The 116,468-nt window shown below is 44.1% G+C and overlaps 2 protein-coding genes across 5 annotated transcripts; both read right to left on the reverse strand.

Annotated features, from left to right (window-relative positions):
- Nucleotides 1-30,430: 30,430 nt before the first annotated feature.
- Nucleotides 30,431-114,006, reverse strand: UBOX5 (U-box domain containing 5). 4 transcript variants are annotated; one of them, XM_029593744.1, is made up of 6 exons: nucleotides 113,882-114,006; nucleotides 75,039-75,119; nucleotides 67,702-68,890; nucleotides 54,664-54,825; nucleotides 47,649-47,763; nucleotides 31,135-31,271 (listed from the first exon to the last, which is right to left on the reverse strand). In XM_029593744.1, the coding sequence occupies exons 2-5, from the start codon at nucleotides 75,090-75,092 to the stop codon at nucleotides 47,663-47,665; spliced, it is 1,506 nt and encodes a 501-aa protein (XP_029449604.1). In that variant the 5' UTR covers nucleotides 75,093-75,119; nucleotides 113,882-114,006; the 3' UTR covers nucleotides 31,135-31,271; nucleotides 47,649-47,662. The 4 variants fall into 4 exon arrangements, with proteins under 4 accessions (XP_029449586.1, XP_029449596.1, XP_029449614.1 ...); XM_029593726.1 differs by lacking the exon at nucleotides 47,649-47,763 and having other exon boundaries at nucleotides 30,431-31,271; XM_029593736.1 differs by lacking the exons at nucleotides 47,649-47,763; nucleotides 113,882-114,006 and adding an exon at nucleotides 113,701-113,866 and having other exon boundaries at nucleotides 30,431-31,271.
- FASTKD5 (FAST kinase domains 5) lies at nucleotides 108,937-114,008 on the reverse strand. The gene is made up of 2 exons (XM_029593712.1): nucleotides 113,882-114,008; nucleotides 108,937-111,642 (listed from the first exon to the last, which is right to left on the reverse strand). The coding sequence occupies exon 2, from the start codon at nucleotides 111,603-111,605 to the stop codon at nucleotides 109,128-109,130; it is 2,478 nt and encodes an 825-aa protein (XP_029449572.1). The 5' UTR covers nucleotides 111,606-111,642; nucleotides 113,882-114,008; the 3' UTR covers nucleotides 108,937-109,127.
- Nucleotides 114,009-116,468: the final 2,460 nt, after the last annotated feature.

Below are 116,468 nucleotides of genomic sequence, written 5' to 3' on the forward strand. Positions count from 1 at the left end.
CATAAAACGACATTGGCATATCTTGCAGTTGCACTCCTCTGTATTTGCGGATCTTCCCTTGTTTTCATATTCTCGTGGCAGGAACATAAAAGAACACATAGTTCGTGCAAGTACCAGCAACATTACCACATGGCCAGTTGGCACACATAATAAATGTGAAACATGCGACATGTGTGATTTGGCTATCACAGGGGCAGAATGGTGACATCCAAACACAGGAATGGTATATAAAAAATCTTTTATTACAAATTGCCTTTCCACCAATGTAATATACGTCATTCAATGCCCATGTCCATTGATTTATGTTGGACGCACGAGTAGACAAGTTAAAATCCGTCTACGCGAGCATCGCAGTAGATTGAATACTTTAAATTTGGAAGCTCCAATGGTAAAACACTGTGCAGAAAGAGGACATTGCTTTCAAGATTTAAGATGGACAATTTTGGATCAAATCACACATTGTGATGGCATTAGAGACATTCATTCCAAGTTAAACTTTATTGAACAGAAATGGATATTCACATTAACAGCTGTTTTTCCAAAAGGGATGAATGAGGCAGTCGATTGGACCACACTGATCTGACGTTCTCACGTCACACGCCATGACGTTTTTTCTGCCGGAATTTGGACGTTTCCCATTGGTTGGGACTTTATTCTTGAGCGGGTTTAAAAACCGCCTAGAAAAGGAACAAAATGGAGGATCAGCTGTTTATTGTGCTGCGGAAGTCGGGAGACACAAGAGATATGTTGAATGTACGGATGAGAAGTGAGTACATCAATTAGTATGCCAAAATACGTGTTATTAATGTAAAATTTGTGTTTCAGATGAATTCACAACGCCCCTGAAGAAGCGAAAAAGAAACACGAGCCGTGTTGGGCACACTTCTTTACTCCGGCGTTCTGGCATAGAATCTATGGTACTCAGCAACCAACTGAGGCATTGTCATTAAAGATAAGTACTTTCTACAGCTTTTAAAAATATTTTAAAAAATTAAAAAAAAAAAAAGTATAAAAGAAGCAAAAATTATAAAAGAAGAAACAAAGGAAAAATAAGAAAATTTGAATGTGAAAGCTCACAACCACGACCAATGATTAAAGTCTATAAGAAACCACAATACACATGAAAATTTCAATATATGTGGTAGACTTATCAGTGAGAGCATTAATTTATTAAGCTCTCTGAAAAATGTATGAGGTCGGGTTGTAAGTTAGTCATCAAAATATAAAAATTTTTTTGATCCTAACATAGTTTACCATTGTTTTTTTTGGGTCAGTTGTTAATAATAGTCAGTTTAGTCACAGCCACTAAGGGTTCTGAGTCAGCTTCCCAAAATGTCCCTTCCACATACCCACGCAGCCCTGGTGCTTTCTTGGAGGAGGAAAGTCTCGTGATCAGACAGCATCAACTTGGTGCAGCAGGAAGGAAATGATCCTGTAGCAAGGACCTGCTCTCCAAGTGGTGCATTGTCCTCTCGCACCAAGGATATGTTTCCCACGGCTACTGCCAAGAAGGGAAGGGTTAGGTTGGCCATTATAGTTGGTGATTCAATTATTAGGAATGTAGACAGCTGGGTGGCTGGTGGGCGTGAGGATCGCCTGTTAACATGTCTACCTGGTGTGAAGTTGGCAGGTCTCACGCGTCACATAGATAGGATTTTAGACAGTGCTGGGGAGGAGCCGGCTGTTGTGGTACATGTGGGCACTAACGACATAGGAAAATGTGGGAGGGAGGTTCTGGAAGCCAAATTTAGGCTCTTAGGTAGAAAGCTTAAATCCAGAACCTCCAGGGTAGCATTCTCTGAAATGCTCCCTGTTCCACGTGCAGGTCACCGGAAGCAGGCAGAGCTCCTGAGTCTCAATGCGTGGATGAGGCGAAGGTGCAAGGAAGAAGGATTCAGTTTTGTAAGGAACTGGGGAACCTTTTGGGGAAGGGGGAGTCTTTTCCAAAGGGATGGGCCCCACCTTAACCAGGATGGAACAGGCTGCTGGTACTAACCTTTAAAAAGGAGATACAGCAGCTTTTAAACTCGAACGAAGGGGAAAGCTGACAGTTGCTTAGCAGCGCATAGTTCAGAGGGAGGTATCTTCAAAGGATACTAATGACGCATTAGAATTAGGGCATCCTGACAGATAATAAGAAAAGTAGTCCAAGTGCCTATAATTAAAAATTCACCTGAGCTTAAAAATTCCAATTTATCCCTGTCAACTGAAAAGCAGAATGTAAATACAAACAAAGAAACACACTTTGAAATGTTTGTATGCTAATACCAGAAGTCTAAGAAGTAAGATGGGAGAATTAGAGTATATAGCAGTATATAGCAGTGAATGATGACATAGACTTAATTGGCATCTCAGAGACATGGTGGAAAGAAGATAACCAATGGGATAGTCCTATACCAGAGTGCAAATTATATCACAATGACAGAGAGGAGCATCTTGATGGCAGGGTGGCACTTTATCTCCAGGATGGCATAGAGTCCAACAAGATAAAGATCTGCAAATCGCGCTAACAGCCGTTAACGCGATTTGCGAATGCAAATTAGTAATTTGGTATTCAGGGGGCAGAGCATATGTAAAGCGGGAACCAGTTTATCGTGTGCGGCGAAACAGCCGCAGTGTTAGCGCGGCTGCTATCTACAACCCTTTGATTTGCGTTACGGGCCAGTAAAGGGTTATTGCGGTCCACGATATGTCTGGACAGCCTGTTGCAGGCCCCGGGAGGGAGAGAGAGAGAGAGCGAGAGAGCCTTCCTATAATGCCTATACCCTAGACAAGTATTTGTATCCCTATGGGAGGGCCACCTAGTAACTCGAGGTGGGGATTAGGTATGAGCGTCAGGGGTTGGGGGCCACTTTCGCATTCCACATGAGACGTACGGAAAGAACAGTGGTCTCTAGTGAAGATTTGCTGGCCGTCGGAGTGAGGAAACTCACTCCAAGAGGAGATTTGGGCAACGTTCTCTCCACCTAGCTTGATGGACACTCTACCTGGGCAACAACAAGCTAGGTGGAGAGAATGTAGCCCAAATCTCTTCTTGGAGTGAGTTTCCTCACTCCGACGGCCAGCAAATCTTCACTAGAGACCACTGTTCTTTCCGTACGTCTCATGTGGAAAGCGAAAGTGGCCCCCAACCCCCGACGCTCATACCTAATCCCCACCTCGAGTTACTAGGTGGCCCTCCCATAGGGATACAAATACTTGTCTAGGGCATAGGCATTATAGGAAGTCAGTCAGTCAGTCAGTCAGTCTCTCTCTCTCTCTCTCTCTCCCCCTCCCCCTCCCTCCCCGCAGGATACTGAAACGGGCTGCTGGGAATATCGTGGACTGCGATACTCCTGGCTGGACACGTTCGTGAAAATATCGTGCAGTGTGATAAAACAACCAATGAATCATCACAGTGCACGATGTTTTCACAATTTGCGACTCCAGTTCCGCGAATGGCAAAAACATCGCGTGTGGCGATGTTTCCCCACTGCACGAAAAATGCCTTATTTGCATAGGACACACGCCCCCTCATGCGTTACTGCTGCGATATTGGAAAATGAGGCCCTAAATGCACAATTGAATCTTTATGGGTAGAAATCTCTTGTGTGTTGGTGAAGAGAATAGTGATAGGAGTATACTACCATCCACCTGGCCAAAATGGTGAGACAGACAGTGAAATGCTAAGAGAAATTAGGGAAGCTAACCAAACTAGTAATGCAGTAATAATGGGAGATTTCAATTACCTCAATATTGACTGGGTAAGTGCAACATCAGGGCATGCTAGAGAGATAGATCCTGGATGGAATAAAATATTGTTTTATGGAGCAATTGGTACAGGAACCAATGATAGAGGGAGCAATTTTAGATCTAATTCTTAGTGGAATGCAGGATTTTGTGAGAAAGGTAACACTTAGCAATAGTGATCATATGATCAAATTTGAATTAATGACTGGAAGAGGGACAGTAAGTAAATCTATGGCTCTAGTGCTAAACTTTCAAAAGGGAAACTTTGAGAAAATGAGAAAAATAGTTAGAAAAAAAATCTAAAAGGTGCAACAGGCGTAGACATTGTTAAAAAATACCATCGTAGAAGCACAGACCAAATGCATTCCACGCATTAAGAAAGGTGGAAGGAAGGCAAAATGATTACTGGCATGGTTAAAAGGTGAGGTGAAAGAGGATATTTTAGCCACAAGATCTTCATTCAAAAATTGGAAGAAGGATCCATCAGAAGAAATCAGGATAAAGCATAGGCATTGGCAAGTTAAATGTAAAACAGTGATAAGACAGACTAAGAGAGAATTTGAAAAGAAGTTGACCATAGAGGCAAAAACTCACAAGAAATTTTTTTTTTAAACATATCCAAAGCAGAAAATCAGCGAGGGAGTCGGTTGGACTGTTGGATTTATCAAGGGGTTAAAGGGGCACATAGGGGTAGATTTTCAAAAACCGCGAATAGGCGTACTTTTGTTGGCGCTCCAGGCACAAACAAAAGTACGCTGGATTTCAGTAGATACGCGCGTCGCCGCGCGTATCCGCTGAAATCCGGGATTGGCGCGGGCAAGGCTATCGATTTCGTATAGCCGGCGCGCGCCGAGCCGCACAGCCTACCCCCGTTCCCTCCGAGGCAGCTCCGAAATCGGAGTGGCCTAGGAGGGAACTTTCTTTTGCCCTCCCTTCACCTTCCCCTCCCTTCCCCTACCTAACCCACCCGCCCGGCCCTGTCTAAACCCCCCCTTACCTTTGTTGGGGGATTTACGCCTCCCGGAGGGAGAAGTAAATCCCCGCGCGCCAGCGGGCCGCTAGCGCGCCGGGACGCGATCTGGGGGCGGGTCCGGAGGGCGCGGCCACGCCCCCGGGCCGCCCCTGGCCATAGCCACGCCCCCGGGCCCGCCCCGGAACGCTCCCGACACGCCCCGAAAACGCCGCATGGTTCGGGCCCGCCCCCGACACGCCCCCCCGACACGCCCCCTCCGAAAACCCCGGGACTTACGCGAGTCCCGGGGCTCTGCGCACACCGGTAGGCCTATGTAAAATAGGCTTACCGGCGCGCAGGGCCCTGCTCGCCTAAATCTGCCCGGATTTGGGCGGATTTAGGCGAGCAGGGCTCTGAAAATCCGCCCCTTAGAGAAGATAAAGCCATTGTAGAAAGATTAAACAAATTCTTTGCTTCGGTGTTTACTGAAGAGGATGTTGGAGAGATACACTTTTCGGAGAAGGTTTTCATGGGTGATGATTCAGATCAATCACTATTCTCTTCCCCATACAAACATTTCAAAGTGTGTTTTTTTGTTTGTATTTACATCTAAACACCTCTAAACCTACCATAGTGTTAGGTGACTTTAATCTACACATGGACATCCACCCCCTTTCTAACACATGCCAGACACTAATGGATGCCATGACAGCACTAGGGTTTTCACTAATAACCGATAAACCAACACACAGACCCGGACACTCACTTGATCTAACATTCATAAATAGCAACTATCTAGAACATTTAGCAACAAGCTACACACAAATTCCTTGGTCTGACCACCTCCTTATTCAGTCCAATATTAATATTCTCAATCCTCAGACCATACAAGCTCATAATCCCATAGAATTTAAATATCGACCACTCTATAACAACGATGAACTAAAGGACAAATTAGAAGAAGAACTAAAAGACATAACACTTAATGATTGTAACTCAGCTACGGAACTCTGGTTAGACTCAACCAAAAAAATAGCCGATGAAATAAACCCCATCAAAACAATAACTATCAAAGAAACAAAACAAAATAACCACTGGCATAATGCAAAAATAAAAGATGCAAAAAGAAAGCTCAGAAAATTTGAAAAAAACTGGAGAAAACACAAAACAACTGAAAACCTAACCAAATTCAGGAAACATCTAGCTTTCTACAAACAACTGATCCTTAATACTAAAAAAGAATACTATTCCAATAAAATAGAAGTTTGCCAATAACCCAAGAACCTTATTCTCCATAGTAACGAATCTCACAAATGACAAACAAGAATCACCTCAAAGTCTTCCTGAATCAAAATGCAATGAATTAGCTAAATTTTTTAGTGACAAAATATTAAACCTAAGAAACAAACTCCCAAAAAACAGCAAACAAGCAATCGCAATGCAAAAAAGAGATGTTAACATATGGTCCTCATTTATAGAAATATCAGAACAAGAAGTTGAATCAATGATAAAAAATATAAACCCTGCTCCACACAAAATCGATACAATACCAACAACTGAGATAAAAAAGATTACCAATGTAGTAACCCCAACACTAACTAATATCATAAACCTATCCCTAACTGAAGGATTAATGCCAGATACACTAAAAGGGGCAATCATTAAACCAATCATCAAAAAGAAAAACAGTGACCCACTAAACCTCATTAACTACCGCCAGTCTCAAACCTCCCATTACTAGCTAAATTAATAGAGAAAACAGTACAGAAACAGCTAGCTGAACACCTAGACAATAATAACATACTGTACCCTTCACAACACGGCTTCCGAAAACACTACAGCACTGAGACATTAATTCTCTCACTAACAGAGAACATACTAAGAGGTTTTGATAACAGTAAACATTACATCCTTATAATGCTCGACTTATCTGCAGCCTTTGATACAGTAAACCACAAAATACTACTAAAAAGACTTGAAGAAATTGGATTATGTGACAAAACAATAAACTGGTTCAGATCCTACCTAAACAACAGGTTCTTTCAAGTCCAGATAAAAAACACATTATCAGAAAAATTTAAACTTGAAACAGGAGTACCTCAGGGTTCAGCGCTGTCTGCTACCCTCTTTAACATATATATGCTACCCTTATGTCATCTGCTGGCAGGCCTAGGGATAATACATTACATTTACGCAGACGACATTCAATTAATTCTACCAATAGACGACACGATTGAAAAAACATTAAGTCTAGCTAACATGTACCTAGACATAATTAAACAACTACTAAACCAAATGGAACTGGTTATCAACATTGACAAAACTGAATTCCTTCACCTTGAGAGAAAACATACTGAAATCATTCAAACACCAATAACCCTAAGAAATAACCAAAAAATTGAGCTAGCCGAAAAAGTAAGGAATCTGGGAGTAATAATGGACCCAGAAATCAACCTGAAGCAACACATATCTATAAAAGTAAGAGAAGGCTACGCAAAACTTATGGTCCTCAGAAGATTGAAACCATTACTCACACCTGCCCACTTCAGAACAGTATTGCAAACACTTATCCTTTCCAGCACTGACTACTGAATGCACTCTTACTAGGACTCCCAAGCACATCGATAAGACCACTCCAGATACTTCAAAATACTGCAGCCAGAATACTGGCGGGAAAAAAGAGGAGGGACCTATAACCGAAACTCTAGCAGACTTACATTGGTTACCCATCGAATACAGGATAAAATACAAGGCCTTATGCACCATACACAAACTAATATATGATAAAGAAGCAGACTGGCTAAACACAGCCTTACGAGTACACGTTCCACAAAAAAACCTCTGCTCAACAAACAAAGCACTACTAACAATCCCTTCAGTAAAGTCAGCAAAATTAACCCAAGTGAGAGAAAGGGCTTTATCATTGGCTGGGCCCATACTATGGAACACGATGCCCCCTGAACTCAGATTACAGAATAATCTCAAAACTTTTAAGAAAAATTTAAAAACATGGCTCTTTAAAAAAGCCTTCACTAAAGAGTGTGGAGGGTAGAGAATGAAAGTACAGGGTAATGCAGATGAGAATGAATTTACTCAATCCTACATTTAAGAAGTAATATCTCAAAGAGATAGTAACTCAATAATATACCTGGACTTGACCAACATTACTCAAATAATGATTTTATTTATGAAATTGTAACCAAACTTTATTGGCACCTGTTAGAATGTATGATATCCTACATTTACTTACCTTAGTCTATGTGCCTATTTGTAAACCGTTGCAATGGTATATAACTTAGCGACAGTATAGAAACGTTTTTAAATAAAATAAATAAATAAATAAGTGAAACAAATCACATTGAACCTGGAAGATGGGGTAGGCCTGACTGACAAACTGAGTAGTAAATCACCTGGACCAAATGGTTTACACACCAGGGTTCTGAAAGAAATAAAAAAATGAAATTTCAGACCTATTTCAATTAATTTGTAACCTATCATTAAAATTATCCGATGTACCTGAAGATTGGAAGATGACCAATGTAACCCCTATATTTAAAAAGGAATCCAGGGGTGATTCGGGAAACTATAGACAGGTGAGCCTGACTTCAGTGCAGGGAAAAATCATGGAAACTGTTATAAAGAATAAATCACAGAACATTTAGATAGACATGGTTTGATGGGACACAGCCAACATGAATTTGCCCAAGGGAAGTCTTGCCTCACAAATCTACATATTTTTTAAGGGATGAATAAACATGTGGACAAAGGTCAACCGTTAGATGTGGTGTATTTGGATTTTCAGAAGGTGTTCGATAAAGTCCCGCATGAGAGGCTTCTAAGAAAACTAAAAAGTCATGGATTAGGAGGCGAGATCCTTTTGTGGATTGCAAGTTGGTTAAAAACCAGGAAACAGAGTAGGATTAAATGGTCAGTGTTCACACTGGAAAAAGGTAAACAGTGGATGCCTCAGGGCTCTGTACTTGGATCAGTGCTTTTTAATATATTTATAAATGATCTGGTAAGGGGAACAATGAGTGAAGGGATCAAATTTGTGGATGACACTAAATTATGCAGAGTACTTAAATCTCAAGTGGATTATGATGAATTGCAGGAGGACCTTGCGAGACTGGAAGATTTGGCTTCCAAATGGCAGATGAAATTTAACGTGGACAAGTGTAAGGTGATGCATATAGGGAAAAATAACTCTTGCTGTAGTTGCACAATGCTAGGTTCTATCTTAGGAGTTACCACCCAGGAAAGACATTTCGGCATCATAGTGAATAATACATTGAAATCACCGGCTCAGTGTGCTGTGGTGATCAAAAAAGCAAACAATATTAGGAATTATTAGGAAGGGAATGACAAATAAAACGAAGGATGTCATAATGCCTCTGTATTATTCCATGGGGAGATTGCACCATGTGTGCGATTCTGGTCACTGCATCTCAAAAAGGATATTGCTGCACTGGAGAAAGTGCAGAGAAGAGCAACTAAAATGATAAAGGGCATGGAATGGCTGCCCTATGAGGAAAGGCTAAAGAAGTTAGGGCTGTACAGTTTGGAGAAGAAACCACTGAGGGGGGAATGATAGAGGTCTACAAAATCATGAAAGGTCTTGAACAAGTTAATGTAAATTGGTTATTTAATCTCTCAGATAATAGAAGGTCCAGGGGGTACTCCATGAAATTAGCAAGTAGATCATTTAAAACAAATCGAAGAAATTATTTTTTACTCAGCAAATACTTAAGCTCTGGAATTCATTGCCAGAGGATGTGGTTATAGCAGTTAGTGTAATTGGGATTTAAAAAAGGTTTGGATAAGTTCCTAGAGGAAAAATCCATAAACTGCTATTTTGGTAATTAATAAACATAAAGCATTGTTGCTTGCAGAAGCTGGTCCCACCATTGTGGTTGCCCAGGCTTCAACTAAAGCAACAGGGAAGCCATAGAAGGAAAGTAGTACAGAAGATTGTGTGCATGTGCAACAGCAGCCTCCTCCTCTTCCCTGGCAGCAGTGGCAAGCTACCATTGAGCAGATGGGGTGGTGTCCTTCTGCAATGCCCCAGAGTAGGAAGCAGGCAGTATCCAAAGTGGCGACACGACATATTGCTGAAATGATTGCTTTGGATGATCAGCCACTGCAGATTGTAGAAAATGATGGATTTAAGCGGCTGATCCATTTTTTTGCTCCTTACTACAAACTTCCTTCAAGAACAACATTTAGCCGTCGGGTGATTCCTTCCCTGTACACACAATGCCGAGCTCAAATGCAGATTGTGATGGCAAGGGAAAAGGGGAGGAGCATCCATCTCACCACTGATATTTGGACTGGTATGAATGCAATGCATGCATATTTGTTTCTAACAGCACATTGGTGGCAGCTGGATGAGGCATTACCTGTAAGCAGTGGCAGTAGCACCAGAGCTCCAAAGAGATTTTGCCACCACTATCAGGATACCGGTGGACTCTACTGCACGCTCAAGTGCTAGACAAGAGCCACACTTCAGAAAATATCTTGCAGGCAATTCAGGGGATGATGGAAGGATGGAAAGGGCTACTTAGAAGCAATGATATGGAATGTTTAAATGGATATTTCATTACTGACAATGGTTCCAATATTATTAAAGCTCTGGCCGATGGTGGATTAAAGGGCATCTGATGCTTTGCACATACACTGCACCTGGTAATGAGGGATGCTTTGGGGCTTAGTGGCAAGGAAGGTGGTAGTCAAGTCCTGAAGCAGTTGATTGAAAAGTGTCGCAAAATAGCTAGACATTTCAATCACGGTGTGAAAAGTGGGAAGGAACTCAGAGAGAGGCAAATAGCATTTGGGGCACCATTGCATAACCTTGTTCAGGATGTGCCTACCAGATGGAATTCCACTTATCTTATGTTGGAGAGGTTGTGTGAACAGCAGACACCTCTTCATGATTTGGCAATGGCATCTGAAATTGGATTGGAAAGTCAGGACTGGACAAACATTGCACAGATGGTGCATGTCCTCAAGCCTTTCAAGGAATATACTGATGTACTGAGTTTAGCTACGGCCACGTTAGGTGATATCATCCCTGTAATATATGATCTGGAGCAGGTATTAGAGGAATTTCTGCATCAGCCAGATTTCTCAAAGGAAGTGTTGCTACTTGTGAAATGCTTAAAAGAGCAAGTACAGAAAAGGTTGAAACCTCTCATGCAACGGGATTGCTATATGTTAGTCGCTATGTGTGATCCACGTGTGAAAGCAGTTTTGAACTCAAGTGCCCTGCTCTTATACTCTGGAAAAAATGTTGATTACAATGGTTGAAAAAATAATGTCAAAGAGGGTCAGTTTTAAGGATGATGATGACGAATTAGGATCATCTTCTTCTCAGTCTCCAACTCCATCCTGCTCAACTGGTTCCATCAGCTATTCCCCTCCAATGAGACACCATTCTCATCCCAAGTTTCATGAATTGGGTTCCATGTCACAGGCAAGAGCATCAGTTGTTGGCAGAATTGTGAGTGGTGACCAGCAGCAATACCTGCAAGAGAAGCTTTCAGAAATTTATATTAAGAATTTTCCTGTCTCAGCCAATTCAGAGCATGGACTCAGATCCCTTGATATATTGGGCACAGAAAGCTTCAATGTGGCCTGATCTTGCCGTAGTAGCACAACACTTTCTTTCCTACCCACCAACCAGTGGACAAAGTGAAAGGGTATTTTCAATAACAGGGAACATTGTGAGTCCACACCATGCACGTTTGTATCCTGACTTAGTAGAGCAATTGGTTTTCATAAAAATGAACTTTCCTCTGCTTGGGTTTCTGGAAATTCCCTGTGACTGGGAGGAGGAGTGAGATGGTGCCTGGGGCTGGAAGAGAGTTTTTGCTGTGTCCCCAACACCGCCCGCTGAGGCACACTGTTGCAATTACCACACTGCTGTTACCTCTTGTGGCCCCAGAAGCTAGTCCGTGAGCCACAACAGAAGAATGCTGTGTGCTGCTGCATCCGCAACACCGCCCATTGCTACGCACTCCAGCCACTAAAACACTGCTCCTGCCTGCCTCCTGTTCAGGTCTGAGTGCAAGGTCGAGGGCTGGAAGAGAGGTTTTGCTGTGTCCAGCTGTGTCCCTGTCCCCAGCACTGCCTGGTGGAGCACATTGTTACAACTACCACACTGCTGCTGCCTCTTGTAGCCCCAGAAGTCTGTGAGCCACAACAGAAGAATGCTGTGTCCTGCTGCATCCACAACACCACCGTTGGGGCACACTACAGCCACCAAAGCACTGCTCCTGCCTCCTGTCTAGGCCTGAGATGAAAGGTCGAGGACTGGAAGAGAGGTTTTGCTGTGTCCAGCTGTGTCCCGCTGGGGCACACTGTTGCAACTACCACTCTGCTGCTGCCTCTTATGACTCCAGAAGCCAGTCCGTGAGTCAAAAGACAACCATGCCCGGTCTAGCTGAGTGCTGTGTCCCATGCCTTCATTCATACACATACAAACTGGCTTTTCACTCCCATGCTCTCTCTCATACAGACACAACACACACACACACTGCCTTCTCACTCCCATGCTCTCTCTCATACAGACACAACACACACACACACACACACTGGCTTCTCCCTCCCATGCTCTCTCTCTCATGCATACACAATCACACACACATCCACCTCCGAAACAGGTCCCTGCTGGGTTCCTCTGCCTCCTTTCCCCCAGCATCCACCTCTGAGGCAGGTCCTCACTGGGTTCCTCTGCCTCCTTTCCCCCAGTGTCCACCTCCGAGGCAGGTCCCCACTGGGTTCCTCTGCCTCCTTTCCCACAGCGTCCACCCTCCGAGGCAGGTCCTCACTGGGTTCCACTGCCTCCTTTCCCCCAGCGTCCACCTCCGAGGCAGGCCCCGCTGGGTTCCTCTGCCTCCTTTCCCCCAGCGTCCACCTCCGAGGCAGGTCCCCATTGGGTTCCTTTGCCTCCTTCCCCAGCGTCCACCCCCGAGGCAGGTCCCCGCTAGTTCCTCTGCCTCCTTTCCCCCAGTGACCTCCTCCGAGGCATAAGTCTCAGATTCATTTCCAAAACAAAATAATAATTGTGTAAATGCTTTATGAGAGAATTTCAGGCCGATGCAATATAGTGCGCTTCTATGCATTCTTGGCATTGTGCACCCAGGAGAGGTGGCTCTGCGGCTGTTCTATCCCACTATTGAAAGAACATATATACACAGATTCAAATATACACACCCTGGAGTGTGTGTTGTGTATGTAGAAACACTTTGATGCCAAAAATTGCCGTGTGTCCAAGGATCCCCTTTAAAGCGGCAAATATAATGCTTGCTTGCCCAGAAGCTTTATACGATTCTGCCAGTCCCAGTATTGTTGTTCATTGAAATCTATGAGGAAAGGCTGAAGAGGTTAGGGCTGTTCAGCTTGGAGAAGAGACTGCTGAGGGGTGATATGATAGAAGTGTTTAAGATCATGAGAGGTCTTGAACAAGAAGATGTGAATCGGTTATTTACACTTTCGATAATAGAAGGATTAAGGGGTATTCCGTGAAGTTAGCAAGTATTTATTTATTTATTATTTTTTTATATACCGACATTCATCTCAATTGAGATATCACACCGGTTTACATTCAGGTACTGTAGGTATTTCTCTATCCCCAGAGGGCTTACAATCTAAGTTTTTGTACCTGAGGCAATGTAGGGTAAAGTGACTTGCCCAAGGTCACAAGGAGCGACAGCAGGACTCAAACCCTGGTCTCCTGGTTCATAGTCCACTGTTCTAACCACTAGGCTATTCCTCCTCTAATCAGAGAAAATTCTTTTTCACTCAATGCACAATTAAGCTCTGGATTTGTTGCCAGAGGATGTGGTTAGTGCAGTTAGTGTAGCTGGGTTCAAAAAAGGTTTGGATAAGTTCTTGGAGGAGAGGTCTATTAATTAAGCAATTTTAATAGCAGTGGCTATTCTCTACGTAATTGCATCAGTAGCATGGGATCTTCTTGGTGTTTGGCTACTTGCCAGGTTCTTGTGGCCTGGTTTGCAGGCTATATATATTAGAGATGTGAATCGGAACTGATATCGGATCCGATTCTGGTTCCGATTCACATCTATAGAGATGTGAATCGGAACTGAAATCGGATCCGATTCTGGTTCCGATTCACATCTCTAATATATATATATATATATATATATATATATATATATATATATATATATATATCACTTCTGGTTCAGAGGGGCATTACAATAGTGTCCATTGCTTCACTAGGACAGTTATCAGATGCATGTTTGGCCTTCTGAGAACTCACGTTCACTACACAAACCAAATTATAGGCTTTTTGTCACTGATTCCTGCCTTTTATGATTTTTTTCTGACTTCACAACATATGAGACACTTCCATAACTCCAGTACAGCCTTCCTTCTTATTTCCTTATAAATGAGTTTTTACATAATAAATGAAAGAGGTCTATTTGTAGTTTATCTTGTTTCCTCATGGATTCCCAAGGAGTTGGGCTTGTGGGCACATTGAAATGAAGCAGTGTGATCAAGGGTTTTTAGCTTCATTCCCTAAGTTCAAGCTGACATCACACGCTATGATATCATATGCATCTGATTTGCCAAAGATGTTCTCTTACATCATTGCATTCCAAACTCAGGGAGTCATTCACTAAGCTGATATCACGCGATAATGAGCATTTAACACATGTTATATGCTATTTAAATTGTGATATCACCTTATTGTGGCTTAGTAAATTCAGGCCTATATTTGTTATAAGCTATGCTACAGTTTCTGAACATGGATAACATAAGTGCATTGTAGAGCTTTGTAGCTGCAAGAAATAAAGTTTAGTGACTACCTAGGAGATAAACTAAAATTTTCTATCCCTTGATTGTACACCTTACTCCAAGCTAAATAACGCCAAACACATCAAGCATCCATTAGAATAGTTTAACAGGAGACAGAAAAATGGGTGCTGTCCATTTATTCACAAATTAATTTACTCCATACACTTTTTATCAAAATGACTAAGATTCAATTTTACATTTGAATTGTACAAAAGCACCTGTTGGGCTCACATGTTCTGCACTTAATGTGGATGCATCAGTCTTATTATCAGGAAAAAACTTGTGTCACTGCGACCTGTACTCATCAGGTAAACTCAGGACCCAGGAAAGGAGGGTTTGTCAGCTTACTGTCACTGAAATTTAGAGAACTTCAGATGGCAGGAAGCAAAAGTATAATCTATTAAAAGACAAAACCTTTTCCTGGACCTGAATGCTTGAGCAGCTGATCAGAAGTTCTCAGCTTCACCCGCAGGCCCTCAAACAGGTCTAGAGTTTTTAAAATACCTATAAAGAATATTCATAAAATGTATCCGCAGTTGATTATATTTGGTCTGATTACATTTGCATATTTTGGTTTATCTAAAAATTCAGATGTGCTTGGAAGCCCTGAGGTCTGATGTTAAGAACCAGTGATATAGAATAAATCTGGTTGCTTGTTTCTTTGTTTTCATATAGGCCCCATCCAGGGTCAGATTTGGGATTTTGGCACCCATATGCTATTGCAGCAAGGATGAGGGGGGGGGGGGGGGGGTCCCTGGGGAGTGGAGACTGAGGGAGAGGATCTGAATACCTGCTGCATACCTCGTCTGATCCTTTGCATCCTTCCCCATCACCTGACCTCTTCTCCTCTGGAACAGCCTGCAGCAGCCAAGGAAAGACATTTCCTGCAGAAATCCTAGTAACATAAGAACATGCCATACTGGGTCAGACCAAGGGTCCATCAAGTCCAGCATCCTGCTTCCAATAGTGGCCAATCCAGGCCATAAGAACCTGGCAAGTACCCAAAAACTAAGAAGAAGAAGAGCATAAGAAAATGCCATACTGGGTCAGACCAAGGGTTCATTAAGCCCAGCATCCTGTTTCCAACAGAGGCCAATCCAGACCATAAGAACCTGGCAAGTACCCAAACACCAAGTAGATTCCATGCTACTGATGCAATTAATAGCAGTGGCTATTTTCTAAGTCAACTTAATTAATAGCAGGTAATGGACTTCTCCTCCAAGAACTTATCCAATCCTTGTTTAAACCCAGCTACACTAACTGCACTAACCACATCCTCTGGCAACAAATTCCAGAGTTTAATGTAAATGTAAATGTAACCTGCTAAATTTTAGCCAAATAATAAGATATCCGGCCATAGTTTAGACAGTTAAGTGCCCATGTATTAATTTAGCTGGATAACTTCTAAGTTAACAGGTAAATGCTTTTGAGTATGGATCTCTCTTATCTGTTTTTCTAATGCAGTTTGTTGTACAATGCTATTATGCCCCTCGTTTCAGAATTGTGACCTTCGAAGCTATAGTCAGATTTGTATTTAACTCTACTGCTTTTTAGTAAGTGGGATATCAGATATAGGTGTTATATAGCAATAAATTCCTAATAAGGGGTGTTCTTGGTTTTCTTGGGGAGTTCCAATTCTTTACACCATCTAGATTGTCTACAGATCGACGGTATAAAAATAAAATAAATAGTTGTCCCAGTTGGAGTTCAGTAGGATCAGTCCTTTTGTCCCTATGGGATACAGTTGATTGTTTTCAAGCAGAGTTTACTGGTGCTTACCAACCGATAATGGATTCTTCTGGTTTAGGCATGGATTCCAGCAGGTTAAGAGGAAGCTCTTAGGTGCCTATGTTACATTCCTGCACTTACCAATGCAGCACGGCGCCGCCAACTACTTCCGCGGCACAGAGCCGCAGTCAGCCTGCCTTCTTCCCGCAGCATGAGCCGCCGCCGACATCACCTTCCTCGCGGCCTGGAGGCCGCAGTCCCCGGCATCGCCTGCGGCAGGAAGCCATGTTCAGTTGCTTGTTCCGCAGCCGGGACGCCACTGTCCCAGCATCGGGCCTGGGCGCAGCCTGCTCGGCTTCTCTGCACTGCTCTGCAGCAGCATGGCCGTTGACCATGGTTCTGATACTTCCTGCTTCCTGTCTCCTAAGGCTTGGGCCACGCCTTCTTCAGTGATTTAAAGGGCCAGCCTTCTGGCCCCACCTGGACTTCTCCCAGGGCATCTCCTGATATTCAGCTCTATATAGGACCCAGCTTCCAGTCCTTAGTTGCCTTCGCAAGGAGTTAGTTCCTCTCAAGGACTTCTCGTCTTTGCTCCTACTGGTATTTCCTGTTCCCTCCTGGGATCCCTCATCGTTCTTCATGTTCGTGGTCTCTTCTGGATTATCTCTCGTCTTGTCCTGATGTTTCGTGGTCTTCTTGATGTTCCTTCCTGATGCCTCATCTCTGCTTCTGCTTCCTGGACCCATGGTTCCTTATTGCTATCTCTTCTGGTGTGCCAATTCGTGTCTCGTCACCTCGTGGCATGAGCCTGTCTTCTCATCTGCAGTGCAAGCCTCCAGAGGGTCATCCTCACCTGAAGTCAAGTCTTGTCTTGGTTCCGTGTCTCGTGCCTGAAGCCAAGTCTCGTCTTGGTCCCTTACCCTGAATCTCGTCTCGGCCCTCGGATGTTCTTGTGGCTGCTCCATCCATGCCTAAGACTCTGACTGAAACTGCTCCGTTCCAGCGTGGTCCGTGACCAGCCATGGGCGGCTGTGTAGGGCGCGTCTCGGCGCAGGCTTCTACTGAATCTTCGCCATGTTCAGTTTCATCTTCTACTTATTTGTCTGGAGTCCGCTTCGCTCTCATGCGTGGTCCGCGACCAGTCCCGTGGGTCCGCCCTGTGGTGGACTGTGTAGGGCACGCTGCGTCGCAGCCTCAAACCAGTACTAGACTTTGTTCCTGAACCTTGATCCTGAGTCTTCGTGCTCAAGCTTCTCGTCTGAGTCTTCATGTCCCAAGCTTCTCGACTGTGTCTTCGCGTCTCCAAGTTCCTCGTCTTGAGTCTTCATGTTCCAGAGCCTTCGTCCACTCTTGTCTCCTGTCCGGTCTGCTGCCTTTGCCGTTCCCAGCGGCAGGTCCGAAAAGGCTTGGAGTAATCGGAGGACCGCTCAGAGACCAACCTTGCATGGTTGGTCTCACTCAGGCTGTGCAGGTCAGCAGGGGCCTGGCTTCCTGGTCTCAGCCCAGGCTCGGACATGTCTCACCAGCCTCGGTACTGCCTTGGAACATTCTGGGGTTGTGCTGTGGCCCAAGGGCACACAATCTCCTCAGAAATGGGACCGCTCTCCTAGCATTCCCTAACAGCCTATACCTAGTTTCTTCTTTTGAAGTTTAAAGAGGAAGCATGGACACAACTTGCAGGATAAATTTTCCTGTCCGTGACTGGATTTTCTTTTGGGAAATGCCTGAAGTGCTACTATTTTATGTCAACTAACAGATTTAGTTGCTTCTGCTGCCAAAGGGAAAGAGGTTTTCTGGGTATCCCGGCTATCTCGGTGCTTATCTCTGCTTTGGAAGCTTATGACTTATGGTTTGTAATTTGCTGCTGATTACCTGAGAAAAGCAGGGCCCGCACAAGGGGATTAGGTACCCTAGGCACCTTCTGCCCCCCCCCCCCCCCCCCAGTTGTGCCGACAACCCCCTGCCCCCGGTTGCAGCTCCAACTTCTACCTCTTGCGAGTGGTGGCAAAGATGAGTGGAGATTCAAATCCCCACTTGCCTTTGCCACCGCTGCTTGCGGCAGCTGCAGTGCCCCCTAATGATCTCCAGGGTCCTAGTGCTTCCGCTGGCCCTGGAGAAGAGCAACTATACTGATTTCAAGTTGGAGTCTCTAAATCCAGTGTGTTGGACTGGAGTTATTTAATCCCAGGGTTTGGGTCCAAGGATCCAGGAGCTAATAAGGGGTGTTAAGCGGAACGCACAGTTTAAGCCCCAGAATAAAGGAGTAGCTCTGTCCCCTGCTTGTCTTTCTAGCCTTGCTTTCCAGGGTCCCAAAGTTGCTAACAGTGAGTTTTTGCCTGTGAAGGCATCTCTCTTACTCCTCTGTACTGAGGAGACCTTCACTGGCTCTTCATCTGATTCCATGTTTCCACTGGGGCTTATCCCAGGATAAACATCAGCCTCAGGAAGCATCAGAGGACAACAATTGCACTCTGCCACAATCAGATGGAGGGGAAGGGTGGAGTTCTGCTGTTTGAGTTGAGAAGTACATCAAGCTCCATGGGGTTTGTCTAGAGCTACCACATGCTGAACTCCAGTATAAATATACTTGTCTGTCAGGCCTGGCAAAGGTGGGGGAGGCTCTATCAGGTAAGATTTAGGTCTACCCTTACACTTCCCCATTTCAGGCAGCTGGTATAGGAAATGGCTCATGCTAAGTGGCAGTCAGGCCCTGATCCATGAAATCTCTCCTCAGCATCTGCTCTCGAAACTGGTCACCTTGCTCTCTTTACTCAAACATTTTAACAGTGGGTATTGGGGCTGCCAGAATGGACAACAATATGGATAATATGAAATGTTAGAACTCCTACTGGAAATGCAAGCAGCTATGCAGCTGGGTCTGTCTGGCAGGTTGAAAGTACAATGATAACTAGAGGTCCTAGCAGCAGCACAGGTGCTCACATTGCTGGATCAGTTTGGCAGAGGACATAGGAAGCCAGATTTTCAGACAGCAGCCAGACTAGGCTTGGTAGCTGTTTGGCTTGGGCTGCAATGAGAGAATGAACTAGCAGCCAGCTCTGTCTGGTAGGCTATATGAAGGGTACCTAGAAGGCCGGATGTTCGGGCAACAATCACGTTAATATGGTTGTTATTTCGATAATTACAAAGCTTAGCGGTTAAACATGGGAAAGGAGAAGGGTGTTTGGTGTGAAATGAGTGTGGGGGGGAGGGGGTCCTGTATGCTCATTTGTCCAGGGTAGAAAAGTACAATGAAGAAGATGACAGAGGCTGTTCTGGATAAGGACAGATACCTTCCAAGTGTGGCATCTGGCTTACATACTTGCTGTGTGGACAGGAATAACTGGGCAGGCTGAATGAGCCATTGGGTCTTTTTTTACCATCATCTCCTATGTTACTATACTTCAGGATAGCATCCTGTGTATAGGGTGTGGTAACTTAAACAGATCAAATAGTCAGAGGTGAAACAGGAAATAAAAATTGAAATACTTTATGAAACAAAATGTCATCTGCAAATTGAAGCACAATGTTACATGAGCATGTCCTGTGTCTTCATTACTGTATGTTAACATTAAAATTGCATTAAAACAGAATAATCATTGAAATTACTTTGTGTCTAGAATGTTAACAGCTAAATATTCCATTAAGATGTAATTATACTTTTTAAAGTCAAAAAAGGTTAATACATTTTTTTTTCTGAGTTGCACAGAATTAATATCCGCGGCATGGAATCACTTAATAAAATCAGTCAAAGCAGCAGGAACAGTAAAAGTGAAAAAGGCACAAGGTAGCTTCTCTTAGACTGAAAAATAAAGTACAAAGGAGAAGACAGATTAAAAAAAAAAAAAAAAGTTGTGATAAAGCATTTGGCATGCTGTTTTTAGGTTCTTATTCATACTGTGTATGTTTTAATATGTAAACTGCCTTGATTGCATTTGGAAAAGCAGTATATGAAAATTGGCAAATAAAGAGAATATTTCTTGTGGAATGGTAAAAGAGAATATTTCCTTTGGGTTGTTGATAATTTTGGATGACGTGGCAGCTTAGCCCCTCAGTAAAAGTGACCAGATGGCTCCACATCCCAAGAGACAGGTTGAGCCAGTCCTGGTTTTACCCACAGTTTCTGGACAAAGAGGATTACAAATCCTCAGACGCCCTGCCCCATAACCCCCCCCTTGTGATCTCCATTCTTTTGGTAACCTGCCCTTCCTCTCCATCACCAGCTCCTGATTATCCTCTTCCTATCTTGCTGCACTCTATGCCTACAATAGCCTTTCTGAATTGCTGAGTCACGTTCCCTCTCTGGCCACCTTCAAGTCCCTGTTTGAGACTGTTTTTAAATTTTAAAGCCTGGCTCTTCTTGATCTTAATAAATCTCAAAAACCACCACTATATACAGCGATCCAATATAATCAAAAATAAATCAAGAGCAACTAAAAACTGCTCTGTCGCTGCCAAACTGTGTTTTACAGTAAATTATTTAATATCTTGTTTTATATAAATTAAAAAATTACTCAATCAACCTACACTCTGTGGATCTGAATTTCAGAGAAACTTTTTAAAAAAAGCTGAAAATATGATTATGGAGAGAGTGGAAAGTTTCATATATAGTGTAGGTGACTCCATACCAATATATAATTGGTTATAATCATCAACCTGCCACCACCTCCAAGAGAACAAAAAATTTTTATTTTTTATTTTTTTTGTGAATTGAAAATATAATCCCAAACAATTCAAAAACATCTGTGGTAATGCTGGTATTTACCTTCCTCGCAGAAAAAACTGATATAATCTTCAAGATTACCCTTTAATTTAAAGCAGGTACATGACCGACTTCCCTGTTAATGTTGGTTATCTTCAAGCATTGAATTCCAATCCCGACACAAACAGTTCGTGTTTCAGATACTGATCTTTCTTCAGGGGAGTATGATGTCAAATATGAACCAACCTCATAGGATTCTGACCTCGCCAAGGGATTATATTTTCAATTCACAAAAAAAATTTTTGTTCTCTTGGAGGTGGTGGCAGGTTGATGGCCTTCTTCAATTGTAATAATTTTTAGGCGTTCTTGAACAAAATATTGTAAGAACACTTTATGGAAAGATTGCAGCCTTCTTTGTCAATGGACAGGTTTGTAGGGGGATGTGTGTGTGTGTGTGTGGGTGCCTGGGAGGGGGATATTAGGAAAGAAGCACATTTTTAAAAAAAATGTAGCAAGAACACTGACTTGCGGATTAAGGTTAAAATCACACAAAAAAATAATATATAACTAGAATCATATATTGCCACACATCCTGCCACGATCTGCATCCCTTTTCTATATAAATTTCAAAGCTTATCTAATTCTGTTTAGAATTTTAAACTGTCCACGGTAATAAAAGTGCTCCATCTTAGCACTCTCACAGCCAAATAATGATATTAGCCACAAAGAGGATCCATTTTCTTCGATCTGCAAAGGCCAATATCCTTGGTACATATGCAAAATCTGCCAAAAATAGGTGCACAGTATTAAACACATGTGTAGAGACCCCACTAGATGGTGCTAGTTCCCAGCCCTTGGGTAGACAGCTAAGGGACATACCATTCTATACAGCACCTCCCCCAGAGGACTGCTGGAATGGAGAGCCCCTAAGGCATAAGGAGGAGGTTAGCTTAGGGTAATGGATGGCAGAGTAGAGATTCTTATGAAGGAGGAGCTTGTGTTTCAGTGTGCTCTCCAAAGTGAGGTCCCCTGATTAGCAAAGGAAGGGAGAGGCACTGCCCTGCCAGTTCCCTTGTGTGGACTGGTGGGATTTTAGAGGGATAGAAGAATTTTTGTTAGTTTTTCCAGATGTTTTGCAGTTATTGATCTGTGCATTCCTGGCAGGCAGTACTCCCCTTCCCAGGAGGTCAGAAGGGAGCCGTGTACCTATTTGCCTAGATCAAGATGAGGTTAGAGTGTCCATTAAAGGAGAAGAGAGGAGGTTGTTCCTAAGTTTGAGGTTTGCCCATTTGAGAGGGAAGGGAGTTACTTTTCTATCATCCTTTTTTTACTCAGAGCTGGAAGTGCTGAGGGGCTGCTTTCAGTATTTGGCCTTCCCTCCTGGAAGGTTGGATCTATTCAGTTGAAGAAGAAGAAGTGAAGGGAGAAAAGAGGAGAAGGACATCTGAAGATCAACAGAGTTTCCACCTGTGGGATGCAGGACACTGACAGACTGGAGCTCAGGAGTACTCATGGACCTTGGGAACTGCAGTGACATCCACACACAGGATGCTCCAGCCACTTTGGGACCCTTGTTCAGTCCACCCCATGGAGGATAAGACAATCTCAAGAGCCTACGCTGAGGGACACATTCACAGAGAAAGAGACACTACAAATCTGTATTCCTATAATGACTGAAGAACCTGGATGTAACTGGATTCTTTCACAATCAATTACAGTAAACTTTACATTGAGCCCCCATCCAGCAAGTCTAGCATGTTTTGTCACTGTACCAACCCCGAAGAACTGAGGTGGCTCACACACACACAAGGGATGTCACCTATACCCTGGGCCTAGAAGGTTATCCTTCCCTCCAACAGAAATCTCCCACCCCTTGGGACAAGAGGGGGAAAGAGCCTGAGGAATTAGCCCCAAGAAATAAATTCTTGTATGGTCCCTTTAGGATACAGCTTATCCACCAAAAAAAGGGTTACACATGGTAAGAAAAGGAGATTGATTTAGTACAACTTTGAAACTTGTCAGCAGTAGCGCCTGTCATCAAAGCTTGATCCCTGCCGTCTGGTCGTTTGCACAATTTTTCATATACATTCAGTCTTCAGAATTAAATTATCTGTAAGAAAAAAAAATACAAAAATCCCTCTAAAGGAAGAGTACATCTTACCATTACTCATCTCCTATTTGGGTCAAAAAGGGCAAGGCATCCTAGCTGCAAATGCTTAAGGAGTTTCCTTAGGAAATTGAAATATCAGTGGGGAAACAGAGAAAGCAGAATGACCTCGGAGATAGGAGGTTAGTTAATGAAAAAGTGAATTCTGAGTAGTTTGTGAGTCTTGTATTTATGTATTTGCCATGCCATGTGTGCGTGCGCTAGGTTGTTTGGTAGGAAGAGTCATTCTGTGAGTGGATTGCTGACTGTCGGAGTCTGACCTAAGTACTCAGGGGTTCATATTCAGTAGGACGTATATTCAGCGGGATATACTTGCTTAAAGTTATCTGGATAACTTTAAACATAACCGGATATTCTTTTTGAATATCACTGGCTATGTATAAAGTTACTCAGCTATAGTTAGCCGTATAACTTTGGACTTAACCGGATATAATCAAAGAAAGATTATATCCAATTAAGATAAGTTCTCTTTACAAAAATAAAATTGCAGCTGTCCCTTGCCTCCCTCCTACCAGCTGAGTTGCCAAGGCCCTACGGGGCCGAACTAGTCAGCCCCCCCCCCCCCCCCCCCAAAATGGGCCGTTTGTACATTAAACTGAAATGTTTGCCTTGCCCCTCCCTCACCCCCTGCTCTGACTTTTCCTTATAAAGCAGCAGTCCCAGATCACGGTAGGAGGCTACCACGATCCTAGAGACCAAATTTAAAAAAAGATATGGGGCGGGGGAGGGGGGGTTAAATCTGTAGGTCGTGAATTGGAAGTTTTACAATTTATAAGGGAAAGTCGGAGCAGGGGGTGAAGGAGGGGTAAGGGGACTCCCGGAGCCAAAAATTTCACTTTGTACATTAAACGGCTCGTTTTGCGGGGGTGTCTCATTTGGCCCTGTAGGGCTTTGGCAAGTCAAATGGTAGAAGGAAGGCGAGGGTAGGCCATGATTTTTTTTTTTTTTTTAAGGGAACATAACTTAACCAGATATATTAAAAAAAGAATATATCCAGTTAAGTCCAAAGTTATACAGCCCCAGCAGGTCTAACGTTATGGCGCTAACTTAGCCAGATACACCAAATATTCAGCTAAGTTAGCTGGATAATGGGACCCTCCCATGAATGCCCCCAATTTAGCCGGATAAGAGGCTCAATATGCCGTTTAACCCATTTAGACGGATAACTTGTGAGTTATCCGTCTAAATGGCTTTTGACTATGTACCCCTCAGTGTTTAAGGTGTCAGGCCTGGCACAACTGGGAGTGCTGGCGTGGCGCACACTATGGCAGTGGCATTGACAGTGAACCAGTGTAATGGGCATCATGGAAAAATGGAGGTCACCGCACTGAAGTCGAGTTGCTGTGGAGCAAGCCGCGGCACTGCCCTTATCAGCCAAGTCAAATCCACTTTAAACAGGAGGTGCTGGGGCTCAAAGAACAAGAGGTGGCCCAGAGGCACAGAGGACGGCTGAGGAGAATCAGGAGGATGGACTATTGCAAGACCCTGAATCCTCCAGCAGCCAGCACTGCTCCTCCACCTCCCATGCAGAGTGGGAACTCAGGATCTGCCAGGTGGGGCACAGTGGTTATTTGGGAACTGGATGGGGATTGGTGGGAGAGGATAGACCTAAGATTAGGTATGGATTGGAGGGAGAGTGTGAACTTGAAGTTTGGATATAAATTGAGGGGGAGAGAGATGTGGAAGTAGGGATTCTGGGATTGTGGAGAAAGTAGAGACAGAAACTGAGTAGGGATTGGGGAGACAGCAGGGACTTGGTGACTACTGAATGAGGGTATGAGTAGGGTTGTTTTGGACTGGGAGATATGAGTGGGAGCTATGTATATGAGATGAGTGTAAAAGAAGTGGGCTTAAGGGTGGGGAGGAATGAGAGCTATTGTGAATGGGGAAGGGGTGAAAGGCAGTGGAAAGGAGCTGGAGTACGGGGCAGTTGAAAGATATGGGTCTGTGAAGGGGTGAGAGACAGAAATGGGGTTGAGGATGAAAGAGCTGCAATGAGAGAATGAGTAGGGAATAAGAGACAGAAGAAAAGGGCTGTAGGCAGAGGAGAGGATTACTTAAAGGGAAAGAGCTAGGGTTAGTAAGAAGATGAGAGGAAGAGGAACATACTTGAGGGCTGGGACTCTACGGGAGGCCCACCTAGTAACTGGAGGTGAGGTTTAGGTATTAGTGTAGGGGACTCTCTACCTGGGTAACATCAAGCTAGGTTGAGAGAACATTGCACAAATCTCATTTTTGGGCGAATTTCCTCACTCCGAAGGTCATCAGATCTTCACAAGAGAGCACTGTTCTGTCCGTACGTCTCACTTTGAATGTCAAAGTGGCCCCTAACCCCTACACTAATACCTAAACCTCACCTCGAGTTACTAGGTGGGCCGCCCATAGAGAGATAAATATCTATCTAGTGTGAGGGCATTATGGCTAGGCGCTCTCTCAGCTTAAACCTACTAAACATGGTCGTCGTCCCCCCCCCCCCCAGTGGTTGTATGTAGGAAATATATCAATTCTGGCACTTATTGCAAAGTGTGAAAAAGTTATCGCAATTTGCACCAAGATAGCGCTTTCCTATCACATGCGATAGGAAAAGGGGTGTGTTTTATGGTAATAGGCAATAAACTGCCTATTACCATAAAACACACCCCTTTTCCTATCGCATGTGATATTTAGTGCATTTTGATAAATCCAGGCCTAAGATTGATATTGTTTGAGTGCTGGCAGTTAGTGCTGTTTTGGTATGAGAGGTTTACTATATTGTGATCGTTTACTCATGGCTTTCTGAGGGTCAAGCCCACACATCCAATATGCATTACAATAGGCCTAATACTATATGGGTATTTTTGTAGGATTTTCTGGTTGGCATCACAACAGTGAATATAAATGTAATATATAGGTTGTTGTAAGTGATTTTTACCTCAGAAGACTGTATTCTAAATATTTTTAATGTAAAATATTATACATGCATGATTTTAAATTGTGGGTGTTTATGTAGAGGGCCAGATTTGGGGGGGGGGGGTGATCTAATAACTTTCACTGGCCATGGGTTTTAGAGGAGAGGGGGTGGACACAGGTAGGGAGGAATGTCAGATTTTAAAGGTTTAGATTACTGGAGGGAGATTAACAAACAGGGGTGAAGGGAGGCAGAACAGTAATTATTCACACAGGGCAGCAAAAAAACATGCATCAGCCCTGCTTGTGTTGCTTTTTCAATGCTCCCTTTTATTTCTGACCAAAGTTCCTACATAATCTTTGGTTCTCAAATTCCCAATAATCATTCAAAATCTTGAAGCTGGCCCTCCAAAAATCTAGGATATGGTTCAATTCAGTTCAGCGATACCTAAACCCCATAGTTTCCATTACCAATTGTCAGTGTGAGGTCCACTGCATCCCCATCATTTGGTTCCTCTGCAAGCAGCCTGAGGAACCAACTCATGGGGATGAGGGCATCCAGGACTACTTCACTTCTAGTTGATGTTGCAGCAGGTGGGTTCTACTTCCTATCACCTGCTAGTAGACTTCCCCCTTCAGGTGCCATCATATCTGAATCCACCTCTTTGCCCTGTATAATACTCCCATGCAGAAATAATGTTATATTTTTCCATAGAAACTCACAATAATTCATCTTCTCTCTGTTCGCCCTTTATGAGTGGGTGCTAAAGTAGAGCGCCATTTAAAACACCATCTAATAACCAGAAATTTGCACTGCCCAGAAAAATCACAGTGCCCTTGCGCCATTAACATTGAAACATAGAATATGACAGTAAATCAGGATCTTAAGATCTATCTAATTTGCCTAATTTCATTCCAGCTGATTTTTGGCTGTTTCCACATTTCTTTAGAACAAGGAATCCTCTGTGATTATCATATGCATTCTTAAATTCTGTCATTGTTTGTCTCTTCGACCGCCCTTAAGAGGCCATTCCATACATTCAACACTTTTTCATGAAGAAATATTTCCTAATGCTGTTCCTGAGTTTAGTTCCTTGGAGCCTTGCACTGGGACCTCTTGTTCTAGATCAGGGGTGGCCAACTCTGGTCCTCAATAGCCACAAATAGGTTTGACTTTCAGAATCCACAATGAATATGCAAAACACATATCTGCATAAGACACATTTGCATGCACTATGGATATCCTGAAAACCAGACCTGTTTGTAGCTCTTGAGTCCTGGACTTGGCCACCTCTGAGAAAGGTTTTGCTTTTTGTGTATTATTTTTGAGGTATCTGAATGTCTATCATATCCCCTTTGTGTCTTCTCTCCTCTCTAGGGTATGCATGTTTAAGTCCCATAAGTGTCATTTCATAGAACTTTTAAAATAGACCCTGCATCCATAATGCCATCCATCTTATACTCTTTTCTATACATCAGGAGTTCTGAATCCAGTCCCTTGGGATATACTTAGCCAGTCAGGATTTCCACAATGAATATGTAGGAGATAGATTTTTATGCATTGTATGCAAATCTCTCATGCATATTCATTGTGGCTATTCTGAAAACCTGACTGGCTAGGTGTGGCCAGAGGACTGGGTTGAGAAACCCTGCTATACAGAACATAGTGCCTGCTTAATTCTCGCGCTTTTGGAGAAGGCATTTGAACTACTTCTGTTCAAGCCTGAAGACCACTTAAATTTGATAATTTTATTTTAGAAGTCTACAGTTCCCCCCCCCCCCCCCCCCGAGTAGATAAACCCTTTTTGTCTATATCTGGAAAATATCAAAAGAGCTAGGAGGTCCTCATAGGAGACTGTAACCTCTAATTTAATCCCTGTACACATATACCAACAGCAAACCCTGGCTGAGGCTAAACTCTTGACGGCATCAAATCTGTTCTATTCCTTTTGCACTTGCCGCTGACATTTGGAAAACAGGAATTTTAAGAGCCTTTTCCATCCCAGTGAAGTTATTTCTGTTGAGCTCTGTTAAGATGACTGTATGAAGATATCAAATTCTGTGTACCTACCTGCTCTTTCAACAACAAGAATTAGATCATTTATATACATTTCAATATATTTCATTTTCAGTTACTACCATTCCAAAACTTAGCTATAAATGTCTGTAAAAACAACACCAGCACAACTCAGTGCATGTCAAAACAGTGATTTTTTTTTTTTAAACCAAATCTATGAGACAGGAAATCCTAATGAAATAAGCTGCAACATTCAATCAGCTTGATTAAAACCTTACAAATGCTTTGTGTATGCTAATATGTTATGCATTACATTATGTTAAGTTGTGTATTACATATGACCTCTGCGTCATTAGGATGAGTCACTGCTGGTGATTTTGGGTTTGATGTCCCCTTTCCCCCTCTTCAATTTCAATAATGAAATCGTCAAGGGCATGAGAAAATATTCAGCATATGAACATGAGCACTTTTTACAGTGGAAATGTCACCCAGATTAGTTGGCAATGAGCAAGCTAGCTAGTTGCACACCCAGGATCCCGTGACTTTAAACTCTTGGAAAAATTATTTATTATAATGCAAGAAAAACCATATACATAATAAATGAGTGAAATTTATGTACAACAACATTCCAGATATATTATTATTATATGGATAATCACAATATGATATTTCTCAAGGGTCCTTTGCTAATGTATTCAAAAAAAGTTTAGAAGGGAGCCAGTTTTATACCAGGCTGAAACTACTATTCATCCTGAATATTCAACAGTTTGCAAATGGCGATTGTCAAGACACCACACTTTGCTCAAGACTACAGATTTGGGCTTCTAACCAAAACAATTTTGATCTCCTCCTCCATATTCTAACCATTCAACTGTTCTACCTCTTTTATATTTGTAAGACTGAAAGGGAAAGAGAGAAAGGATTCTTGAATCAAAAATGTCAGCATGTGTGTGAGAGGAGAGGCTAAACGCCACCTGCAGCTTCCGAAACGAAGCCCACAACTTTGCCCATAACTCCATGGCTCTCTCTCACCTTTCACAGCTCCGCCTGCAACTTATTTAACTGTATGACGTATCAGCCAGTGGCCGAAGAAGCATGGAACAAATTCTTACTGTGCTTTATATCAATCAATCATACCGTTCATTTGTGTGAGCTCAGTTACAACATCCATCCACCATAGGCTGCGACCACATTCAGTCATGGCTGACCCAAGGAGCAAGAGCTGAGGAATTTGAGTTAGGTCTCTTCCTCAGTAGCAGTGTGTCAAGCAGATTCCAAAACACACACAATAATTATTATTGCCATCAAAAATGACAAAGCAGAGGTAAACAATTGTTTTCATTTTACTTTATTAAGGTGTGGAGTTCATATCAGCCAACCCATTCACAAATATATCCAAGTAGGACACATTTAAATTTATGCCAACAGCTTTTCTACAGTTTGTATTTCACACAAGATAATTACCATGATTTTTTAAAATTTTCTTTGCAATACATCCCGTGTGTTAGCTGCTTGCCTTGAGATTAAGTAAGCACTTAGAGAGTGTTCTCTCTAATCTCTAAATATTTGGCGGTGGGGTTAGAGAATGTACGATGGGTACTTCACAACTCCTCTGGAGGACCTTGCCTACCATTCAGAAGGAAGGCAGCTCAAAGAATACTCAAAGGAATATATTTGACTGGCACCTATCAACTTTCAGTCTAAAAGGCAAACATGCCAATGAGTAAGTGCTTGGAGTTTTGGTAAAAAGGGCAGTGAACAATCTGCTATAGCTGCGCATCTTATGCTCATCAACACAGCGTTTCATGCATTCTCATGGTGCGATGAAAGTTAGATGGAATGGTTTTGATGTCCGAATGGCCTGAGAAGCATCATCTTTGGTAAGCAGCAGTTATTCTGAGCACATCTAGCCAGGGCTGTCATGAGATCTGTAATGCTAACTAAGCGCCTCTCCTGGCATTGCAATCACTGGACCCTAGCGCACCCTATTGGTTCCTCAAGTTTCAGAATGATTACATCAAGTGGCTGCAGTAAACTGCTTCTGCCAACGGCTCTTCTGTGCCTGCCTCCTGCGGGCTGTGACACTCTGAGAGGAGCACCTTCGAGCTGCAGAACTTCTTCTGCAGACGTGCAGCAAAGTGTCAAGCTAGGAAACCCCCCCTCATTACTGCAGAGTTCTTCTGGTGAAAGCAGACAACGTTGCAGCACAGCACCAGAGAGTCAAACTGCCCACTCCACTTCTACCTCTCCTCCCTTCACCTACACTTCAAGTTTCTGGCAATTAAAAGTCCAAAGTAAGTATTTTCCACTTTTCTTACATGAACGCCGTGCACCCCCCAAACAAAATAACTGTTTTACAGTTCAGCTTTGAACTATAGCTTTCCCTCGCTCAACAGCAATTTTCTTCCTTAGCTTGTGCGATACTCCTCCTCCACTACTTGCTAAGGTAGCACAACCATCTGGTAAAAATTATTTGGGCTTACAAAGAGGCAAACTAAATATAAGCAGTTTATATCTCTATATGACATTACTAACCCGTGCTATGCACTTCTGTAGAGAAATTAGCTCTAGAAAGTGTTGCCTTTAGACAGAGTTCTGCAGAGGACACTGCCAAATGCACCTTTGCAACGGCTGAAGTTGACATGGGGCCCTATGGGAAAGATGCGCAGATCCTCCAGGGATGGTCTTAAGCTGGCCGACATGTCAGCAGCAGGTTAATAAGCAGACGGGATGGGTGAAAGCGGAAGAAGTCATACATAAGGAAATTACTGCTCAATTGCTTTTTGTGATGAAGGCAAACCCATCACTGAGTGTTTACAACATAAGCAAATCTTCAATTGAACTCTGGAAGCAAAATTAAAAAGACAGATATTGCCACACTTTGAGCTTCAAACGTTTCCTTTTCATAACCATATGCATGAGCATACGAACACTTATTCTACAGCCATTTTACATTTAAGCATTCTGCTTTGCTCTATTTACAAAGTGAATAGAGAACCAATGGTGATGGTTTCTTTCTCTTACGGATCCATTCAGGATACAACTGAATGACTTGGGAAAGCAAGTCAAAGATGGACTCTCAGCACATCACGAGTGGCAACTGACCTCTTACAATTCATGCACAATACCGATGACAACTTGTGTTTTTCAGCTATGCAAGGACGACACATAATGTGGCCACATGGAAGCTGGTAGATTGGTTCTGTTTTGAAATAAGGAGAAAATGTCCTCGAACAGGATGCACATTCTTGACCCGTGGTACTCCTACTCTGCTCTGGAAAACCAAGCGAGAAAAACTGGATGTTGTTTTAGAATTGGCAATAGAAAACTAACCAAACACACAGAATACATAAGAAATATAATATACCCTCTGCACGATTTTAATACATGAGTTATGAATGGGTCTCTCTTATCAGTGACAAATGATAAATCAGTGATAGAGATGCTTGCAACAGGTAAAACTATGACTTGCATAGACGTCCCTGCAGTGATGTTTTCCTTCTATCGCACACATGTAGGGTATAATGGAGGTGTGTGACCAGGGCCTGATGAATGAAAGCATGTGCATAAAAATATGCAGATATGTTCTGTGCAAAGAAACATGTAAATCCTTTCCAAAATAGAAATGTATGTCACATACAGAAAGAATACCTGCCTGGCAGTTCAAAGATCTTATCTAATCACTATGTAGAAGGAGAGAAGGCATGGCCTAGGTTAGAGCAATGGGATGGGAAAACCAGGGAACCCAGGCTTCAAATCCCGATTCCTTCACTGACACCCCTTGGGTCCTGGGGCCTCAGGTACCCCATTTGGACTGTAGGCCACTTTCAGCATCACTTGGGAAAAAAAAACTAACAAAGTCCTCCCAGAATAGGGAAACACCTACAATACCTGAATGTAATCCACTTTGAAAATATAATTCAAAGACAATTATCTGAAAGGGTAAATAACCATCCTTTTAATCTACTTGTTCCACCCCACTCATGATTTTATAAACCTTTACCATATCCTCTTCTCCTTCTCCAGGCTGAAGAGTCCTAACCTGTTTAGCCTTTCTTCATAAGGGAGCTGCTTCATCCGCTTTATTAGTTTTGTTGCCCTTCTCTGCATTTTTCTGGTTTCACTCTGTCTTTTTTAGATACAGACACTGGCAATGGTGTATCATAACCAGGCATGACTTCCAATATGCCACATATAGTTATTCTCTCTTTATAGTCCACTTTTCGGCACTTCAAAGTGGATTACATTCAGGAACTGTAGATATCTCCCTGTCCTCAGAGAGCTTACAATCTAAGGCCTAGAGGCAATAAACCTCGCAGGATGTTTTTTCATAGGAGGGGTCCCACTATCATGGAAGGATAATCGCCACAATAGTGGGCCCCTTCCCCGAAAAAACATCATGGCTGTAACGCGGCATTTTGTCTCGCAACAAAACAAAGCAGCATCAGCCTTTTAAGACGCAATGGCGGCCCCAACCTCAAGGGACCGCCATTGCGTTAAAAGGCCATGCCAAAAGAAAAGCCCACTCAAAAAAGGAAAAAAAAAAAATGTGAGGTCAAGGTTTACCTTCTGCTCACCCCAGGGCCGATACGTGAGGCAGCCCCGACCAACAAATATTATAAAAAAAAAAAAAAAAAGTCATGCAACAACGGCCCTTCCAACTCTGTCTGAATAAAAAAGTATTTCTTCCCCATCCCGTTTCCTTATAAATATGTGGTGGCATTGACCTCCTTTCCTTCCACCCCCCCCCCCCCCGAACAGTAAAACAAATCAGTGTATAGGGACCCCCCCCCCCAAACCTCTCCCTCCCCCCAAGTGTAAAATAAATATTTCAAGTGGAAATCTAAATCTTTTCCCCCAACCCTTTGGAACCCCCTCTCCATACCTCAATCATAAAACAGCCAAAGCTACCCAGTGCTAGGTCCAGGGGGCACCTCCTTGCCCAGTCCGGGCACCAGACCTTACCCAGTCATGTGACTGGGCAAGGCCAGATTGGAGTCATTTTGAAAGGCCTGCGGTTAAGGGGCACTCAAGGCCCTAACACAGGATTGCTTTGGCTCTTTTAAGGTTAGAGGAAAGGGGAATGGGGAATGGGGTTTCTATTTGAAACAGGTTTAATTTTTACACTTGGGAAATGGAGAGGAAAGGCGAGGTCCCCCTATACACCAGCATATTTTGGTATTACCATGGGGAGGTAGGAGGAAGGGGGGAAATACTCTCTTTTATTCAGATAGAGTTGAAGGGGCTGTCACCACGCAAACAAAATATTTAAAAACAAATTTTCTTGGCATGTTGGGGCCGCCTCGAGGTGCGGCCCCGGAATGAGCAAGGGGTCAGTTTTGACCCCCTCACACTTTTTCATTTTTTGAGATGTGTTTTGTTTTTTTTTAAATTTTGTATGGCCCTTTAAATCTAACTCAGGAGCCTCGAGACCTAATGTGGCTCCTCCAGAGGTGGTGTTAACTTATTGCAGCTGACAACTTTCTAAATTGGCTGGGATAAGTTAACAACATGAGATCGCCTATTAGTGGACTGCTTTGCTTGGATTAGCAAAATTCATGATTGCAAAAAGCATGCAAAGCAGCTCATTGTAATAGGGGAGAGAATCTGGACAGGGCTATGCAAAATATCACTCAGTATATCACGCGATAGGACTATATTGCAAGATATACCCTGTTTAACGTATGTTAGAACTCTGCTGTGGCTTAATGCATCTCCCTGTAAGTTTGTACCTGAGGCAACAGAGGGTAAAGTGACTTGCCCAGTGTCATATGAACCCTGATTTGTAGCCCATTGCTTTAACTACTAGGCTACTCCTAAGCATACATATTTTTAGATTAACCTCTTAGTCCTCATACAATGTACTTCAGGAATGTCACATGTTATGCTTTTGGGAAGGGTAGGACATATGCAAAAAACAATGCAATTTACCTTAATACTGGACTAGAAAAAAATGAAGTGCAGAGGAAAACGAGGGAAAATATTCATGAAGTGGACAGTGATATTAAGACAATGAGTTTGCTTACCATAAATAGGGTTCTCTGTAGATAGCAGATGAATTAGCCATGACACGTGGGTGATGTCATTCGATGACAAACAGACCCATCTTTCTATCTCAGTAAAGTTTTGCTACTATGTGCAGGCATTCCCATGCACACTGCCTTGTGGGCATCTCAGTCCATTGCAGAGCTTATGTTTAGTTGATAGTCAACTCTCCATGGAGATGGACAGGTATTAAGCATGGCTAATTCATCCCACTGTCTATGGAGAACTCCATTTAAGATAAGTCCATTCTCTTTCTTTGTTGACAAGCAGAGCTGGATTAGTCATGACATATGAGAAGGCCCAAGCTGAGAGCTACACAGTGGAGTACTTACTAAATAAACAACCCAGCTCCCCCGTGAAGAGTGTACTACTGGATTTACAGACTGTGCAAAACTGCTTCCTCAAGGTTACTGTCACTTCTTGATGGATTGTCCGGACAGTAGCGAGACATGAAGATGTGAACTGATGATCAAGTTACAGCTTTACAGATGGAGATGGTTCTTAGGTGAGCACCTGAAGTAGCCATGGCTTTTACTTGATAAGCCATAATAGTCTATGATCTGAAGGCCAGCCAACACCTAATCTGTACATAATACATTCCACTAGCCAGTTGGAAAAAATATGTTTGGCAATAACCATGCCCAATCTGTTGGGATTATAGGATACAAACAGCTGGGAAGTCTGATGATGTGGTTGAGTTCTCCTCAGGTAATAGGCTAAGGCCCACTTATTTATTTTATTTATTTAGAAACTTTTATATACCGGTATTTGTGGGGACATCATACCGGTTCACATAGTAACTGAAAGATTGGAAAATACATTGCAACAGGGGAATGTAACTGGGCGGGGGGAAGAACAGAAAGGCAGTAGGAAGGATAGGAGAACAAGAAGGTAATAACCAAAACAATTTACAATGAAAGTCTCCTTAATAAGGAGGTTACCTGAAAGGGGACTGCGAGGGGGGAGTGGAGGGAGTTATTCTGTGTAAGCATGGTTGAACAGGAGAGTTTTTAATTTCTTTTTGAATTTAAATGCACAGGGTTCAAGTCGCATGTGGACAGGTAGTGTATTCCAGAGAACGGGCCCGGCAATAGAGATGGCACGGTCTCGGGTGGAGGAGAGATGTGCCTGTTTCAAGGATTGAACGTGTAGGGTGCCTTTGTTGGTAGATCTGGTGGCTCGGATGGACAGGGGGGCAGTGAAAGGGAGGTCGAGCCAGTTGGAGTTGTGGGTGTAAATGGACTTGTGAATTATGGTCAGAGTTTTGTAGTGTATACGGGACATTATGGGGAGCCAATGTAAATCCTTGAGGATGGGGGTAATATGGTCATGTTTGCGTGTGTTTGTAATGAGTCTTGCAGTAGCATTTTGCAGAAGTTGAAGGGGTTTGATAGAAGACAATGGGAGCCCTAAGAGGAGGGCATTACAGTAATCTAGTTTGGAGGTGAGGGTAGCTTGGATCACTGTGCGGAGGTCATGGGCGTAGAGCAGGGGTCTGAGTTTCTTTAGTACATTTAGCTTGAAGAAGCCAGTTTTGAGGATGGAGTTGATGTGATGTTTCATACTTAGGTTGGGATCAAGAAGGACTCCGAGGTCTCTAACGGAGGGTTGAGCTGTGAGGAGGTTAAGTTTAGGGTCGTTAGGTAGGAGGTCAGGGGGGTGCGAGGAGATGTGAAGGAGTTCCGTTTTGTTGGTGTTGAGAGCAAGCTGAAGGTTGGTGAGGAGGGCGTTGATGGCTGCAAGGCACTTTTCCCAGTGCTCGAGGGCGTCAGATATGGAGTTGTGAATGGGAATGATGATCTGTACATCATCAGCATAAAGGTAGAATTTGAGTTTAAGGTCAGTGAGGAGGTGGCAGAGGGGAGTGAGGTAAATGTTGAATAGGGTAGATGAGAGTGAAGAGCCTTGCGGGACTCCTTGTTGTAGGGGGTATGAGGCAGATAGGTTGTTTCCAATTTTCACAGAGAACTTTCTGTTAGAGAGATAGGATTTGAACCAAGCAAGAACTATTCCTGAGATGCCGATGCTTTCTAGCCGTGTCAGGAGGTGGTGGTGGCTGATGGTGTCCAGTGAATAGAGGGCCTTCTTTCCTTTGTGCTTAGGTGATCTTGGAAAGAACATGGACAATACAATCATTGAAGTGAATCGAAGAAACCACTTTAGATATTTTATTTATAGAAACATATATTTATAGAAACATAAGATGGATGCAGAGCACCACCCTATTGTGAAAAAATTGTAGGTACAGGACATATGAAACTAATGCCTGTAGTTTGCAGACTTCTGGCTGAAGTGACAGCATCTACAAAAGACATTTTCACACAAACTTCAAAGAAGCTGACTTCAGAGGCTCAAAGGGAGGCTTCTTCAGTTGTGCTAAAATTGAGATCCCATGGAGCAGGTGGTTTCACAACCAGAGGCTTTGTATGCCACAAGCCCTTCATAAGTCTTACTACTACAGGGTGAAAGGATATTAATTTTCCATCCACTTGAAGGTGGGTAGGCAACAATGGCACCAAGATGCACATTCACTGATGATGTATTGAGATCTGATGAGGGTAGGGAGAACAAGTACTGAGGCAGATCCTTGGGATTACAGGCAAATGGGACCAGAGAGCCTGCCTAACAGCAAGATGAGACATAATTCCATTTAAATATGTACGCCGTTCTGGTGGAAGGCTTCCTAGCTGAAATCACAATGTCCTCAACATCCTTGGAGAGCTATAAACAAGGAAACTACTGAATGCTCAATGTCCATGCCATCAAGTTCAGGGAGAGGAAGCTCAGGTAACAAAGAATACCCTCATCCAAAGTTAGCAGGGCTGGATCGGTTCCCAGAAGAATCAGAGGGTGGACTCACAACTTAATGAGGTAGGAGAACCAAACCTGTCTGAGCCGTGCCAGGGGTGACAATGAGTAATGCTCAATCCTTGAGCATCTTCTGAACTGTCCTTGTCACCAGCAGAAGTAGAGGAAAAGCATAAAGCAGATCTGCATCCCACTTTAGCAAAAAAGCATCCAAAGAGGATCTGAGTTCTCTTTGAAGAATAACATTTTTCGACTTTCCTGTTGCTTTCTGATGTGAACAAATCGACTGGTGGTCAACCCCAAAGGTTGAAAAGCCTGTTTGTCACCCCTTGGTCCAGAGACCACTCATGGGGTCAATAAACTCTTCTGAGGCAATCTGCCAATATGTTGGAGTCTCTGGGAAGGTAGTTGCCTGAAGGAAAGCCCTGTGACTGATAGCCCACTCCCAAATTCTCTGAGATTCCTGTCTGAAGGTTCAGGACCCCGAGGCCCCTTGCTTGTTTTCACAGAACATTGCTACTTGATTATCAGTTTGGGTAAGAATCTGTTTTCCCTGAAGGAAATGAGTGAATCCTTTCAATTTATGCCAGACAGTTTACAGATCTAAGAAGTAGTTCTGGAACAGACATTTAGTAGCTGACCAAGTTCCCTTAGCTTGGGAGGATTATGTATGTGCGCCCACCCTGTAATGGACGTATCCATCATCAGTGTCACTTTTTGAGGTAGGATTCAAACATAAGAACATAAGAAAATGCCATACTGGGTCAGACCAAGGGTCCATCAAGCCCAGCATCCTGTTTCCAACAGTGGCCAATCCAGGTCATAAGAACCTGGCAAGTACCCAAAAACTAAAGTCTATTCCATGTTACCATTGCTAATGGCAGTGGCTATTCTCTAAGTGAACTTAATAGCAGGTAATGGACTTCTCCTCCAAGAACTTATCCAATCCTTTTTTAAACACCGCTATACTAACTGCACTAACCACATCTTCTGGCAACAAATTCCAGAGTTTAATTGTGCATTCCAGATCAATTTCAGAGTTTAATTGTGCATTCCAGATTTCATTTCATTTATAAAATTTATTAATCGCCTAACACTGTTAGGCCTAGGCGATATACACAATACACACACATAATAAAAGCAACACAAACGAATACATATACAGACAAAATAGTTTCATAGAAACTAACTAATCAAATATTATCTAATTTTCATTACCATATGCATTGACTTGTTCAAGTATTTCTTTTAACAATTATACACACGATTCAACAAATATTCCTTGAAAGCAGTTTTAAATTTTTTGACATCTTCAATGGATCGAAGATCAAATGGAATCATGTTCCAGCAATTAGGTGCCACTATAGAAAAGGATGTTTCTCTTGTACAATATAAATGGGCTAATCTCACCAAAGGAACCTCAAGTAAATTTAGTTGTGAAGACCTAAGTGCTCTGGCTGGCTTATGGATCCGAAGTAAAGCATTAAACCAAAAATCGGAAGATGAAACACGTAATTTAAAAACTGTCATTCCTATCTTGAATATTATACGTTCCGACATGGGGAGCCAATGAAGTCTACATAGAATTGGAGTAATTTGGTCAGAGCGCTTGGAAGATCATTCAGGATCAATGGAGCATTCAGGATCAATGGAGTCAGCCACTAATAGAGGGTCATTTTCAATCCTGTAGTTATATGTCATTTACTATATATATATATATATATATATATATATAAATATATATATATATATCTATATCTAATACATATACACACACACACACACACACACACACATATATATATATATATATAGTACATGACAGAGGCCAATGCAGCTGATCCCACAGAGCGGAGGACCACTGGAGAGCTCTCATGTTCAGCTCTGTCTTGGGGACCACATGCACTGCCGCCATCATGTGTCTGAGGACAGCCAGGATTGCCCAGGCCATAGCTCGGTCTTGCTGCAACAAGCCCTGGTCCAATGCCCAGACAGATTTGCTCCTTCCTATGGAAGGAATGCTCTCTTTCTGCAATTCTATCGAATCCCTGATGAACTTGATTCTCTGGATGGGAACTAGGTTCAACTTGGCAAAAATGACTATAAAGCCCAGGGACAAAGAGCTGAACAGTCTTCCCAAGGAGTCCAGCATCCTTGGTGGAAAAAGCTCTTGTCACAAGCCAGTCATCTAGATATTGAAAAGTACAGATCCCCTTACAATGTAGATGCGTAGCTATTACCAAGAATTTACCGACTACTCTCGGGGCCACAGAGAGACCAAAAGGGCAGGTCCTCATATTGGTAATATGCTTCCTCCTCCACCATGAACCTGAGATATCTCCAGTGTGCCAGATGGATGGGAATATGAGCGTATGCATCTTTAAAATCCAGTGCACACAACTAGTGTTATTTTATTTATTTAGATTTTTATATTACGCTTTTCGCACTTTTCAGCTAAGATGAAGGGTAAAATGGTATGGAGAGCATTTATCTTGAACCTCTCCCATTACAAACCCCTAGTCAGTCTTCATACATCCAAAATAGATCTCAATTCCCCTAACTTCTTGGGGATAAGAAAATAGCAGGACTAGAACCTCTTGCCATGTTCTCAGAAAGGAGAGATTCTATTGCCTGCTGACTGAGTGACTCCACCTTAAGACAAGTGAGACTGATCAGGATTGAAGGCTAAACATTAGTGCAGCACTGGGAAGTCGGGAGAAGCACAAATGGTAATCAGACTCCACAACCTTGAGGACCGAATATAGTCTTTGGTGATCTTAATCAATTCCTCGAGAAATAGCTGAATCCTACCCCCATTACCACAGGAGATGAAGTCCAAAATTCAGGTGTCAAAAACTAGGCTTAGGTTCAGATTGCTGCAGTGCCTTAGGCTGACAACTCTCACACGTGCGTCCTCTGACCAGAAGCTGTTACTGAGGTAGCACAGGTAGAAGAGGGATCTCTGAAAACAGGGACACTCAAAAGAAAGAGAACATCTGGAGGTGGAAGGCTACTCAGCATACTGTTCCTTAATTTGGGCAACAGTTTCTCTAACTTTATCCCCAAAGAGATGATCACTGGAGCATGGAACACTGGCCAACTTGTCAGATGTCTTACCCAGGCCATTTGACGAGCTCCAATGGCCACTGCAGTAGCTGCCATACCAAGACTCATATGCTGATCTGTTAAGCTGTCTCTCAAACTTCAGCATTCAGAAGAGCCTGGGGAAAATGCATCTTCTCTCTATCCAGAGATTCCATGAGAGGTTTAAGCTTGTTAATGCAGTCAAGTACTGAACCATGTAAAGTTGATGGGCTGGAATGCAGGTATTCAGCATCAAACTCTGGAAGACTTTCTACTTAAAGTTGTCCACTAGGCTAGGTTCCTTACTGGGAGCGTGTTGGAGAATATCCAGGTCTTCTTAGCCCCTTTTCAAAGCCTATTCCACTACCATTGACTGTTGGAACAGCTGAACTATGCCAAAACTGGAAATCTGTTGTACTCTATACTTGAAATCCAGCTTCTGGGCAGAAGGCTGGCTTGTTCCATATTCTCGATTGCAGGTCCCAAAGAATTTGATGTATCGGGATTGCTGCTAGCTTGGAGGAGGTTTCAATAATCCAAAGCAACCCAAAGACCTCTGTGCGTGGGTCCTCATTCCTCTGGACATAAATGCCGATGGACTTCCCAGACTATTCCCAAAATTTGGATTAAGAAAGGATGAATGGTCTGGAAGATCAAGTAATGAGTCTGAGAGGATCCCCACATATTTCTCCTTTAAACTACCAGAGGATAAACAATAACCGATGACCCAATGATGAAGAAACTGATCAGGATAGGTCTTCAGTCATCTTGAGAGGAAAACTCCCAGGGAAAGTCAGAGATGATCATGACCTGTGCTTCATCCTCAGATTGCTGGCTAGACCCCTTCACAGAAACTGATGGTTTGTCCAGCAGAGAAGGCCTAACTTCCACAGATGGGAGCTTGACAGGATTTCCTTTGGCGCTAAAATAATTCCCCATTGTGGGAATAGATCCCCCATTTTGGGCATGGGAGGTTGAAGGGTGCCCTTCCTTGTCAGTGATCACCAGAGAGGTAAAGAAAGTTTTCATTATTTCTGTAATATGGTTGACAGGCTGCTGTGTCCTCTGGGCCTGAGCTGGAGAAAAACCATCTTTCTCTGCTATCAATACAAGGTCATCTTGAGAAGCAGGCTCGAAACTCCCGGTAGTGACCTTCTCCTGAGCTACCTATGTTAGAGGGTCATATGGAGAAAGCAGAGTTGCTTACCTGCAACAGGTGTTCTCAGAGGCCAGCAGGATGTTAGTCTTCACACCTGGTTGACATTATCGGATGGAGCCCGGCAGAGAATACGTTTGTCGGAGTTTCTAGAATTTTGACTTGGACTCTCTGAGCATGCTCAGCATACATTATATCACACATCCACACAGGTCCCCTTCAGTGTTATAACATATAATTGAAGGATAAAAATAAAGAAGAAACCCACGTAGCAGAAACCCAACTCTGGGGGGGGTGACGGTCAGGTTCTGTGAGGACTAACAGTCCGCTGTCCTTGGAGAATACCTGTTACAGATACACAACTCTGCTTTCTCAGAGGTCAAGCAGGATGGTAGTCCTCACACATGGGCAAATCCCTAGCTACAGGCTGTCCCACAACATAAAAAGGAGACGAACAAAACACCCAAAAAAGGTGATAATGTGCACAATAAGGGTTTTGTTAGTAGTAAGGGGGTTGGGGGGGGGGGGGGGGAATAGCCTGAAAGCAACAACAGGCAGTAACAGAGTTGGGTTCTATACCTCAAACAAGTTCTGAAGGACAGATTGGCCAAACCTATTATTGCATCAGTCATCCCTATTCCAAGCAATAGTGAGATGTGAATGTGTGAAGAGAACTCCATGTCGCAGCTTGCAGATCTCCTTCATGGGGACTGCTCGCAAGTGGGTACAGACGCTGCCATGGCTCAAACAGAATTAGCCTTGACATGGCCCCCAAGATGCATTCCCGCCTTGGCATAACAGAAGGAGATGCAGCCAATTAGAAAGTGTCCATTTGGCAATAGCAATGCCCAACTTATTACTATCAAAAGAAACAAAAATGTTGGGTGGACTGTCTATGGGCTTTTGTCCATTTCAGATAGAAGGCTAAGGCTCTCTTGCAGTCCAAGCTGTGCAGGGTTTGTTTGCCTTGGACTGCAGTAAAAAAATAAATCTGATTGCCAATGGTCTGGAATTTAAGTGCGGGGGGGGGGGGGCCCACAAGGTGGAACGTGATAGCTGGTCTTCTGATCTGCTCCCTACCAGTCACCACCCTGCCCCAGATTCAGGTTCCTCTGTATGTGTGTGTGTGTGTGTGTGCGCGCATTGCCTCAAAGTCAGCTCTTCATCCCCCATCCTCAGCTCCCTTCCGATTTTATTATCCTCTGCTGTGCAGCAGATCCAACTTAGAGACTGCACACATACATATGGACTTAAGTCTGGGAGCATATCAGAAGACCTGTAATGTTGAATAGGCAGGCCGCTGCAACCTGAAGGTCCCACTCTTAGGTGGGGGGGGGGGGAAGAGAGAGACAGACTAATCTAGGGGGAGGGTGACCACGACTGGTGAGAGGTAGAGCGATCTGCACAGAGGGGTGCCAGTCAGGAGCGGTTCTATCATGAGGTACAGTGAAGCGGAAGCCTCAGGCAACAAAATTTTAGAGTGGCAAAAAATGCCCCTCAAAATACTCCTGTGGTGGCCACTTCACCCTGCATCCATACCCAGACAGAAAAAAATAAAAATCGCCTGCTGCCCCAAATAATTGCATGCTCGTGGGGATCCCAGGCCCCGCAGACAGAAAGACAAACCTAGCGCCGGTGGTGCAGAAGTCTGACAATATGCGGGAAGAAGTATGAATTGCCCAAGGGGCTCGCTTCCAAGCCCCACAGAAAGTCATTTACAGCGGCATAGGATTATGATGTGCCCAACTGAACCCCAGGCTTGTGGGAAGAAATACACACCCAGAGATGGAGGCGCAAGATTTTGACGTACCCAACTGGATCCCAGAACCTCGGGCAGGAAGACACATCCCCAAGCCAGCGGTGTGAGCTTATGACATATCCAACAGGATTCCAGGCCTGTGGTCAGGAAAACACACCCTTAAGCCAGTGGCACGCAATTATGACTTACCCACAAGGATTTCAGACCCTGCGGTCAGGAGGAAAAAAGATGGTGATTGAGGTGAAAGGGAAGAGGTGGGGTGTGAGTGGGGGAGGGCTGAGTAAGAGAGAATGACATGGGGGAGGGGGTTAAGTGAATGATATGGGATGGAAGGGAAGCCAAGGATGCTGAGTGAGTGAGAGGGGATGGAAGGGAAAGTGGAGTAAGTGAACGGGAAGGAAGGGAAGAGAAGGGGTTGAGTGAGAGGGAATAGAAGGGAATGTGGAACAAGAGGGAGCATATGAATGACTGCACGTGTGTGAGTGTAAGCAAGCATAAGTGAGCATGTGAGAAACTGTGAAGAAGAATGTGTGTGACCGTATGAATGAGTGTGTGTGGGGATATGAGCATATGAGAGATTGTGAGTGTGTATTTGAATACGCGAGTATGTGAAAGACTATGAGCGAGCATGTGTATGTATGTGAAAGAGGGTGCGTTCTGAAAATGAGCATCTGTTTGTTAGAAAGTGTGTGCATATGAGAAAAATTGGACGTTTATGTGTAGCTCCCCTTCCTTCACTAATCCAGGACAATTTTAAGGTGACTAAATCAAAAGTTCCGGTATGGAAAACTGGAAATTTTATCATCTTTGTTTTAATTATGGATGTTATTTTATGTATCTGCTATTTTGAAATAGTTTATTGGCTTTTGGGAATTTTAAAACTTTGTATATGAATTTAATTATATAATGGTATTCTATTCATCAGCTGTCTTCAAATATGTATTTTTTTTTTTTTATTAGTATGGTTTTATTATTATGATTGTTTTATATTTCCTGATTTTGTTTTATGAGGAATGGTGATGCTTTTTTTTCCCACTGATGCATTACATAAAGAGTCTGACTTTTTGCAGTTTCCGGTACAGTTTTTGTCTGTTCATCTTTATAGTTTAGTCACTTTATTCTGTATTTGGCGAGGATCTGTCTATGTTCTGGTGTGTGATGGAGATGAAATATTCTGCTACTGTGTAGTTTCTGTGTAGGGATCTAGAGCAGCCTGGCTTGTTCTGTTTTCTTAATAGAAGGTGTATTGGTGTTTTAGGGCCTGGTGTAATATTTGCAGTGTTGCATTTTCATGCGTAGAGTTCTTACTTCTTGAGTGCTGCCATTTAGAGTTATTTTGGTATGGGATGTTTACTATATTGTAATTGTACTTCAGTTTATCCATGGCTTTCTGAGGGCCAAGCCCAAACCCAATGTATATTTTACAATAGGCCTATGGACTCCAAGTGTCTTTTTTGTAAGGTTTCCTCATTGTCATCACAGCACTGCATAGAAATAACACATCCATTTTGCTGTAAGTGATATTTTTACATCAGAAATCTGTACATTCAATGTCTTTTTTCATATAAAATCTATTATAAAATACATCGTTTTTAATTGTGTACGTAGAGAGCTGGGGGAGGGGGGGTGAGCGCAAGATTGTAAGGTTCGCCGAGTACCTAATCCCCTTGCACCAGCCTTGAGAGTGCGCGCTATGTACAGACCCTTGCATTCACTTATCTCCCACATTCCCAGGGAGGTTGGAAAGCAGATGATAATATATCTAGGAAGCTGGGAAACCTATCACTGGCATTCTTATCTAGGAACTCTGACCTCTGCTGCCCACTTCCACAGCATTTCCAGTAATCAAAAGGGCCAAACTCCAAGAGTAACCATGCCCCCCCCCCTTCCCTTTTTTTTGGAAGTGGATAGAAGTGGAAGTGGATACATATAGGGTGGACAGAAACATGTTTAATGCATATTCAATTATATAACATTTAATGTAAAAGGATTGGAATATGAATATGGTTTAAATGGAAGAATTAAGTGTATAAAGTAAATGTATACATTCCTGTGAATTACATCTCAATGTATAATGTGAGGATAATCATGTGATCTATACATTGTAATGTGCACTATATATATATATTCTATGTATGTGGTGAGGTATCACCTGGGTTATTATATACAAATAATAACCCAGGTGATACCTCACCACATACAAATTCTCATCCCTATCACGGAGACCATACACGAAACCATGGCATACTGGAAAAAATGCCTCTCATCCATCAACGATCTTCTAACCAGCCTTAACCTGGTTCTAAACACCAACAAAACGGAAATCCTCATAATAGAACCGGATCATTCTGCCTTGCCAACATCCAACAACCCTCCAGATACCTCAGGATATGCCACTGCACCTCAAGTCAGAGATCTGGGAGTACTACTAGACAACAGACTCTGCCTCAATAAATTCATAAATAACACTACAAAAGAATGCTTCTTTAAACTACAAGTGCTAAAGAAACTAAAGCCCCTTCTACTCTATAGGGATTTCCGCACAGTTCTTCAAGCCATCATTCTCCCAAAAGTAGATTACTGCAACTCACTCCTGCAAGGCCTTCCCGCATACACTACCAAACCACTCCAGATGGTACTGAATGCTACTGCAAGGATCCTTACCAATGCCAAAAAAAGGGACCATATCACCCCAATCCTCCAACAACTCCATTGGCTTCCCATAAAATACAGGATTCAGTTCAAAACCTGTATGATGATTCATAAGGCCCTCATAATATCTCTCCACTCAACTTAACCTTCAAGCTTCAACTACACTCCTCTAACAAACCAACCAGAAGGGCATACCAGAACAGAATGAACACCCAACCTGCAAAATCTACCCTGAGGAAACGCGCTCTATCCACAGCGGGCCCGTCTCTCTGGAACTCCCTACCACCGGACCTCCGCCTTGAGTCGTGCCATACCACTTTTAAAGTGAAACTCAAGACTTGGTTATTCCATCAAGCTTTCCCAGAGAGCTAAAAGCAATAAGATCAACAACCATCATTTTTTTACAGCAATAATTTTATGTTTATATTACTTCAGTTTTATGTTCCATGTCGTTTTCTTTCTAAGTTGCTCTTAGTTGTTTCACAATAGCTTGTAGTTTATTATAGATTACCCGTTCATTATTCACAATATGTTCCATGTAAACCGCCTCCCCGGCGATAGTTATCCATGTTAAATGTGAACCGGAGTGATATGTATTGTATACAAGAACTTCCGGAATATAAAAACCAAAAATAAATAAATAAATAAATAAATAAACTAGCAATGCTAGGTTCATGTGATTATGTTTTAAGCGATAGTTGGTATGGATGGTATGAGTGGTGTGAATGAAGGGTAATGTATGAATGTAGTGTGGTTTTAAAGTAAATGTGTATGAAGGGATTGTGGTCTCATAGCAGTGTCATGTTGTAAATGTTGTTTAAAATTATGTAAACAAAGTGTGGGCATGATATGTTGCCGAGTCCCTCTGAAATGATTGAGTAGTATATTCATATATCAGAGGGTTTACATGTTTATGTTTGACCCCCCCTTTCCAGGGCCATCTTGGTGATTTGGGGAAGTGGGGAGCGCCATCTCAGCCCTCACCTCAGGCAACAGATTGTCTTGAGCTGCCCCTGGTTTGGAGAATTGTGGTCCGGACCCCTGCACTTGTAGCAGATGATGCAGCCATCAGTGATGGCCATCCTGTGGCTACAGACTCAATCCTTAAAGCTACTGAGCATGGCTTTCTTGGAACTGGACATCTATTTTATAATGTTTTACAATTTTTTTTTTGAGCACTAAAAAGTGCTGATTGAGAGACTGTTTTCTGCCTTGCTGCCTCAGCAAACAGTGAAGATAATCCATAAAGGAAAAGAGAAAAAATATGAGAGAGAACAGAAGCTTGGAAAAAACAAGGAGAGTAAGGGGCTTGTGAGGCACTGCACACATAGGAACTCCTGCACATGCTTAGCAGCAAACCTGTACTGAATTAGAGAGATGGGTCCATTCCATACATTCTAATGTCACCCACATTTCATGGCTAATTCAACCTTGCTCGTCAACGAAGAACATTTGTCCTAACTTGGCCCACATTCTTTTTGCCTATCAAATCCCTCCTGCTCCTTTTGGCTGCCAGTTCTATCAGGACCAGCTTCAACTGGACCTATACTGTAAGAACTTTCATCCCCCCCCCCCCTCCATTTGTTAGTCCCTCTTCCTTCTCCCCATCTAGTCCAGGTGCTAGAGACCCAGTGCTCTGGCTGAGAGGCATGGATAGTGGCTTCCCTTGGAACACACTACAAGTGTGCCCTTTTGCTTCTTACTCTATGTCACTTGAGCAATGGCCAGATCACCCTCCTCTGGGCACTGTGAATTCTGCTTCCAGTGTGTCCTCAACTCCTGTCAGGCTCAGGAGCAGGAGCCAAATTTAAGAACTGAGCAAGAGAGTGCGCCTCTGCTATGGCAGCAAAAAGCACTGCTGCTGGACTATATGGCAGGGACCAGCCATCTCATTTTTATATTGCAGAAATTCCATGATGGATTGCACTAAGAATGGTATCAAAGTTTCCTTTCTATTTATTCATAATACAGCTTCTGGTACTACCCTTTTGCATTTTATTCATGCAACTGCTGTTTGATACATTCTGCATTCTTAAATGTGAGGGGAAAAAACAAGTGGTCAAATCTTCATTTTCAGCACCATATACATAAAAAAAATCTTCACTAGCGAAAAGTTCAGTGTAATTGCTTGCTCAATTCTGCTGTACCTTTTGGATGATAGTTAAGTCAATGTGCTCAGTTTAGGAGTCATCTTGCATTCTTTCTGCAGTAAATTGCACGCATTTTGCTTCAAAGCACAGTATGACATGTTAAAACATTCATCTGGTGATTAAAAGGTAAAAAGGAGACTTTCATGACTTAAGCCTGCTCAGACTCTTTTTTACTAGTTTACAAAAAAAAAAAAAAAATCAAACTTTTGGGTAAAACAGATTAAAAGTTGCTTCAAAACCACATGCTTACAAGCTCAGCTGCTGCACATCAGAAATGCTTTACGATTCTGTAGCTATGTTGTCATTGTGATATCACTGGACCTTTTTATTTATTTATTTATTTTAACAGACTGATGTTACAATAAAAAAAAGCATAATTCATAACAGACCTTTAGCAAAAATTTTAGACATCCTTTTTCAAAACATGTTAGGCTCCTAAATTGGTCTTTTTGAAAATTTACTAGGGCTGCGTCCTTACATTTAGAATCCTAAAAAATGAAAAAGTGGGTGGCTATGGGGCAGAATTAGGGTGGGGAAAAAAGTTAGGGATTTAGCACTGAATTTCAGCATTAGGCACCTAACTTAGGTGCTTAGCTTTTTGAATATTAGCTTTTAAAGAATTACACCGAATAGTGTACTAAAGGGCATCAGAGCAGAACTACTGCAGGATCTCTATGACAACCATATTAGAAATAGAATTTCAAAACTTTGTTGCCCATTTGTAGATTTTACTAATCAAAGTACGATTAGCAACATCACAGCAGAACTGTGTGGTAAGGGCTGTGCCAGAATTATTTTTGGGGGGGTGGGAAGGGGAGAAAGGGAGAGTGAGGTGGAAAAGGGAACGTTTATGATGGCTAAATGATAATGATCCCAAATGAATAGGATCAGCTGAAAAGGAGGAGGGACTAGAACTTCATGAAAAACACATTGACATGCACGAAATAGGGCACAGTCTTATTTTCAAATGCAGAGATGGTACTGCTGTCTATACTCCTCTGATTAAGCAGACAAGACCACTCCTTATTCTTTCTACCCTCCCTCTTAGGAACTCCTTTATAACCTAAACAACCAGCATGAGGTCTGGGGATTCAACGCAACCAGAATTTACAATGGAAAGGATAAATTACTACTTACCTGATAATTTCCTTTCCTCTAATGAAGGCAGGCAAAACCCCACAAGTGGGTTGTGCACCTCTACCAGCAGATGGTAGTATTCTCTGGAAAAACCAAACTATGGACAAACTGGTTATAACTGAAGATGACTATTAATCAACCACTCATGCTTCCAACCAATAGGGAACACTGAGCTCAGACAAAAGAATTAATATTCACTAGACTGAGGGACTGGGTAAGACACCAGGGCTCCAACAAATAGGAACACCACTCTGCAATGGCCGCATCTAAAGGGCGAACCAAAGGCAAAAATCGGCAGCCAAGGGCAGGTTGGGGACTGGCCTGCCTTTATTAGAGGAAAGGAAATTATCAGGTAAGTAGTAATGTTTTCCTTCCTCTGCAATCAGGCAGGTCAATCCCACAAGCAGGATGTATCAAAGCTATTCCCGAACAGGGCAGGTTGCCCATGGTCCAGTTACCACCACACATGTGAAGGCCGTGCCCTTCAGAGCCTGGATTTCCAAGGGTAATGGTTGGGAAGCATGCAAGGAAGACCAGATCACTTGCTCTGCCCACAATATCACCTGAGCTCTAAAGGTATGCGCTCTAGGTTGCTTAGAGAAAGGAATCTCGGCAATCAAACAAGCGGCTATGATGACATTGGTTTTTTGAATGGGCTATAGGTGCCCATGTTGTTGATTCTCCTTGTTTAACTCTACTATGGATCACAAACAGCCAATCCTATTTCCTGAAAGATTTAGAAATTGTCAAGTACTTCATCAGATGCTGCTTGACATTCAAGGCCCACAAAAGACTATACTCACACACAGCACTATCCCTGTCCAGAGTGGGCAGGGAAAAGGAGTGATCCAATTGAAATTTCTGAAATCACTATCAGCAAAAGAAAGCAAGTTACACACTGAAACGGCCCACGACAAGATGATCATGCAGCTTGGAAATCAGACGCGCTGAACAGATTGCCATGAGAAAAAACTGCCTTCAAGGCAAGTAGCTACAAGGAAAAACCACACATTGGACAATGAGTGGGAACTGCTCAAGAACCAGAGCATGTCTGGATGAGAAGACAATGGTTCGCCATTGCCTCACTCCTTATGACCAGTGAGAGTTACTACTAGAACCCTTCAGGGTGGTAAGGGATACGCCTTTAAGCAAACCTTTCAGCAGAAAATCCAAAATTAAAGGAATTTCCCCTTGAAAGGCTGAGAACTTCACTCCTCAGACCAGGCCTCAACTTTCCGACTGTAACAAAGGCCAGAGACTTGGAAAAAACCAACCCTCTCTGGCCTGAAGCAAAGTAGAAATCACTGCAAAAGGATAACCACGCTTCAATACCTGAGCCTTTTCAAGGGCCAAACCATACGACAAAAACAACCCGGATCGTCATGTGGAATGGGACCCTGATGCAACCAATCCATCCTGAGCGACAGCCTTAGAGGACTGCCCACTAGTAGCTGCTGCAAAACGGCCCCATTACCAACTCCAAATATCTGTACTTTCGCAACCTTCTCCTTTCAATAGCCAAGCCATAAGGTAAAATGAAGATGGGTTTTCCATTATCACTGGCCCTTGCTTCAAGAGACCTCTTCCTGTCTGGAGCCTGAGCGGCTCCTCCCATTTTAGTCTAATTAGATAGGTATATCACGGACATCTTGCCAATTCCAGGGCTACTAGGATTACTCTTCCAAGGAGGGATGCAATCTTTTGTAGGACTCGTCCTGTCATGGGAAAGGGTTAGAACACATACAGTAATTCTTGTAAAGGTCATGGTTGAGCCAGCCTCACTTTGGCTGAAGAAATTCTGGTCTTGGCTTTCCTGCAAGTTGCCATCAGGGCCAATCGCAGGGTACCCCATCTGGCCATGACCTGTGAGAAGGACGAGTCTGTTAGCTCCCATCCCCTGGATCTAGGGTATGCTAATTTAGGAAGTCTGCATGCAAGTTGTCCATCCCTGTGATATACATTGCTAAGTGTGTGTCCAGGTGCTCCTTCACCTTTTCAGAAAGAGAAGGGGGAATAGAAACCAGGGACAGGCAAAGCACGTTCAATATAACAGCCACACAAACTGTATTCACCAAGTGTGTAGTCATTAAAGGACAAATCACGATTTTAAAGTAAATACATAATAATAACCGAGATAGAGACATGGACATGATTAATTACATTTAACATTATTGATCACCAACTATGTTACTGAACCTTATGGCACCCTTGTAAGTGTATGAATCTCAGTATCATTAACTTTATGTGCCTTGATGTAAACCGTTGTGACGGTATCTTCCAAACGACGGTATAGAAAAGATTTAAAATAAATAAATATCTTATGAGCAGGCTCATCACCTTTGCCTGCCGAGGGCTCTTGGTGCCCTGTCTGATCACGTAGGCTACTGCTGTGGCACTATCAGATACAATTCTTACTACCCAACCTTTTAACAATGTGCAAAAACTGATCAAAGCTAGCCTGATCACCATTATTTTTAACTGGTTATTATTAAGATTTCAGGGGTGCCCAGCAGCCCTGTGCTAACTGCTCCCCAGACCCTCAGGCTGGCATCTATACTTATCATGAAACAAAATGGGAGTTGCAGATAGACCCCTCTAATAAGGTTGGATTCAATAAGTCACCACCTTAAACTGTTCCTGGTCTTCCTTGACAAGGGCAAAATGTCCTCATAGCACCTATTCCCAGGGAGACAAATGAGACAGAAGGACCCCTTTCAGGAGGAGCATATGGGCTTTTGCCCATGGTATCAGGTCTATAGCAGTTGCCATGGACCCCAGCACCTGTAGGTATAATCTCAACCTAAATGTTCTGGCTGCTAGCAACTCCCTCATCTACTCTTGCAGCTTGTTAATTCTATCCGGTATCATGTATACCTTCCCTCTCCTGGTATCATATCTGGCTCCCAGATAAACCAGACTGCGAAGGCTGCAGATGGCTCTTCTCTTGGTTGACAACCCAACCTAACAACTCCATGGGCTGCTGAACTCTATGGAGTTAATTTTAAAAGGAGTTACACGTGTAAATGTAACAGATTATCACAGCAATTTTAAAAAGCCATTTAATGCATGTAAAGTGCACTCACACGTGAATATCCCATGGACAATTCAATGGCATATTTGTACCAATTTTCAAAAGCCCACATACATGGGTAAAGTGCATTCACATGTGTAAAACCCAATTTTAAGTGTGTACATGCTTTGTAAAATCAGGCCCTATGTGTAGTCCTTACTCTCTCCTGAATGGACTTGGCTCGGATAAGTCAATCATTCAAAAAAGGGTGGACTAGAACTAATATGCCTTCTACAGAGGTGCCCTGTCATTACCACCATTACCTTAGTAAAGGTCTGTGGAGCGTGGCTAGGCTGAATGGCATGGCTTTGAACGGATAATGCTTCCCCAATATGGCGAATCTTAGGAATCTCTGGGATATGCAAGCACGCTTTGGATAGATCGACGGGGGGTAAGAACTCTCCATTCCATACTGCGAGTATTTCTAATCTCTGAGATTCCATAAGAAAATGTGGTACGTGCAACGCTATTGACATACTTTAAATCCAAGACCGGCTGGAAGTGCCTTCCTCCTTTGGGACTATAAAGTCCTCCCAGTTCTGATTTTCCTTGGGGGCACTGGAACTATTGCATTCAGCTGTAGAAGCCTTCCTATAGTCCCCTGAACAGCGGGCTTCCTCATGTTCGGTCTGCATGGCAACACGACATATGCCTCTGTTGTTAGGTGGGGGCCAATTCAAAGGCTCAGCCCCAATTCATGATCTCTAGGACCCTTGTATCTATCCCTTGTAACGCAGGGCCACCCCTGGAAAGGCAGTGACAAGGTGAGACTTGTAGCCTCATCATGAGCTCCTGGTCTCCATGAAGCTCCAGGTAAGTTCTTCCCAGCCATCTCTTGGGCTGCCCCGAAACAACTCTTTTTGCCTGTATCTTTGCTTTTGGAAAGGAGCCATACCCGTCTGGTCCGTACTTCCTGAATTCCCTAAAGTGCACCCAGGACCCCCCCCCCCTTTACTTTCTGGCAGTTGTTGTGGACTAGGCTCCCCTGGGTCCTTCACTACTTTTTCTAGCTCATTTCTAAAAAAAATAACCAACCCCAAAAAGTGAGAGAGTTTACTGAGATGGGATTTTGAGGCTGAAGAATCTGCCCAGTTTCTTAATCACAGCTATCTCCAGGCTGACACTATCGCAATCTGTTTAGCGGTGTCCGCTCAGGTGATTGCCCCTGGCTCAAACCTCACCGCCTCCCATGCCCAGGGAATCTTGGGCCTCCTCTAAGTTGAGCCAGCCATGTTATCCCCCCCCCCCCCCCCACAGATCACCCGGCTGGCTCAAATAATCTTAATAGAGTTTCCATTTTCCAGTCTTGGTGGCCCCTCAGTGCTGCACCCCTCTTCCACTGGGTTCGCTGTCTCTCTGGTGACAGCTGCTGCCAGCACATCCACCTTTGGCATGCAGAACAGCCAGCCTACTTCCTCTTGCTGAAGGGGGAAGAGATGGGGCATAAGCTTTCCTGCGTCTGAGAGAGGCTTAGGGCATCTCCCATTATCAATTTCAAGATGGCTAGGAGAAGAGGGAAAAGCTCTCAGGGGGTTTCTTTAAGCCCACTAAGATGAGCTCCCCTTCAAAGTGTCCATTAGCCTCCTGTTTTTCTGAGAGCTTCAGCGAATGCATCGCCCCCAGAATGAATACACCTGGGTCCTCCTTTCTGAACAGCCACAGCTCCACATCTTCCTCCCCCCTCCAGTGTCCTATCTGCATCCTCCCAGTTCTCCCCTGACTCTTGGGACTCTCTCGCCCCCCCCCCCTCCCAAGAGCCCCCAACTGAATACTCTGGGAAGACCCTGAGAGAGAAGGGGAGTGGCTCCTTTTTCCCCGATGCCTCCGGGGTCTCTTAGACCTAACTTCCTGTTCCTTCCGTAGACTGCTGGGAAAGAGGGATCCTTCTGGTGATCTGTTCCTGCACCTTTAAGTCACAATAGGCCCAATGCACAGCCAGCACAAAATCCTTGTCTGCTCCCCTGCTCTGCTTTCAGTAGTTGCAGGTCTTTTCTCTCTGCCCAGCTTCTCAGTTCTAAGGTTAGTTCCTCTGCCTGGGCCTCTCCTCTTCTCCCCCCCCTCTACCCCAGAGGACCCTGTTCTTCAATGCCCCCCACGGCTCCCCTTCCTTCGGGTTATCGCAGATCACAATTCCTATAAAAGGAACCTGTTGCTGAGCTCTGCCGCCAGCTCCTGTAGATTAGACACTTCTTCTCCCATTCTGTCATAAGGAACTGGGGGGGTGGAGGGGAGGGGGTCCTGATGAACTGAGTCTCCTTCAAGTGCTGCAGCTCCAGCAAACCAGGCCGTGGGGGGGTCTGTTGTTTTTTTGGGAAAGGAGCAACTTTATGTTGTACTGCTGAGATCAGGCCCAAATGTGAACTGGATTTTTCTTCCTGTCGGAAGAAAAAAGTCACTACTGGCTGTTGTCCATGGCTCCCCCTTGGCTTCTCTTTTTATTTTTTTTTTGGCCCAGTTCTGGCTTCCCTAGGAAGATCAAACCTGCTGGGCCTCTTTTCTTCCTATCCCAAATCTTCTATACCATCTGCTGGAGGGAGAAAACGACTGACAGTTGTTCCAGCTTATCCCAGAAAAAGCCTGGTGTCCTCGGCCTCCATCTGCTAGTGAGGAAGTATAACCCACTCCTCTGCGCTGATCTGGCAGGACGATAAGGAGGCAATGTTTCGCAAATGCAGACACAGATTTTTTTTCTTGCAGCCATCGTAGATAAAAGGAGCTAAAGTTGAGTATTTTAGTGAAATAAACGCAACATTTTTATGCTGTATCCGGCCTTTAAAGACAGAAACTGTCACTCTGCATGCTTACCCATTACCGTGCTTACACTCCAAGCGCTGCTGCCGTCACCTTCCTTACGCAACTGCTGCTCTCCTTTTACCAGCTTTGTTGTAAATGATGGTCTACAGCCAAGGGCAGAGGACAAGGCAATATCTAAGCTTTCAGATAATCTCTGCTCATGGGAGATTGGACCTGTACACAGAACCAAAAAACACACACAGTTTGAGACCATACCCCAGATATTCTTTTTTTTTTTTTTATAATGATGTATGCCTTCCTGTCACCAGCAATTAGATGTTTTATCTGCTTTTTTAAACTGAATTACGCAAAATATTTTGGGCTTTTATTATAGCTGTGTTTTCCTTTGGTTTCCCTCAGGTGTGTTCTTGTTTTATCTTTAATATATTAACTTTGTTAGATCTGTACAAGGGCATACCTGTTCAATTAGAACAGGGCATACGAACAGAACAGGGCATACCTGTTCAATTAGAACAGGGCATACCTGTTCAATTAGAACAGGGCATACCTGTTCTAATTGTTAGAACAGGTATGCCCATTTTACTATGGTCATGCCCACTGTTAAAAAAAAAAAATAAAATAAAATAAAATAAAATTCTCTTCTCATGAGTCCAAGCCTCAATTGTGTGGCTATATTTATACTTCATATATAACAGCTTGATACACATCTGGGGATCTGATGAGGATCAGCACAGCAGCACCCTACATAAGAACATATGAAGCTGCCATACTAGGTCAGACCAAGGGTCCATCAAGCCCAGTATCCTATTTCCAACAGTGGCCAATCCAGGCTACAAGTACCTGGCAAGTACCCAAACTTTAAAAATATTCCATGCTACTAATGCCAGTAAGTCAGCTTGATTAATAGCAGCTTATGGATTTCTCCTCCAGGAACTTATCCAAACCTTTTTTAAACCCAGCTACACTAACTGCCCTAACTACATCCTCTGGCAACAAGTTTCAGAATTTAATTGTGCATTGAGTGAAATAATTTTCTCTGATTTGTTTTAAATGTGCTACTTGCTAACTTCATTAGGTGCCCCCTAGTCCTCCTGTTATCTGAAAGAGTAAATAACCGATTCACATTTACCCATTCTAGTTCTCTAATTTTATAGACTTCTATTATATCTCCCTCTCAGCACCCTTAGAGTCACAACTGGGGGATAGGTCTAAGTTTCCTAAAAATGAAATACAAATCTAACACATAAACAGAGATCTTAATGTTTTTGAGTGTTTTAATTGCCAACTAAATCTTTTTCCCTTGAATGGCTGCTTCAGTACTTGGCAGTTAAACATAAAAAAAGTGTCATTTTATAGGTAAATATAGTGAATGTTCATTTTGTTAAATATAAGAGCTGGGCTTCCCAAACCTGCCTGAGTACCCCACAGACAGTTGGGTTTTCAGGATATGCATAATGAATACACCTATACCGAGTCTCCATGATATGCAAATTTATCTCATGACTATTATGCATATCCTGAAAACCCAACTGGTTGTGGGATTCCTCTGGACAGGTTTGGGAAGCTCCGTACGAGAAACTTTCATTGATCCCAAAATCAGCTGAAGATCAGTTTGAGCAATTACAGTGAAGTGCTATTAACCTGCAAATGTTTCATAAATGAAGTTTTATAAAAACTTCATTTTGCTTCATTTTGTGCCCTCAGGAGAAAGCTTAAGACAAGAGCCATCTGCAGATTTTTTAGATTACACATAGATTTATACTCCCTCTCCCCTTCCCCCACTAAAAAGAGAAGTTGCTTACTATAACAGATAATTCTCTGTACACAGCAGCTAACTGCACAAGCAGTTCGCATGACTGTGTATAATCAGCACCAAAGGAACAGAAATTTCCAGCACCTTCTGGAATGGCAAAACCTTTTACCATATATGCACAGTAGTTCCTGAGCTACTGCAGCCCTGCACCTCCCTTCAGTTTTATTTACTGAGCCTTGATTTTGGGGACAACAACTTGAAAGGGGAAGAGAGCCGGACTGTGCGTCTTCAGAGAACATGTGCTATAGGAAAGAAACTTCACTTTCTCTGAAGACAAGCAGGCTCACTCAGTCACCACACAAGTAGGATTCCCTATCTAAGGGATGTCTTTAACTAAAAGGGGAACAACCACAATCCACCACCAGTTCTTTTGCTAGGCAAACCACACCTTTACATTTTTGCCCAATTTAAAATGAAACACAACAGGGAAGATGACCCAAAATTATAAAGGGACATATGGAGAATGAAATTGGGTTCCACCCCTCAAAGACACTAGAGAAAGGCCAGTCTAAATCTACTATCCTGCCAGGAAGCCTGATCCAAACAATAGTGGAATGTGAATGCGTAGGCTGAACCCCAATGCTGCAGTCTTGCATCTCTTCTCAACAGATGTTAAACCTCGGATGGGTGATCGGAGTTGCTAAAGTCCTTACAATATAGGCCCTGGCATGCCTGAGCATAACAGAAAAAAAAAGATGCAATCTGCTACCCCATTAGAAATGGTGCATTTTGCTACTGCATCTCCAGACTTGTTAGGGTCAAAGGAAAAAGTTGGGTGAACACACTATGGGCTTTAGTCCTCTCTAGGCAGAAGATGACAACTCTCTTGCAATCCAGAGAACAAAGGGCCCTTTCTTTTTTGTGGAAACGTGGCTTAAGGAAAAGTGCTGGTAGGATGATTAAGGTGAAAGTCCAATACAACCTTAGGTACAAAGCTAGGATGATGCCCTGTCTATATCCTATTGTAATTAAATGTAGTACAAGGTGGATATTTCACTAGGTCTGGAGTTCACCGACTGGGGAGGGGGGTTTGGAGTGACTACCATCTAAGAAAGCAACCTTCCAGGTTTGGTAAATGAGCTAATGACAGCCAAGTTTGAAGAAGACGACTTTGATCAGTTGGGGTAAAATCATTCTGATGTTCCATGACACTGCAGGAGGCTTGATGAGAGGCTTCGATTAAAGCAAGCTCCATTTAAACCTGATTACTAAAGACTGTACAGAAATGGGATTCCTTCTGTATGCTGGTGACAGGCACCAATTGCATGACAGTGCCTATGAAAGATACAGAAGGTATTCAAAGCAGTTTCTGTGTGAGATACCAATGACAAACTTCCTTCACTCAAAACCATAAGACCTTCTAATAGATTTTTTCCTAGAAACCAGAATGATGTGACTCTTTATTGGCAAAAAAACAAGACTTCTATTACATTCCCGTCAACATTCAGGCTGTGAGGGCCAGAGACCGGGTGTTGGGGTAAAGCAATGATTATTCCTGGTTCTGTGGGATCATAGTTTGGTAGGCTTCCAACTTTATTTTAAAACATTCGTTACCCGCCCTTCCTATGTTCAAGGCAGGGTACAATAAAACACACATAATAGGTAACAGTTAAAATGCAACATTACAATAAAACTTAAAATGTGTTAGGAAAACAATACAAATTAGTATTGCTTTGCTGACAAAGTTTTGTACACTGGATGACAGTAAGGGTGAAAGAGGACAGGCAGACTATGTTGCTAGCCTGATTCGAGAATGCTTTTTTGAATTATCCAGGGTTTCTCCTCAGGGATAATTCCCAAAATGAAACCAAATATGTCTTGGGTAAAAGGGAGGTATGAGGAACATAGTTCCCCATTCCCTTCTGAGTTTTATTAAGGTTTTGGCCACCAGATGTATTGGGGATACACTGCAGAAGACAGAACACGTATGAAGCCACCTGCTTCTGATCTCTTCCTGGGAAAAAGACTACTTGTATCTTCCTCTTCAGGGTTGTTGCAAATGGCTCTCTCACAGCTAGTCCTCATTCAAGGAAGATCCTGTTTGCTACGTCCTGGTTCACTTGATCACTTATGGGCGTCCAGATGGTGACAGACTGTCTATCAGGATGTTCTCTTTTCCTGCCAGGTACATGGCTCCTAAGGTTATCCCATGAGAAATGGCTTAGTACTATTCCTCCTACAGTCTCTCAATACAGGAGAAGTGATCCCAAATGTCTGTTTATACCAGGACAATTCTGTTAGTGACCTGATTTCTGAAAACCTATACAAAATTCAGTACCGACCTTCTTTCTCTTTTTCTAGATGGGCATGATGTGAACAGCCTTTTCAGGTCAGCCCAGGTTGGATGCACCTATGGTAAGGATAGGATTTGAAAAGCTAAACCCAAGGTCAAACTGGAATTGGAGAACTACCAAGGCAGGCATTCTGAGCTTTTCCATGATAAACATACTCTCCTGAAGTTCTTGGTAGGCCTGGTTCTACTGGGACTTTAGGGTTCATTTGGTTTGACTCATTTGGACCAGACATACATCTGACGACTCTGAATTATCCCTTCTATCAGGGCCATGTCATTGGACCTTTTGGGTGGGGAGGTACGTCACAGCATGAGTTGCATTTATGAATTCCTCCAAATGAGGTGCTAGTTTTAACCTGGATTTGCAGAGACTAATAACAAACTCTAGAGACTACAACATCCAGATGGTGATCTGCATAGATTCATCCATCCCTGCCTAAAATATGATCTTGAACAACCAATTAGCTAAGCAGGGAAACACACATCCCCCAGTTTACACAGATATACTGCAATGATTACAAAAGACATTTTATGAAGACCTGTGGTACTGAGGCTAGGCTGAAAGGCAGTACATGGTACTGGAGGTATAGTGTTCTTACACAAATCTGATATATATCAAAGTCACAGAAAATCTCTCTGTATACATGAAAGCCTCCTCAGTATCCAGAGGAGACAGTCTGCCTGGTTTAGAAGTGGAATAATGGAGTCTTCCCTGAACATCCTCACGAAGGCCTGAAGCCCACAGCAATGAGCTTCTGCAGATGTTGATAGCCATGGCAAAGGTTCTTGTTGTCATTTCAGATATATTGTAGGAGGCTGTGTGGACCAGATGTTTTTCATGCTCTTCATCAGCATCTAATAAAAAAAATTCAGTTTGCCTTTCTAAAAGAAGTAATTCAGTGAATCATTAGGCACCATTCAAGGTCATGTACAATTACTGTATCTTGTATGGCTGGTATGAGGCTGTGCAGGACCAAAACACAGCATTCTAGTAAACCTCTCCTCCAACAAAGGTCTAGAAGTCTGGGAATTTCACTCAATGGGGACAAATTTTCTTCTTCTAATGCATTCTGTTTTGATCCTGTAGTTCATCCTTTCTCCTTTTAATTCCTGTTCTGTTGAAACTAGTGCCACAACTCTGATACCATAAGCCTTCACTCACAATTATCCAGGGATTCTTCCCCTATTGAAAAGACCCACTCTCCCTCTGTTCCTAGACTGGTCATGGCAGCAATGGCCCCCAGAACAGGAGCTGTGCACCAGAGACATTCTGGAACCCTATATCACGGGGTCAAAATCTAGGCACCAGGTGTTACCCTCACCAAAGACTGTGACTCATTCCCCATAGAGTATGTGAACACTGCCTCCACAGCATCCCCAGCTCCAGTTGACCTGCAAGACCCAACTCAGGGATCAAATTGAGGAACTTCTGCAAGGCAGTATCCAACATTGTCACATGAGTCGCAGCAACGACCTAACGTTTGAGTTTAGATTCAACTGCTACACTAGGGTGTTGCACCTGGAGCTTGTGAAATCTTTCAGTTGCCTGGGCATGGGACTTCACGTCTGCTTTCCTACCAATAAGAATTTTGGTGTGGGGTCTCCCACATCCTCTTCTGTACATCCTAGAAGAAGGTGGACAGGAACTGCCATTAGCTCTTTAGGGACATTTAAATACTTGAGAAGATTGTGAGGTAGCGCAAAGGGATTATCTTCCATATGAAAATCAATAAGGTGGCTTTGGCCATCCTCTGTTTAAATTTAGGTGGACATCGGCTCCTCAGAGACAGATTTAAGATTTTGCTGCCCCTGGTCATGGTTGATACTGTTGTACCCCACCCCCTCCTGACTCACCCTCCGGTAAGTGATAGAGTCTGTGGCAAGAATTAGACATTTCTGAAGCACATTTGAAAACATTTCCATCTTTTAAGTTTATATATTAAATAGTTTTCCAACCTTGCTTGGGACTGCATAAATTATTTTATGTTACTTGGGTGAAGAAAAGAGATCTGAAGTATCAGTTCAGGTAGGAGATCTTGGAGATGGGGAGAGAAGGTGAGGGTGAAAGGATCGGATCATCTTGCTGGTGGTTGAAGAGAATAGGTTAAGTACTGCTTGGGGAAATTTAGAACTTTAAAGTTGTGGGGAGATGTAAACAATTGGGGTAAATCTTTTAGTGTGTTTGTATTAAATAGCTAGTCAGAAGGCAGGCAAAAAAACAGGAATTTGTGTATTTGTCTTTCCCTCCCTCCTACCCACTTCCTAGCTCATCCTTTATAGGAAAGAGACACTTTCACATTTAAAAAAAACAAAATTTAATCAGCCTTTTAACTTAAACTCAAGATTGCCCCAGGCCCTATCAAGAGTTTAATCATCCCCTTCTAGTTCACTACCAGATAAATAGTGAAGACGCTAATAGATTTAAAGGACTAATTGTATGCATTCCTACTCCCATAGCAACCTAAACTTAACTAAGAACTGAACAAAATTAAAATGAAGGAAGCAGTATAGCAGTAAGGGGGGGGGGGGGGGCTTCCAGTCTTTTGCATCGAGTGTCACATGTATGATTTTTTACCCCTGGTGAGAGGCTTTATTGTATGTACCCAGAGCAAAGAACTCCTGTCTCTCAGAGAATGAGTCCAATCTCTGGAGGCTAGAGTGACAGACATGGAGGAGTTGAGGAAGAAAGAGAGGTACAGAGATGAGACCTTCAGGGACTTAGTAGCCAAGTCCCAACTCCAGTCTGGCTGCCTTGGAGAAGGAAGGTCTCCTGGTCAGAGAGAGCATCAACCTGGTGCAGCAAGAAATAATCCTATAGCAAACTACTCTCCAGGTGATGCATTGTCTTCTTGCACCAAGGATGTCTCTCCCAGGGCTACTACCCAGGAGGGAAAGGTTAGGTCGGCTGTCATAGCTGGTGATCCCATTATTAGGAATGTAGACAGCTGGGTGGCTGGTGGGTGTGAGGATCACTTGGTAATATGCCTACCTGGTGTAAAGATGACGGACCTCATGGATAACCTACATAGGATTTTATACGTTGCTGAGGAGCCAGCTGTCATGGTACATGCGGGCATCAACAGCATAGGAAAGTGTGGGAGGGAGGTTCTGGAAGCCAAATTTAGGCTCTTAGGTAGGAAGCTGAAATCCAGAACCTCCAGGGTAGCATTTTCTGAAATTCTCCGTTCCACACAATGGTCCCCAGAGGCAGGCAGAGCTCCGGAGCCTCAATGCATGGATGAGACAATGGTGCAAGGAAGAGGGATTCAGTTTTATGAGAGGAAATGCAGGGGAGATATGATACAGACCTTCAGATACCTAAAAGGTTTCAGTGATGTATGGACTTCCAACTTTTTCTGTTGGAAAGAAAACAGAACAAAATGAAATTCCAGTGGAGAGCAACTCAAAACCAAAGTCAGGAAATATCTCTTTCAGATAAAAGGGTGGTGGAGGCCTGGAATGCCCTTACAGAGGAAGTGGTAAAGAAGAGAGCCGTCAAAGAATTCAAAGGGGTATGGGATAAACACTGCGAATCTCTAAAGGCTAGAAGACAGAAATGAGATAAGGTACAGGGGGGTAACTTGCTGGTACGGCAGTTACTTCCCTTAGCAGAAGGCATGGAGATTACTACCCTTAACCAATATGCTTTGATGCTTTTAATGCAACTGCAACATTGCTCCCTGCTTAAACAGCAGGGGGTTAAAGAGGAATTTGATTCAGACGACAACAGAGGGCCCCGACTTCCACTGTCTGAGATACTGTTATGTGGACATAAGGGAAAAAGCACAGGACTGCTTCTATGGCCAAGTCCTAAAGAAAACAAAGAAAGCGGGCACGGGGGTAACTTGCTGGTGTGACGGTTACTGCCCTTCACCAAATAAGCCTTCACACTGTGGATGCAAATCCAACATTGCTCTCTGCTTCAAACAGCAGGGGTAAAGGGGAATTGGATTTAGATAACCATCGAGGGCTCTGACTTTTACGGTCTACGGAACTGATAAACATGGGGGTAATCCAGCACAGTGCAGCAGTAAAAACCCTTAATAGAAGCATAGGATTCCTACCCTTAACCAATAAGCCTTGATGCAACTGCAACATTGCTCTCTGCATCGAAGGAGGGGGATGGGAGCTGAAAGGAAAGAGAAATTTGGATTCAGGGACAACCAACATGAGCCATAACTTTTTTTACAGTCTAGGGTACTGTTGTTCAGACATCACATCAAGCAAAACTGACTGATACATGGGGGTAACCTGCACGGCCTGGCAGATACGACCATGGGAAGCTTGATGGACCATTGGTGCTTTTCTGTCATTTCTATGTTTCTATGAAAGGAACTGGGGAACCTTTTCCGACGGAACCAGGGTGGAACCAGGCTGTTGGCACTAACAAATCACCTGAGCTAAAATATTCCAATTTATCCCTGTCAACTGAAAAGCAGAATGTTAATATAAATAATGTTTGTTTGCTAATGCCAGAAATCTAAGAAGTAAGATGGGAGAAGTAGAATGTATAGCAGTGAAGGATGACAGACTTAATTGGCATCTCAGAGACCTGGTGGAAGGAGGACAACCAATGGGACAGTGCTATAACGGGGTACAAATTATATCGCAATGACAGAGAGGAGCACCCAGGAAGCGGTGTGGCGCTTTTTGTCCGGGATGGCATAGAGTCCAACAGAATAAAGATCCTGCATGAGACTAAATACACAATCAAATCTTTATGGGTAGAAATCCCTTGTGTGTTGGGGGAAAGGTTATAGCGATAGGATTATACTACCGTCCAGTTGGCCAAAATGATGAGACAGACAGTGAAATACTAAGAGAAATTATGGAAGCTAACCAAATTAATAGTGCAGTAGTAATGTGAGATTTCAATTACCGCAATATTGACTGGGCAAGTGTAACATCAGGACATACTAGAGACATAAAATTCCTGGATGGAATAAACAACTGCTTCATGGAGCAATTGGCTCAGGAACTGAAGAGAGAGGGAGCAATTTTAGATCTAATTCTCAGTGGAGCACAGGATATGGTGAAAGAGGAAACTGTGTTGGGAGCGCTTGGCAATAGTGATCAAATCTGAATTAATGACTGGAAAGGGGACAGTAAGTTAATCCACTGCTCTAGCACTAAACTTTCAAAAGGGAAAGACAAAAAAAACCCATGGTCCTGGATAAGGAGAGATTTGCAGGTGCTCATACTCTTTAGGTAGCAGTGTGGACAGGAATAACAGAGCAATAAATGGATCAATTGGTCTTTTTCTGTTATCTATTATGTTGATCACTTGGGTCTTTTTCTGCTGACATTTACTGTGTTGCTTCTAGAAGCTTTTTTTTTTTTTTTTTTTAAAGCAGATAGGAAGCTGTTAGTTCCCATTCTTAATCCAAAACAATCACATTCCCCTCCAAGTATTTTTCCATGAATATAAGTTTTCTAATGTGTGGTCTAAGCAACTTACTGCCAAGTATGCTCAGTTCTTCCTACTGATACAGATATATACAGCTCGATACAGTAACATTCATTTGAAGATTTCTCGTCTGTAAAGAGCTCGCTGCACACAATTCGGACGCGTAAGGCAAACCAGCGATACAGTCTCCAGTTTCGCACGTCCGTAGCGCTTCTTAAAACAGACGCGTAACCCTTCCCCACCCGGCATGTAAATGAACGAATTAGCTGTATAATGAAGGAATTAGCTATTCCCCTCCGATACCGTAACGCGTGCTCAGGTTATCTCATTAGTAACGCACTGTTTTGCCGCGGCCGTAACGTCTTAGTTTACCGCCTCCCCCTAGTAGGAATTAGGACTGTGAGTCTAGTAAGAAATCCATCGACACCGCTTAAGACACTCAAAAACAATAAAACACAATAAAAAAAAAAAGCGATACAGAGATGATCGAGAAAATGTAATGATGTGGGACACATAAAACCTGTCAGAAAAAAAAATAAAATTTTTAAATACCTGTCGGAGGGCCGCGTGGGTCCAGGCGGCGGCGGGAGCCGGGTGGTCGCGTGTTAAATCTAGGCCGCGAGCGGGTGGGCGCCTGTTCCAGGCGGCAGCGGCGGCGGGGGGACACGCGTTAGTTCGAGACGGTCGGTGGGCGGCGGGTGGTCGCGTGTTAAATCTAGGCCGGGTCCGCACAGGCGCGCATTCATTCACTGCCGGTGGGGGCTGCCGACCCCTGCGATTCGGCGCTCAAGGCAGTCACATGCCGTGACGTCACGGCAGCCCCCACCGGCAGTGAATGAATGTGACCCCTGCGATTCGGCGCTCAAGGCAGTCACATGCCGAATCGCAGGGGTCGCACAGGCGCGCATTCATTCACTGCCGGTGGGGGGCTGCCGAGAGGCAGCCCCCCACCGGCAGTGAATGAATGCGCGCCTGTGCGGACCCGGCCTAGATTTAACACGCGACCACCCGCCGCCCACCGACCGTCTCGAACTAACGCGTGTCCCGCCGCTGCCGCCTGGAACAGGCGCCCATCTGCCCGCGGCCTAGATTTAACACGCGACCACCCGGCTCCCGCCGCCGCCTGGACCCACGCGGCCCTCCGACAGGTATTTAAAAATTTTTTTTTTTGAACACTCAGGTTTTTACATATTTTGGTATTTTTTTTTTTCACTTCATGGTGCCTGTCATTTCAAATGTCATTTGAAATGACAGGTACCAGCGCACCCTGGTTACTGTATAGGCGCTGTATTAAGCGCCTATACAGTAAATGGGTTACGCGGGCATAACCCTTCCCTACCGCTTTAAAGCCGCGGCATGCATTTGCATGCGATTAGAGGAGAGTATCAGGGAGTTAGTGAAGAGAACTGTGCGTGCGGGGAGGAAGGGTGCGCCTGACACTGCCGCACTGTTATTACCGCGGCCTTACAGGATCGACCCGAAAGTGAGGGAATACAGATTTTTGTTTAATTTAAGGTAACTCAATTATGAATACAATAGGGGAGGCAACCTTGCTTGCTTTGTTCACCAACCCCGCTGGCGTGGGAGTGTGTGTGAAAGAGGTATGTATGCGGTATGTACAGTGTGTGTGTGTGTGTGTGTTGAAAAGTAGTGATATGTGGGAGGGGGCACATGGTGGGTGGTGGGGGGGGGGGAAGTGTGCGTATGTGGTAATTCAGAGGATGAGAGGGGTTGGGTGTGCTCATAGTCTCTTTCCCCCCCTCACATGCTCCACTTTGTGGCCCTTTATGTGCGGTGGAAGTGGTGCAGATGAGGGGTGGGTGTGCATAGCTGGGAGCACTCTTTCCTCCTTGCACTCTCCACTTTGCCCCCTCTGTGTGTGGGGGAAGGAGGGGGGTGTGTGCATGTACACTGTTCCCCTTGCCACTTTATAGTTATTCGTTTCTCCTCGCCATGTGCATTTGTATGGAGGGGTGGATGTGTGCGCACACAAATGGGTGAGGAACTCCCCCCCCCCATACATTCTCCATTTTATACTTTTCTTATCGCCCCTGTATGTGCGTATCGCAGTCACCTCCCTCTCCATGTGCGTGCATATGAGGAGGGGGCAGCTGTGTAGCTGGGGTATTCAGTGTGTGTGCATGGCTCACTTTCTTCTCCGCTCCCCCTTCCCTTTCCCCTATCCCTTTCCCCTACACTCTGCACTCTCTAGCTCTCTTCTCCTCCTCCTCCCTCCTGGGTGTGTGTTGGGGGGGGGGGGGGCGGCAGGAGTGTAGGTGTATCGTGAAGGCATTCTTTCCTGTTCTCACCCTTGTGTGAATGGGTAAGTGATGGGATGGATGGGGGTGACACTGGGTGCATGTTTGTATAAGTGGGGGCGCACAGACACTTTTTCCTTTGCACTCTCCAATTTGTAGTCCTCTCATTTCCCTCCGTGCGTGTGTGCGTGAGAAGTGTGCGTCTGTCCACTTCACACTCTTCAATGGGTCCCCCTCCACTGAACTCTGTATGCATGTGGGGGGGAGGGGTGGTTAGTGGAATGAGCATTTCAGAGAAGAGGTGGTGGTGTGTGCACGTATGCGTGTACTCTTTCCCACCTTCCCACTCCTCTCCCTTCCCACTCTGTTACTCCTATTTGCCTCCTTCTCCTCTTTCCTTCCTCTCAACCCAACCCTTTTTCCCCCCCTTCTCTCCCTCCCCCCCCCCCCCACCCCCTCACTCACTGTTCCCATCTCAGGCAGTGCTTAAGAAACCCTGCCACCATTACTGGCCCAATCCCACCGCTCTCTGACCCACTGCCTGAGGCAGCAGCCCGACCCCCAGCTCCAAGTGAACGTTGCTATGTGGACACATGTGCAGGCTGGCTACGATGCTCACCTGGCACCCCTAATATTTTTATAATACAGAGAGATGAAAGATGCATGTGTAGACACTAGCTAGAGTTGAAGCCTTTTAACCGGTGCTATTGCTCACATGTTTCAAAAGTAACACACTACAGTCTCGCAATGATATCATATTAAGGGATTTCGGTATTTTGTATTAGCTATAGGTCTCAAGAAAAAAAAACAACACAATAGATGAGAGGAATATGACTGGGAGCCATCTCTGCAGCCAACAGGAGGATGACGGCCACATCCTACTCTTTGGGTCAGCTGTGAGGACCTCAGCCAGTTGAAAACTAAATTTTTCTTTAATCTGAATCTCACCTGATTCTCGGAAGAAAGATAAAAACTGAGACCTTATACCCTTGAAGTGTCACTTCCCAAAAATATTTTGCAAACTTCAAAATATAACCACTTGTTTATAACCAAAGACTAAAAAAAAAAAAAAAAAATGGTTGGTTCTTAATAATGAAAAGTTGTATGGAAAAGTCAAAACAGGAATGATTTCAACAGATTCTACTCAGTATCTTCTAAAATTCAATGCAACATAGCAATAATAAATATTTATATACACCAAAATAAAAAAAAAAACTGACTGCTACCCTGGCAAAACTAAAATGGAGGAGGAAAGATTTCAAAAGGATGTCACTGCTGGCTTAAAGGGCAAACAACTGAAATTTGCTGTCTATTGTACCTGTGGAGCAATCCATCTGCGATACGTTTACTTCAGTCCCAAGTTTCATTTTCTTTGCACAGTCTTCTGAGGTAGACGTGACTAGATTGTTTCTAGTCGAAAAATAGGAAGGCTCTACAATGCTGTCATTCACGACTGGCGCTATACAACCTATTTTCCTTTTCAAGGAAGATACTGCAATGGTAGAAGGTACAAGCGCGGGTCCTATCTGCGCCCTCCCTAGGATATTAGCGCCTGGTATTCCATGTTGCAAGAAGAAGGAGTCTATCCTTGCTTTTAAAGGCGGATGAGGCAGAGGTTGAGAGTGCTGGCTGTAGGCCACCCCAGTAAAAGGGTCACTGGGCATCCTACCCCACGCAGCTTCACTTTGGTTACATTTTTCCAATGTACTCTGGTCAATCACTTTGCCAGAGGGCAGAAGTATAGGAAAAGTCATGATCTCCAAAGTGATGGGGTCCAAAAATTCTTCAGGTACATCCCAAAGGACGTCACTCAGTTCCCAATGGTTTTGTTGAGGGCGCTCTGCATTGCCACAGGCCATGAAGTCACCTTCCGCTGGCAGCACAGGGTTTTGTAAGCCTGAATTCGGGATCATGCTCTCAGTGACGACTTGAAGCAGACAGTCTATTACTTCCTGCGGACAAGATTTTGCTGGCTGGCCCCACACCTCCAACCTTTTAATACAAAGAAGACTTCCTCCAGTAATGTGCGAGATAACAAGTTTTAGGTGCGTCACATTGCTTAGGGAGGAGGGGCCTTTATTCCACAGATCCTGGGAGGAAGAGTCAGGATACAAGAAAGCAGATTCCGTTTGATGGAAGGGCGGCCTGGGCTTGAAACCTCTATGAGCGAATGTCACTTTGCTTTGATTTTTCAGCACGACTTTGCCCACCAGTGTGAAAATATCTTTGTCAGAAAAAGTCTGGCAGGCAAAAGGAGAGGCGTGGGAGTCCATGCTATTCCAGGCAGTTTTATTTGGCGAGGTAGATGTGTAGATATCAAGGCCGGTTGAGTGCTGCGGCCCTCCAGTTGATGTGTCTATGTTAATCCTGCATATTTCTATATTAAATGGAAAGCTGAGCGTGACATGCACTGGTGGTTTAATGAAATATTCACTCCGAAAACCACGATTTCTTTTTGTAAGGTCTTCAGAGGTGAGATTTTCAACTTCATATCCATCTGCGCTAATCTAAGACAAAAAGAAACAGAAGGGAAGTTTTACTTTGAATTTCCACAAATTAATGCACGGAATGCTTTATTCTGGTATCTCAGTTTGCAAATGAACTAAATTTTCTATGGTCACAGTCTCATGCATGCAGGAGGCCTAGTGTAGGACGCCAATTCAATAGCTTTACTAACAGTACAGAACTGCAGGAAACTAATATCCAAGCTGAGCATTACTGACTGGTTCCAAAAGCATTACATTAAAAAGATGTTTCTGAATGGAAAATGCACGAGTATATCTTGGCTGTATCTTGGCTGTATATCTTGAGAATAAGAATTTTTTAAAAATTTAATTGGTATACTCTGAAGCTAAAATTTCTCAACCAAGACCAAGCCAGCTAAAGAAAAAACAAAACAAAACTGTACACCACCTCTCCTAATGTCACCCACACCACTACTACTATTACTGACACAGGTAACAAAGTGTGTGTTATTGAAGGCTCAGTTCAGCTGAAGTCCTATACTGCTCAAGTTTATAAGCTTAGAAGAAGTTTGGAAACCTTATGATTTTCTCAAAATTATAAGCTAGAAAGCCAAGACAATGCATGTCTCCCAGAAAATGCTACATAATGTTTCATTTCTCACCTATGTTTTCTCTCCTGCTTCCTTCTCCTCCACATCTTCTCTTACGTACCGTCAAGTCTGGCTGTGCTCCAACCCGGCTTTTTAATTTTTGTTCCCTGCATTATTGCTCTGGATTCTTTCCCTCACTCCCCATTTTGATCTCTTTTCTCCTTCCTCTTTGCTCTCGGTGTCTATGACCCCCCCCCCGCACTATTTAGTGCAGTAACCTTCCGGCACTAAATCAACAAGGGAGATCCAGGGCTCCAGAGGCAGGAAGCACCTGTCTCAAGCACTGTCACTGCTTCCCACATGTGCCATGCAATCATTATACAAATATGCATGTTAGACAATGAGCGCCTCTCAACGTACTGCAAGGCATAACAAACAGTCTTCCTGAGTTCCAGAAAACCAACTCAACCTACAGAATATCTGAGGAATGAAGATCATACAAGTACTCTTGAGGGGCCATTTTGACATGAACTGGATATTTTCAAATATGCATCTTTAAGGCACTGATGAACAAGAAACACTCAAAACTACACAATGTACTTGACATGTACGTGTGTGAGAGAGAGACACACACACAGAAGGGGACATAGAAAACATCAGCTAGAAAGGAAACATATGCATACATACACATAGTAAAGTTCACCAAGAAACCAATACAGATATGCATAGGGAGGGTATTTTTCAAAAGGGACTTCCCCAAGCAAGACAGCACAGAAATCGCCCTTTTTGAAAACTGCTCGCCTGACGCATACAGTTGTGATCATAAGTTTACATACTTCGGCAGAATTTGTAAGATGTGTAGCATTTTAAGAAAACATAAGTGATCAGACACCACATATGCCTGTTATTTTTAATGTTTTTCAAATTGAACTAATATGCATTACACAATAGCACAAACATTAAACAAACCAGAACAATAAAGGAAATAATAAAATGGTCCTATTCAAAAGTTTGAACACCCTTGAATGTTTGGGCTGATAATATACCCTAAAGTTGACACACACACACACAGGTTGAGATGGCAATGAAGGGTAGGTATCCACACCTGTGCCTTGTTTGACTGTAATTAGTGTTTGGGTATAAATAGTCAACGAGTTTCTTAGTTCTTGAGAAACCCTTATGCATTTCATCCAGGGCTGCCCAGACTTTGGTGGTCACTGAAGCATGGGAAAAGCAAAAGAATTGTCAAAGGATCTGCGAGCAAAAATAGTTCAACTTTATAAATCATAAAAGATTTGAAAATGCCAAACAGTACAGTGTAAAAGGAGGCAATACACAACATTAAGAACTAAAAAGGTATGCAAACTTTTCAACAGGACCATTTTATTATTTTATTTATTGCTATGGTTTGTTTAATTGTGCTATTCTGTGATGCATAATAGTTTAATTTGAAACATTAAAAATAAAAGACATGTTTTGTTTGATCACTCGTGTTTTCTTAAATGCTACACTTCTAGCAGAACATTATAAATGTAAGCACACCGGAGAGAGGCATTCAGGAGGAGACTGGGTATGGTTTGAATTTACACGCACAATTTTCAATTTTGCAGGTTCAACTTTATATGGGTAATTTTTGTGAGGTAAGTTTCAAAGCAAACTTTCATAAGTAAACTGACTTTGAAAACTGCTGTAACTTAGGTGTACAGGAAAATATGTACAAATATGCTTATTTCTGTGGTCTACCTGTATTCTAAAAAAGAGCACATATCTCAGGGATCAGATAAAGGGTATGAAGAATAATATAATCTCACAAAATGAGAGGGATCCTCCGCTCCAGTAAAAAGGAAGCATCCTTCAATATCTTAAACAAAAAAGGGGGTTCAGATGGCGTGGTGCTCCTTCTGGAGACACAACATGACTAGAACTTGAAAAGCTTAAGGAGTATTAGGTGGGGTACGTTGTTGCTGCCTCCTATAAATCGACAGGAACAGAGTGGTTTGCATTCTTATGCATAAATCTGTGCCCATAAAAATTCTGAGATCTAGGATTAATGGAGAAGAAAGATTTGATACCCTTCTTTGCTTCCTCCACTCCATTGTGTGTTTTCATATCGTGTACAGCCCTAATGATTTTTATTCCGAGTCTGCCCAGAAGTTGTCCGAACATGAAGAACTCCCTATGATAATGGGGGAAGGCTATAAATATGGGTTTGGATTCTAAGCTAGATAGATTCAATCAATACTCCCAAGGTCAGAGGGCCTCTACGGCTCTAGTCTCAGAAATATTTGGAGAATTAACTATCCAACAAGAAGAGACTATACATTCTTCTCTCCACATCTAGTTGTAGAGATTTTTTCCTCTGTTCTGTGGGTTTATTGTCTAGGGGGTCTCTCACTGTTACACTGCATCTTGCCAGCTGTCCGACCATCATCCGGGGGCCTTAGAGTTAATGGCGGGTCACATACCCAACCTACATGCACAGAGCGACTGATTCCATCCTTACTGGGGAAAGAGGAGTTTATGAACTTTATTACTGTCCATTTCTTTGCTGGAAAACACTAAAAAAATGGTCCTTACAGATAAAATAACTAGCTACTTTAGTCACTTCAACAAAGCTAATCTAGCGGAAGACAGAAAGATAGAGGCTCAGATTTTAGAACTAGAGATCCTATAGAAACGAAATTGTTCAAAAAAATAAATAAATCTTTAAGAGGTTGATCGACATGAGGGACAGCTTGAAAGCCCTTCAGATAAATAAAATTGGAGATTGCATTGAAATTTACTAGGCAAATGTTACAATGAGCACAGTAAACTGAAGGTTGGATTTTCTATTTGCGATAAGGCAATAACTCAAGAAATAGTATATAATGCGCATTAATTGCAGCGATATAACAAGATTTCCTTCCCCTATGGAAATAAGTTGCTTTGCATGCATAAAATTTTCTAATTTATGCAAAGCAGCTTATGCATAGGCAGCTAAATCGCCGGATTTCCCAGACAGCAGCGTGGCGGGAAATCCTCGAAGCCGCATTCTTAGCAGATTGCTCTGCACAGCAACGAAGGCAGCACAGGAAAACAGCTGAGTGCTGCCTTCTTACCGCTGCCAGGCTGGAGGGAGTCACTCATGCTGCAGTCCCAGCCTGTCACGACTCTGCTTTAATAGCAGCAAACCGGCTGCCCTTCTCAGTCATCCAGTACAGATCCAGGATGCTTTGTACTGCTGCCGCCAAGTGTGCTGGGGGTGAGGATAGGTGAGTGAGCCAGCAAGTGATCCAGCATGTGTGTAAGTGTGTGATTGAGACTGTGTGTAAGTAAGAGAAAGAGAAGGCATGTGTGAGAAGAGTGATTAGGGAGATGACTGTTGTATGAGACAGAGCAAGAGATTGTTCAGGGAGGTGACTGATATGTGTGTGTGAGTGAGAGAAAAAAAAAGATTGGTCAGGGAAGTGCCTGGAGAGGGAGAGAGATGACTGGTGTGTGTGTGTGTGTGTGTGTGAGAAAGACAGGGAGAGACTGGTTGGGGAGATGACTGGTGTGAGAGAATCAGAAACTGTGTGTGTGAGAGACAGACTAGTCATGGGCTCTAAGGAAGATGAGCGTGAGGACAGAGCTTCAGCAGCCAATGCTACTTCTTGTGTCTTTGGCCCACAAGGGAAAGGAGTAGGCAGTTGCTTTAGAGAGTAAGGGTGGCTTTTAAGTTTATCTTTCTTGATTGACTGTCATTTTAATTATTGGGTATTATGTAATGTGTCTGCCGTTTGAAATATTTTATTGGTGTTTGGAGAATTCTTAATAATTTTGTAAGTTTTTAATGATTGGATGTTATTCTATTTATCAGTTGTTTTGAAATATTTATTATATTTATTATTCTAGTTTTAAAATTATTATTTTATATTTCTTGAGAAATGTAGACAAAAACTGAACTGGAAGCAGCAGGAAGTCAGACTGAGTGTATGCAGTGCAACAATGGAAAAACAAAAACTAACTTGATGGTTACTTTATTCTGGTATTTGGTGAGGGTCTGTCTGTTCTGCGTGTGTGACCCAGGTATTCTGCAAGCTTATATTTTTTTCTGTGTGGGTCTCTATAGCAGCTTGGTTTGTTCTGTTTTCCTAATAAGTGGTGTATTGGTATTTAGGGCCTTGTTAAATATTTGTAGCCTTGCCTTTCAGAGGCAGGGTTGTTACTGTTTGAGTGTGATCCATAATGCAGGTGTAACTTTTTGTGCATTAGTTTGTGTACATTATTGCAGATCCTGGGAGTCTGTTAGGTGCTATATTTCTGTTTCCGTTTCTCCAGGTTTGCACTGCATGCAGAGTGGCTTTTTTGGGTTTTCATTCCAGATCTGTCTCCATATTTGTAATTTGTGGTCTTTCTGTACTTGGTAAAGGTCGATTCTTACGTACAGGGAATTAGTCTTTTCTTAAGGAGGACTATAGTGCCTGGTAGGACAGAGTTTATGTTGCTGTTACTGAGATGACACCAGAAATATCTTTTTTGTATGGTGAATTGTACGGGGAATGTCCTAGTTCTGCTATGCACCCATTATTGGGGATTCAGAGCAGTTCCTGTAGATGCAGAGTATATATGTTTACATTCAGCCCCATGACAAACGTGTTCAGTGTGTCATGCATGTGAGAACCATCTGTCAGATATGTCCCGAAAGAAAAAAAGGTTGAGAACTACTGGTCTAGTGTCCAAAACTGATTTGACAGCAGGACACCCTATGATTGGGTCTGTGGGGTACTGGCCAGTCAGTGAGAGAGATTCAAGGAATCTCAGGGAGATGGCGGAAGTCTGGAGGGAGCAGGGAGGAGGAGCGGCTGGCCTTATGCAGGATATAACAAACTGACTCTGACAGGGTTGACAATGCCCAGCAAAAGCAGTACGAGTCTGGATAAAGAAGCTCAAGAACCAGAAAAGATGTGAGTAAAAAAGTGGCAGAGTCCTGCAAATTCCTAGGAATTGGATACCTGATAAGGAGCAGGATTCTGAAAGAAGAATCCCTTGGGAAAGCGAGAGATTTCCTAAGAAAAGCAAGCATTCAGTCTCAGTAACAAGGCCGAGAAGTGTTCATCTTCAACTCCCAACTGAAACCAGTTTGTGATTTAAGCCTAAAGGCCTAGAGCAGATTCTGAATATAATTTATCCCTGAGAAAGCTGTCATTTGAGGTCTAGTACACATAACTGCTGAGAACCATGGATTCAGTGGGATACAAGTGATTTTTTGTTTAATTTTTATTGGCACTGTCTATATAAACATTCCAGTAACAGAAATCATTGGTATAATATATAAACAAACAAGTTGCATTAAACTTTAAACATAGTACATTAATGCCGGGATACAAGTGTTTTTAATAAATAATTTTATGACATAACAGACCTAGTTGTGTAAGAACATTTACTAAGAGATGGTTTACCACACACACACACACTCATATGCATATTAAAAAAATACTCATGTTAAAATTACACTAATGTACTTGATTTTGTGCAGCAGGAACTCTAGTTTTGGGGACATTTCCAAATATTTTGCTATCACGAGTAAACAAGATGCAATCCTTGAGCAAAACAGGGAAAGAACAAAAAGGTTCTTTTACCTTATTGCAGTGAATTCTTGGTTTAAACTGTGGAAGGCAAAGGTTTATTACCATCTTTGCTGGTCAACCAGGTCTTCTGGCCTTAAAACAGAAAATGAAATGTAAGTGCATCAAAGGTACCATAAGGAACATAAGAAATTGCCATGCTTGGTCAGACCAAGGGTCCATCAAGCCCAGCATCCTGTTTCCAACAGTGGCCAATCCAGGCCATAAGAACCTGGCAAGTACCCAAACACTAAGAAGATCCCATGCTACTGATGCCAGTTATCCTAAGCCCCCTACTAAATAACTGCTGTACAACCCCAGTCTGTACAAGACTGGGGTTGTACAGCAAGACAAGAACAATCAGGCAACAGAGTGAAACTTCATATCAGTATTGCCAGTGTACTGGGGTATGGACCTTGGAACTTCATGGGCAGCTTCAAGCACGCCTGGGATGCAAAACCCTGTTGCTATCTCATACATATTCATTGTGGATATCCTGAAAACCTGGCCTGTTTGTGGCTCTCAAGGACCGGAGTTGGCCAATCCTGCCCTAATCTGTTTCGCTTTTCTTCATAGGGGAGCCATTTCATCCCCGTAATCATTTCTGTTGATGTTCTCTGTACTGTTTCCAGTTCCATTATATCTTGTTTGGCATGGGTCAACCAGAACTGCACACAATGCTCAAGGTATGATGGTGCTATGAACCAATACAGAGGCATTATTATATTTTTGTTTTAATTCTCTATTCCTTTCTGAATAATTCTTCATATTCTAACTGCTTTTCTGGTTGTTGTTGCTGCTGCTGCACACTAAACTGAGGATTTCAATAAATAGTCCACAGTGATTTCAAAGTGCTTTCGTTGTAGAGTAACTCCCAATGTGGAATCCAGCATTGTGTACATATATTTAGAATGACTTTTCCCCCCATGTGCATCCCTTTGAACTTGTCCATATTAATCTTCCAGTTAGATGCCCAGTTCCCCAGAAATTAACACAGTGAGGCAGGAGTGGAAAAGCAGATTCCCCATAAAGAGAAAAGGCTGTGGGGATAAAACTTTTGAACCGTTCAGAAGCTTCAGAGGTTTGGTTGTAATAGATGCATAAGAGACCAGGGTCTCAGCCCTGCCCATGAGCAAGACTTTGCAGAACCTGTAACACCTGCACTGGCACACAGCCTGAGAAAAGAGCTCTCAGGTAGGAAAGACTGAAAGGACCCGGAACCTTGAATGCACAACTCGAAAAGCCCCAGACTGAAAGGACTAATTAACCTAAGATATCTTGTATAAATCACTGAGTTACAGTAGTACAGTGCACCTTGAGAAACTATCACAGGCACACAAACTCAAACTACTTACTACATACAGAGTTTACTTCTGAGGGAAGAGAAAGTCAACTACTAGCTTATGGCTTCAATAGACACGAGTTATACATAATCAGTAAGGATAAAAAACATTTCCACCTTGACACTGGCTTTCATGTCACAGGTATTTGGATTCATTTGCATAGCATGTTTTAATTACATGTGTGTGTGTGTGTGTGTGTGTGGCGGGGAAGGGTACTTTCTCCTCCCTCCGGAAATGAGCCAAATAAATTATCTTTATTGAACTGTGCTCTACTTTACTTACAGTTCTGTGGAAGTGATGAGAACAGCTGATAATACTTAGCTTCCTTGTTTTTTTTAATCAACCATCAAGATGAATATTTGCCTTAAACTGTGGCTTATGGGTTGTCTGGTGTCCTTCTCCTACATCTCTCTGTATTTCCAATAAATTTACATTTTCTTCTAATACAGCAAATATTTAGGCAAGGAAGTAACTGTTCAGGTCTTATTTACTGTATTGATTACATTCTTAAAAAAATTAATCTTCTATACAGAGCACATATTAATCATAATAAAAGAAAACAGAGCCTTAAATGAACTATACCCTACCGTTAAAAGTCCAGCTTTTCAAGAACTATTCCACCGCTCAGCATTTCCTATAAATGCACACCCAAATTTTAAGAGCCATGTGCATGTAAAAGTCAGAGGTTACATGTGTGGCCAAGCCCTGTGCGCATCATGCGCATTTCGGAAAGGGCCTGGCCACACGCATATCCCCCACGGCGCACAGAAGATACTTCTGCTCCAGAGGAGCAGAAAGTATTAAAATAAAACATTTGGAGCTAGGTAGGGGTAGTTAAGGGGTCAGGGAGGAGAGGGGAAGAGTGAGGAAGGATAGATTTAGGGAAGTTTCCTCCCAGTCTGCTCCTTAATTGGAGCAGACTGGGAGGGAACTGGGAACTGGTCGATCGTGTCACCGTGCGTAAGATGTAAAATTCTCCCCCCCCCCCCCAGTGCGCGATTCACGGCTGCCCACACATGCGTGCTCGGAATGCAAAAATCCGGCGCACGGACATCGCATTTTATAACGCACTAAACGAGATTTCTACGCCAAAAAAATACACAGCTACCTATACGACCCAAAAACTCTGTTCTCATATGTTGCAGCCCTTACCACCCCTATTCCCCCTACCTTCCCAGAGGAAGAAGCCCAAAACAAATCCACAGAGCTGGCAATCTTCTTTGACAACAAAATCAAAAATCTACTTGCCCTGCTGGCAACATCCAACACTTCACCAAATCCCTCGCATCCACCAAGCCAAAATCCATCACCAACTATCCACATACAGACGCTAGAATCTCTTGAACCCACATCTTCCATGGAAATCGAATCGATAATCAAAAAAATGAAACCTTCTTCACACCCATTGGACCAAATTCCGACCAAACTCCTTCTCACCATTCCTAACACCATTGCTAAACCTCTGGCTGACATCATAAATTGCTCCCTCAATCAAGGATCTGTCCCTGACTCTTTAAAGATTGCTTCCCTGAAACCTTTACTAAAAAAAACCCAACCTGGACCCAGCTAACCCTGCAAATTTCCGCCCCATTGCAAATTTACCTTTTATAGCCAAACTAATGGAAAAGCTTGTCAACATCCGACTCACAGACTACCTTGACTCGCACAATATTCTCTACCCATCTCAATTCGGATTCAGGAAACGCCTAAACACAGAATCCCTCCTTCTTTCTTTAACGGACAACATCCTGATGGGCCTAGACAAGGGACAATCCTACCTCCTAGCCCTACTCGATATTTCAGCGGCGTTCGACATGGAAAACCATTCTATCCTCATCAACCGTCTAACGGAAATAGGCATCTCTGGCTCTTCACTTTCCCCCACCCTGTTCAATATCTATCTACTCCCTTTATGCCAGCTACTCAATAGCCTCAACCTCACCCATTTTATATACGCGGACGATGTGCAAATCATAATCCCCATCTCGGACCCCATCTCCTCTACTCTAAATTTTTGGAACAACTGCTTACACACCATCAACCTTCTTTTCTCGAGTCTCAACCTGGTCCTTAATACATCCAAAACAGAACTCATGGTTATCTCCCCTAGCGACAACAACCTCTTCACTAATAATACAATTACTCCACTAGCAAGCCAGGTTAGAGACCTTGGGGCCACCCTCGACTCTAGAATGAACTTTAAAAAGTTCATTAACGCTACAACCAAAGAATGCTTCTTCAAGCTACAGGTCCTGAAGAAACTAAGACCGCTTTTACACTTCCAGGATTTCCGTTCAGTGCTTCAAGCCATACTGTTTTCAAAGATAGACTATTGCAACGCTCTACTACTCGGTCTCCCCGCCTCCTCTACCAAACCCCTACAGATGCTGCAAAACACAGCGGCCAGGATCCTTACAAACACACGTCGTAAGGACCACATCACTCCAATCCTAAAAATCCTACACTGGCTACCCATCCAATATAGAATACTCTTCAAGGCTCTCTCTATCATCCACAAATCAGTCTACCAGCAATCCACACTCCAACTCGCCATCCCTCTTGAATTACATACTTCCGCAAGGCCGATTACCGTATTTCCACGACAATAACCCGCCCACGTATATAACCCGCCCACACACATAACCCGCAGGTTTTCAAGATTTATGAAAAAAAGTTTTAATATACCCCGCCTCCTCATATAACCCGCAATTCAAAAAAAAAATAAATTTTTAAATACCTGTCGGAGGGCCGCGTGGGTCCAGGCGGGCGGCGGGAGCCGGGTGGTCGCGTGTTAAATCTAGGCCGCGGGCGGGTGGGCGCTTGTTCCAGGCGGGGGCGGGTGGACGCGCGTTAGTTCGAGACGGCCGGCGGGTGGTCGGTGTTAAATCTAGGCCGGGTCGCACAGGCGCGCATTCATTCACTGCCGGTGGGGGCAGCCCCCACCGGCAGTGAATGAATGCGCGCCGAAAGCAGCTTGTTCCAGGCGGCGGTGGCGGGTGGACGCGCGTTAGTTCGAGGCGGGTGGTCGCGTGTTAAATCTAGGCCGGGTCGCTCAAGGCAATCTAGGCCGGGTCGCTCAAGGCAGTCACATGCCGTGACGTCACGGCATGTGACTGCCTTGAGCATCGAATCGCAGGGGTCGCATTCATTCATCCAGGCGGAGGAGCCGGCTGCTTTCGCCGCTACTGCCTTGAGCGCCGAAAGCAGCCGGCAGCGGCAGCTGAAAGCAGCCGGCTCCTCCGCCTGGATGAATGAATTCATTCACTGCCGGTGGGGGCTGCCCCAGCCCCCACCGGCAGTGAATGAATGCGACCCCTGCGATTCGATGCTCAAGGCAGTCACATGCCGTGACGTCACGGCATGTGACTGCCTTGAGCGACCCGGCCTAGATTGCCTTGAGCGACCCGGCCTAGATTTAACACGCGACCACCCGCCTCGAACTAACGCGCGTCCACCCGCCACCGCCGCCTGGAACAAGCTGCTTTCGGCGCGCATTCATTCACTGCCGGTGGGGGCTGCCCCCACCGGCAGTGAATGAATGCGCGCCTGTGCGACCCGGCCTAGATTTAACACGCGACCACCCGCCGGCCGTCTCGAACTAACGCGCGTCCACCCGCCCCCGCCGCCGCCTGGAACAAGCGCCCACCCGCCTGCGGCCTAGATTTAACACGCGACCAATCAGGAAGCGGCCGGGCGCAGGGATAGGACGGACTCCTCTCAGCTGCAGCCTATTCAGAGTCGGGAAACTTTATTGGTTGTAAAATTTTTTCTGGATAACCCGCCCACGTTTATACCCCGCGGGGGGCATGCGGGGTAGGTAAAAACGCACATTACCCGCGGGTTATATGCGTGGAAATACGGTAGATCCGCCTACAAAGGTTCGCTCAAAGCCCCCCCTAACAAATCCTCGATTCACAACTCCATTCATAAACGAGCTCTTTCAACAGCGGGTCCGCTCCATTGGAATTTGCTTCCCCCAGATATACGCCAGGAACAATGCCATCTCTCCTTCAGAAAAAAACTGAGAACCTGGCTGTTCACACAAGCTTACCGTTGAAGTAACTTCTATCAACCAATATTGACTCTCACCCTCCGACCTCTTCCCTAACTCCTCCCCCCCCCCCACTCTAGTCCCTGCCCTGACACCACCCCCCTGCTTACCTCCCCATGTCTCCACCTTCCACAGGATATACTATGTTATGCCTTGCTACCCTATTGTTTTTTCGTTGATTATTGTATCACTCTCCAGTTGTTATCGTTAATATATCTTTCCTGTCTTCCATCTCCCATGTTTTCGCTCCCTGTTTATTGTAACTTTACCTTCTATATAGTTGTTAATTGGTTTTCCCTTGTTCTATTGTAAACCGGTACGATAAGACCTCGTCTTGAGTATCGGTATAGTAAAAGAATTTAAATAAATAAATAAATAAATAACATGCGCGCATATGTTATAAAATGATCGCATCCGTGCGTGCTGGGAACTGCATGCACATGGACATAGGTGCGCACCATTTAAAATCTACCCACAATTTACACCAGAGGGCAACACTCGTAATGCAATGATAGCACTCTCAGGGCTTGATTCACCAAGGCCTCTGTCCACAGATACAGAATGGGAGAAAAGCCTTTGCTAAATCAAAAATTACACATTGGGCCCAATCTTTAGGATGAAAAAATTTTAAAAAAGCTGAATTGTGCAATGTGAAAGACAAAACCTGTGGCAGGAATAAACCCACGCTGCTGCTAATGGCACAGAGAAACAAAATTCTAAAGGCACACACGGACTAAACTTGTGCTCCATACACAGAACCTGAAGACACCTGGAGACAGCCCACAGACTGCATGCTCCAAAGAGCCAAAAATAGTGGCTGCTAGAAGGGGGCCAATAGGGTACAAAAAACCAAGGTCTCCCATGCAAAGGTATGCTTCTCCCGGGACTTAAACATGACATGTGAATGGGCAGAGAAAAGCATAACTATCTGGGGTTTTAGCCTCTCTTTATGGGCTAATTTTATCAAGGAATATGGAGAGGTAGACGAGAACTTTTGTGAGCTTGCATGGACAAGATATTTGATAGAAAAAAAAAAGTCTTTACAAACCTCAAAGGCTTTTTTTCTCTAGGTTAAAAGTTCTTACTAATTCAAATTACCTATAAATTTAATAAAAATAAAGTAAAATTGCTTTATTTAAAAATGGGAGAGTGGAGAATGGTACTACCAGACTTCTACCAATATGAATCTGGCTACTCAGCTTAGATTATTATTGGTTTGGCATGAACTCAAGCCTTGTCGGCATTAGATAGAAAATGAAAAGAAAAAATCTCCTTGGTATAGATTTCTAGCAAACAAATGCCCTCTCTTTTAACACAAGCAACAGGGACTAAAGCAGAATCATAGCAAATATATTGGAGGGGGAAATAGTCTCTTTTCCGATACTTTCTTATCTACCTTGATAATTGTAAATTTTGTTTTAGGAAGTCGACTGAAGGGCTCAATAGATCATCTTTTCAGATGGGGTGGTGGGGAAATGTGAAAATTCAGAAATCCAGCAGCTCTCACAGATACATTTAGGTTCCTTCCAATTCATTTTTCAACTGCATTCTATTTAGGAGTTCCATTTGGCTAGGGAGACTTTTGGGTGGGGGAACTGTCGTGAATAGCATGAGCCCTATTTTCTGGACTGGCCATTAAGGAAGCACTTGGTAGAAATGACATGATTCTTAGAAAGAATTCTATGGAGCTTCCTTCTTTGCAGGAAAGTGAGATAAGATGACTTTGAAATGTCTATGAAGCACTGGAGTTCCATTATTGCTAATGAGTACACAATTTCAGCATCATAGTGTGAACAACAAATTCCATTAACCTCGCAAGATGTTTCAGGGGGAGTTAACCCAAAAGTAACTAATCTGGGACTTGATGAATAGTTACAGATTAGCACCTTACCATTTTTCTAAAGTCCTCTTTTTTTTTTTTTTCTTTTTTACAGGACAAGATTATGTGCAAAAACCATTTTGGATCCTCCAAAAGGCTTCACCTTATTAGACAATGTTATTAATGTATTATGCATTGTTAATATATATTATATATTGTTGGCTGTACTAAAGCAACAGATAAATTGAAGTATAAATAAATGAAAAAGTCAGGTAAACAAACAAATTATTACTCAACTAATTCAGTAACAGGCCAATTCTGAAAGGAGCATGGGAAAACGGGCGCACGGGAAAACGGGCGCTCAATGTTGAGCATCCGCTCTCCCAACGTGCGCCCAACCATCTCTCCTGGGTGAGCGATCCTGTATTTAAATGAGGGGTCGCGCTAAAAGGAGGCGCTAGGGATGATTATGCACGGAGTAATGCCTAATAAGTAAAGGGAGGCTCCCGCTCAGACAGTGGTGGAGGAAAGAGGGCAAGTAGGCCCTTGAAGTCTCCTCTCTGTTGCTACGTGCAACCAAAACATAAGAACTGGAAAAAAAAAATTGAAGCTGCTGCAGAGTCTGGCGTTGGACGCAGCGGCTCCGCAGGCATGGGCCGCTGCGACCAACACCAACCACTTGATTGGTCGGACCGGCCCACCGGGGCACGCCTGAAACCGATTGGCTGGGCAAGAGCAGGGTCGGATTGGACCCCCCTCTCAGGAAGCCCTCACAAGGGAGACACACGTCGGCTTCCGATTGGCTCCTGAAAGTTTTCCCTTATGATTTTCAGCCGCCAGCGAGTTGGAAGTAGCCACCAGCGACCTCATGGCATCATTTAATCTTGAGCCGCCCCTGGCCCTGCAGCCTCTTCTTCTAGTAGATTGATTTTAGCTCCCTCTTGGCAGCATGGTGAGGCGGCTCCCGGGCATTTTGGGAGGCACTTTTTGGCCGCTCCAAAATTTTGCTGCCTGAAGGGTATGCAAACTTTTGAACAGGACCGTTTTATTATTTCCCTTATTGCTATGGTTTAATGATTGTGCCATTCTGTGAAGCACAATAATTTAAATTTGAAGCACATTAAAAACAACAGACGTGTTTTGTCTGATCACTTATGCTTTCTTAAAATGCTACACATCTTACAAATTCTGCCAGGGGTATGATCACAACTGTATAACTAAGTACTACAGATATGATAAAGAGCTGGCTCTCTCAGCAAGCTTTTAATTAACAATCTGTTCATTTTTTTTTGATCATTTGATATTTAATAAAGAACAGTGTGTATAAAATTTGTGATAGTTAATAAAGAACAATACGTAAAATTCTAATATAAGCAAAATTACCATAACCTGCTGGATAACTGATTTCATGGACTATTGAGGAGAAGATTTTTCTGGTAGCTGAAGAGGATCGGCAAGTATTGCTTGCTGTGTAATATCGGGAAGAAGTGAAATCGTGGGGTAAATATTTTTTTTAGTGTGTGCGCTTTGAATAAAACCTAGGAGAGGTGGATAATTTCTTTTTAGTGAGTGTGTGTGCGCCTTTATTAAAAAAAAAAAAAAAAAAAAAAAAAGACTAGGAGAGGTAAATTTCTTTCAGTGCAGAGGTTCTCAAACCTATCCTGGGGGACCCCTAGCCCAGGGCCAGTGCTAGCTAGCTTTTTGCTGCCCTGGTGAACAATTACTGTGCTGCCCCCTCCCCCAGCCGATTCAGTCTCTTTCCTGGGCTCGTCAAATAAAGCCCAGCTCCCTCCAGCGATATAAACTTTAAAAACTGACATCTTCCCCAAGTCCCCGGGGTCTTCGCCTCCTGCTCCTGGCCAGTGCAAGGGTATTAGTTGCGCTAGGCAAACCTTATAGCTTTGCACAATGTGCACACGCACGCACACACACACACACGCCCCCCTCTATACACACCTAGTTAAGAGTTTTACATTCATAATACTTTACATGAAAAATATCAAAGTACAGTGTTCTGAGGTAAAAATGGAGAAATTACTTATCTGATAATTTTGTTTTCCTTAGTGTAGACAGATGGTCTCAGGACTAGTGGGTTTATGCTCCCCTGCCAGCAGATGGAGACGGAACAACTGATGTCACAGCATATATACCCTGTAGTGACCCCAGCCTGCCAGTATTGTCTTCAAAAGCAAACTGTGGACAGATTAGCGAAAAAATGTGATTAAAAACATGATTAAAAACAGATAACCAGAACTGCACTCAATCAACCATAAACACTGAACTCACGTAGGATTCTAGGTACCCCAAGCTAGGGACTGGATGACCCCTTACCAGTAATCCCTTGGGACCCAGAGTCCCACAGATGGACTACTGACACTCATGCGGCAGCCGAGGGCGGGAAGCTGAGTCCATCAGTCTACACTAAGGAAAATGAAATTATCAGGTAAATAATTTCTCAGTTTCTTAGCGTGTAGACAGATGGACTCAGGACTAGTGGGATGTACCAGAGCTACTCCCCAACAGGGTGGGAGGCTGCCCGCGGTCCAGTCAACACCGCACGTGCAAAGGATGCATCCCTCTGGGCCTGCACATCTAGATGATAAACCTGGAAAAAGTGTGTAAGGAGGACCACGTCACAGCTCAGCAGATATCGAGGGCAGATAAAAGACTATCCTCCGCCCATGACACTGCCTGAGCCCTAGTGGAATGTGCCCTCACCTGAGTAAGCAATGGCTTTCCAGCATCCACATATGCAGCCATGACCACCTCCTCAATCCAACGTGCTTTGGTAGCCCGCAAAGCTGGAGCACCCTGCTTACTCCTGCCATGGAGAACAAATAGGCGATCCATCTTTCAAACAGATTCAGAGACCTCCAGATACCGCACGACAAGACGCTTAACATCCAAGGAGCACAAAAGATGAAACTCCTCCGCATCTCTTGTCTTATCCAGAGATGGAAAGGAGATTGAATGATACTTGGTAGGGATGTGAATCGGATCCGATATCGGATCCGATTCTGGTTCCGATTCACATCTCTATAGATGTGAATCGGATCCGATATCGGATGTGAATCGGATCCAATATCGGATCCGATTCACATCCCTAATACTTGGGCAAGAAGGATGGAACAGTACGCAGCTGTAACACCCCCGGAGTCACCCGAAGGAATGGCTCCCAACAAGACAAGGTCTGCAGCTCAGAAATCCAATGAGAACATATAGTCACCAGGAACACACTCTTCAGAAGTGGTTGGAACATAGGGCCCACCAAACTAAGACTCCACAATGGAACCAGTAACCTCAAGGGAGGCCTAAGGTGCTTCACTCCCTTCAAAAAAACAGGCAACATCAGGATGAGATGACAAGGAAACACCATTCACCAGGCCTCTGAAACAGGCAAGACACACAACCTGCACCTTCAAGGAATTAAAGACTAAGCTTTTATTCAATCCATCCTGTAAAAAATCCAGAATGAGAGGGATCTTAACTGAACGAGGAAGAACACCCTGCTCCTCAGACCAGGCCTCAAATACTCTCTAAACCTGCAAATAAGAGTTTTATTTTTTATTTATGCAATTTTTATATACCGTTACCCAGAACACAAGGTTCTATCTTAACGGTTTACATAATACAAAATTTTATATAAGCAGTTAGAAGGTAGAAATAAATACAATAAAAATCTTCAATAAAAAAATAAGATAGTTAAAATTACTTAAAAACGAAAATAGCATTAATATAGTTAAAAAATAAGAAGGTAAAAATTGTCCAGGAAAGCTGTAGACTTGTATACCGTCCTGAGTATTAGCTCTGTATGCTTGTAAAAAGCACCACGTTATGAGATCTTTCTTAAATTTCTTCAGGTTGTCCTGCATTCTTAGATTTAGTGGCAAACTGTTCCAAAGTTTTGGTCCTGCAACTGAAATGGCAAGCACAGAGTAAAGTGACAATCACTGCATAGGAATAACCATGCTTTAACAGGCGAGCCCCTCTCAAGGGCCAAACTGTAAGTCAGAATCGAATCAGATCCTCATGAAGAACCTGTCCCTGATGAAGCAGATCCATGTGCAGCAGAAGACGAACGGGGCCTCCACCAGGAGTTGTCACAAATCCGCATACCACAGACACCTGGGCCAGTCCAGCGCCACCAGGAGTACTAGTTCCCCGTTGCCTTCAATCTTGCGAATTATCCTGCCCAGCAAGGGCCACAGAGGAAAGGCATAAAGCAATCTGTCTTCCGGCCAGACCTGTACGAGTGCATCTATTCCCAGGGATCTCGGATCTCTCTTGCATTTGTAGAAGCAAGAAACAGTCACATTTCGAGAAGTCGCCAGCAGGTCTAGGAATGGAAAGCCCCAGCGATGCACAATCAGTTGAAACGCCTCGGCTGACAACACCTACTCTCGAGTCCAGACTCTCCCTGCTGAGAAAGTCCACTCTAATGTTGTCTTTTCCTGCAATGTGAGAGGCTGAGAGCATCTGCAGATGACCTTATGCCCATTCAATCAGATGGCCTATTTCCTGCAACACATGCTGGCTCTTGGTTCCTCCCTGGCGATTGATAGAAGTTGACATTGTCGCATTGTCCGACATCACACAAACTGCTTGATTCCAGGTGATTGATGTTTCAGCGCCCCTGGGTCATTAACTACAGACAGTGAGCCTCCCCCCCCAACTATGGAGGTTCGCATCTGTCATAAGTACCAACCAGGCTGGAGAGGATCAGAATATCCTCCTGCAACCACCACAGGAGAAGGAAGCAGATTTTCATCGGCAAGTAGAGCCAAACTGCATAATCCTGAGACTGCGGGTTCCAATGAGATACCAGAGAGCGCTAAAGAGGACACATATGTGCTCTTGTACACGGCACCATTTCCAGGATAGTTGCCATCAAACCAAGTTCTTACAGGTAGGTCCACACCATCTGGCATATGGTGTTCATCAAATAAAGCACTTGAGACATCAATCTCTGGATCAGAACTTCCAGTCCCATGTCGAACCGGAGCCCCCAGATACTCCAATGACTGAGATGGTTGAAGATTGTTCTTGGTCAGATTCACCACCCAACCGAGCTCCTGCAATAAGGAGATTATCTTGTGCGTCACCAGGCAGCTCTCTTCCTGAGACATGGCTCAAGTCAGCCAGTCGTCCAAATATGGGTGCACCAGGATTCCTTCTTTTCGCAAGGAGCTGCTACCACCAACATAATCTTGGAAAATGTTCTGGAAGTGGTGGCTAGACCAAAAGGCAGCACCTGAAACTGATAATGGTGCCCCAATACCACAAAGCATAGAAAGCAGATCCAAGGAGGTCAGAAATTCCCCCAGCTGCAATGCTGTTATTACAGAGAATAAGGTTTCCATTCAAAAATGAGTTACCTTCAACTGATGGTTGCCCCTCTTGATATCCAAGAAGGGACGAGAGGAGCCCTCCTTCTTGGGCACAACAAAACAAATGGATATCATCACATACTTTGACATGTGGGCACTGGAACCACAGCCTTCAGTCTGAGGAGCCTTTGAAGAGTGAACGCCACTGCCTACTTCTTCTGCGGGGAGTGGCAAGGGTCACCATGACATGTACCGAGGAATACTGCAAAAGGACTGAGACCTACCGAAAGGCCGAGTCCACTGAAAGGTCATCCCTCTTTAGGGTCGAAAATGCCTGCAATCCTGGAAATGACCCCTTATACCAAAAGGGGCACTGTAACTGTTTCTTATCCTCTGGCAACTGAGGCACTGGAGACACCCGTCACTTACTGGCCAGTTTCTCCAACTCGATTCCCACACAAGAGTCTTTAAAGAGCATCTTTTAAGATTGGCTTTGGAAGCTGTGTTAGATGATCAATTTCGAAACCAGAGTTGTCGCCTGGCCGGTATCACCGAAGCCACTCCTCTGGCCGAAGTCCGGATCAAATCACAGCCTGCATCTGCTAAAAAGGTGGCAGCAGAGACCACGTGATGCCTTGAGGAGTGTGGACGTGTTTCCCTCCCTCTCCGCTCCTCAGCTCCCCATCTGCGGCGAATTGCCCCGTTTATCTGCTGCTGTTTTTTTTCTGTGTGGAGCCCTACGCTTTCTCACGTCTTCCTGCCTTTATATCAACTTCCAGGAAGCGCAATGGCGGCTCGGGGGACGAAGAGAGAGAAGGAGAAAGATCGGGCCCGACTGCCGGAGGTCGCCGGGGGAGACGAGGACCCGGGCCCTTCGGCGCCACCATCGATGGCAGCCCTTGCCGACATTAAACTTGCGGTTCGTGAGGCTCTGCAGCCTGATCTACAGGCCATCTCAGCACAAATCGCCGACCTCTCCTCTACCATTGCTGGCTTTGAGCCCCGTCTGCAGGCGCTGGAGCAGCGCGTCTCAGACAACCAAGATGGCTGCCGCGACCATGAGGGCAAGCTGGCTCAGCTGACAAAACGCCTTGCAAAACAGGAAGAACGCCTCGAGGACCTCGAGAACAGATCCCGACGGTCTAATCTCCGTTTCGTGGGCCTCCCGGAGACCATTGCTGATCGGGAGCTGGCCCCCCTTCTGGAAAAGTGGCTAATGAGGGAATTAGCGCTCCCGTCTGCTCTGGGGCCTCTGAGAATTGAACGGGCCCATCGCCTAGGCCCCCGGCGCGAAGATAACAGCAGACAGAGGGTGGTCATCGCGAAGCTTCTTAATTATGCCCACAAGAGTGAGATTCTTCGTTTACTACGCACCGGCCAGTCTCTCCACTATGAAAATCGGAAAATCCTCATATTTCAGGATTATTCTGTGGATCTCTCGGCGAAACGCCGGCTGTTTGCGCCTATTTGCTCTAAGCTCTACTCTCTGGGCTTCAAACCGGCGTTGCTCTATCCGGCCCGCTTACGGGTCACTACTGAAGGTGGAACTCAATGGCTGGACACTGTGGAGGCGGCCCAAACCTTCCTGCAACAGCAAGAAAACCAGCGTGCTGGTGCTACTTAAAATGTGGGTGGTTACCTAATTTGTGTGTTTTGGAGGGGTGAGGGGAGCTGAAAATCCCATCTCCCTCCGTTCAAGTTCTCCTTTTTTCTTGTTGTGGGGTTGCATTGCCGGAGTGTGCTGTTTCTCCATCTTGGCTACGGCGTACTGTTCGCCCCTATGGCTTTACTTCTGGCACCCATATGGCTCTGCAAGGGGTACCTTTGACATTTGCATTGCTGGCTTGTTCCTGTTTGCAATTTTTTTTTTTCCTTCTCCGCGCCTTTTATTCTCACAGTACTGTACATTTCTCATTTTGAGAGGAGACGGGGGGTGGGGATGGGAGGAGGGAACGACATGGATCACGTGCTCTCCATTCTTGGGATCCTGTCATTTCTTGGGGTTGGGATGAGGGATTTGGGTTGGGAGGGGATGGGGTCGGGGGTGGGGGGATTTAGGGGTGGGTGGGGGATGCTAACCATGTTCCGAGTTACCTATATGCTGTTTGGTGTTATACGAGTGGTTCTGATGTTGTGGATTTACCTGCTTTTTCCTTTTCAGTACCGAGGTGGCTGTCTGAGCTGGTTGGAGGCCCTAGCTGGGGGGGCCTTCACCTATGACCAATGTTCTTATCTTTATGTTTTTCCTTTGTCTGGGCTGCATAAATGACTACTGGAGGTTTGCAACTACACTCCTGGAATGTATGCGGGCTTAATTCCCCTATAAAACGGTCCAAAGTCCTGTCAGCGCTGCGACGGAAGTCTGTGCAGCTTGCTTTTCTTCAGGAAACACATCTTTCTGATGCGGAACATGAAAAGTTGCGCAGGGATTGGGTGGGGGAGGTGTATTATGCCTCAGCCACCTCTAAATCAGCGGGTGTAGCTATCCTTATTGGGAAACAACTGTCAGTCACGGTCACCCATTCTATCAAGGACCCAGAGGGACGGTACCTCATTCTCTTCACAGAAATCTCCCAGAAGTCATTTATTTTTTGTAACATATATGCTCCTAATAATCCTAGCATGAAATTTTTTCGTGGGATTTATCAACTTTTGGCTGCCCACACTGACAAGGTCCTGATTATCGGAGGGGATTTCAACACTATTCGAGATCCTTGTCTAGACAGGGATCTACCCCCGGGTGGGAGGCTCCCCGCTGATAATGGGATTCTGTTTCTAGAGCGCTCCCTGCAGGTGATTGATGCCTGGCGTACTCTCCATCCTACCGCCCGAGAATATACTCACATCTCCCGAGCCCATCAGACCCAGACGAGGCTGGATTATCTACTTATTAGCGGACATCATTTTTCTGCTGTCAGTGCAGCTCGCATTGAAGATCTGATAATTTCGGATCATGCCCCAGTGGGGATTACTTTATCGAGTCTCCGTATACCTAGTGGTGGTGTTACCTGGCGATTCCCCTATTATTTATCTAAGGATAGCCAGTTTACTGCTTATTTGCAGGCCCGATGGGCTGATTATGCTGCACTAAATCATGAACACGTGGACGATCCAGCCTTGTTTTGGTACACGGCTAAGGCTGTACTCCGTGGAGATATTATCTCTTATACGGCTCGGCGGAACAGAATGAGAGACCGTCAGATCCTAGCTCTGAGCTCTCAACTTCGAAGGGCACGAACTGTCTTGGCTAGCCATAACTCCCAGGCTAATAGGGATTCATTTCGGACCGTGCAAGGGGCACTTAATACTTTGCTTCACCAAAGAGCCGCTAAGAGTATGCTCTATTACCAACATAAGCTGTTCCAATACGGCAACAAGCCTGGGAGGCTTATGGCTAATCTCATACGAATACACAGGGGCTCCCGGGTTGTTCCGGCAGTGCGGACCCGAGCGGGTCATGTCACCTCGGACATGGCGGACATCTTAACTACCTTTCGTACCTTTTACAATGACCTCTACACGCCTGGTTCACGGAATTCTGAGTCTGCCGATAAATTTCTTTCTACCCTTCCCCTGCCTCACCTGACTGCTAACCAGCTCTTGGCCCTCAATCAGCCCTTTACGGAGGGGGAGGTCCAACAAGCCATTCGGACAGCCAAACTTTGCAAAACTCCCGGCCCTGATGGGTATCCAACTGAATTTTACCAAGCCTTAATGGATTCTGTTGTTCCCTCCCTCACTAAGACGTTTAACTGTTTGGTTCTCCACGGTACTTATCCCTTACATACCAACCTCGCCCACGTCACTTTGATTCCTAAATCTGGGAAGGATCCGCTAGATGCGGCGTCCTATCGACCTATTTCGTTATTGAATCAAGATCAAAAGCTGCTGGCTAAAATATTAGCGGATCGTCTGGCCCTAGTCCTCCCTGCTTTAATTCAACCGGGCCAGGTGGGCTTTGTACGGCGTCGGTATGCCCTCACCAATATCCGGAAAGCATTGATAGCCATGACCCTGTGCCAGCGAGACAATATCCCTTATTTGGCCATCAGTTTCGACGCTGAGAAGGCCTTTGACAGGGTGGATTGGGACTACATGTATGCCACTCTGGACACTATGGGCTTTGAGGGCTTCTTTTTGGTGGCTATTAAATTGCTTTATACTGACCCGGTGGCTAAAATCCTGGTCAATGGGAATCTGTCACAGGCATTTCACATAGGGAGGGGTACCCGACAGGGCTGCCCGCTGTCCCCCTTACTGTTTTTGCTGCAATTAGAGCCTCTCCTCTTAGCCATCCAGGTTCACCGAGGGGTGAAGGGCTTACAATTTCATACCCATACTTTTAAATATGCCGCTTTTGCGGACGACATCTTGGTGTTCCTTACTGATCCAGCTAACTCGTTACCCCCACTTCTCACTCTTTTTGAGACCTTTGGCAGTTTTTCAGGCTTAAAGTTAAACATGGATAAATCAGAGGCCCTGGCGTTTCCTACTGCGCTTAGAGAGGGTTGGAGTGGCTCCTTTCCCCTCCGGTGGGCTTTGGATCGCATTAAATATTTGGGTGTCATTCTCCCGTCCCAACCTACTCAATATTACCAATTTAATATCCCTGGTCTTCTCACCTATACACAGGATAAATTGAATCTATGGCATAATTTGCCGTTGTCTTTGGGTGGGAGAGTCCACTTGTTTAAAATGACTATTTTACCTAAGTGGCTTTATTTGTTTCAAAACCTGCCGCTGGTCCTTCGACGGGGAGATCTCGCCTTACTAGAGCGGTCCCTCCGTCGCTTTTTGTGGAGGGGACGGAGGGCGCGTGTCCCTCTCTCCCACCTTAAGGTGGCCTGGAAAAGGGGTGGCCTGGGGGTCCCGGATCTAGGGCTCTACAATGTGGCCAGCAATCTCCGTCTCTTAAGAGACTGGATTACGGATAAATCTAACTGGGTGGATTTGGCAGCGGAAAAGACTCTTCTTGCACCCTACAACCTGCACTTTATATTGCAAGCTGAAATTAAACACCTGCCGATCTCTGGGGCAGTGAGAACGTTGGTGGCCCCTATCCGTCGTGCTTGGTTACATCTCACTGGTTATCTTGGCGTTTCCCGGCTATGTGCCTATTTGCTGCCCATTGGGGGGAACCCGGAGTTCACCCCGGGGTCTCAAACAGCGGGCTTCCGATACTGGGCGTCCAGGGGAGTGACATTATTGGGCCATGTTTTGGACCTACACGGTAAGATGCTCCCGTGGGCTGAACTACATGACTCATATGGGTTGCCCGCAAACCACGTATTTTCCTATATGCAACTACACCATTACATTGTTTCTCTGCCAGTTGGGAGTGTACAGGCCGACCCTTTTTATAAGCTGGAAAGATTTCTGTCTCTGGGACGCGCTTTACCCCCATCCCTTTCCCATTACTACCATCATTTTGAGGTGGCTGCGGCCCAGGGGCTGTGGAGGTTACTGAGGGACCGTTGGGAAACTGAATGCCCTTTCCATTTGACTGACCATATGTTTAAAATGGGATTTCGTTCTCTTGTTACTGTGACTTCCAATCACTACTACAGGGAAATGCAATTTAAATTCCTGTGGAGAGCGTATGTTTCGCCTTTGGCGGCCTGCCGCTCTCGTCTCACGCCTTCGGCTTTGTGTAGTAAATGTAATCTTCAAGTGGGCTCGTTGAGTCATATGTTTTGGGAATGTGCATGTATCAGGAAATTCTGGACGCGGGTACTGCATTATTTGAATGCCTTACTGCAGGTCTCTGTTTCTTTGTCCCCAAGGGCTATATTGTTTGATTATCTCCCATTACGGACTGTTCGTACTGTTTCCATACGCCTTCTGTTCCAAAAGGCGTGCTACGTGGGGAAGCAGCAGATTTTATTGCAGTGGCGAGAGTCGACTTCACCGTCCTTCTGGCAGTGGCGGAACTCTCTTCACCGTCTGATGCATATGGAATCTCTCTCGCTTCGACTTTCTCCCATCTATCGGAGTAGATTCTTGAAGATTTGGGACCCTTATTTACAGACTCTGCCTCACCGAGCTCGCAGCTTAATTCTCAACAACCTTTAATGTAGTTTTTTTTTTTTTTCTCTTCTCTTTATTAATTGGTTTGTGTGCTGCTGGCTGAGCCCCAAGTACTGTGGACTTATATGTTGGTTTTTCTTTTTTGTTTCCGCAACCATTGGACCATTTTGTCTCTGAATACTGGTTGGGGTGGGTTTGGGGTGGGGAGGGGGGTTTTGGAGACTGTTTATTCCATTTCCTGTTCATGGATATGGTGAGGTTGCAGATACACCTTCCTCACTGTACTGCTGTTTTTGTTTATCTGAAACTAATAAAAAATGTTTTTCCTACAAAGGTGGCAGCAGGCTCCATAACCGCTCTGGAATTCCCTCCAGACTCATCAACCTCCTGAGAGAGTAGCAGACAAGATCTTGCAACTATGGTGCAACAGGAGGCAATCTGTATGTTATTGTTTGGGATAGTTGTGGGAGGATCCTTGGGCCGTGGTAGATGACCACGCCCCTGGGGGAAGATCCTGAGAGGGACCACCGGTCAGGCTCAGAGTTTGGAGACAGACACACACTAGTTCTTATTGAACCACCAGAGATGGCAGTAGTGAGCTGGAAAGCCCAGCTGGGCTGTAGTCCCTCAGATACTGGAACAGCGATCCCTGGAGGCTGAGCTGTACAGAAACAGATACAGTGCGTAGGCAGGGTATGCAAATGGTAACACTCACACAATGTCCCAATAAAGGCCAGGAGCTGGAATCTATAGGCCCTTGAGGAGCGAGTACCTGGTTCCAGGGAAAGCTCAGAGAACGATGGTAACTCACTGATGTAGCTGATATAGTTGGTAGTGATGACTTCCAGGCAGAAGAGTATATGAAGCAAGTCTGGGAACAAGGGCCCTCGAGGAGCGAGTTCCGGTTCCAGACTGTCACCTGAAAAACAAAGGAGAGAGCGAGGCCCCCCTGGTTAAGTCCAAGGAGGCAGAGTTGCTTAGAAAGACAAAGCGAGTCCATAGTCAATCCTTACTAACTCGGTGTTACAAATACTGAGACCTTAAATATCTGTCGCGGGTGACATAATCTTCGGGGGACGCCCCCGAGGTTCGCGCCATTGCCGGTACTTCAGTCGGGGCCGCGCGCGCGCCTCTAGGCCTCCAGGAACATGGCAGATAGCAGCATTGAGCCAGTCCGGGAACGCCCGAGGACTTGCGGCAGAAGAACGCCGCGGCAGCCAATCTTCCCATGGCCGGAGAGGGAGGCGCCAGAGAGGTAAGGAGGGTGGAGAGAGGGCGTCTGGCACAGACGGACACAATAGTACCCCCCTTCAAAGGGCGACTTCTTCTTCGGGTACCAGGCTTAGGTTTTGAAGGATGCGCGAGGTGGAACTGACAAAGCATCTTTGTCCAGGATATTGGTCTAAGGCTCCCAAGAGTTCACTTCGGGGCCGAAACCTTCCCATTTTAGAAGGTATTCAAAAGTCTTGCCTTTCTTACGAACATCCAGGACTTCTTCGACTTTGTATTCCAAGTCGTCTTCTGCATTGATGGCAGGTGGATCTTGAGTCTTGGAAGAAAATTCACTGAGTATAAGTTATCATCAGCAGCGATGGATGAGCTGCTGGGGACGTCACTGAGGTCTTCAGTGGAAGTAGTGAAGTTGGGGACCGTCCAAAGCCCACTTCAAAAGATGACACTGAAGTGGATCTTTCAGCTTGTTGAGAGGACTCCTCAGGTCTTCCACTAGACGTCTGAGAATGAAGGTTGCCTCCTGAGTCCACTAGGGCAGGAGTCTGAACCGTGATCGGTCCGTAGGTCAAAAAGACTGGGAGAGAGAGCGGAGGAAATGTCGCGGTATGGCCTAAGAACAGACCTCCTGCAGGACTTAGGCCTGTCCGTTTTCCGGACGAATGGAGCATGTGGAGACATTGTGGCTGGGCTGACCACAGTACATGCAAAAGCCGCGCTTCTTCTGAAATCTCCTCTCTTTGGAGGTCAACCGACCATGACCCAGTTGCATAGGTTCAGCTGTATCAGCAGCAGGGGTTACTGGAACCATCCGAGGTGAAGAGACAGCACTGGCCTGTTTCAACCCCAGTACCACCCTAGGCCAGGAGTCGTAGATCAATCCGAGTAGCTAAGGCTATTAATTCATCCAGGGAGTCAGGTGTTTGGCAAGCGGCCAGCTCGTCCTTCAAACGGTTATCCAGGCCTCTGCAGAAGAGAGTTTTGAGACATCTGGGGTCCCAGCAAAGTTCTGCCGCAAGAGTTTTGAACTCTATGGCAAATTCAGCCAATGATCTGCTGCCTTGCTTCAAATCCACAAAAGCAGAACCGGCTATAGACATTCGAGCAGGGTCATCAAAAACAGATTTAAACAAGTCCATAAATCCTTCTATGTCCTGCAAAATTGAGTTCTTGCATTCCCACAAGGTGGATGCCCAAGACAGAGCCCTACCATCCAGGTATGAAAGGATGTAGGTAGTCTTGGAGAGCACTGTAGGAAATAGAGACGACTGTAAGACAAAGTGCATGCAGCACTGGTTCAAAAAGCCCCGGGTCTTCTGGATTTCTCCAGAAAAGCGGATTGGAGCCGCCAGTGGTACAGCAGTCTTCACAGTTACCTCCGGTGACTGACCTTCTTGGTTGGAGGTTGAGCCTTGAGCCTTCTGTGTGTGTAGTTGATGAAACGCTGAAGTAAGTTTCTCCAAAGCGTCTTGCTGCTCCACAATGCGTTGGGCCAGGCCCGGTATGACCTGCAAAGCACTTAGCTGTGCCGGATCCATGGAGTTAGCAATCTGTTATTGTTTGGGATAGTTGTAGGTGGATCCTTGGGCCGGTGGCAGATGACCACGCCCCCGGGGGAAGATCCCGAGAGGGACCACCGGTCAGGCTCAGAGTTTGGAGACAGACACACACTAGTTCTTTTATTAAACAGTATATTGAACCACCAGAGATAGCAGTTGTGAGCTGGAAAGCCGGCTGGGCTGTAGTCCCTCAGATACTGGAACAGTGATCTCTGGAGGCTGAGCTGTACAGAAACTGAGATATAGTGAGTAGGCAGGGTATGCAGATGGTAACACTCACACAATGTCCCAATAAAGCCCAGGAGGTGGAAAGTATAGGCCCTCGAGGAGCGAGTACCTGGTTCCAGGGAAAGCTTAGAGAGAATGATGGTAACTCACTGATGTAGCTGATATAGTTGGTGGTGATGACTTCCAGGCAGAAGAGTATATGAAGCAAGTATGGGAACAAGGGCCCTCGAGGAGCGAGTACCAGTTCCAGACTGTCACCTGAAAAACAAAGGAGAGCGTGAAGCCCCCCGAGGAGCGGGTACCTCTGGTAAGTCCGAGGAGACAGAGTTGATTAGAAAAACAAGGCGAGTCCGTTGTCAATCCTTACTAACTCGATGTGTTAGCAAATACAGAGACCTTAAATATCTGTCACGGGTGACGTCATCTTCGGGGGACGCCCCCGAGGTTCGCGCCATTGCTGGTACTTCAGTCGGGGCTGCACCGCGTGCGTGGCCCTAGGCCTCCAGGTACATGGTGGATAGCAGCGTCGAGCCGGTCCGGGAACGACCAAGGACTTGCGGCAGAAGAACGCCACAGTAGCCAATCTTCCCACGGCCGGAGAGGGAGGCCCCAGAGAGGGTGTCGGGCACCGACAGACACAACACTGTAAATTCATTGCCTCAAAGGCTTAAGTATAGTCTCAATCCTTCTATCATGAACATCCTTCAAGGCCGCTCCTCCCTCTACGGCAGTGTTCCCAATCCTGTCCTGGGGACCCCCCATCCAGTCGGGTTTTTAGGATATCCACAATGAATATACATGAGAGAAAATTTGCATGTTATGGAGGCAGTGTATGCAAATTTTCTCTCATGCATATTCATTGTGGATATCCTGAAAACCTGACTAGCTGGGGGGAGGGGGGGGTCCTCAGGACAGGGTTGGGAACCACTGCTCTATGGGGATAGTCATCCACCTAGACACAGCACAAAACAGAGCATCCACTTAGGGAAAATGCAAGCACTCTCTCAAAGCCAGATCCAGGGGGTACAGGCTTTCCAATGTCCAACCCCCTTTTAAAATTTGCCTCTGGGGCATCCCATTCCAGATCAATCACTTCCTGGATGGCATCCATCACCAGGAAAATATAAGAGAGGCGTTATGTAAGAAAACCAAAATGGGATTCTTCCTCGGCTCTGACATAGCATCCAGACCAGGAACACCCAGCTGTTTCAAGGCCTGGGAAATCAGGGCTGGCAGTTCATCTCTATGAAAGAACCACAACTTGGTTTGATACGGTTCCAGCCCTGGAGGAATTTCCCCATCTTCCAGGGAATCAGGATCAACCTCATCATCAGTGCCATCTGGATTCCTGTCGAGAACACCCGTAGGGAACAGAGGCGAGACCCGGCGTTTAAGCATAGGACTGGAAGAGGGAGGAGCCACCAGCTGAGAGTCCGACCGAACAGAAATGAGGGAAGCGGAGGACTGCGCCTGAAAAAATTCCACCCAAGAAAAAGCAGCTGGGTCCAGACTAAGCCCAAAAGAAACTGCAGCTGGTCCTACAGAACTGCCCTCGCCAGCGGAGGAGCCAGTTGAGTACCAAAATCTGGCGTCTCCCCAGTCAAGAATGGGAAGAGCCAGGCTTAGCAAAATCAGAGGAAGATAACACTCCCTGAGTATTTGAGCAGTGCTGACAGGTTAGAAGCCAGATCAGGCTGAGAAGCCCTAATATGACAGGCAACAAAAATAGGAAGATGCTTAGACTTCTTGCTTACTAGCGTCAGCGCTGCGGTAAACATGTGCCAGAACGGCTCTGCTCAAAAATTAAATACACCCAAAAAATAAGCGCTGCAAGGTGAACGCACAACCTGTGCGCCAAGCTAAGTGCATAAAAAAAGTTTGTGCACATAGAAAGCGTGCCAAAAAAAAATAAAAATATGAATGCACAATACATGCGCAGAGCTGACATACTGGGTACACTGACGGCCTACAGAGGGCAGCAGAACATGCACAACAGCACACAAAAATGGCACTTGCAGCTTGCAAGAAAAAAAACCTTAGTGCGAGGCCTAGCCCACTGGGGGGGGGGGGGGGCACTCAACCCACCAGGCTGCCCAGTTCCCCCACGCAGCGGGTATGGGAAAAGCAAGTTTGCTTACCGTAAACGGTGTATCCATAGATAGCAGGATGAATTAGCCATGCTGTCATGGGAACTGTCAATCTGGCCCAGGAGGCGGAGCTTCAAAGTGATGTCAGAGCATCCTCACCTGACCTGGCTCTGATCAGTCAATCGTCCAGATATGGGTGCACTGGAATACCTTCCTTCCTTAGTGCTCCTGCCACTACTACCATCACCTTCGTAGCGGTTCTTGATGCTGTGGCTAGTCCAAACAGCAGTGCTTTGAACTGACAATGGTTCCCTATTACCGCAAACCTCAGGTTTCTGCAATGTTATTCTCTGATGGGGATACACAAACATGCTTCTGCTAGGTCCAGCGTAGTCAGAAATTCCCCCCGACTGCCCCAATGATTGACCTCAGTGTTTCCATTCTGAACCCTCTCACCTTGAGGGCTCTGTTCACCCTTTTAGAGAGTCTAGTACCGGGTGAAATGCCTCTTTTTTTTTTTTTTTTTGGATACTACAAAGGATAGGGAATAACAGTCTGTGCCCCTCTCTGTGACTGGAAGTGGTACTATCACTTCTAGTGCCACCAGTTTGTCTAGGGTTGCTCCGATTGCCTCGCTTTTTTTTCCTGCAATCTGCATGGGGACTCATAAAAATAGTTCTGGAACTGTGGTAGTCAACTCCAGGAAGTACCCTAGGTGGATCACCTCCAGGACCCACCTGTCCCTGACAACTCAGGCCCACTCCTTGAAAAATAGTGTTAGGTGACTGCCCACTGAAGGAGGTTCAGGGTGGGCCCCCCTGATCATCACTTAAGCCCCTTTAAACCTCCCCTGGAGCTCTAGTGGGTTTTATCTCTAACCCAGTACTGTGGCACTTGAAAGGGCTGTTTCAGCTGGGGCCTAACTCCCTGACCTACCCAGGACTCTTACTTGACAAGCTCTCTAAATTCTTTGATCTTTTGTTTAAAGGGCCTTAAGAGACCTTTGAGCCTGTCCTCCGGGAGTCTCTGTGGCCTTGAATCTACCAGGCTTCATTAGGATGACTAAGTCTTCCCCAAAGAGGAGACGCCCTTTGAAGGGCAGGACGCTTAACCTTGCTTTCGAGGGTGCATCCACCGCCCAATGTCTGAGCCACAAAAACCTCTTTGCCACCACCACCATCTATGCCATCTGTTTGAATGAGGTTCTCATAAGATCATATAGTGTCTCTGACAGAAAGGCCATTCCTGATTCTATTCTGGCCATCTTATCTCCTTGACTTTCTCCTATCCCTAATGTTTCTTCCTGGAGCTACTGGAGCATTTTGACCAATGCCCTGGCTACATAGTCCCCATATACCGCTGCTTGTAAAGAAAAACTGGCTGTCTCAAATGCTTTCTTCAAAATAGCTACTACCTTTCTATCCTGTGCGTCTCTTAAGGAGGCAACCTCTTCTACCGGTCTAGTCATCCTCTTTGACACTGCTGCCACTGGGGCATCTACGTTTGGGACTTTTAATAACCTGGCCACCTCCCTCTGTTGTAGTGGGTAGAGGGAAGTCATTAGAGATCTCACTTTCAGGGCTGAATCGGGGGTGACCCATTCTTCCTCAGTCATTTCCTCTATAGCAGGGTGGAGGGGTAAGGCTCTTGCTGGTCTCCCTATACCTCTCAGTACTGAGTCTCCTTGCACGCTCTTTTCCTCTGCATTTTCTTTGCCTGACTCCTGCAGGCTTAAGGCTTGCACATGAGGTGCAACTGAGCCACCTTTACTATGAGGTGGCTCAGTTCTTCTTTCCTAAACAACCTCACAGCTACATCTCTCCTTCTCGGTAACTTCCTCTAGAAGTTCTAAATCCCCTGCATCACACTCCGAACCACCAGGGAAGGCCGGAGAGAGGGGGGGGGGGGGCACAGCAGGAGAGTTCACTCTGACCTAGGTTTCTTTAAACCTGGCATGTGTTGGGAGCCCAATGGGGAACCGCTTCCTGGAAGACCTTCTAATGTAGCCACTTTGGCTTTCATTTCTTTACAGGCCTGGTGCATTAGCAAGATAAATTTTGTGGAAAACTTGAGTTTCTATGCTGTACCTTTCCTTCTTCCCTCTAGGGCTTCTCCCTCTATCTCAGGGCCTGCCTGCACCTTGGCTGCATCCCCCCATGATGGGCTCTCTGCCCAGTCGAGCTGCTCTTGCGGCTCCCTCTGAGCCCGCATTGGCAGCGCATCTGCTTGCAGCCTGCCCCCTCCCGTTCTCTGCTGTTTGTTTTCTAGTGATTCACAGCTATCACAGCGGGGGCAAAAGGAGCCCGCGATGGAGCTCCTCCTCCTCCTACACTGCGCACATTTCTGGCCCCTCTTGGCCTTGTGTATTGCAGCTGGAGGGGGAGAAGCCTGTGTTCCCGCCGCTGTGGCTAAGGATGCTAAACCGCTCCCCCTATGAGCGTGTGCCTCCCCCCTCCTGAAACTGCCCTCTGCAGACCATGGCTTATTTAGGACTACTCTGGAGTTTGTTTTTTTTCCAAAAGTCTAAACATAAGATAGGAAAGTTAGCATGTATAGCACTGAATGAAGAGGTAGGCATAATTGGCATCTCAGAGACCTGGTGGAAGGATAACCAATGGGACAGTGCTAAACCAGGCTATCAATTATACTGCAATAATAGGGTGCATCAACTTGGTTGGTTGGGGGGAGGTGTTTTATGTTTGGGATGGCATAGAGTCCAAAAGGTTAAAGATCCTGCAGGAGGATAAATGCACAGTAGAATTTCAATGTGTGATGGAGAAGAGTATAGCGGTGGGGATATACTACCATTTACTTGACCGAAATGAACAGACAACGAAATGCTAAGGGAAGCTAACAAATTTGGCAGCACAGTAATAATGGAGATTTCAATTGCCCCAATATTGGCTGGGTAAATGTAATAATCAGGACATGCTGGAGAGATAAAAGTTTCTAGATTAAATATATGACTGCTTCATGGAGCAGTTGGTCTGGGAACCAATGAGAGGGGGATTCATTTTAGACCTAAAATCTTAGTGAAGTGAAGAATTTGGTGTTAGAGGAAACTGTGGTGGGGCTGCTTGGCAACAGTGAGTATAGTGCAATCAAATTTGATAATGACTGGAGGGTTGAAGTGAAGTAAAACTACAGCTCAGCATTACATTTTCAAAAGGGAAATTTTAATAAATTGAGGAAAATAGAAAAAAATGCCGCATGGTTAAAAGGCGAGGTGATTTTAGCCAAAAGAACTTTTTTCAAAAATTGGAAAAAAAGATCCATCTGAAGAAAATAGGACAAAAAGCATAAGTATTGGCAATTTAGATATAAAATATTGATAAGGAAGACTAAAAGGTAATTTGAAAAGAAGCTGGCCATAAACAAGAATTCATAATGAAAACTTTTTAAAATATCTTTGAAGCAGGAAATCTGCTAGACCAGGGGTGGGCACTTCCAGTCCTCGAGGGCCACAAACCAGTCTGGTTTTCAGGATATCCCTAATGAATATGCATGAGAGAGATTTGCATGCACTCTGCCTCAGCTGTATGCAAATCTATGTCATGCATATTCATTAGGATATCCTAAAACCTCGACAGGTTTGTGGCCCTCGAGGACTGGAATTGCCCACCCCTGTTCTAGACTGTTATATGATTGAGGGATTTAGGGAAGATAAGGCCATCGTGGAAAGACTATATGAAATCTTTGCTTTGGTGCTTACTGAAGAGAATGTTGGGGAGCTACCCATGCCAGAAACTATACTCAATGGTGATGTTTCAGAAGAACTGAAAAAAATTACGGTAAAGATGGAAGAAGGAAGGTTGACAAACTAAAAAGAGTAGCAAGTCACCCAGACCAGATGGTATACACCCCGGAAGTCTGAAAAAACTCAAAAATGAAATTGAAGATATATTACTAGTAACTTATAACCTTTCATTAAAATTGTCCATTGTACCTGAAAACTGGAGAGTGGCCAATGAAAGCCCAATCTTTAAAAAGGGCTCCAAAGATGATCTGGGAATCTATATACTGGCGAGTGACTTCAGTGCCAGGAAAAATCATGGAAACTATTCTATAGAACAAAATCACAGAAAATGACATGGTTTAATGGGACACAACCAACATGGTTTAATGGGACACAACCAACATGAATTTACACAAAGGAACTCTTGCCTCATCAATCTGCTTCATTTTTTGAAGGTTTAATATGTATACAGATAACGGTAAGCTGGTAGATTTAGTGTAATTTGGATTTTCAGAAGGCATTTAACAAAATCCCCCATAAGAGACTCCTGAAAAAATTAGAAAGTCACTGGATAGGAGGGAATGTCCTATTGTGGACTGCAAATTGGTTAGAAGATAGGAAACAGAGAAGGACTAAATGATTTTCTCAGGGGAGAAGGGTAAACAGTGACGTGCCTCAAGGATCTGTGCTTTTTAATATATTTATAAACAATATGGAAAAGCAAAGAGTAAGGTGATTAAATTTGCAGAAACAAAATTATTCCAAGTTGTTAATTCACAAGTAGATTGTGAAAAATTGCAGACCTTACAAGACTGGAAGACTGGGCATTCAAATGGCAGATGAAATTTATGTTAAGTGAAAAGTGATACACATGGGGAAAAGTAATCCACACTGTACTTCCACTCAGGTTCCATATTAGGAGTTACCACCCAAGGAAAGGATCTGGGCGTTATAGTGGACTATACTTTGAAACCCTTGGCTCAGTGTGCAGCGGAGGCCAAAAAAAGCAAACAGGAAAGCAAGATGGCCGCATGATTGAGACGCTGAAACTTGCTGCTCCTACCCTGTGTATTTCTTACCTGATATGGCTCAAAAAAGTAAAGGGAAGGTATGGGTCTATCCCCATGAGACCATCTACCTCAAAGGACATCAGCTGATAACATCCTTTGGGCAGTGGAGCCCCCAATATTAGGGTAGACAGGAGGAGCGCCAATCTCTGCTGGGAAGGAGGTTTCTCAGTCCTCACCTGCAAGCTACACCACCAGCACCCGGATGAGACTCCTTTTCGTCAACTGCTGCAGCACAGGAAACAGTCTTGCTGGCTGCGTGGGCTTACCCTTTTGCCGTCAGGTGAATCATTGCAGCCTTTCATAAAGCCAACGGAGGTAATGCTGGACTCTCTTTGGGAGTTGTCGTCTCAATTTGGCCAGGTTTTAGCTTCAAACAATAAGTTGGAAACTTGTGTCTCTATATTGGATCCCTTAGTTACACTTCATGAATCTAAACTGAGTGAGCATGAGAATAAGATCGAAGGAATTCAACAAGAAATTCTCTCTGATTCATTGCCTTCTATTAATAAGACTTTTTTTTGCCTTCTTCCTCCCATTCAGTTGTTTCTTCTTTGAGTATTACTCATCTTATTGAAACTTCTGGATATGAAGTTTCAAATCATCCACTTTTCTTGGCTTGTTTGTTACTGATGGGTATCTTAGTAAAAAGTTGTGTTATATTTCCGTAATGTTAATTCCGAATTTCATGGCCAGGTTATGCATATCTTTCCTGATCTCTCAAGGGTCACTCAGAAGTGGAGAAGGTTTCTCCTTAGACAGAAAGTACTAGCATTAGGTGCAACCTTTATGCTACGTTATCCCTGTAAATGTGGTGTGTTAGCACTCAGCTAGTTCTATTTTCTTTTCTCCTGAGCAGCTCAGATCCTTTATTGATGCAAGGAACATTTTAGTGTCATCTCCAGCTCCCTTGGTAGTCTAGTAGGCTTGATTATAGTCAATAACGGAGCTATAAACCATTGTAATGGCTTTTCTTTAATGTTACTTATGGATCTCATTTTCTTTGCTGCCCTTATCTTTTTCTTGCGATTAAGGAATGGTAAAATAAGTATTGGTTGACTATATATTGATTTCTTTTTTTCCATTCAATTGCTATACAAAATATTATATAAGTGCTTTGATTTATAAATGCACATAAAAAGGAGAGTGTCATAATGCCTCTGTTTCACTTCATGGTGAGGCCATACCTGGAATACCATGTGCAATTCTGGTTGCCATATTCCAATAAAGATTAAGAAGCACTGGAAAAGGTACAAAGAAGGATGACCAAACAATAAAGGGGATAAAATGGCTCCCCTATGAGGAAGGGCTGTTCAGCTTGGACAAAAGATGGCTCATGATAGAAGTGGGGTTATGATAGAAGTCTATAAAATCATGAGTGGAATCTAACAGTAAATGAAAAAACAAATCAGAATATTCTCTCACTTAGGGGTTGATTTTCGAAAATGCGCACATGCATCCGTGTGCGCGTGGTCCCCGGCGCATGCACACGGAAGCGCCAATTTTATAACATGTGCTTGTTGCCACGCACATCTTGTAAAATATGATTCCCATGTGCACATGTGAGGCCAATTTTTATATCAGCGTGTGCATATGAGGGCGTGTCGTGTAGCGAGCCTAACGGAGGAGGTTAAAAAAAGTACATGTGGCAACGTGAGTAGGCCTTTCCCAGTTCCCTCCCAGTCTGCTCCAATTAAGGAATGGAATGGGAAGGAACTTCCCTATCCCTCTAACTACACTTCCTACCTTTTCCCCTCTCCTCCCCGGCCCCTAACCCCTACCCAGCTAGCCAAAATGTTTTGTTGTTTTTTAAACTTACTGCTCCTTCAAAGCAGATTTAACGTCCGCGTGCCGGCACGCACTTCCCTGGGACAGGGCCTAATGGCTGGCTTCCCGGTCAGCCCCTGCCCTGCTCCCACCCCGCCCCTTTTGGATAGCCCGGCACTTCTGCGCGTACTGGGAGATACGCACGTGGCCAGGTCGTTTCTAAAATGCACTTGGCCATGCGCGTCACTCCCGGATTTTACCTGCACAGCCTTTTGAAAATTTGGCTGTCAGCGCACAAGTAAGCTCTGGAGTTCACAGTCTGAGAATGTGGTTAAATCAGTTAGCATAGCTGTGTTTAAAAAAAAGGTTTGGACAAGTTCCTGGAGAAGAAATCCATAAATTGTTAATAGTTCCTTAGACTTAAGGAATAGCCACTACTTATCAATGCTCGATAGCAATATGGGATCTTGCCAGGTACTTGTGACCTGGATTGGCCACTGTTGGAAATAGGATACTGACCCAGTATGGCAATTCTTTTTTTCTTATGAAATGGTCACACTAATTCGGGTCTTCAGTTAGTACAGTTGATTACCAGCTGCTTTGGTCTGGGAGCAAATATATGACCTGATTCACATAGAATCAAAATGGGAGAAAAGCAATAATGATCTGGTCCATACTGTTAAACTTGTAATATTTTTATCTGTAATATTTCTCCCTTTGTTTTTGTGTTGTTTATTTTAGTTCTTGGTGTTATGTTTTATTATTTTGTTGTTGGGTTTTTTTGCTTTTATTATGAATATTTTATTTTGTATACCATATTGGATATTGTGGTTAGTGCAGTTAGTGAAGCTGGGTTTAAAAAAAGTTTAGATAAGTTCTTGGAGAAGTCCATTACCTGCTATTAATCAAGTTGACTTAGAAAATAGCCACTGCTATTACTAGCATTGGATATACTTAGTTTTTGGGTACTTGCCAGGTACTTGTAGCCTGGATTGGCCACTGTTGGAAACAGGATGCTGGGCTTGATGGACCCTTGGTCTGACCCAGTATGGCATGTTCTTATGTATTATTTTAGATGTTTTACTTGGTTAATTCTTATTTTGCTTTTTATATTGATTGTGTCTTCTGTTCTTGATTATATCTTCTTTTGAGCCTAAAAAAAAAAGTGGGGTATAAATCAGAAGATAGTGTATCCATGAGTGGGGGGGAGGGGGGGGTGAAGAAGAGTTTTTGGGAAGGACTGATTTTGTGTGAAGATATTTGTTTTACCTATTATGGAAAACAAAGTAAAAAAAAAAAAGTGTTAAAATGATTTGAGGAATGCCTTGTGGCTCAGGCTATAATATTGTGTACTGAGGCACACAAGCCCAAAATGTGATAGGCCAGAGGATTCCAGTGAAGGAGAAAAAGATTACTCATCACTGTAGGGAATCCCTGTCCAAAGGGAGCAAATTGAGGACTACCTGGCCCACACATGCTAGTCTACAGTGAGAGATACAAAGATGGGGAAAGAATGGAGAATGAAACTTTTCTTCATTTACTTAAAAGGAGTACTTAAAATAATATATAGGTTATTAGCTACTTTTTAACATTTTGCATACAGGTACTGCACAATAATTCTTAAACTAGAATGACCTTCTTGTAAAGACATAGGGTCTGGCCAGCTATCTACCCCATCCAAGGTCAGCCTGGCTCCCATCCTCCTAGGGTGACTTCTTGTTTGCTCTGCTGCTGATAGAACACTAGGAAGAAACAGGATAATGCAAGAGACTAAAATCTGGGACCAGCCTGGCAGCAGTTTTCAAAAATAAATTAGTTATTTCATCAGAATTTAAGAAGTAGTTTGCAGTATCTAGTGACACTATCATGTTTTTTCAAACTAATATAAAATTTAATTTATTCTAAAAAGCCATTGAATAAAACAATTGTAAAACTTTGAGATTTTAAGACCACTGATGGGAGGAGAGCCAAGAGAATCAAGCCAGGCAAGATGACAAATAGGGTAAATTCAGATGGGTGAAGGCACCCTGGTAATTGTTTTACAGCAGAAAGGCCCAATTTATGTAAAAGAAAAGTGCGATATTGGGCTGCAATACACTGGTTAAATTGATCAAAATGGCCTGCGGCCCTACATGTCTGGCTGATTCAGACCTTTCTGCCTTAGTTTACAATTGAAAAGCATGTAAGATATTGCTGTTCAGCTGGGTATTTCTCCAGTAATAATTTCACAAAATCTGCTAACAACTGCTTCTTTAAAAGGCTAATGTAATGTAGCCAACATATCTGGGAAGCTTGGCCAACTATCAGTTACAACTGTGGCACTGGCTTCTCACATCATACATCAGCTTCCTATTTCCTTGTGGTGCCAAAAGAATAATGATTCAAGATCAAATGAAGTACAGTGGTGACCAATAGCCAGCTGGGTGCTATAGGATTTTTAGTCACCACATGACAGCATGTTTGCTAAATTATTACTAGGCAACATCCAGCTGCATAGCAGCAACTCTGAAAATACTTGCTAATCTCTGAATCTGCTAAGTGTTGCTCTAATAGGAACTGCCCCTTAAAGGGCTCTTAAAGAATGCAGCAGTCACTCGGATCAATTGTTTCCAATCTCCTTAAAAAGCCAGATATTTCCATTACATGAAATCAAAGTTGATTATAATTGACCTTTTGAAAGGGCTTGCTGGAGGGCAGGCTATTGTGAAGGAGGGCTGATATCAAAGTTGTATATAGGATTGAATGGCGAGTTATCCTCTAAGCCTCAACACACTGTTGCCGGGGATGATTTGGGAGTGCATTTAGATGAGTTCTCCTGGGAACATTGTTTTCTGTTAGTGGGGAGAGCTTCCATATCTACTATGCTGGTTGAAAACGGGTATAAATTATTTTGATAACTTACTCCAAGGAGACTTCATAAAATGTATCCAGATGCCAAGCAGGATTTCTGGTGTTTATGTGGGGGAAGGGGTAGGTACCTTAATTCATGTGTGATGGGATTGGCCCCAGGTAAAACATATTGAGATATGATTTCATTGATTCATGACCTTACTGGGGTATTTGCTCCAAAGGACCCTAAGGCTTTCCTGCCCCTGTGTCGCCCTCATTACAAACATTGATTTTACAAATTATAACTACAAAGGGCACACTGGCATTATGCTGGAAGAGTACGGAACGTCCAGCTTTGGTTTGCCAGTGCCTCTACAGAGTTCATTACATGGGAAAATTAACTGCTCTTAGACAAGATGCTGTTGAGAAGAAGTCTAGAAGCCTTACATGCATTTTTTTGCTTGGCTCCTCTGCTTTTGTATTTTGTACTGAAACCTGATGTCTTGCAGATTGTAGTATTATGGGGTGGAGGGTGGGAGAGGGTGAACTGGGTAGTTTGGGGCTCTGTGTGTGTGTCTTTTGGAGTTTATACTCTGTATTCAGATGTATAAAGCCAGATATTTCCAGCTGAATGAAACACTGTATGGGTTTTGTCAGGAAGCAAATAAGATGTCGCTGCTCTCACTGCAGGACACAATTCTGAGTTTGAATTCTGTATTCTTCGTGTTGAAACTGCAAAAAATTCAATTTGTACCAACAGGAGAACAGAAGTACATAATGATATTTACACATCAATATTAATGCTTTTTCTATGTGTGTACTCACAAGAAAGATATATTAAAGTAAATTCAAACTGTTTATTCTCCATGATCTCTAGCAATCACATATGAAATAACTTTTGAAAAATCAAGCATGTGATACATTTGCAATATAGTGAAGCTGGTTTTGCTAAAACAGTGAAGCCATGATACAAGTATTTACTCTGCTAAAGCAAAACAAAAATATTGTGCTAATCATTAAATGTTTATGTCACGTCAGTTAATAGTGCCAAAGACTTTGTGGTGAAGATAAGCCAGTTTCTCTGAACGGGTCCGGCGGAGTAGAGGAAACCACTCCCAGAAAGGCAGCTCAACTACAGTGTATCCCAGTCGGCACAGCTGTCTCCTCTTCAAGTTGTGCAGGCCCAGAAGCTGCTTAGAAGCATAACAATAATGGTTTCTATGAGACACCTGAATAGCCAGTTTCAGGATGTGTGTGTCTTCCTTAAGCTGGGGAACAGTTTCTTCATCACACGTCTTTGATTTGGTCAAAACATTCAGAAGGTTGTCAGTGAGGGGCACTCCCTCCGAAAACAAAGAACGATCAAAACCAGACAGCCTTGCACCCAACCCCATTTCTTTCTGTTCCATTACCTTGGACTCCAATTTAAGTCCCTTACAATCCACGTTAATATCCGGCCTATGTTTTCCTTTCAACAGCTGTCCCATTAGGTCATCAGTGATATGAACTCCCGAGGCTTTCAGTTTACGGTCTGACAAGGCAGCAGCTGTAACTTCTTTATTAAAAGGTACTGGCTTTCCATTTATATTTAAATGCACTTCCAAATCATTAGATCTAGTATGAGGTAATATCATGTGGTTCTTGATATAATGGGGCCCACCCAAAATTGTTTCAAGCAATGTGACAGCTTCTAAAACTTCTGGCTTTATACAGATATCCTGGCTTGCAAAATTCCACAGCATCTCCGTCACCTCTTGTTGAAGCTGTGGTTTAAGTCGACTGCCTTTGTAATTTGGGCATTCAATTTCCACGCTGCCATCAAGAGTGAAAAGATCCTTTTTAAGTTCGAACATACTCCCGCAAGTGGCCAGCTGGACAAATCCATCACTGAGTGCAAAGTCTATAAGATCAGTTGGAAAACGCTGTGCAAATGCCAGAGCCAGCAAGCTAGTCAGAAAATGTTCAGGAAACCTCTCAAATTCAGGCAGCCTTTTGCGAATCTCATTGACCAGGCTTGAATAAAACTCTTCTGCATTTGGTGGTTCGTAATTCAAAGAGCCAAACGTCCACAGAAATTTGGCAATGTCTTTGCTCCGGCAATATGTCACCCTGGCAGGCACCTCCGCAGCTATGGCATTCATGAGTCTTTCGTCAAAGTAATGTAAAGCAGCGCAGGCCAGAGCAATGTGCATGATGCCCTGGACACCTACGGTGGGAATGCGTTGAGGAACAACATCCGCAAGTCGCTTCAAAAATTGCAAATGGGCAACATGAGTGTAACGGAACATTTTAAGTACGTTCACCAAAGCATAGTCGCTAACTTCTCCCACTTCTGCGGAAACCTTATCGCCTATCTTGCGCATGATATGTTCTGAAAGCCCATTGCTAGATTTAAAGAATCCCAGGCAAATAGCACCAATCTCGTCTAATTTCATGAAATCCAAATACTTCAACACTAAGGGCTCAAGCTTTTGCATTAGCTCCTGGGGACCTTTCCGGCCTTCACCTACAATATAGGTTAGCTGAACTAGCTGTGGCAAGGTGAGATCTTTCCATCGCAACTGAACAAAACTGAAAAATATCTCTAAATACCGAGGTACACTCCGGCCCAAGAAACGCCACAAGTCAGCCACCAACAAAAGCTGGTCCAGGTTCATGTCCCACACACGGCGACAAAATTCCACTTCGTACACGTTCAGCATAGAGTGGGCTGGTGGAATACCTATATGTACAAAGGCCTTGAGAATATTTATTAGCTGGACCACGCTGAAGAGATGTAAATTTTCGAGGCTGTAGCGGCACAGCATAGAAAACCTGGTGTTTGACCTCACAGCAACAAGTTGCTCCACTGGCAAGCAACTAAGTTTAAAAAAGAAATCAGTAATTGTTTCTGTCATCAGACTGCTTTTCAACACAGCTACTTTGTGTAAAATCAGATCCCCTTCTTCCACTGAAAGATTCCTTAAACCTTCTGAGCTGCCAACACAAAGGGATCTGTACTCTGGTCTTAGATTTTGAAAAGCCCTAGGATCTTCCTTTGTGTTATAGGCCTCAACATCAGACTCTTGCACTTCCTCCGTTTTCTCTTCTTTTTTCACAGAACACACTGAATTAGACTTGGCAAGAAGAGACTTATTAAACGCCAATTTCAAAAGTGTGTTTTTAGTACTGGACAACCTTCGGGAACACATTATGCTGTAAGTATTCTGAACTCGCTTAGCACCAGCGCTAGAATAATTGTTTTCTGTAAAGTCTTCTTCAGAATCTTCAGTGACATACCGATGTACTTTATTTTTAGTTCTGGTGTATGCAAATGGGTTATAAAGTACTCTGTATTCCACAGGGTTCAACATTTTAACAGAGCTTGTGTTCTGTTCCATGCTTTCAGGATTCCAATGGTAGTTCTCACAGTTCTCATTAGGAATTTTCTTCTTTGTGCGTTTGACAGAAAAGGTAAACGCAGTTGCCTTACTGACTCTTCGTGGAAATCTTCGGCAAATCAAAGTAGCCATGGATCACAAGTTACAGGATCAGAAATGGTTCCAGGTACTGAAAAAAGGGTACACGAAGAATGAGTGGTCTCCATCAACCAACATGTATTTTCATTTTCATATATGCTTCAACATTATACAAAGTCAGAAGTTCTGCGTGAAATCATGGATCCATAAAAGTGCCTCCTGATTATCTGGCAGCTCGTATTTCTGTTTTCAGCTACTGTAAGCTGAATCAGGGATTCTAAAATTCATCCAGGATTTACTCACCAGAGCCAAAATCCACTTGCTATGTACTCCCAACTTCTGCTCCCCTTTCAATATTTGGGGAGTGGGATGGGGTGGCAGGTAGGGCAGCAGTCATAGTGCTAAGTACATAGTGACTGCATGTTTTCCCTGCCCCCCCCCCCCCCCCAGGCAACCCCTCTCACTCTCCTCCTCCATTTCACCCAGTAGCAATCTTCTCTTGCCTCAGGTTTCTCCCACTCCACCCAACAGCCCTCACTCCTCCTCTCTCTGCCCCCCTTTCCCTGCTTTGCAGGCCTTTCACACTCTCTCCCTCCCAGGCTCTAGCACCACCTCTCCCCATCCCCTCCATGTGAGAAAAAGATGCCTCCTTCCTTCTCGTATGGGGCCAAAGATGCATCTGACAACTCCCCTCACTCCTGGGCCTGTCAGCATAGCAAATGCACTCAACTCCAGGTGAGTGAATGAGTGCATTGTTGAAATATTGAGTAGAATCCACACAGTCCTATGGACAAAATCAAATATAGCTCATCCACGTAACTAAACCGAGACCTGACATTTGCTAAGATTATTTGGCAGTATGGCCCACCTCCTTACCAGCTGATCTGCGCAGACTGACAGCATTAGAAGCAAAATGCACAGACCATTCACCTAGCCGAAGAAAATGCTTTTACAGACTGCAAAACCTGGGCTTAGAGAAATAAAAATAGCACTGGCATGCAGTAAGGCAGGCATTTCTAAAATGTTTCCATTCAGGACCCATTTACAATCAAAATCACAGCACCCACAACAGAGAAATGGCTTTAAAATTCTAATCAGAATGATATTCATAGCTTTAATTCTGTAAACATGATGATGTAAGTTATTAAATGTTCCATTTTGTACTATTTTGGTTATTGTTTAAATGACCATAAATGCTGTTTTTTCTCATAACCCTGAAAGTATTCTGGTAGTAGTCAGCACATACCCCATAGGCTGGGAATTTCTTCCCCTAAGAAAGGGACACTACAGCATCACAAAAGCAGGTTAGTGGATTCTTCTCACAATAGGTGGCTCAGTGGACAGCCATACAGAGGCATTAGGTTTGATTTTTGGATCAGACTTCTGCTCCCTGGGCAAGCCAGGGACGGGAATGCTGCGGCGGCAGCACTCACTGCCTCAGGGGGAGAGAGTGTCATAGTCATTACACAGCGGTGACATCTAATGGCTGGAGTTAGGTCACCCGAGCTGAGGATTGACCTTGCAGCGATTGGGCTAAATGGAGGTGGAAGATAAAATAGCTCCCACTCTCCCCAAGCTGTTGTGAATGAAGGCTCATGGCTCACGAGTCCAACAGAGGATGGCTCCACAAACAAGGAGTCCAAAAGGAGCAATAGGAAACTGATGAACAAAAAAAAAAGAAAAATTCTCCCTCACCCAACCAAGCATCCGTAAGGATACTGCACATGATTAGATAGACCCTCAACGATGTGAAAGGTACAGGACCTCTGCACGGACGTTAAAACGCCACTTAGAAAATGACCAAGTAGCGCCCAGTCCCCTGCCTCGGGAGACTCGAGTCTGACGGGGACAGGGGCTCCGCAGAAACAAGAGATGAAATGGTCCTCTTGCTTTCCTGGTGTCGGGCTGGCGGGGTTAGCAACGCACTAGCAAGGGAGGAATAAAAAGAGAGAGGGGGAAAAAAAAAAAAAAAAAACTACGCAGCGCGGCCCCGCCCCCGCGCGCTGCCTTAGATTGATCTGTGACGTCGCTCCTGGAATCAGCTATCCGTTCTGTTATAACTACATAGGATAACGTTCTACTAATGTACCAAAAGGTTCTCTCTGGGCGTTCCGTATTCCACAGGCGCGCACGCGAACACCACACGTACTTGCTGTAAGTTGCAGGCACGGGGTTCTGTGAACTCAAACGGCCTGGACCGCTCCAGGCTCTCTGTGACCGGGGGCGCGGGGAGAGAGGACTGAGGGACGCACTCTCTCTCCCTACGTCCTGCTGGAACCACTGCCGGCGCATTCCTTCACCACTCTTGTCACCGGTCGGTCCCCGCTTACCTGCTACTGATGAAGTGCTGTAAATCACGCTACCCACCGCCACCACTCTGCAGCCGGTGAGCCTTTGCGACCTCGGAAATACGTCAATGATCGGCGCCGAGTGGAGAAGCTGTCACCCAGCCTGACGTCATTACGGGCGTCCGACTCCTCCCTCGGAAATAGGAAGAGCGGTGAGGGTGGAGGGGCCTGAGACTAACAGCTTGAGTTACACGTAGGAGTTGTGGCTGGTGTTGAAGATCGGGCTTTAGCTTTTTTTCTCTGGGCATTATGTCAGGCGGAATGTTGGCACACATTGAGCCCTACGTTTAGGCTCTTATACCCCCAAGGGCGTCAGTCCGGAGCCGAAGGTTGTCTCCGAAGCTCAGCAGTGGTCCTTGATAGGCCACCGATGCTTCAAGTGGGGAAGGAAGGGCATGTGGTTTGGGGGCTTCCTGTGGTAGTCACCAACCCTGTCTATGAAAAGACAACACCCATACAACAAAAAATATGCTTCCTATTGGAAAAGCAAAACAAGCTAGATTGCTGTGGATCGCTACACAGAACTTCATGTTAGCAGAATTCCTTACGTCTGTCACACATTCACAACACAGACGACCCTTACCTAATACAGAGTAAAGGAACTGAAATTAAAAATAAACATGTAGAAAATAACTGAAATGGAAACGCTGAGAAGACACTGGGGGCACTTGTATTTATTTAAAAGATTGCTTATCCACCTTCCCTGCCCCAGAGGGCTGTGGAAGAAAAAATATAAGACATATAAAAATATTAAAACCACAGCTCAAAAGCCAAATCAACTTAATAAAATACAGTTTATTAGATAAACCAGAATGAAAACAAAAAAACACAAACTAGTAAAAGGTGCAAAACAAGGAACATCAGTCTTTTAATGGAATATGTTATTGTATTCTCCAGTTTATTGATGCCCAATATGAATCTACATATATTTGTTTTGTTTAATAAAGATTAAATTACAAAAAAAGAAACCCAGACTTTAACTTTCTTTTGGAAGTATAAAGTCTGCAGGTACTTTTACCTGTAGATTTTATGCCAGTTTTCAAAGGAAAAAATTCTCTTTGAAAATTGAACTGGAAAAAGTATGTGTATAGATTTGCTCCTATGATTTGTGCTGGTATTTTTTCACACACAGGTATTTCTGAAACTTCAAAAGTTATTTATTTATTTAACACTTTTTTTATACCGGCATTCGTAGGACACATCATGTCGGTTTACAAGTAACTGAGAAGGGAAATTACAATGAACAAGGGAGGGGCTAACTGGGTAATATGCAAAATACAAAGGAAGAGAGTCAACAGCAGAATTACAACTTTTTGCATTCAAGTTAGGGTTAAATATGCAAGTTAGGGTTAAATATGCAAAAGAACTTGTAAACAAATTAAGCGAGGCATGTACACTTGAGAAATTAGCATATGAGGGCGCATAAGTGCTATGTCTGCCCCCAGGACTGCCTACCTGATCTGCAGTTAAATGTACACGTAGAGTGGCACTACATGCATAAGTTTACCTGTATATAGGGTGAGCAATTTTCAAAAACCCCATTTTCACAAATGAAACATTGTTTTACCTGCAGAAATGGTTTTGAAACTTGCCCTGAAAGTGAGAACTGCAACACTGGCGAAAGAGAAACAGAAATGTATTGCTGCCTATACAAAACAAAATACAAGAAATGCACATTCCCATAGTTGACATATTTTCATCATTCTAAACTGAAAATAGGGGGGTCACCTGATGTGAAGCTGCATAGAAGCTAGTATCCAGGCTCCAGGTGTCACTTCTAAAATTGATCAAATATTGATTCAGAAATACAGCATCCACCGTGTATGAATACCGAATCAGACAGCATTATCACCAAGGGCAATGCCCCCTAAACTTGGCAAAAAAGATAAAGAAGCCTTACATTTCAGTACATCTAAACTGGCAGCCACCAAGAAAACATCTGAAAAATTAGTTGTAAAGGAGTTGGAGATCTCTGAGGTAACAGTGGTGGTAGTCTCGGCGTTGAAAGAACAGTTGACAGGCATCTCGGATCAGATCGAGATCTGAAAAATTCCTTACTTGAGTTTGGCCCCTGCTTAGACAATGCTGAAGGTTGCATTTCTGCATTAGAAAATGACTTGATAGCTTTCAAGTCCAAGTTAAAAAATTTGGAAAAAACATTGCTGGCACAAGAAAATAAAATTGAAGATTTGGAAAATCATTCCCGTAGGAACAACTTAGTTTTGTTGGCTTTAGAGAGCAAGTGGAGGAACGTAACTTGGCAAGCATCTAATCCACATGGCTGCCAGACCTTGGGCCTACCTGATATCCAGGGTATGCTGATGATTGAGTGAGCTCACTGCTTAGGACCAAGATGGGAGACAGAAACCCGTCCATGAATTGTGATCGCAAAACTCAATTTTAAGAACTTGCCATACTGGGTCAGACTAAGGGTCCATCAAGCCCAGCATCCTGTTTCCAACATGCCATAAGAACCTGGCAAGTACCCAAAAACTAAGTCTATTCCATGTTACTGTTGCTAGTAAACAAGCTATATGGCAAGCTAGTAAACAAGCTATATGGCAAGCTT

This window comes from Rhinatrema bivittatum, chromosome 1 (genome assembly GCF_901001135.1).
Source record: "Rhinatrema bivittatum chromosome 1, aRhiBiv1.1, whole genome shotgun sequence".
Taxonomy (NCBI): Eukaryota; Metazoa; Chordata; class Amphibia; order Gymnophiona; family Rhinatrematidae; genus Rhinatrema; species Rhinatrema bivittatum.

What these genes read in the sequence shown, in the direction of transcription:
- FASTKD5 (XM_029593712.1), bottom strand. Translation starts at nt 111,605, where the DNA reads ATGGCTACTTTGATTTGCCGAAGATTTCCACGAAGAGTCAGTAAGGCA.
- UBOX5 (XM_029593726.1), bottom strand. Translation starts at nt 75,092, where the DNA reads ATGGTAATAAACCTTTGCCTTCCACAGTTTAAACCAAGAATTCACTGC. An exon ending in GCAGATGGATTGCTCCACAG is followed by an intron (nt 54,826 to 67,701) that starts GTACAATAGACA and finishes TTCTGTGTACAG; the next exon opens with GTCCAATCTCCCATGAGCAG. An exon ending in GAGTGTAAGCACGGTAATGG is followed by an intron (nt 31,272 to 54,663) that starts GTAAGCATGCAG and finishes TTGGTTTTCCAG; the next exon opens with AGCAGAGTAGGAGTACCACG.